Below are 144,179 nucleotides of genomic sequence, written 5' to 3'. Positions count from 1 at the left end.
ATCCTAAGAGACTGGTCTTTGTTTAGGGCCCAGTGATCTGAGATTGGATTGCGGTAAATACCGAGAGACAAGGAGACAAAAAATTCCTCAAGGATAGTGATGGATTCCGAATGGCATTCCAAGTTCAATTCAGTCGAGATTGGAGCACTCGTTTTAGTGTGATCACGGTTTAATGAGGGTGGAGGTGGTTTAACCTCTGGATTCCCTTGATTGTTCTTGGATTGATTGTTCTATGAAATCCCACATTCATGCTTGGAATATGGCATAAGGGTGACTAGCTGAAAGAGAGATGTGGTTCAGTCATGTATATGGTCAGGTGGTACGTGGAAGTCCTGAACCTGGTCATATTTTCCTATGATTAATAAAAGCCAAGTTCTCTTACATTTGCACTTGTTTATATGTGGATTTAATGTTTGTCATATCTCATATTTATATGGTTTTATGTTAGTTGTAAGCATGGTTATATGACTGGTTTATGTCATGTTTATTTCTTGTATTTACTTGTAATTGTTAAAATGATGGATGCAATACCTAATTGATGTTATAACAATTCAATGGAGTAGGTGGTGATCCTTCTAGTCATGTTTCATTATTTCTTTCAGTCATTCATTCTATGTCTTGTATACTAGACTTGTAGGTTGCATTGATGCCAAGTGTTTAACAGAATGTCAGTCTCGGTTGGGGATGCTCAGGCCTAGTTCTGAGGTTGAATTTTGATTTTTTTATATTGTCATCATGTCTTTGATGGATTCTGAAGGTTGTAACAAGTTTTGGGTAGAGGCCGGGATTCTGGGCTAGAAAAGTGGCACATAGGCATGTGAGAGCGACTTTGGCTTCTGGACATTTTCATACATATAGCATGAGAGCGACCAGGGGTTAAAAGGCTTAAAACATCAGTGGGACTTAGGGACAGGATGTCTGAGTGGCTGACATGTCTCCTGAGGGTGTTGTTGCTGATGTGGATGGGTTTGCTTGATATGTTTCGTCAATTCCATTTCCTTAAGGTCACCAAGGAGGTTGAATCCCTTATAGTGACCTCTCTTGTCGCATGTTTATCCCATCTCGTCAGTTGCTTGGGTGGACTCGGGAGGAGGGGGTGTTACAGGGGCTCAGATAATGATTAATGAAATAATGGATTCCCTAAGTATTTTTGTTCATATACAACCTATAGATATTTATAAGAAAAAAGAGTGGAACATATACAACAATCTTGCAAATCCAGACCCCAAACAATGGGATGAGATAGATCTTTGAATAAGAAAGGAATTTCAGGCCAATAATAAACTACATGATAATCCATTAGAGTCAACCAAAGCAAAACACCAATCCTTAAGTTAGGGAGAAAGATAATTCCATGCTTTCAACCTTGCGCACATAATCTCCTTATTGGAAATGACATCGAGTGAGTGGGATCTCAATATACATTCAAGGGCCAAGATATTTGAAGAGCTTTTGAGCCCTCTAGGGTTAAATAAGGGACCAATTATTTGAGACCCCACGCACAAGCATTACCTACTTTAAGGCCCTGAGGGATAGTGATTTGTTTTCCACTTCTAATCTATTTTTTCACTTTAATTTTTGCAAGAAACAAGTGGGCTTTGTTTCCCACTCGAGGATCATGGTGATTTTTAAGTGATAAACTAGTCTCTAGAGCTTCATCATCGGAGACCTTAAATTTGGATTGAAGAAGATATGTAGATTTTGAAGGAAAAAATGGCTTTTATCCAACTCAAAAAGAGAGGAAGCTTGTGAGGGGAAGGGGATATCTCCCTAGAGGGAGGATTTGAGGGGGAAACCTCAACAAATAGTTTTTTTACTACAAAAAGGGGATTGGGAAAAACCTAATTAGAAACTAGAGGAGGGGTTGAGGGGAACTATTTGAAGGGAGATCAAACGAGGGGATGACAGGGGTGAGAGAGCGAATTGAGGGAATAGTAGGAAGGAAAAATTTAGGAGAAATGGAGATGACTTATTATAAGCATGAAATACAAAATCAGAAGGAAAAATGCAATTACCAAGGGAGACTTCCAACGAATGGGACTCCTACTTTAGAGTGTGTCTCGGCATTTGATTTAGGGGTGATAACTTGATTTCTTACAACCATGAGATCCTTGCCAAAAAGATCCTCTTAAGACTAGTCAGGCGTCCCTTCCATTGCTCGAATTGATTTAGACCTCCATAGTTTTCTAAAAGAGGCGGTGCCACAATGAAAAAACTTGAAATGTTCTTGAATTTGTCTAATTGCATGACACCCAAAACATCTAAAGGGGACTTCCATTGGTCATTTTTTTAGATTTGTGAGCCTTTTTCATTGATAATTTTGATTTGGCCCAACAAGCCCTTCAAAACATCTAGTTCCACTTGAATTAGGAGTCAATGATGGTCTACCTTAGTGTCATAGTGCTTTTTGACACTAATAAAGCTCCTTATTTTATTTCCAATTCCTTTAAAACATTTTTCATACTAATGTTGGAGCGAGAAGCCAAGCAATATGACCCATATCAAAGAAACTTACAAGGGTTCCTTATGGGCATCAAAGTATAAGTCCCACTTCTTGAGAAAAATACTGCACAAGTCCTAAATCCAACTCGAATTGAGGATACAAGCCTTATCCTCCGAGGAAACAAACTCGAAAAGAATGCATCAATGAGTAAGCAAGTAAAAAAACATGATTATATTCCATCACTTTGGCCTAATTTTTGGAGATGCAGACTTTTACAGATTTTGGACGTGATAATTTCCCACAGAACATACCAATAACCATGTTATCCATCATCTCAGGGGTGTTCAATAGGGAAACATCTTCCTCCACCACCATTCTAACCTTCTCAACTCTCTCCTTTCTGCATCACCTTTTTGATATATTATTAGGAATCTCCCTTATTGGAGAGACAACCTCTTTAGTACTCCACATAGATTGAGCATAATCCTTACCAGTGGAAGGCTTAACCAACATCCATTGAGATAAAGGAAGGAAAGCATCGTAAAGGTGTAGGCAAGAAGGAGACTCCAAAATGGTGACTTCACTTGGAGTAACATTTTCGAACTACCCTAAGTTGAGGTTTCTTAGAGCATCCAGCTAGAAGTTCCTAATTAAAACCTATTTGCCTTAACAAAATTCTCTTAAAAAGCCCCTCGTCAATGAGTGTGCTAACAAATTTTACATCCACAGGGAAGATTGTTGCTAACGAGTTTCTATACTCCCTGTAATCAAACATATCCAAGTCCATAAAAACAATAAACAAATCAACTTAAAGATAGTCCCTAAAGAGGAGTCTATGACATGGCAAGACATCCACGTGGCACTTACAAATAGAGGATAACATAATAGAGATGTTTGTGCATGTAAACCCTTAGATCCCCCGAAAAGCCTGATGGGTGCCATTGATTTATTTAGGTGTAAAGGATGATCAAAGGATAAGAATAACATGATATCCATGGATGACCATGACACATAATAATAAATCAAGAATGGTTCAAAACGATCATGGACATGCAAGAGGGGATGCATTCAATGTAGGGAAAACTAACCACCCACCATCTGCATCCTCCTTTCCTTACCGACCATTCATGAATTCATTTATTTATTATATTTCTCTAGAAATATGTTTCAAAGACATAAAATACCTAATATTAAAATGCACTTTCATGGTTTCTACTTAATTAAAGCTTAAATAATGAATTTCCATTTTCCTATAACAATTAAAAAAAAATCTCAAAAAATAAAACATCAAACTAACTTAAGAAACAAAACTTTGAGATTAATACAAATAATGTAAATTCAACCAATGTTGACCACCAAATGGTTGTTATAATAATTGGATAGGGAGTAATACAAGTTGTATAATCCATATATGCCATATTTAATGATGATATCAGTTAACAATTGAGAATTGCAAAACCCCTCAACACTATTCCAGATATGTCTTAAAATAGTGGAAATACTATTTATTTATAAAATATTTTTCTAAACACTATTATAGATACGGCTTGGAGTGGTGAAATTGTTTATCTTAGACCTCGCGCCCGCCCCTGCACCTTGGGTCTGGGATCTTCCCCTGGACGCCACTTTAAACTAAAGCGTGGTCGACCCTCTCATTTATCTTCGGCAAAGCTACACGCTGTTGCTGATGTCGCCAAGGGGCGCCAGGTTACTATTGAACGGGCACTTAGAGCTATCGAGCCCTTGACCTGTGGTGATCCATGATCTGGCTCTCCTTCAACTGCAGGGGATTAGCCAACCCCAAAAAGCGCGTGGCTCTGAAGAGACTTCTTCTAGTCTCTCGATGTGACATCATCTTCCTCCAAGAAACTCTTTGCTCGGTTGAGACGGCGGTGCGTTACTTGCAATCCTTGCTCCCTGGTTGGACCCTGCATGGACTCGATGCGTGTGGGAGATCTGGTGGACTTCTCATAGGTGTCAACTCTCGGAACGTTAGACCCCTTTCGGCCTGGGGGGGCAGAGGTTTTCTTGGCATGGACATTATCCTAGGTGAACTGGGTTTACCAATCAGGATCATCAATATTTATGGGCCAAATCAGAATCGTCTTCCTTTCTGGCAAGATTTTCTCAATGGAGGCCACATTACACAGCATACTATATTGGGGGGGGATTTCAATTTTTCTCTGGGTGCTGGTGAGTCCTGGGGACATAATGCCCAGTGTGATCCCATTGTGGATCAAATGCAATTGCTCCTCGACTCACACCATATTGTGGACATCCCCATGAACAAGAAGCTACCTACTTGGCACAATCAGCGTACTGGTGTGGCTGCTCTGGGGCGGCGGCTGGACAGATTTATGATGCATCAGGAACTCATACAGATTTGCCCTCTATACAGACAATGGGTGGGATCTGGGGGGCTATCTGACCACCATCCGATATTCCTACAGATCAGTCAGCATAACTCGAAGCCTCGGTCTCCATTTAAATTCTTTGCCGGGCACCTAAAAGAACCGGATTATATCAAGATGGTCTCGGACTTCTGGACAACTCAGCCCCCTTTACGAGAACGGAGAAAAGCCTCTGATTTTTGTGAGAGACTCAGAAAACTCACAGGCTTAACTGAGCACTGGGCGAAATCAAAGAGGCACAGGGATGATCAGACTCTGCTAGATACCGAAGCACAGATTGCCGCATTGACTGATGAGAAGGGGGAGGGATATTTCTCGGATGCCACAAAAACCTCCCTACAACAACTGCTTGAGGTCAAAGCCAAAATTCTACAAGAAAAGGAGGAGCAGTGGAGACTTAAAAGCAGAGCCATCTGGCTCAAAGAAGGGGACTGTAATACTAAATTCTTTCATAACATGGCTAATGGCAGAAAGGCTACAAATACCATCTGGAGACTTCCATTGGAAACAGGAGGTTGGGCCAACACACACCAACAACTGGCAGGTATAGGGGTCTCACATTTCAAGAGGCTCTTTACGGCTCCGAATGATATAATCCTTCCAGACATCATTAGAGTTGCAGAAAAATTCCCTCGGTTCGTTGAACAGGATGACATTGGAGACCTTACAAATCCTGTCTCTGCACAAGAACTGGAAGGTACCCTTAAATGGTTCAAGCGAGACAAGAGCCCGGGACCGGATGGCTGGCCTGTTGAATTCTACCTGGCATTCTATGATCTGCTGGGAGAGGATCTTTTAGCGGTTGTTGAGGAAAGCCGGATCTCGGGACACATCCACCCTCCTATGAACCAGACCTTCATAGCCTTGATCCCCAAATCCGATGATCCAACATCCTTCAATGATTTTCGGCCTATATCCCTCTGTAATTGCCTCTATAAAATTATTTCCAAGATTATTGCAAATCGTATCAAGCCGATCCTCTCCTCCCATATATCTGCTGAACAATTCGCTTTTCTTCAAAACTGCCATATTCAAGAGGCTATTGGTGCTGCCCAGGAAACATTACACTCTATCAAGTTGAAGAACCTTAAAGGAGTTTCCTTAAAAATTGACCTTTCAAAGGCATTTGATAAGGTCAACTGGCTATATCTGAAAATGATACTCACCCATCTTGGCTTTCCTCATATGTTTATCAATTGGATCATGGGATGTGTATCCTCTGTCTCTTTCGCTATTCTAATAAATGGCGCTGCCTCTGATCGATTCTTCATCAACAGAGGTATCCGACAAGGATGTCCCCTATCTCCACTACTCTTTCTAATAGTTATGGAGGGACTAAGTAGGCTCATTGTGGATGCAAAGCGGAATGGGGAGCTGTGCGGTATCAAGATTACTGATCAATACACCATAACACACTTATTATTTGTAGACGACATTCTTATCTTCCTCAATGGCAGCATCAGAGATAGTATTGCCCTATATAATATTCTCCTTCTTTTCTGTAAAGCCACGGGCATGGAGATAAATAGGGACAAGTCCACCAGATCAGTGACGAGATGTACACAACATGAATCCTTATTGGCTGAACAATTCTTCCCATATCTGGAAAATAACCTTTTAGAAGGCATTAAATATCTTGGCTTCAGACTAAGACCGGATGGATATAAAACGGAACACTGGGCTTGGCTAGTCAACAAAATTGAAAAAAGGATCACAGGCTGGCACCATCGTTTTCTATCCAAAGCAGGCAGACTACAGTTGATCAAGTCAGTTCTGGAGGCCACTCCGGTGTATTGGATGTCCCTCACTTGGATTCCAAAGGGCATCTTACAAAAAATTCAACAACTCTGCTATAGATTCCTATGGAATGGAAATAAAAAAGGTAGGGTTTTTGCTTGGACAAGTTGGTCTATTGTATCCATGCCAAAGAAATGGGGTGGATGGGGACTTAAATCCCTCACTGATTTTGCTCTTGCCTTAACAGCAAAACAGGGCTGGTCTCTTCTTAAGATGGATAGTTTATGGGCTGAAGTCATTCACTATAAATACATCTGGCCATCCAACATCATTGATTGGTTCCGCAGACCCTCATGGAACCAGCAGAGTGCTTCAGCTATTTGGAGAGCTACCCTCAAAGCTCTGCCTCTCATTAAGGATAATCTGTTATGGAAAATTGGGAATGGTTCTCAAGTTCGAATTGGGCGTGATCCATGGACTGGGTCTGGGAACGCACACCTTTTGCCGGACGACCTTATCCGTCACCTCAATGATCGGGGCATCAAATATCTGGCTCAAGTTGGGGATCCACACAGATCCACCATTTTCTCTCAGGCATGGGTCACGGACCCACTGTGGCAGCTGACCGATGATTGGTCTGATAATTGGCAAAGATATACTCAGGCACTCACAGAATCTCATATCAAGTTACATGAGATGGATGATGAGCTTATATGGGCACCGGCCAAATCTGGCTCTTACGCTCCTAAGCTTGGATACATTAAGCTCATTGAAGACAGACAGCCTGAAACCCTCAATAGCTGGTGGTCGGATATCTGGAAGCTACATGCTCAGCCTAGGACCAGACTATTATTGTGGAATATTTTGGCAAATAAAATACCTACTGGGGAGAACCTGAAAAAAAGAGCATTCGCGGGTCCGAACTGGTGTGTTCTGTGCAGAAAGGCGGAGGAATCTACAATACATCTCTTTATGACTTGCGAGACCAATGGTATGATCTGGCAGCAGGTTACTCAGTCCCTCAATATCCCCACTGTCTGGCAGGCAAATGACTTACTAGCTGCCTGGACGCACTGGTGGTCTGATGTGCCCTCGGAAAAGGCTAGGAACCTACCTCTTGTTGTGTCTTGGTATATATGGATAAATCGCAACAATATTATATTCGAGCAGGGCAGGGTAAACTGGCAGCTCCTCTCGCCCACCATTTGCGCTGCCTACTCTGAAATCCCTTTTGAGTCAAAACCAAATCCTCCCAGGCATATTGTGCCCGAAATCATCAACAAAGAGATACCTTGGGCTTATTTCGATGGGGCCGCATCGGAACGAGGTTGTGGCGGGGGTATTCTTTTTCATGTTACAGACTCACATTTTTTCCACCTGAGATTGGGACTCGGGAGGGGCACCAATAATCATGCAGAGCTTATCACTCTGAGACATCTACTATACTTTGCACTATCTAAACATTATCGACAAATTCAAATTTTTGGAGACTCAAAGATAGTGATTGACTGGGCCAATAATATTTCTGTCTGTCATACTTATTCTTTGAAACATATCTTGGAAGAAATTGTTTTTCTCAAAACATTTTTTGATCGGATCACTGTTTCTCATATCTACAGGGAAAGAAATTCAACTGCTGACCGGCTCTCGAAAGAAGCGGCGGATCGGCCTTTAGGTGATTGGATGATTGAAGAATACAGTCCAGATGGGATGCACAGGTTTTATCATCGTCCGTATATTGATGGTCTCCAACTTGGGGGAGGCTTCCCCATCTAATTTTTTTTTGGATATACAGAACATTTTGTACACATCGGCTTTACATGACAGTCACTGTTATTTTTGTATCAGTACATGACCGGAGGTCATACCTCACTCTTTGCTTCTCTACTGAACTCTAAGTTATATTTCTGTTTATATTGTATGGATACATCCTTTCGTATCCAAGAGACACCTACTGAATGTATTTTTTGTAACATTTCAGAACTGTGGTCGATACCACACATATGCATATGCCTTGGCATCTACAACATGTAATCTCTATTACTTCTTCATAATAGAAATTACGAACTCTATTTTCCCCGGAAAAAAACTAAATATTTTTTCTTTCAAGCTAGGTTGAGTTTAGGTTGAGGCTAGCCAAAATGTTGAATGGAAGAATAATTTGGGCAACTGTAGGATTTTATCACTATTATTGTGCAAGGCTTGTTCGAGCCTAGACACCCCATGGGACATTTTTAATCACCCAAAACTAGCTCCCACCGTCAACCCTCTACATGAGATTTGAATTGTTCATTTGATGGGGATTGAAATCCACAAAAAATGATTGGTCTATACCTCATAGGTGACTAAAATGTTATTAACATTAGAAATCCATTTGTTATATTGCATGTATAGGTTGTTAAATTACGTTTAATAATGCCCATTATAATATAAGTGGAGCATAAGGGGTGGCAGGAGCGGGAGGGGTTATCCTTTGCCCCGCTGAAAAAATAGAGACTTAATATGCTTGGGGTTTGGGCCATGCAACTAATAACCAAGCTTAATACCTAGCTCTCTTGTAGGGATTATAATTAGCATTAGCAAGAAAAATCTCAAAAATTACAATGCTTGGAGACTCATTGTTTATTATTTGACATGTGCTGAAACTCTGCCCTCCCTCTGATATTGCAATGGATTGTGCTACAAGGACAACAATTTTAGCAGATTGAATTCTTTCATGTGCTTAGGCATTTGAATTCAACTGTAGATACATTAGCAAATAAAGGGACTATGTTGGAACAAAGGTCCTTGGAAATGGATAAAAGGTTGATTATAAGCTCTCCCTTACCATGAATATAATGGGTGAATCCCATGGACATAATACAATACACAAATTCACTACTAGACAGATACAAGGCCAAACTTTTAAGGAAGGAAATCATATGTCTGATCAACTGCAAACCAAGTGGACTCAGGCAAGCACACAGACGCCTGCAATGAAAGTTTAGTAGATCATATTAAACCCCCAACCTCAAAGACTACCAAGGTGGTATCCATGTCTAAATTGCTATAACATTTGGCAACTAGTCGGATCTTTGTGCATGCACATGTGGCACCAAACTTTATTATTTCAAGTTAGAAATTGGACCGACAAGGTGGGAAGGGCCTTGACTTTATTAATACATTCAATTCCCTGTAAAATGGAATTACTCGTACTCTCCCTCCGTATCATTTACAATTTATCCCATGCTCAAAGCAATCTAGATATGGATTTGGCAATCTCGCAATTAAATGTCTCAAGGTGGTGGATCAAAGACAAAGTAAGATATAATAGGATTGGTGTTGGTCATACCTGCATTCACAATGTTCTATTGTTGAGTGCTTTCAATAGAGAGTCATGGTAGATGTTAGGTAGTGGAAGAGCCTCATCGCTTGGTGCTATTCACATTTGAGCACATGTTGCATCAACACTAAGAGCCCACAATAGTGATTCATGAAGTGGATTTCCAAGAGCAGGGCAACACGAGCCTCCTATGGCAGATCGTAGACCATCTACCTATTGGAATGAGCAGGAAAAATTGAATCGACTCTTGGAAAGGATCTTAGAAGTAGTGGAGGGGATGTTGAATGTTCTACAATAAAGGAATGGAGTTGAGGAGAAGGAAAGGAAACCATACAAATTGTTAATGGACATTAAACATGCGATGTTGCAAAGTCAAATGGAGAAGTTCCAAGTTGAAGTGCGAACAAAATTGGCAACAATGGATGTCAGCTTGGCAGAGGCTGAAGATAATTACAATAGTGGAGCTCAATTTTCATTGGAAGAGGATGCAACCAAGGAAGGACCAATGAAGAAAAAGGCCAAGAGAGCCCAAGGGGCAGGAACAATTGGACAAGGCTAATAATTTGAACTGCAATGAGAAGTTGGAAAGGCAAGACTTTAAGTTGCTAGTTTTTTACTATGTGTTGAAACCTTTTGATGTTATGTAGGCATATACTACTCTTAGGATTTTTTTGCAAAAATTATAATAGACACTTGTTTTCAAATATTTGGCAAAAAGTGTCATAAGCATAGGCTACAAATTTTTGGACTTATGAATCTAGTATGAGTGTGGAGCATGACGAGCTATGAAAGGGTTCTAGCCTAGAAACCAAGTTTTTTATTAATGCCAAATCACTACCCATTCCTTTGAAAAAAATAAATAGAAGTGCAACATAATTGTGATTACACTCATTAAATTTTAAGCTTAAAAGGAAAGAAAGCTAAAATTACTATAAAGATAGCTTCATTGAGATCCAAAATCTAGCATATGGTTTTTAATTATTTTTAACAAGCCAAAGAGAAAGAAACAATCTCATTGGCTATAAGGAAGTTTTTAATTTTAAAAATATATGAAGGGTCTCTACTTCCATTTTCACCACAAGTTTTTTGAAATTGAAACCTAAATAATTGATGTGAGAATATATTCTTTAACTTTACCTTTTAAGTTTAAAGAACAAGTGAGAAAACACAAAATGTGATAAGTATCTTGATATTGATCGATAAATAAATGATCATTCCTCACCTACCAAAATTAGTCAATAAGTCAAATCTATCCGAGGTGTAGAATCAAGTGGTTGTGACTCATTGGAGAAGTAATGTTGAACAAAAGACATTTGGGAATGTAGGAAGGACAAGGAACGGTGATAGAAGTAAGTGAAATATAGACTCTTAAAAAATCATGAATTTAATTAGCAAGTCCATACACTTACATCTTAAATTCTCATATTAAAGAGTTGAACATGTTGATGTAATCACATTTCATCATCATAATGCTACAAGCATTGCATGCAGAGGTGAACTTGGATAAAGGCCATTGAATTCTCATATTAAATAGTTGAACATGTTGATGTAATCACATTTCATCATCACAATGCTACAAGCATCACATATAGGGGTGGACTTGCATAAAGGGCATTAACTGAGTGACAAAATAATGTTGACATTAGTGAGGTGGAGTTAATCTCAAGTCCAATGGATGCCAATGTGTTAGAATGACAAAAAAATAACATTAATATGAGATTTATAGGGCAATGACACATTCGCTAAAGGATTTCATCATTATAAGTTAGTTTATTGGTATCATATTATCATTGAGGAGAGGAGTTCGAGTAGTCACATATAGACATTTTATAACTGATCAACTATCATGCTAATGAACCTCCTTATTTTATTTCCAATCCTTTAAAACATTTTTCATACTAATGTTGGAGCGAGAAGCCAAGCAATATGACCCATATCAAAGAAACTTACAAGGGTTCCTTATGGGCATCAAAGTATAAGTCCCACTTCTCGAGAAAAATATCACACAAGTCCCAACTCCAAATTGAATTGAGGATACAAGCCCTATCCTCCGAGGAAACAAACTCGAAAATAATGCATCCATGAGTAAGCAAGTAAAAAACATGATTATATTCCATCACTTTGGCCTAATTTTGGGAGATGTAGACTTTTACAGATTTTGGACGTGATAATTTCCCACATAACATACCAATAACCATGTTATCCATCATCTTAGGGATGCTCGATAGGGGAACATCTTCCTTCACCACCATTCTAACCTTCTCAACTCTCTTCTTTATGCATCAACTTTATATATATATATATTATTAGGAACCTCCCTTATTGGAGAGACAACCTCTTTAGTACTCCACATAGATTGAGCATAATCCTTAGCAATAGAAGGCTTAACCAACATCCCTTGAGATAAAGGAAGGAAAGCATGGTAAAGGTGTAGGTAAGAAGTAGACTCTAAAATGGTGACTTCACTTGGAGTAACATTTTCAAACTACCCTAATTTTAGGCTTCTTAGAGCATCCATGCTAGGAGTGCCTAATTGAAGCCTATTTGCCTTAACAGAGGGCCCAATTTCTCTTAAAAGCCCTACATTTACGAGTGTGTTGGTGGCCTCGGTGCAGGCGATATAGACAACCTTTCAAATTTAGCTACAATTTCTTCTAATTCTGGTCGAATTCCTCCTTCTGCTTCAACAGGTGTATCAATCATCTATTGTTAGACTGACAACTTCATGAGTTTTTCCTCTGACCACCCCAACTCTCGTTATCGGCGCAAATCAAGCAATAGACTTATTTTCCCTTTCTCGGACTTTTGTTCCAAAGGAACAAAACAACACTATCGGCGCTTTAAAACACTATCGCGACTCATAAATGGTCTTAGTGTTAATTCCAAGAATTACACTATCGGCCCTTCCAACGCTCCTTTTCCCCGATGTGATAACACGTAGTGTTATCGGAGGTCGCATTCGACGACTCCAATATTCTAAAGGCTTGGCTCCTCTCTCTCTGATCTTGCGATGCAATAGCAATCACGGACCTGATATGCTTTTCCACCCAGCTCTATAATGTTTCGGGTTTGGACTATCAGAGTTTCAGAATTTGATAGTTCCAAAGGTCCTTCCCGCTCCACTTGTGGTATTGCAATGCGATAATTATTCGGACTCGATACAGGTATGAACCAGATTTTATAAAATTTTAGGTCCAGAGCTTCGTTCAACTAAGTAATTACACGGGTTTTCCTGTATAGAACAGAGTTTTTCCCGCGGAACTCTGTAAAGCAAATAAAGAAGCTAGACTCACCGATATGAAGGGAAAACTCCCCAACAGGTCTAAACTTAAGTGTTAATTGGAAAACAAAGGCTGAATCACCATTAATAAAACTCAGAAGAAACGAATTGCAACTGATACACACATAAAAATACCAGTAAACAGAGAACCATGAATTCAGATGCACAAAGAGAGTTTCAATATGACAATGTCTCTAGGGTCGACCTCCCTTAAGAGAAGTCCCGTTGTTTCCTATTTAAAACAATAGATAAAGCCCTCTCAGTCCTTATCCCTTTACAAAAGCATGCCAATTATATAGAGCAATTATTACAACATGATCTTATTCTTAAATTCTATCCTTATCCTAGACTAGAAAATCATGGAAATTGCTGGCTAAAGGACCCCACTCCTTTGCCTGTAGATTTTTTATTTCTACTTTTTTGGAATAAGTTTGAAGATTTTTCCCTCCAAGTCACATGCTCCTGCATCAGACTCTTGAGGACAAAATTCTTCATGGGTTCCTGTCCATGAGCTCATCTACAAAACTGCACAATTTCAGTAGCATGTTTTTTGTAACCCAAGTAGCTTCAGCGATTGGCTGGTCCTTCCATTTTACCAAATATTGAAAGTACTCTCGTCCCCTTGTTTTCTTAAACACCTTCTTGTCCAGAATTCTTTCTGGTTGCAATTCCTTTGCTGTGGGTAACTGTTTTTCCCAATCAATCTCTTGGGTTTCTTGGTCCTTTTATGTATCATTTGCAGTTTCACTTTCATACTTGTACAGGTCTGCAACATTAAAGATTGGTGATATTCCAACATCAGGGGGTAACTCAATCTCATAGGCATTTGCAGAAAAATTTCCTCAACACTTTGCACGGTCCAATTTTTTTAAACTTCAATTTGTTATACTCCCTCTTTGGAAACCTCTCCTTTCTGAGGTGTGCTAAAACCAGATCTTTAACTTCAAAGTTCACCTCTCTTCTTCTCATGTCTGCTTTGGTTTTGTACTTGATGTTTCTATCCTGCAGCTGTTGTTTCACTTGTTCATGTATTGCTTGCATTTTTGAAGCAAAATCTTCACCCTCTGCACTTCTCATCTCTTCTTTTCCCAAGTTTCTTAATTCAGTTACCCTCTTGGATTCATTCCATAAACAATATGGAATGGACTCTATCCTGTACTCCTGTTAGGTGAGTCATTATATGCATACTCATCTTGTGCCAACACTTGATCCCATTGCTTTGGATGTTCTGTAGTAAGGCTCCTTAAAAGATTGCCCAAACTTTTGTTCACAAATTCAGTCTGTCCATCAGTTTGTGGATGATAGGAAGAGCTGAAACTTAGTTTAGTTCCCAACTTCTTCCATAATGTTCTCCAGAAATGTCCAACAAATTTAGAATTCCTGTCTGAGAGAATACTCTTAGGCAATCCATGCAATCTTACAACCTCCTTAAAAAACAAATTAGCAATGTGAGAAGCATCACTAGTTTTATAACATGGAATAAAATGTGCCATTTTTGAAAATCTCTCCACTACAACAAAAATTGAATCATTACCACTTTGAGACCTTGGTAAGCCCAAAACAAAATCCATACTTACCATATCCCAAAGCCTACCTGGAATTGGTAATGGGATATACAAACCTGTGTTTTGGCTCCTTTCCTTTGCATATTGACGGACTTTGCAAGTTTTCACATACTTCTCCACTTCAGATTTCATTTTCGGTCAAAAATAGAATCTGTTTAACTGCTCATAAGTCTTCTCTACACCAAAATGTCCTGCAAGTCCTCCACTATGTTTCTCTTTGATTAATTTCTCCCTCATAGAACAATTTGGTATGCACAGCTGATTTCTCTTAAACAACAGTCCATCTTGTAAGAAATAATCCAACCATTTACTACTATCCATCAAAACATGATTCTTACAAGTTTCAAATGCCTCTTTAAAATCTGAATCTGTCTCATATAATTCTTTAAGAAAATCAAATCCTAACACTTGAACTTGACTCTCTTGCAGTAATATATTTCTCCTACTTAAGGCATCTACAACTTTATTTGATTGTCCATTTATATGCTTCAAGACAAAATGGAAACCTTGAAGATACTCTACCCATTTAGCATGTTTTTGGCTAAGCTTTGGCTGCTGCATAATATACTGTAGTGCATGGTTATCTGAATAAATTATGAACTCCTTTGACATTAGATAATGCCTCCATTTCTTTAATGACTGCACAACTGCATAAAACTCCTTATCATAAGAAGAATACTTCTTCTTTGAATCATTCAGCTTTTCACTAAAATAAGTTATAGGTCTGTCTTCCTGACTTAAAACACCTCCAATAGCTTCTCTGCTGGCATCACACTTTACTTGGAAAGGCTTACTAAAATCAGGTAGAACCAAAATAGGCTTTTTAGTGATCTTCTTCTTTAACAACTGAATTTTTTTTTTTTTTTTTTTTTTTTTTTTTTGCCTCTTGCTTCAGCAGTCCATCTAAATGATTGTTTATCTTTCTTTATGGTTTCAATAATAGGTGCATTGATCTTACTAAAATTCTTAATGAATTTTCTATAAAAACTAGCAAGACCATGAAAAATTCTTACCTCAAAAACACTCTTGGGTGAAGGCCACTCCATGATTGCCTTGATCTTCTTTGGAGCCATCTTCAACCCTTCAGCAGAAATAACAAAACCCAAGTACACTAGCTCTTCTTTCATGAATGAACACTTCTTCAAATTCAGCAATAATTTCTCCTGTTGTAGCCTTTGTAAGACAAAATTCAGATGTCTTACGTGTTCCTCCTTAGACCTGCTGTAAACTAATATATCATCCAGATATACTATTACAAATTTACCAATGAACTCTTTAAGAACTTCATTCATGAGTCTCATAAACGTACTTGGTGCATTTGACAACCCAAAAGGCATTACTCTCCACTCATACAATCCCTCATTTGTCTTAAAAGCGGTTTTCCACTCATCCCCTTCTCTTATCCTTATCTGATGATACCCACTTTTAAGATCTAGTTTTGAAAAATACTTTTCTCCACTCAAGCAATCCATTAAATCTTCAATTCTAGGTAAAGGAAATATGTACCTGATTGTGATTTTATTGATGGCTCTTGAATCTGTACACATTCTCCAGCCTCCATCTTTCTTTGGACTTAATACTGTTGGTACTGCACAAGGACTCAAGCTTTATCTAATCAGCTCTTTGTCAAGCAACTCTTGCACTTGCTTCCTAACCTCTTCATTTTCTGTAGGAGTCATTCTATAAGCTGCTTTGTTAGGTAGACTTGCTCCAGGAATCAAATCTATATGATGGCTAATTCTTCTAATGGTTGGTAACTCATTTGGCAAATCATCAACAATAATATCACAATATTTCTCCAACATTTCTTGAATTTCAATGGGTAAATCAAAAGCTTTAGTATAAGTCATTATTACCTTGGGCTTGCAAATTACAACAAAATTTACCTCATTCTCTTCAATCTGCTTCAAGTATTATTTTCCTCCTAGTAACAGAGTTTTTGGATCAGTCTTCTTTCCTGATGCATCTTCTTCTTGCAGAGGTAGCAATGTATGATTGACACCATCCTTTCTAAACTTGTAGGTGTTTCTTTTCCCATCATGCATGGCTCCTCTGTCATATTGCCAAGGTCTTCCAAGCAATATGTGACACACATCCATTGGCATCACATCACATACAATTTTATCTTTATACTTACCCAATTGAAACTCCACTTCACACTGTTCATTCACTAACAGTTGATGTCCCTTTTGTAACCATGACACCTTGTAAGGTGTTGGATGTTTCATTGTCTTCAGCTTCAATTTCTCCACCACTTTTGTAGAGACCAAATTATTAGTGCTGCCACTATCAATGATCATTTGACAACATTTCCCTTGAACTTTACACACTGTTATGAATAAAGTCTTTCTTTGTGATGGTTCAACTATCTCCTTTGCTGGCTTGAGCAAAACTTTATTAACTACCAAAGATTCTCCTCTCTCTGGTATATTTTCTTCTTCTGTCACTGTTGTTGTTGTTGCTTCTCCCTTAGCTTGAGCAACAATAGCATTCCTCTGATTTGTTTATGCTTTCTCTGGGCACTTAAAAGCTCTGTGTCCCAGTTTGTTACATCTGTAGCATCTTACTTCTCTTCCTCTTCCTCTGCCTCCTCTTCCTCTAAAAAAACTCCCTCTGCCTCTTGCATCACCTCTTGTGGGTGCATGTTGGGTTGAGTTGCTACTAGCTCCATCTTTAGGTGCAGTAGATCTTCCTCTACCACCTTGACTTCCCCTTCCTCGGAAAGTACCTCTCCCTCTGGCAGACTGGTTCCTCGTGAGTTTTTCTTCTGCTTTAGTGCTATCTGATAAGCTTCCTCTACTGTTTTAGGAGATAGTATACTTATCTCATCTTGAATGTCCATCCTAAGACCATTCACATATCTAGCCACCTTCTCATCTGTATCCTGGTTTCTCTAGCTCTTATGCTTACCTTGTAGAACCTTTGTGTATTCTTTCACTGTCAAAGACCTCTGTCTAAGATTCTGCATCTCTCTAAACAAGGTTTGCTGATAATTACTTGGTAGAAACTTACCTCTTAGCTTTGCTACCATCCTACTCCAATTCTTGATAGGTCGCTTGCCAAGTCTTTTTCTTTCTGCCTACATACCATCCCACCAAAGCGTTGCATGGCCTTTTAGCTTGGTGACAGCAAAATTTACTTTCTTCTCATCTTCTGATTTTTCATAGTCGCAAAAATTTCTCCATGCCATTAATCCAGTCTATCATTTCTTCTGGATTCAGTCCTCCTTCATATATTGAAACCTCGGTCTTTGGCCTAACTGTGGATCTCAACACTGACTAGAAGAATCTCATCTCAGGAGTAACTGCTATAGCTTCTTCCTCGTAGCTTCAACCTCAGGTTCACTAACATCTCCATCATCTATATTTCCACCTGTTGTTAATGCATCCAATCTAGCTTGCATCTGTTGCATGGCTTCCATCACTTCAACATTTGCAACTGCCGTCCTCTTCCACCACGTCCTCGTCCTCTTCCAAATCTGAAAGCCATTTTAACTTTCCTTATCCTACTTCTGAGATTCAATTAAGTGTCAACAGGTTGCTCTGATACCACTAATGGTGCCTGGGTGCATGCGATATAGACAACCTTTCAAATCTGGCTACAATTTCTTCTAATTCTGGCCGAATTCCTCCTTCTGCTTCGACAGGTGTATTAGTCATCTATTGTTAGACTGACAACTTCATGAGTTTTTCCTCTGACCACCCCAACTCTTGTTATCGGCGCAAATCAAGCAATAGACCTGTTTTCCCTTCCTCGGGCTTTTGTTCCAAAGGAACAAAACAACACTATCGGCGCTTTAAAACACTATCGCGACTCATAAATGGTCTTAGTGTTAATTCCAAGAATTACACTATCGACGCTTTATTTCAAAGAAATGCATTATAAGCAATTAACACTATCGGCGGTTCACTATCGGCCCTTCCAACGCTCCTTTTCCCCGATGTGATAACACGTAGTGTTATCGGAGGTCGCAATCGACGACTCCAATATTCTAAAGGCTTGGCTCATCTTGCTCTGATCTTGCGATGCGATAGCAATCGCGGACCTGATATGCTTTTCCACCTTGCTCTATAATGTTTCGGGTTCGGACTGTTGGAGTTTTGGACTTCGACGGTTCCAAAGGTCCTTCCCGCTCCACTTGTGGTATTGCGATGCGATAATTGTTCGGACTCGATACGAGTATGAACCAGATTTTATAAAATTTTAAGTCCAAAGCTTCGTTCAACTAAGTAATTACACGGGTTTTCCTATGTAGAACAAAGTTTTGCCTGCGGAACTCTGTAAAACAAATAAAGAAGCCAGACTCGCCGATATGAAGGGAAAACTCCCCAACAGGTCTAAACTTAAGTGTTAATTGGAAAACAAAGGCTGAATCACCATTAATAAAACTCAGAAGAAAAGAATCGCAACTGATACACGCATAAAAATACCAGTAAACAGAGAACCATGAATTCAGATGCACAAAGAGAGTTTCAATATGACAATGTCTCCGGGATCGACCTCCCTTGAGAGAAGTCCCGTTATTTCCTATTTAGAACAATAGATAAAGCCTTTTGGTCCTTATCCCTTTACAAAAGCATGCCAATTATATAGAGCGATTAAAGCAATAAAGCGATTATTACAACATGATCTTATTCTTAAATTCTCTCCTTATCCTAAACTAGAAAATCATGGAAATTGCTGGCTAAAGGACCCCACTCCTTTGCCTGTAGATTTATTTTTTTATTTTTTTGAATAAGTTTGAAGATTTTTCCCTCCAAGTCGTTGCTAACGAGTTTCTATACTCCCTGTAATCGGACATGTCCAAGTCCATAAAAACATTAAACAAACAACTTAAAGATAGTCCCTAAAAAGGAGTCTACGACAAGGCAAGACATCCATGTGCCACCTACGGATGGAGGATAACACAACAGAGATGTTTGTGCATGTAAAATCTTAGATCCCTCGAAAAGCCTCATGGGTGCCATTGATTTCTTTAGGTGTAAAGGGTGATTAGAGGATAAGAGTATAACGACATCCGTGGATGACCATGACACGTAAGAATAAATCAAGAATGGTTCAAAACGATAATGGACATGCAAGAGGGGATGCATTCAATGTAGGGAAAATCAACCACCCACCATCTCCTTCCTCCTTTCCATACCAACCAATATTCATGAATTCATTTATTTATTATATTTGTCTAGAAAAGTTTCAAAGACATAAAATACCTAATATTAAAATGCCCCTTCAAGGTTTCTACTTAATTAAAGCTTAAATAATAATGAATTTCCATTTTCCTAAAATAATTTAAATAAAAAAAGAATTCAAAAAATAAAACATCAAACTAACTTAAGAAACAAAATTTTGAAATCAATACAAATAGTGTAAAGTCAACCAACGTTGACCACCAAATGGTTGTCATAATCCTTGGATAGGGACTAATACAAGTTGTACAATCCATCTATGTCATATTTAATGATGAACTCAGTTAACAATTGAGAATTGCAAAACCCCTAAACGTTATTCTAGATATGGCTTAAAGGAGTGGAAACATTATTTATTTATAAAATATTTTTCTAAACACTATTATACATATGGCTTGGAGTGGTGATATTATTTATTTAGAAAAAGAACTAAATATTTTTTTCTTTCAAGCTAGGTTGAGTTTAGGCCGAGGCTAGCCCCAATGTTGAATGGAAGAAAAATTTGCACAATTGTAAGATTTTGTCACTAGTATTGTTTGAGGCTTGTTCGAGCTTGGACACCCCATGGGACATTTTTAATCACCCATAACTAGCTCCCACTGTCAACCCTCTCCATGAGATTTGAATCGCTGACTTGATGGGGACTGACCTCCATAGAAAACAATTGGTCTACACCTCATAGGTAACTAAAATATTATTGACATTGAAAAGCCATTTATTATATTGCATGTATAGGTTGCTAAATTACGTTTAATAATGTCCATTATAATAGAAATGGGGCATAAGGGGTGGCAGGAGCGGGAGGGGTTATCCTTTGCCTCGATGAAAAAGCAGACTTAATATGCTTGGGGTTTGGGCCATGCAACTAATAACCAAGCTGAATACCTAACTCTCTTGTAGGGATTAGAATTAGCATCAGCAAGAAATATCTAAAAAATCACAATGTTTGGAAACTCATTGTTTGTTATTTGACATGTGTTAAAATCTAAGGGATCACAAAACTCTGCCCTCCCTCTGATATTACAATGGATTGTGCTACGAGCGCAACAATTTTAGCAAATTGGATCCTTTCATGTGCTTAGGCATTTGAATTCAACTGTAGATACATTAGTAATTAAAGGGACTATGTTGGAACGAAGGTCCTTGGAAATGGTTAAAAGGCTGATTATAAACTCTCCCTTACCATGAATATAATGGGTAAATCCCATGGACATAATACAACACACAAAGGCACTACTAGCCAAATACAAGGCCAGACACTTAAGGAAGGAAATCACATGTCTGATCAAATGTGAGCCAAGTGGACTCAAGCGCGCAAATTGGTGCTTGCAATGAAAGTTTGGTGGATCATATACATCCCCAACCTCAAAGACTGGTAAGTTGATACCCATGTCTAAATTGCTATAACATTTGGCAACTGGTCGGATCTTTGTGCATGCACATGTGGCACCCGAATTTATTATTTCAAGTCAGGAATTCGATCGACAAGGTGGGAAGGGCCTCGACTTTATTAATACATTCAATTCCCTGCAGAATGGAATTACTCGTACTCTCCCTCCGTATCATTTTCAATTTATCCCATGCTCGAAGAAATCTAGATATGGATTTGGAAATCTCGTGATTAAATGTATCAAGGTGGTGGATCATAGATAGAGTAAGATATAATAGGATTAGCATTGCTCATACTTGCATTCACAATGTTCTATTGCTGTGTGCTCTCGATAGAGAGTTGCGGTGGATGTTAGGCAGTGGAAGAGCCTTATCACTCGGTGCTAGTCACAGTCGAGCACATGTTGCATCAACACTAAGAGCCCACGACAATGAGTCATGAAGTGGATTTCCAGGAGTAGGGCAACAAAAGCCTCCTATGGGAGATCGTAGACCATCTACCTACTGGAATGAGCAGGCAAAATTGAATCGACTATGGGAAAGGATCTTAGAAGCAGTGGAGGGGATGTTGAATGTTCTACAACAAAGTAATGTAGTTGAGGAGAAGGAAAGGAAAACATACCAATTGTTAATGGACATTAAACATGAAATGTTGCAAGGTCAAATGGAGAAGTTCCAAGTTGAAGTGCAAACAAAATTGGTAACAATGGATGTCAGATTGTCAGAGGCTAAAGACAATTACAATAGTGGAGCTCAATTTGCCTTGAAAGAGGATGCAACTAAGGAAGGACAAATGAAGAAAAAGGCCAAGAAAGCAGGAACAATGGGACAAGGCTAATAATTTGAATTGCAACGAGAAGTTGGAAAGGAAAGACTTTAAGCTATTAGATTTTTACTATGTGTTCAAACCTTTTGATGTTATGTAGGCATATACTACTCTTAGGAGTTTTTTGCAAAAATTATAATAAACACTTGTTTAAGAATATTTGGCAAAAAGTGCCATAAGCATAGGCTGCAAATTTTTGGACTTATGAATAGAGTATGAGTGTGGAACATGAAGAGCTATGAAAGGTTTTTAGCCTAGAAACAAGGTTTTTGTATTAATGTGAAATCACTACCCATTCATTTGAAAAAAAAAAAGAAGTGCAATATAATTGTGATTACTCTCATTAAAGTTTTAGCTTGTAAGAAAAGAAAACTAAAATTACTATAAAGGTAGCTTCATTGATATCCAAAATCTAGCATATGGCTTTTAATTATGTTTTAATAAGCCAAAGAGAAATAAACAATCTCATTGGCTATAAGGAAGTTTTCAATTTTAAAAATATATCAAGGGTCTCTACTTCCATTTTCACCACAATTTTTTGGAATTGAAACCTAAATCATTGATGTGAGAATATATTCTTTAACTTTACATTTTAAGTTTAAAGAACAAGTGAAAAAACACAAAATGTGATAAGTATCTTGATATTGATCGACAAACATATGATCATTCCCCACCTACCAAAATTAGTCAATAAGTCAACTCTATCCGAGGTGTAGAATCAAGTGGTTGTAACTCATTGGAGAAGTAATGCTGAACAAAAGACATTTGGGAATGCAGGAAGGACAAGGAATGGCGATGAAAGTAAGTGAAATATAAACTCTTAAAAAATCATGAATTTAATTAGCAAGTCCATACATTTACGTCTTAAATTCTCATACTAAAGAGTTAAACATGTTGATGTAATCACATCTCATCATCACAATACTACAAGCATTGCGTATAGGGGTGAACTTGCATAAAGAGCATTGAGTTCTCGTACTAAAGAGTTGAACATGTTGATGTAATCACATTTCATCATCACAATGCTACAAGCATTGCATGTAGGGGTGGACTTGCATAAAGGGCATTGATCGAGGGACAAATATGGACATTAGTGAGGTGAAGTTAATCTCAAGTCCAATGGATGCCATTGTGTTAAATGACACAAAAATAACACTAATATGAGATTTATAAGGCAATGCCACATTCATTAAAGGATTTCATCATTGTAAGTTAGTTTATTGGTACCATATTATCATTTTAGTCAATCTTTATAGAAATAGTAAAATAATGCACCTCTTATAGACTTTCTTGAATTTGAATGTGAAGTTTAATGAATAGGGAAAGTTTAAATTGACTAAACCAAGAGTGTAAATTAAAATCATGATATCAATTTTGAGTTTAAATGGATTGAACTTAAGACTTGGTTTCATTTATTCTGCTCGAATCAATTAAAGGGATGGAATTCTGTTTGCCATAATCCAGTTCGAGTTATCGGGAAAAGGTGCATTTTAGTCAATCTTTATATGACGCTCGAATCAATTAAAGGGATGGAATTCTATTTGCCATAATCCAGTTCGAGTTATCGGGAAAAGGTGCATTTTAGTCAATCTTTATATGACGCCCAAACAACAAATCAAACCTTTGACTGTCGGGGCTTCTAAAAACATGCCAAAAGGGGCTGCAAGGCATGACCCAGACTTCCTTCGGCCCTAGGGTTTTGTGGGGTACCAACAAGGGTTTGGTTGGCGAGGAACAAACTCTTTTTTGGATCGTTTTGGGAGCGCCGTCCCTCCTGCATTGGATGCAAATCGGCCATTAACGTCCTTCCTCAATCTTGTCAGGTTAGGATTCCTATCTGATCATTGAGTGAATTAATAAATGTCTGGTTCAGTTGTCAATTTCTCTGGCAAATTATTAGTATGTCGATACTAGATCTCAAAGTTACTAAATTAGCATGCTGGATCCGAATTTCAGTAGCTTGATTTAATGTAAATTGGCCATCTCAGACTTCAATGTTAAACGCTTATTTCACAGACGTTGTTATTGTAATGAGAAAAGTAATTCGTAAAAATTGTACTCGATTTCTTAAAGGGATTTTGGTTGATATTTATGTACGCTTACATATAAACGGAAGGGATTCAGGGCTTGGTAACAAGGTTGGGAATGGTATTTTTATTTATATACACACACATACTGATCTGCAGATTCTCAAAACCTCAAGACCAATTACCTGTAGAGATGGGTTCTTAACCATAAGAATGCCAAGCCAGGGCATTCGGCAAGGTACCTACATCATTGATAGAAATTCAATCCTTGCTCTACGTGAAGCTGTAGCAAATGTACATGCACCTAGGGAACGAACTCAATACCGACTACAACATATAGATTATTCGGACTCTAGGTTAACCTCCTGTGACATACACTCAGACACTAACAAATGAACCATGTTAACAGAGAGATGGATGTATGCATTTTTATTGGATATGTTCACCCAATGTGTTGATGCTATGTGGTATTGCTAGAAATGTGTCAGTGCCAAATGTGGTGTTGATTAATGCAGGGCCCCAGATCTTCTTAGCATGTTCGGTATTAGTTTGCGGTGTTCACTCCGGAGCCCATGTGTTTCTAATATCTACCTAATTCAATGGTGGTTCAGGGTTTTATGTGCATTCATCGGATGCCTGCCCATTAGTTTTGGTGCATTTTAGGATTCTAGTTATATGTCTCTACTTATGGGTTTGAGGCATATGAGATTTTTCGTTGTACTTTAATTCGTTTGCCGTTTTTTTTCTTTTTTGATCATATACGTGTGCGTGATATCTGTGACAACAGATAGGCTGGTCGGGTAGTTTGACAATGCATGCTTGTCTAGCCTATATCAGCGTGGTGTAGAGCCACATATTTTATTGGTGCTATACAGAACTACTATTGGATTTTATGCAGTATTGTGTGAGTGTGAAAAAGACTCGACTCCAGGGTAAATCAATTGCGAATCGCGAGGACTTGTCTCATTTGGCAAAAACATTTTTGTTGAACTATCTATAGTTTTGCAGGTTTTATGCACTTTCTCTGAAAGGAATTCGTTTGGTGAGGACAATGTGGAAGAAACCATCAGTAGCATATGTTTCTCTTTCCTTTGCAACTTTATAGATGAATATGGTTCTGGTTGCTTACTGTATCACCTTTGTTTTCCAAGTAAAAAAATAAATATATTTGATATTCCAAGCTGAAATTAGAATATACTTCCAAAGTGTCAGGCCGACACTACAAGTGATCAAACTCTCTGATTATCCAACCCAAAACAACTTACAGCTTATGCCTACATATACAGTTTTCCAAGGGCCCCATGGCTTAAAAATGCCTGACCTTTTTTCGGTATCAAAACGTCGAAAACCAGAATTGCCCAAAGGCTGATAATACATATTACATTGTGTCTCACACAGGACACCAGATTCTCAAAACTGGATGTCATCAGAATAAGCAATGAGATTTTTCTAGAAGCACTCCATTTGTTTCCGCCTCATAAAGCATTCCTTCCTCCAGAGTTAATGCCTCTTTGGAGAGCTTATCTTCTTCCTTGTTGAATTCTCTCTAAACGTGATTGAAGGAAACATTTAAAAAAATTGTTCCTCACCTCAGTTACTATCCATGATTGGAAATGGTATTAGATTTTATTTCTTTTACCTCCTTTTTTCCCATTCTGTAATGAATTTGAAGTCCCTTATTCACCTCTAGATTACAAATTCCTCGTTTTGGTGCATATAAATCTCCTTTATATGTTTATACTGTAATCAAGGTAAGATGATATATATAATTGAACTTGTATCGTCATGATGCTTTCTTCCATGGTAAGTTTTCACACATATGGCCTTCCCCTTCGATGATTAATGAAAATCATTTCACTTATGGATATACCTAGCCTTGTTATTGATATTGGCAGCTACGGATCAATGGTAGGTCCACCATAACACATGACTCAGGTATTTGACTAGATTCTATGGTAGCTTCCACAAATAACGATTTTGTTTCCTGAGTGGCCTCTGATATGACTTCATGGTGGGGATGTTAACTACTACAATAGCGTATCCAAACAGTCACTGACCATGGTCGTTGACAGTTCGATTCCAAGCAACTACGCAATGAGTGAAGGTGATCGTGCAAATGTGTCAAGATGACTCACACTGTGTTGCATGATACTCCTCAACCTTATGCATCTAAATTCTAAATTTGCACAAGATATGATAGCCCCACCCATTTTTTAATTGTGTTAGAGCAACTTGTGAGCCACGGTTGTGTGGCCTTCCTTGACCATGAGTTTTGTAGTCATCTCTCTGTTTGGTGTGGACTGTAGATGAAAAAATGTGAATGAGCTCTAGATTGCTTTTTGACTATCAAAGTAAGCAGAATTTCTTTTTAGTGCCTAGAGGTATCCGACGCTATTGCCTGCTCTAATGGTTTGCCAGTTCCTTTGTGATATTCTTTGATATTATTTAGATCAGAGTTAGCACGCATAAGGTCAATCTTATTGCTGTAGTAAATGAGTAAACAGGCCCAAAATAGCCTCGTAAATCTTCCATTGGGAGCACCCTCCTTTTTGTCATAAGTCTGCACAAAATTTGCTCAATAGTGCACTGACAGGTCTAAAATATATTCCAGACAATAAGGAAATGCTCTATGACCTTGCAGAAACCGCAGCTCTGCAACTCGAGCTTGTAAAGGCACTGACAGATTCTCAATGAAGGGAGGGACCCTGAAATATTAACAAAAGAGAGGGAAAGTATTTGTAGAGTTGGTGTGCTCCAGATGTTCTTTGGCAGTCTGCCAACGAAATGGGGATTATAAGACACATTGATATATTGCAGCCTGGGCGTGTCGTCGAGATCAGCTGGAAGATCGGAGCCATTGAGATTATTGTGTGACATGGATTTTCCTTTTAGAAACAGAAATCTCTGCATTCTTTAACGCTGTTGAGTTTTTTAATTTTTGGAGTGAAAATTGGGAGTAGTTCAAGGTGTCCTCGCAGCGAAATAACCATCAGATTACCGAGAGTCTGTGGCATCGAACCTGCTCCAAGCACAGTCATGTCCTTGAAACACCTCAAATTCATAGCAAGAGCTAATCTCAATTGATTGACATTGGGTACTTGAGTATAGACACTAGAAACCTTCGGTCTCGGTACAATCTCCCTCTGCATTTTGGCTTGTGGAGTAACTTGCCATTGGTTCTCATAATATGCCTTCAGTAGTGTTAAGTTAAACAGGATTTTTAATTTCAAGCTCTCAGACTCCAGAACCTTTCCCTCTGCATTTTGGCTTGTGGAGTAACTTGCCATTGGTTCTCATAATCTGCCTTCAGTAGTGTTAAGTTAAACAGGATTTTTAATTTCAAGCTCTCAGACTCCAGAACCTTTGCCTCTGCATTTTGGCTTGTGGAGTAACTTGCCATGGGTTCTCATAATCTGCCTTCAGTAGTGTTAAGTTAAACAGGATTTTTAATTTCAAGCTCTCAGACTCCAGAAACCTTTGTTGTGTTACTTTGCATTATTGTGATCCTTGCAGAAATCTCACTTCTGTTTAGTGTGGACCCTGCCACTCCTTTTTCCTTCCTACAAATGTCAATGCAGTGATTTCACTTTCATACTCTGTCTTCACTGTAGCTAGTGAACTGTTATTCACTTTCAAAGTTACAGGCTCTACAAGTGGTTGTTTGCTTGTGTTGTTAATTTTCACAGGCAATTGTCCAATTGTAGAATAACGCAGCTAAGGGTAATTTTGGCTTTGGCTCCTATCCATTTGAAAACTCTAAGCGTTCCCCCTGATTTCACAATGGTTCTGATTAACAGATGTTGAATTTGAATTCATATTCATGGGCATTTGCCTCAACACAGACACATGTAATGGACAAGCATTCTGCTTGCTGCCCACTTTGAATTTTTCATAATTCATTGAAGATTTTCTGTTAGTGCTTGTAGTGAACGAATGGGGGAGTGTTTCTAGTATCTTGTGTGAGCAGCAACAGTGGGAAGATGGTTTCAATTCAATGTTCCCACCATTAAACTTTCCAATAGATACTGTCAGTCTATCTGAAAGGATTTAAGATGGGATTTATTGTTACCCTCTTGTGTTTCAGAGCACAGGTGAGTTTGATTTGAGGCCAAGGGCTGTTAGGAATGACAAGCTTCTCTACTTTGAAGCCACTGGAGTCATTGTTTGCGTTATTGGGTCACAGTATAACAACCATTGCTCAAACGTAGGTATAACTTATCTAATCGATGCAGAGCCTGTTCAGGGGAAGGTGTATAAGGTGTTTTTGAAGTCCCAAGAAGCGGTGATTAATGGGATTAAGTTGGGAAATCCTGTGAGCACTGCTTGTAAGGCCGCAGTGGAAGTTGTTTCGAGAGATGGACCAGAGTTTTTTTTCTCGATTTGACAAATCTGCGGGAACAGGGATCCGGATTGAGTTCTAGGAGTTCAGACTAAGCTTGAATGCAACGAATGACAAAGTTTTGAGAGATGGAATGATGTTCAATTGCATTGTAAATAGATGTATTTTTGGGAGAAACAAGCACCCTTCATCTTCCGAGCTTGAATTGTTGAAAAATGGCTAGAATTAGTGAAGTATTAGAGTTATTGAATACTCTTATGCTTTCTACTGTTGACAATATGGTCAAAAATCGACAAAGCCACTCTCACTGATATTCAAACTTGTTTTCAAAATGCATAAGACAAGATTCAGTTTTTGCAGCTTGAATCTCAGCTCGAATAAGATAAACTACAACAAAGGAATCAACATTCTGAATTGGTTCTTGTTAAGAACAATTCTCTGTTTGAGATTCATTCTCAGCAGCAGCCAACACACGATCAGATCAGTGACACCACTTCAGGAGCAGATTCACATGAAGATGTAGAGGTTCTGCTTGCACTTCCCAAGACCATCATTAGGCCTTGTGAAGAAGATATTTACAAGAGGCACATAACTAATCTTGGATACGAAAAGGAAGTGTCCTTTCACATTCCACACTAGTCCAAGCCCATCTAGTTTCAGAGTGTTCAATTTTTTCAGGACAACTCATCTTCACTTGCTCCTCTTATACAACCACTTCATATTGTCAAATGCCAACATTGTGATCTAGTTGGCCACATGAATGATCACTGTTTTGATTTTCACCCTTGTGAGCATTGTGGAAAACAAACTCATCATTCCAACAGATGTTCTAGACACAAGACTCTTGCAAGAGCAAAGATTCACCTTGGATGGATCGCTTCTTGGCAATTGTTGTTGGTCATATTACAGAGTTCATTCTTGAGTATTGACACATCTTGCAGCGGAGAGACCTTCATCTTCTCACCTTGTATCTGATAGGGAGGGAATTGATAGTCAACTACTAGATTCAAAGTTATATCAAACGAGCCTGAGCCACATCTTGAACCAAAGCTAGCTGCCAAAGCCTATACCCTAAGTCAGCTAGAGCCAGAGTTAGAGTTGTTGAATTCCCACGATCTTGGGTCTAGGGTAGAATATTAAAATCTCTGACACTACCAAACCAAGAATCTCAACGATTTGCATAGCAGAATATAAAAGCAGTAAATCACACATGCATAATATAGACAACTTTTTACATTTTTCAACCCAACTTCGTTATATTAAACAACATATAATACAACAGTCTAGGGCTCCCTTACTGGGATAATGGCCCTCATACATCCACTAGTACAAGATACAAAACTGGGGCTTGGTGTCAGTACATCGACAACCAATCTGCCCTCAACAAGATACTCTGACCATCTGGCTGATGAAGTCGACTCTCTCAGTGCCCCTCGGTCGTATCCTGTACCTGCCCGGTCCTTCGGCTCTCGATCTGCAACTCCTGCCTCTATCAATGCTTCAAGTATATATTTCCACTGAACCTCGACTATCAATCTGCTCTCTAGTTGATTGTTTGTCCATCAATGCATCAACACATTGAGACTCCTGTCGAGTTGTTCACAGCTCCACTTGTGAACAACTCTCAACTGACCACTGCTGCTCCTCAGCTACTCAGGGACTTCAACCCACTATGGTCTTCATGCGCTGCATCGATGAAGACCAACACAGGGCATGGAGGGATGCCACCTATCACTGCAAGATGTCCATCTCCCTCAATGAACACGGGCTAGGAGGACAACTCCGCATCTGCTGTTGAAGTCCTTCTCCACACACAAGTCTCGGGCTCCACAACTGCTCCTCTGGTTCGTCAACCCTTGAGCTCCAAACTGCCTTCTAGTAGCCTCTTTCGCCCATCTAAGAGCTACTCTTGAGGCTGCAAACATCACCCAATCACGCATGAAAGAACGTCTTTCTTGTATGCTGCTCTAGGGCTACTTTGGGTAGCCGACACACTGCCCTTCAATCAGATCAATGGCACCCAATCCAGCCATTGTCGATTTTTCTCTTAGGAAGACTCTTCACCTCCTTGGAAGACCCTCGACACAACATCAACAGGTTGCAATGATCACGATCCAAATTGGTCAACTTCTTTGACCCAACATTCCTCCCAGAACACTGCTGTAATATGTTTGCCCTTGCTGTTTGTGACAACCCTGGTTAGGGCACGTCCTGCAACCCTCAATCCACCTTACAGTCAACAAACAAGCCCCTTAAGGGATGCGGTCCACCTTGGCAAGCCTCCTTCCTTGCCACGTTGCCTCCTTAGGGCATTGTCTACCCTTGACAGCCCTCATGCAGTCCCTAGCTGTGTGCTATGGCCTGTGGCCTAGCACAACAGTTGTTTTGTAGCCTAGGCCTCCAAGAATGGTGCCCAAATAGTCCCAAACAACAACGTTTTGCTCCTCCTGTACTTGGCCTAGCTGCCTCCCTCTTCCGCACTTGAGAACAACACCTCAGTTCCTGTCTTGGACCTAAAATAGTCACCCAAACCCTCGCTGTCTTGTACCTTCCTGTGCTGCGGCTAGGCTAGAGCTATCCCTCTCCACCGAGTCCTCTTCCTTGGAGAAATGTTGCACACTTGGATGAGAAAATGACATCAACTCACTCTCTATTTATACACAAATGAGCCTACAAGATCTCCATTGGCTCAATCTTGCAAGCATTCATCCTCCTTGATCAAATACTACTCGTGCAAATCCCTCCAATCTCGGATATGCAACATCACGATCCAATGAAGACTCTAGCCTACCAATCTGTAGTCCATCACATGAAGCCATCTTGATCAACCTAATCTCGTCCATGCCAAAGAAACCCTCGAGCTGTCCCAACCATCCATGATTGTCAACGAAAGTCCATGATCAACAATTTGCCTTACAACAAACTGTTATTCACTAGGCTCACCACCAATCCATCAAAACTCCCAACCCATCTCGCCATGTAACCTGTCAAGACCACATCTTCATGTCCTCAGCTGAACCCTCTGCTCCATGATTTAGACACCCACAACTCCCTATGAGTTGCTTTGCTATTTACACTCTAATTCACTATCCCTCAAAGTAGCTCAAATTCGCTCTGATACCATGTTGAATTCCCACGATCTTGGGTCTAGGATAGAATCTTAAAATCTCCGACGCTACCAAACCAAGAATCTCAACGATACTACTTTGCATAGCGGAATACAAAAGCAATAAATCACACATGCACAGAATATAGACAACTTTTTACATTTTTCAACCCAACTTCGTTATATTAAACAACATATAATACAACAATATAGGGCTCCCGTACCAGGGATAATGGCCCTCATACATCCACTAGTACAAGATACAAAACTGGGGCCTGGTGTCAGTACATCGACAACCAATTTGCCCTCAACAAGATACTCTGACCATCTCGCTGATGAAGTCGACTCTCTCAGCTCCCCTTGGTTGTACCCTGTACCTGCCTGGTCCTTCAGCTCCCAATCTGCAGCTCCTGCCTCTATCAATGCTCCAAGTCCATCTGGCCACTGAATCTTGACTGTCAATCTGCTCTCTAGTTGATCGTTTGTCCATCAACGCATCAACACATTGAGACTCTTGTCGAGTTGTTCACAGCTCCACTTGTGAACAACTCTTAACTGCCCACTGCTGCTCCTCAGCTACTCAGGGACTTCAACCCACTATGGCCTTCTTGCGCTGCACCGATGAAGACCAACATAGGGCACGAAGGGCTGCCACCTATCATTGCAAGATGTCCATCTCCCACAATGAACACGGGCTAAGAGGATTGCCCCGCATCTGCTGTAGAAGTCCTTCTCCACTCACAAATCTCGGACTCCACAATTACTCCTCTAGTTCATCAACCCTTGAGCTCCAAACTACGTTCTAGTAGCCTCTTTCGCCCATCAAAGAGCTACTCTTTAGGCTGCAAACTTCACCCAATCACGCACCAAACAACGTCCTTCTTCTATGCTTCTCTAGGGCTACTTTGGGTAGCCAACACATTGCCCTCCAATCAGATCGATAGCACCCAATCCAATCATTGTCGATTTTGGTCCTAGGAAGACTCTTCACCTCCTTGCAAGACCCTCCACACGACATCAATAGGTTGCAATGATCACGATCCAAACTTGTCAACTCCTTTGACCCAACATTCCTCCCAAAACACTGCTGTAATATGTTTGCCCTTGTTGTTTGTGACAACCATGGTTAGTGCATGTACTGCAACCCTCAATCCACCTTACAGTCAACGAACAAGCCCCTTAAGGGATGCAGTCCACCTTGGCAGACCTCCTTCCTTGCCACGCTGCCTCCTTAGGGCATTGTCCACCCTTGACAACCCTCACGCAGTCCCTAGCTGTGTGCTATGGCCTGCGGCCTAGCACAACAGTTGTTTTGTAGCCTCGACCTCCAAGAATGGTGCCCAAACAGTCGCAAACAACAAGGTTCTGCTCCCCTTGTACTTGGCCTAGCTACATTCCTCTTTCGCACTTGAGAACAACACCTTGGATCTTGTCTTGGCCCTAAAACAATCACCCAAACCCTTGCCCTATACCTTCCTGTGTTGCGGCTAGGCTAGAGATATCCCTCTCCACCGAGTCCACTTTCTTGGAGAAATGTTGCACACTTGGATGAGAAAATGACATCAACTCACCTTCTATTTATACACAAATGAGGGGCTCCATGAATCGATGAAGAGACATGTCTCTTGGACGAATTCACTTCAAGCCTACATGACTTGACTATCCATTAGTTATTTGTCAACTTAAAAAATTCATATCTTCATTTCTAGAGCTTTGATTTGAGTGATCTTTGTTGCGTTGGAATTGGCACGCCAAGCTCTATCACCTCAAATTTTCTTGAGCTCAAATTCATCATGGTTTTGGCCGAAATCCTGATGGGTGCAAAACCGCACGCTTGGGTTCCAAGCTCACAAGTGACCCTTGTGGCGCTTTGCCCTCCAAACCTCGAACCCTTGGGCTTGGAGTACCTCCCAAGCTACACAAAAATGAACAAGAGTTGTAGCCAAAGATAGACACATGTTCCATGGGCATGATTTGGTTGGGGCCAGCCTTAAACCACCACGGTAGAAGACTTTGGCTTCTACTAACCATTTCATCAGTTTGTGGTTATCTTTAAACCATCATTAGGGAGCACTTTCATTTTGTAGAAGACTTCAGCTTCGAGCCAGATTCAAAATTGTTCGAGGAACTGCTTCCAGCCAAGTTCTAGAGTTGGTGGCTAGCCTTAAACCACCACTAACAAAGGACTTCGGCTTTTGCTACCTCATTTGGTTTGTGGTCTTCCTTAAAACACCATTTCAAAGGGCACATCCAGTTATTGGTTACATGCACTTTCGTATTTTAGCTCTTTTCTTGGACTTACATACACCCCTTTGGATTAAGAGGGGAAATGTTGGAAATATAATCCCCTGGGATTATGTGAATTTGGCACATTCACTTGAGTGGAAGGCGAAAAGCGGCAAGTGAAGGCCAACAACGATTAGAAGCCCAAGAGACCTCTTGGAAGATGAAAACCAAGGGTCAGTGAAATGCATTTACTAGTTATATACATATCTTGTGAATAAGAATGCATTCCACGCTTATCAAATTTGTCTTTCAAGTTTACTTAGTCCAACACATTTAACATAAGAAGTGGCAAATGACAAGAAAGAACACATAGCTCAAGAATTGATTAAAACTAAATCTGACTTGCAAGTCCAACATCGAGCGTCACTACTTTAAGGTGCCAAAATTCAATGTACCAAAAAATGTAACTCACAATTAAAAAACTTAGATGATGAACTAGTCGAACATTAGCAAAATGAGAAAGTATCACAACATAATTATAAAAATCTCGATGATATGTTTTACAAGGAATTATTAGAAAAAGATGATGAAATTACTTGCCTAAAGGACCATAGTCAAAATTACTTGCACAAAATCAAGAAGTCTGAAAGGTCACGAAGTGGTGTAATAAAAAATTAAAACAAGAGAAGCAATATCTTGTGAAGGAATTGAAGGAGAACCTATTAGAAAAAGATGAAGACAATTCTTGCTTAAGGAAAGTTTATTGAGATTGCTTGAACAAAAAAAATTAAAAGATGAGAAACCAAAATATCGAGATCTTAAGAACAAAATTGGCAAAGCAAAAAATGATGAAGAACTTTTATGCTTAAGGAATCATAGTCAAAGCTTATGTACACAAATAAAAAAGCTAAAGAATGACAAGAAGTTGCTACAATAATCACCAGTCAACAAAGAAATAATGGAATTGGGAAAGTTGTTGGATGTAAAAATTTAAAACGTGGAGAAAGGAATCAACATGGATCTAATTGACATAACATATCTTGAAGATGCAAATCCACTTGAAGTAGATAATTGAAGTACAAATGATGGAAAATCCAAACATCTCCACTAATTAACATTTAATCATAAATGAAGTGACACAAGTGTGCAAAGAAGATATACTATCAAAATTGGAATAAGAAATGTAATATCCTAAGCAAATTTCTGCCCTAGGGTTTCAGATAATCAAGGTTTTCCTTTTTTTTTTACAATAAAATTTATTTTACTCATACAAAGATGAAGTAAACAACATGTTTAGTAGTATAATATAATACTCTCATTTCTCATTCAATAACAATTCGTTGCTTGTTTAGGTAATAATAATGCCATTGTTTATAATCCATCAATTATACTAACATTCAGTCATATGGAAACTGATTCCAGATTCAACACTATATAACCACTGAACACTAGCGTATCTGTTTGGATTATCTGCAACTAAAATAGGGCACGTCCCATTCGCACAAAGGGTGCGATTGCCATAGAGTCGTTGACGGGTTGCTTCACAAAGGGAAATTGATCCGTTTTAGGTAGACTCTCGCACTCGGTTTTAATCAATTCATCTGCCATGGAAATTTCGATTTGCTGATTTTGGTATCTCAGGAGTGGCCCGATCCTTCTCAGAAAACCATCACACAAAGTCTCAAGAGTTGCATTTTGTCCAGGTGATCTTGGTGCTCTATTTGTTGACCTCAGGTGACTTGAGGATGGCACTGATTCGTCCGAAAAGATCAATTTTCGGGACTACGGCAACCTTCCGACACATATCCTCTACGTATTTCCTTAGTTTTGTACAGGGATGAATTCCAAGTCTATAGAAACCCCAAAAGCATTCGCTTCTGGCACAAAAAAGTCAAATATAATCATTCATCCTCAGAAGGGGTCCGATCTGCTTCAAATGCACAAGGTTAACCTTGGGGAGGACACACCCTGCTTTAGAAAATTTCGCATTCTTATCTTAGATAGATTCGGTGCCTCTGTCTATGTTCTACTCGGATGTGGGGGATCTCAACTATCTTAGAGAAATTCGTCAATATGCTTAGATGGTATTTTGGTTGCCTCAAAGAATGCATTCCTCTACTCAGAGAATTTTCGACGTGCTTCCAAGAAATTCATTTCGCTCCAGATGAGTTTGTTTTGCCTTCTTCTCAGACGTTTCACCACAAATTCACGACCTTCAGCTGGATTGTTTTCTTGTTGCTAGAACAAAGAAGCAAATAGAAAAGATAAAGGAGGGTAACTAGATAGGGTGGGATCACCTCCATCGAAGCTAGTCCAAGAGAAAGGTGTCTTAAACCCTCAAAGCCTCAACCTCAAAGAAAAACAGAGATAAATGATCCAATCCAAGTCATGCTTCAAATGCTTCTAAGCCTCTTCTATTTATAGATTTTTATGAGGGGTGGTTTTCTCTTAAACTAATTCAGTGATGTTCACACCAAGCCCCAACTTTGGGCTTTTTTTGCCCTAGCTGCGCGAAAAGTTGCCCAACATTGTATATTTTGGGGTTTTCCCGTTTATCAAGGACTATAACCTACAAGGATCAATAGGCTACTTCGTCCATTGGGCTAATTAATTGCTCGGGGACATTATGGCCCCCCTTTCTCGACATTGCTTGTCCCTAAGCAATGACAAATCTGAGTGCTGCCACTTTTTCTCATCAAAACCCTAAACATGAAGGATTGCCTTCAAATTTCACAATTACCATTCCGAACATACTGTCACTGCGAGATGTTATTTCGCCCATAAGAGGTTGCACTCCACTGATTGCGCGTCTTCATTAGTCGCCTGAATATAACGTGTTGGAAATAATACTGAGAGGGGGGGGTGAATCAGTATTATCATATTAATAAAACTTTTTCATTTCCATAATCAGATTCATATATGCTACTTCCACAACTTCTTATGATTAAGTTAATCGATCTTCAATGAGTGCATTAGAACATTATCAACCATATTATCAGTTAACAGATGCAGTAACATAAAGTAGATCATCACACATAAGGCACACACATGAACACAATGATGTAAGGTGGAAACCCAATGCGGGAGAAAACCACCTGCTGCAAGTCATCTCAATCTTCTTCTTAATAAGAAAATTCTTTTACAATATTTGTACTGGTGCAGCCTTATACCAGTACGGGAGCTACAACCCCCTTTGCTCTTGTACTAGCCGATCCATTTACTAGTACGCAGGCTACTACCTGCTACAATGTTCCAAAGATTTCCTTTAGCTCTTGTACTAGCTTAGACACTAGCACGTAGGCGCCGGCCTACAATCTTCTCTCCTTCAAGTACCACGTTTCATCAATTTTCATACTGGATACACTGAAGCACAACCCATAAACTGAAAGGCCACATTTCATCCAACAACATTGAAGCTCAAACAACCTTTTGAAACACCCAATCAACTGTAGTAACTAGATCAACAATAATAGGACCAAAACCCAGAACACAACAATGATAAACAAGGATTTTAAGAGAAGGAAGCACCCTGCTTAACTGCCAGCCTGAGTCCGGACTCACCCTGTTCAACTGCTAGCCTGAGTCCCTGGACTCACCCTGCTCAACTGCTGGCCTGAGTCCCTGGACGCACCCTGTTCAACTGCTAGCCCGCGTCCCGGACGCACTCTGCTCAACTGATAGCCTGCGTCCCTCGCTCTGAGTCTTTTGAACTGCCTGCGTCTCGGCGCACCTGAACCCTTCTGCGCCTGCGTCCGGCGCACCTGAACCGGTTCGCTCCTGCGTCCCGGACGCACCTGAACCCTTACTGCACCTGCGTCTCTTTAGATATGAAAGATATTAAGACTTCAAGACTAACCCAAACAGTCAGATCTACAGATCTGATCGTGCGCCATAGCGATCATAGTCCATTAGAAGATTCGCCTTCATAGATCTGGACTAGATCTCACCAAAAGATATTCAACAAAGATGGTACATAATCCAAATGAACTCCTTTCCTTTATATAGGCAAGCTTCTCCCCAAAACATGGAACAATACCACGAGCCGACACCATAGAACCACAAAACCGTCGGCTAGATACCACGCAAGAAACCCCCACGTGCTTTTCTCTGCCTTGAAATGTGTGCACTGGGCGGACGCACCTCCTGAACGGCTGGCCGGCGTCTCTGGACGCGGGTTCTGCATAATATACCTGCGGGGACGCACTTTCTGTAAGGTGTACCTGCGTCCTTCATAATTTCAACAATATTTGAACCTCTGCTTACAAAGAGCTTGCCATTTGATTCCTTTGAGTTGTCACATCTGATATCTCTTCTGTAGATTCATCTGAATGTATATAAGTGAGATGATCTTCTATGAGAGTGTTGCCATCAAGTACAACATATGCATCATAATGCCAACAATCTCCCCCTTTGGACTTGATGGCAACAACACCGAATCACTCTCCCCCTTTGACATCAAGGGCAAAGGGGTATGCTCCCCCTAAGAACATGCTCCCTTTGACTAGAACCAGATCTGCTGAAGTCTCTGAATGAGCTCCCCCTTTGTATATGTCATGGTGCTCCAATCTGATAATGGTCTTTCTGAGAACAAGCTGAGATGTCTGCTCTGCTGTATAGTGCTTGTTCATGCTCAAACTCCCCCTGACTATAAGCAAGGTCTGCAAAAAGATGTTCTACAAGAAGAACATGACTCTATATATCATAAATGACCTTCCTATCACCAAAAGACTCAATACATACATCCATCACCCATCACAATAAGGATCATCCATCCAACCAAGTGGGAATACATCAGAAATATGAAAACCAAATACATTACATCTTCATCCCATGCATAGTGGGGGGACAAAGGCCGTTACATGACCTGAAAAGATGATTACAACATGAGTTTTGCTATGACCTTTCAAATGACAAACATCATCAACAACACTGTATAATCTGCTCCATAGTATCTGTCAACATCAACTCATAACCATCCAGATCTACATGAATCAAGAGCCATCAAATGAAAGCATCAGCATCAATCAACATATGTATGAATCATCCCTGTATCCAACCAACAATCCTCATCCATTTGTGCCAAGAAAGAAATCATGCATCTTGCTCATGTCAACATCATCATGAAATGCATATGAGTAACTCATCATCATCATGTCTTCAACAATGCGACTTTGAATAATCATCCACGAAATCTCATCCATATATGTGCCAAGGATAATAAAGACTTCATGCAAACATCATTAGAGAATCAACCATACATCTGATCATGTGACCAACTCATAATAGCAAGATGAATCATAAGCTTGTCACCAAGGACCATAATGCCAACAATGCATTTAGGACATATGCTCCCCCTGAACCAGTGCCATCTGTTAAGAAGAATCAGCCAATAAATGCTTTGAGACAGGTACGCACTTCATCTTCTGCTGCGCTGCGTCCTGTTGCTGCAGGGACGCACCCAAAAACACTATCACGCCGCGTACTTTTACTCAGGGACGCACCCAAAAACACTATCGCGCCGCGTCCTTTTGCTTCAGGGACGCACCTGATCCTCAGTCGCTCTGCGTCCCCACGCAGATTTTCAGTTACTGAACTGCGTCCTGGACGCACCTGGACTTGGTCTGTCCTGCGTCCGCACGCGGGTCTCCTGTTACAGCACTGCGTCCTGTACTTTCAGCTTCCTCTGATTCTGGTATGTCTGTACATTGTACTGTGCCATCCTTTTCTGACTGTACTTCCTTTTTCCTCCATATCTTCAAGCGTGATGATGACATTTTCTCCTTTTGATATGATGCCCAACCTTTGTTCCTGCATTCCTTGGCTATATGTCCAAGCTTGTTACATGCATAACATCTTACATGTTTCATATTCCTCCTGTAACAATCAGTAGCTTTGTGACCAAACATATTGCAAGCAAAGCAATATCCATAAAAGTACCTTGATTGAGATGACCTTTCTGCATAATGGTCTTGAACTCTTCTTCTTCTACATCTAGCTGCAACATGTCCAAGATTATGACATACATAACATTCAACATTATTCATAGGAGGAGTAAAGGATTTTCTTTGAGGAATCTCTTTCCTTGGTTGATGATGAGATTGATCTTTCACTTCTTCGTTGATCACTTTAGATTTCCTTTTAGAGTTTCTTGCCTCACCTTGTGAACTAGATTCACCTTCAACAGATTCATGGAAACCAAGACCAGTCTTTATAGCAGGGGACCTTTGACTACTAAGAATATCATCCAATACTTTAGAGCTATCTTGAAATCGTAAAAGCTTATCCTTTTCTTCTAGTTTACCTTTCAAGATATTTACCTCAACCTGAAGCTGTTCTTCCTTTTCAAGAGATTTCTTTTTCAAAACTTCTTCAGCTTTCCTTCCTTCTTCCATTTGTTCCCTTAGTTTGAGAATTTCTTTTTCTTGTTCTTCATACAGATCTTGCTGCATTTGACGAACTCGGAAGGCACATTCCAGTTGAGATTTTAAGCTGGTGACTTCGTTTTCTTGTTTTGCAATAGCTTGGAGTAGATCTGTATTCTGCTTCTTTGATTCTTCAAGATCTCCTTTTAGTGAGAGGATTGTAGCTTCAAGATTTTCATAGTAGCTGGATCTATCTTTGAGTTTCTTGATGGTTGTGCTTCTTTCGTTAACTTCTTTTCTTAATGATGTCACTTCATGCTGCAATTTTTGACATTGGTCTTCCTTGTCCTTGAGTAGCTTTCTTACCTTGTTTCCTTCTTCTAGTTGTGCCCTTAGTTTGGTAGCTTCTTCTTTGAAATCACATTCCTTTTTGTTTAATAGATCTTGTTGATCTCTAATTTTGTCTGTCAGCCTTTTAAATTCTGCCTCTATTTGATATCTTTCTTGTTCACCCATAAGAGCAAATTCAGTAGTTTCGCTATCACTTTCATCTCTTTCACAAGGAAATATAGCTGGAACATCAGAGGATAACACATTCATACCTGATAATGACTCTGAATCTGATTCTGAATCTGAAGAGCTTCTTATGCCTAATCCCCAATCGATTCTTCCACTGTCACAGTTCTTCTGAGATGACTTCTTTTTCTTATTAGCTTTCTTCTTAAGCTTCTTTCCCATTCTTCCACGGATCTCCTTCAAGCGATCAAGCTTCTATCAAAGGACTTGCTCCAATACCAATTGTTGGAAATAATACTGAGAGGGGGGGGTGAATCAGTATTATCATATTAATAAAACTTTTTCATTTCCATAATCAGATTCATATATGCTACTTCCACAACTTCTTATGATTAAGTTAATCAATCTTCAATGAGTGCATTAGAACATTATCAACCATATTATCAGTTAACAGATGCAGTAACATAAAGTAGATCATCACACATAAGGCACACACATGAACACAATGATGTAAGGTGGAAACCCAATGCGGGAGAAAACCACCTGCTGCAAGTCATCTCAATCTTCTTCTTAATAAGAAAATTCTTTTACAATATTTGTACTGGTGCAGCTTTATACCAGTACGGGAGCTACAACCCCCTTTGCTCTTGTACTAGCCGATCCATTTACTAGTACGCAGGCTACTACCTGCTACAATGTTCCAAAGATTTCCTTTAGCTCTTGTACTAGCTTAGACACTAGCACGTAGGCGCCGGCCTACAATCTTCTCTCCTTCAAGTACCACGTTTCATCAATTTTCATACTGGATACACTGAAGCACAACCCATAAACTGAAAGGCCACATTTCATCCAACAACATTGAAGCTCAAACAACCTTTTGAAACACCCAATCAACTGTAGTAACTAGATCAACAATAATAGGACCAAAACCCAGAACACAACAATGATAAACAAGGATTTTAAGAGAAGGAAGCACCCTGCTTAACTGCCAGCCTGAGTCCGGACTCACCCTGTTCAACTGCTAGCCTGAGTCCCTGGACTCACCCTGCTCAACTGCTGGCCTGAGTCCCTGGACGCACCCTGTTCAACTGCTAGCCCGCGTCCCGGACGCACTCTGCTCAACTGATAGCCTGCGTCCCTCGCTCTGAGTCTTTTGAACTGCCTGCGTCTCGGCGCACCTGAACCCTTCTGCGCCTGCGTCCGGCGCACCTGAACCGGTTCGCTCCTGCGTCCCGGACGCACCTGAACCCTTACTGCACCTGCGTCTCTTTAGATATGAAAGATATTAAGACTTCAAGACTAACCCAAACAGTCAGATCTACAGATCTGATCGTGCGCCATAGCGATCATAGTCCATTAGAAGATTCGCCTTCATAGATCTGGACTAGATCTCACCAAAAGATATTCAACAAAGATGGTACATAATCCAAATGAACTCCTTTCCTTTATATAGGCAAGCTTCTCCCCAAAACATGGAACAATACCACGAGCCGACACCATAGAACCACAAAACCGTCGGCTAGATACCACGCAAGAAACCCCCACGTGCTTTTCTCTGCCTTGAAATGTGTGCACTGGGCGGACGCACCTCCTGAACGGCTGGCCGGCGTCTCTGGACGCGGGTTCTGCATAATATACCTGCGGGGACGCACTTTCTGTAAGGTGTACCTGCGTCCTTCATAATTTCAACAATATTTGAACCTCTGCTTACAAAGAGCTTGCCATTTGATTCCTTTGAGTTGTCACATCTGATATCTCTTCTGTAGATTCATCTGAATGTATATAAGTGAGATGATCTTCTATGAGAGTGTTGCCATCAAGTACAACATATGCATCATAATGCCAACATAACGCCCCTAAAATGCCATGCTTCCATGAGACACATACTTCACAGGTTCCATTATACTAAACTTAAGCTGCTAATATACAATCCAGTGGATTCCTCCGCCAGAGTTTTCAACAATATGCAAATTGCACCATTCTCCTTGTTTTGTAGCGGGCAATTGACCACCCATTAGACTTCCACCATGCTCCATAATTTCCCAAGAATTCCCTGCAACAGAATTTGTTTGAAATTTCCACCTAATCCTCTCCCAAAGTGGTTTAGGGACAAAAAAAATTGGTTCATAATATAGATAGCAACCACTATCCCCATGCAATATATTCAGTGTTCCACGGGGACGCGTCCCCAGGGTCGGGTGCGCGCACCCGGCACCCCTTGCACTTGGGACAGGGGGACGTCTGGGGAAACGTTCCCCACGTCCCCCTTTTGGGAAGATGCGGGGAGATGCAGGGGGGACGTTTCCACATTGTGGGGGACGCGACTCCCTAAAAGGGGGACACCTGGGCGTCCCCCCTCAAAATGGGCTATGCATCCCACCTTAAATTTGCTTGTAAACAATGGTTTATGACAGGCAAAACCTAGTATTTGACCATATTTCCCTACTAATGCTAAGCAATTTATGGTAATGTTAAATTCTTAAAGTAAAAGTGACATTCTCCTTTATCTTTCATTTTCATCCTTTTACTTAAATTTTTAACATTACCATGAAAAGACTCAGGATGTTTGAGAGTGGTTCCAACCTCATTGGATTTCATATGGAGAAAGTAGAATTTTAGATCTCACTCAAAATCCAGCAAGCTTAATACTAAATAGTTTTTCAGGAACTCAGGATTTGATGGATTGCAATGTTTCCATTGCATTTTGTCATGTACAAGGGTATGGAATTAGTATTTAATCAAGAGCACCAAGCCCTTTGTGTAGTTTAGAGTGATTTTTAGACTCAACACTCCACTATTTTTGAGTTTTAGTTATATCAATTTACTATTCCAGTCTTCCGATTTCAGTATCTATTATAGTTTATTTTGCTTAGTACTAATTAAATTCTAGAATGATGAACGATGAATTTCAATTTTAAATCAATTTAGAATCTAGAATGATGAATGATGAATTTAATTTTTAAATCAATGTAGATTCTAGAATGGTGAATAATGAATAATGAATATGGATCAGAGTATTTCATTATTGAATCTCGTGGTCTATGGATGAATCATGTAAGGATGATGAGTATGGATCAATGTATTTCATTATTTTATTCAATTATGTATGTATCATTGTATTCATGCTTTGATATATATATATATATATATATATATATTTCAAATTCATATTCAATAATCAAAGCATAACAAATTCATATTCAATATATATATATATATATATTAAAAAGGAAAATATATATATATATACCCCAACGTCCCCCCTAAATTTCTCTAAAATTTGAGGGTACTCCCACACGTCCCCCTTGTGCGTCTCCCTGGACCTGTGTCTCCCCGTCTCGGAGTCTTGGTGGAACATTGAATATATTTTGCATTGTGCCTTCAAGTTTGCTATGCTTCACACCAAGATATACTTTGTAGATAATCATTCCTGATGAAGATGTTGCAATCCTGTTTGGTCCCACTTGTTCAACAACGGACTAGTTAGAATATGAAACATTAGTGTAGGTTGGATATTGTGTCTGCATGCCAGTTTGACTTGTGTGCCTTTCTTACCTTGTTGTTGCAAATAACTTCTCATTGTCTATGCAATCCTTTTCTTGAGGATGAGATAACGTTGGGACTTCAATTGGTTTACTATGTGTGGCTCTGGCAAGCTTCTCCCTAAGCGCAAATTCGAGGACAAAATATATCTCATCTTTGTAGAAGATGATGTCGTCTTCCATCTTATACCTGTCATCTTAAATGAGTCCATCCAATATTTTGCAAGTGACTTTATTCTTGAAGTACTCTACTAAGAGATGTGCTCTCCAATCTCTCAAGAATGTGCGTGATCTGCATGCTTGAACTCATTGGATTGTAAGCTGTGACATGTAGTTCTACAAGCTGACATGCAAGTTACTTCTCCTTGTTTGGGTATAACCTCCATCTGTTGAGCTCTGACCATGCAGGGACCACCATTGTTCATGCTTTTCAGAACTACCTTGCTTCCCTTTGGGTCTCAAAATTCCATTTCCATCGTTTGGTAGTTCATCACAATTTTTCCTAGCGAGTATAATCATTGAACTCCCACCACCATGTTAGTATCCGCCAATTCTATCGCAAAAATCATCAGTAAGCGTATACTTACAATGAGTGACACTCAACTGTGGAACTACCCGGGTGAATGCCATATGATATCCATTAGTTGCGCTTACTTCAAAGCCCTCAAATTCTTGGACGGGATGGCCTCTCCTTACCATTACAACTGCATCAATAAAGTTGTATGTTGCACCACCATTTGTCAATGTTATGACACGTAGCCCTTGTATAGCACCCTTGATCTTGAATGTGATATTTTGGAACTCCTGAGAGAGTGGCAATAGTACCTCCTTCAATACTTGGAAGTGGCTTCCTAACTGCTTTCAGGGGTGGTGCTTCTTCTTAGATGCTAAGTTCCTTACTCGGTGGCTGCGTTGTATCACTCTCACTATCACTATCGGGCAATACTTCAATGTATTGAATCTTATCTTTTCCCAAACATTGGTGGCCTAGTTCCCATGGCTCCTTGCAAGTGAAACAAAGCTTCTTCTTCTAAGCTCGTTTCGAGTCTCTTCATCTAGTCGATCCTTCTTGGATTCATTGTCCAGAGATATCTTCTTGCCCTTGTCCTTTTGGAATGACTAGTGGCATTGGTGGAGCCTTTGCTTTTGGTGTTGCACCTCCCATATCTCGAGTCTTCTTTATGGCATGTTGAAGGGTTGTGGGATTGAATGCCTTGACCTAGCCTTGTAGGGGTTCGGCTAATGCCTCCGTGAAAAGCATGACTAATCGTTCTTCAGATATGTGTCACCATGACTGCGATTCGTTCGAATTATGCAATAAGCTCTTTGTGTGATCCAGTTTGCTTGAGTTGTGCCAACTCTCTAAAACGTATATCCAGATTCTTCCGATCAAATCTATTTATCAACCTCTGCATAAAGTCTACATAAGAAGTGATGTTTGCATGCCCCAACGTAACCAGTCCATGATACCACCAATCATGTGCTTCTCCTTCTAGGTGTAGTGTGGCAAATTGAATAACATCTGTTTCCTGCATGGGATTGAGTCGGAAATAGGTGTCCAACTTTTGCACCCAAGCCCTGGCTGAGCATTTTGATGACCTATCAAAAGAGGGGATGGGTGGCTTCCCTATCTTTCACGCCATATCCGAATTTCGTTGCTCTCTAGGTCTATTCTGGTATCTAATGTTGCTATATTCCTTGAATGTTAGGGTTGCTTGAGTGTTCTCTTCTAGTGTTGCATACTCTTGAAGTATTCATCAAAGAGCCTATTCTATTCTGCTACTTCTTGGGTTGTTGTCTCCTGTCGGTTTAAAAATTTAGGGAGTAAGGGTCTGAGGTTCTTTCCACTGTTTGTCTTGTTGTATGTTTGAGGAACAACATTGGAGAAAACAGGGTTATGGCTGCCTCTTCTGTCAGTACCAGCCCTATTACCAAAATCTACTCTGCTATCATTATTACCAACAACATTACAATTCTGTATGAGATTTTGCCATTAGATGGGCTAATTGTTGCTGTCCTTGCTCTAGTACCTGAGTTATTTCTCATTGCCCTTGAATTAACTGTTGTCCTTGCTGGTGCCCTTGTAATATCAAATTTGTCATTTCTGTCTGTCCATGACTTAGTACATGCAAGAGGTCTTCGAATTTGCTCTTCCTCGATCTTCCTTGCCCCCCATGGCTGTGCTGCGGCTAACCTTATTCTTTCCGACTGTAATGTTACTTGTGTTCCCTGGAAACATACAAAGTTGACACGCTCACAAGCTGGCAGGATTCCAGCTCTGATACCACTGTAATATCCTAAGCAAATTTCTGCCCTAGGGTTTCAGATAACCCCCATGGCTGTGCTGCGGCTAACCTTATTCTTTCCGACTGTAACATTACTTGTGTCCCCTGGAAACATACAAAGTTGACACCCTCACAAGCTGGCAGGATTCCAGCTTTGATACCACTGTAATATCCTAACCAAATTTCTGCCCTAGGGTTTCAGATAATCAGGGTTTTCCCTTTTATTTTACAATAAAGTTTCTTTTACTCATATAGAGATGAAATAAACATGTTCAGTAGCACAATATAATACACTCGTTGCTCATTTAATAACAATTCACTGTTTGTTCAGTAATAATAATGCCCCACTGTTCATAATCCATCGAGTGTACTAACATTTCAACCATACGACAATTGATTCCAGATTCAACACGATATATCATATAACCACTGAACACTAGTGTATCTATCCGGACTGTTTACAACTAAAATAGGCACATCCCATATCCCTATAAATTCTAAAAAGACACCCTACCCACTGTGACCTCAAAGGGTGCGATTGCCATAGAAATGTTGACGGGTTGCTTCACAAAGGGAAACTGATCCGTTTCTTGTAGACTCTTGCACATGGTTTTAAATTTTAATCAATTCATCTGCCACAGGAATTATGATTTGCTGACTTCAATATATCGATTCTCAGGAGTGGCCTGATCCTTCTCAGAAAACCCTCACACAGAGTCTCAAGAGCTGCGTTTTGTCCATGCGATCTTGGTGTTCTATTTGCTGACCTCAGGTTACTCGAGGATGGCACTGATTCGTCCCAAAGATCAATTTTCAGGATTGTGGCAATCTTCAAGCATCATATCCTCTACATATTTCTTTAGTTCTGTACAGGGACGAATTCCATCAGACTTTCGGGCCTGTAGAAACCCCAAAAGCATTCACTTCTGCCACAGAAGAGTCAAATAGAATCATTCGTCCTCAGAAGGGGTCCGATCTGCTTCAAATGCACAAGGTTAACCTTGGGGAGGACACACCGTGCTTTAGAAAATTCCGCTCTCCTGTCTTAGATAAATTCGGTGCCTCTGTCTGTGTTCTACTCGGTTGCGGGGTATCTCGACTATCTCAGAGAAATTCGTCAATCTGCTCAGATGATATTTTGACTGCCTCAGACAATGCATTCCTCTACTCAAAGACCCTTCGACCTGCTTCCAAGAAATTCATTTAGCTCCAGATGAGTTTGTTCTGCCTTCTTCTCAGACTTTTCAGCACAAATTCCCTACCGTCAGCTGGATTGTTTTCCTGTTGCCAGAACAAAGAAACAAATAGAAAGGATAGAGGGTGACTAGATAGGGTGGGATCACCTCCGCCAAAGCTAGTCCAAGAGAAAGGGGTCTTAAACCCTCTGAGCCTTAGGCTCAAAGAAAAACAGAGATAAATGATCCAATCCAAGTCATGCTTCAAATGCTTCTAAGCCCCTTCTATTTATAGATGTTTATGAGGGTGGTTTTCTCTTACATTAATTGAATGATGTTCACACCAGCCCCAATTTTGGGCTTTTTTTGCTCCATCTACCCCAAAACTTGCCCAACATTGGATGTTTTGGGGTTTTCCCCTTTATCTATAGCCTATGGGGATTGATAGGCTACTTCATCCCTTGGGCTAATTAATCCCTCAGGGACATTACAAGAAAACACTAGTATGATAATAAATGATCAAGTTTCAATAAAAGTAAATATTAATAAATAATAACTAATGCAATAGATAAAATGATGCATCATAACTAAAGGACATGATTTAATCAGGGGACATGACCTATTGACCATTGCGACCAATCAATACTAAAAGTACACTGTCACATGTTTTTGTAATTGTATTATTCATTCATATCTTATTCACTATTGTATATATTCTTGTCTTTTATGGATTTCTGTCTATTGTCCTTCTTATGTTGGATATTTCTTCAGCAAATGAACTTTGTTCATTTCAGCTTGTGATTCCATTGGTCCTACAATCCCATTGGCTTACAATTCCATTGGACTTGTCCAATTGGTAAGTCAACTACAAAGTTACAAGTAGTGTGTTAGTTACAACTTGGTGCCATAGACCAATCTTTTTGCGGGGTTTGAGAGTTTGGTGTGGTCTTTGATACCCATGGGAAATTTGCCTATGACCCCTTTGCAAGTTATTCTACCTTCTCCTTTACTGCAAGTGGACATCGACCCTTCTTTATTAGCAGCCTATTGAAGAGATGGTATGGTAGGCCCCTTCAATAGGGGGACTCTAGCACTAAATTAATTGTACATCACTTTTCATCATAGACATTCTTGATGAATCACCCTCCATAGGTTCTTTGTTGCAAAGGCTTGGCAAAATAGGGGAATGTTTATTAAGCCCCACCTTCTGTCCTCTTCAGGCTTTGCCAACTTTCTCCATTCAACCAGGGGGATCCCTTCCTTCTCTCGTTTCCCTGTCCACAGGAAACTAAAGCATTTTCTTCTAATCCTTTCTAGTATTTTGTATCCCCTCTAGAATTGGTATCCCTTTAGAACAGTTACCCATGTCAGCCCACTGCCTCCCGAAAGCCATCTGTAACTGTTGTTTGACTCTCACTTGATTTTCTCATAGTGGAAGTTCCAGTGTTTTAACTTGTGACCATTAGGTTCAAGATTGAACCCCAAATATTTGAGTCCATTATCAAATGGTATAGGAGTAAATAAAAGAATTTGAGCCAGCTACCTTTTTAGATATTCCTCCAATCCATTCAAGGAGGATTTGATGCTATTACCCTTTCCATTTTCAAGGAATCTCCTTTCTAGTACTTCTACTGCTTGATTTAGAGCTTCTTGTACTATCTTTGCTAGGGTTTTCAGATTATCTATTTTTACGTCATCACTATCCTCTTTTCTTGGCAATTTTGAGCCCCCTTGTAGGATTGCTCTTTTTCCTCATAAAGCCATCCATGGTCTTTCTTGGAACAATTTTACTATATGTGAGCTACATCATAACATTTCAAGCATCTGATGGAAGCTTCCAATAATCTAGAGGTTGTATGAATTTCAGTGGACCCTAGACTATTTCTATCTCCTTTGGCAAGCCCTCCCATAGATCTATTTCTACTAGAATATGTATTATATTTCGATCAATTTTGGATTGGAAATGTGGCTCTTAATTAATAAAATCACCTATACTATCCTCTAGATTTTTTAGAATATTTTTGTTCTAGAGCTTCATAGGTAGCCTAAGCATCATTACTCGTATCCGCTGCATGTAAGTAGTTTATTTTATTGGATCAAATCTCAGCCTCCATAGCATTTGGTATAGATAACATTATCCCTAGTGCCATTTCTTTGCTAATATTTCCTCCACATCTCTTGCAGACCTAAATTCAAATGTTAGCCAACCATGTATTAAGGTGTGAAAATCTAGAATATACCTTAGAGTTCCTTTCCAATTCTTCTCCAGCCTCCCTACCAACAGCTCATCCTGTAGGCACTTGCCATCATAGGTTTGACTTCTTCTATACCACATCCTCTCCTATCAACAGATTTTCCATTCCTTCCACGCTCTAATGCATTTGTTTATCCTTTTGGTATCCTGAAGCCCCAGACTTAATTCTTCCCCATTCTTCTTATTGTCTAGCACCTGTCTTCTTGGCAATTTGGCACAGGTTAGGCCACCAAACCCTCGCTCTAGCTTAAGGTCTTGTTCATGATCTGGACTGTTACAGAATGATTGAGATCTCTTCTCTACAAAACTGCTAAAGCCTTCTTCCCTCTTTTCTTGATTTGGCAGGGATGACTTCTCGATCTTTCCTCCATTAACATCTCTATTCTGACATCTCACTTTCCAAGTTCTAGAGAACTACTGACTTGTCTTTTCCTTACATCATTTGTAAAACAACCTAAAATTTCTGTCTACTAGAGTTTTATGAGTCTGTACCTCCCTTGCTGTTAGGATCTCTGTTGTGGTATAGGACTTTTCTAAAGTTTTGACAATGGAAAAATAATCTCCTTGGACCTTATTCAGTTCCTCATTGAAAGCTTTAGTCCCTTTTCCAGAATCCAAACTTCCACTAGTTCCTTGTGCTAAAGATTGATTTCAGAATATACCTTTCTCTCTTCTTATAGTCCACCTTTTCCTTCCGTCCATTTCACCTCCCGAAAAAACCTTCGGCTTCTCTCCTTGAAAATCAATAAGTCTTATCAATAACTATAATACCACATAAACTTGACTTTGTGTATACGTATTTGCAGTATACTGTTAGTGTATACCTATTTACAGCATACTGTTAATTTTGGGGCCGATACTTAGCATGCATATAATGTTCACTAAGTTGATTGAGCTCTTTGGCATTGGTTGGGAAATGATTTCCTATAAAGACAATAGAAAAAGATTCACGTTAGAATAGAGTTTGTTCATTTATTTTCGTTTTAGCAGAAGATGAAGTTAAGTAATAGACTGCGTCTGCTATCAAATCAGTCAGGTTGCTACAATTTGCTCAATTGTGTGGACAGTTTTTGCATCATAAGTTTGTTATGTTGCTAATAGTCAGTATTTATGATAATTATTTGTCTCTTACTGTTTCAGAGTAGGCAAAAGAATGCCAGCTTTATCTATATTTTTCAACAACATTATGCGTTTTTGGTATTTATTATTCAAAGCTTGACAATACTTTAGAACAGAAGAAAATTACACATTTCTTTAGAATATTATGTGCATATAAAGTTATAAACTATGATTTATGGGCAAGATTATTGTCAATTGTTTGTAAATATTCTACAAGAAGTTTGTGTTTTTAGTGCGCTTATGTTATATTTTCACGCTACATCAATAATTGGTGGTTGACTGCAGCTAAACTCCAAGGAAAGAAAATGTGGGGTGCTTTGCGGCAAAAATGTGGCTTGACAACTCTAGTGTCTTCATTGGTATAATTGTCAACCATTTACTTAATTGCCTATAAAAGTGGCTTGTTTTTAGTTCCTTGTAGTGCTGTAGAGTTGGTGATGCCTGGGCACCTTCCGGACTGCTACCAGTGAATTGTTTTTAGATGCAGCATCTTTATGTTGCTTAATCTATTGAGGAGATAGTAATGCGAATTGGCATCTCTTGTTAAGAATAGAATAGAAAATATGTTTGATCGTGTGATAAATTATAGTTTGTATTGGCTTCCTTTCAAGGTGCTCCTTACTAATTTGTTAAACCTTTCGTAGTTTCTAATATAGTGTGATGTTCAGAATCATGCTCAAACTTCGGAGAAGTTGGTGTCTATGGCATCCACACCCTTAATAAATTCATACACTGCTGCTAAAGAGGTAATTCAAATCTCTGAAAAATGCATTACAAGCTCCTTAGTTATTTGGCAATAAGTAGATGGTATTTCTTGGTGGAAAATAATGATTGTTATTTCTAATGTGCACATATCAAACTAGGGATCATAGTATCATACCTCCATGCATTTATTCCTGGATAAATTAAAGTTGGTACGCCATATTTTCGGTGTTTCATTGGTTTTTGAAATAAACCATTTGGCATAAATTGTATTCCATTTTAGAAAGAGATGCTAAAGCGTTAGGGATGTCACTCGAATTTTTCTAAAAGAATTCAAGAATTGGAAACATAGAAAAAGTACTTTTCATATTCCTATTCAAATAGAGTATTAAATGGTTAATGACAATTCTTATTTGTTTGATAATTCGAAAATTGCAGAGGTTGTTTTGTTTACCTTTTCAAGGAAAGTTTCTCAACAAAATTGACCCTTTCTTAACATCTTTTACCTTATTGTCAATTCTTAATTACATAGGAATTTTAAGCTTGGAGTGTTTCATTTGGTCACCTCTTTGTAGAAGGTTCTTAACCTTTTTTTTTTTCCTTAAATTGAAATTGGGAGATATTTTGTATTAAAAAGCCTGTGGCAAACGGTCACAGGAAGGTTACATCAAAAAGAGTTTCTACTGTAGCAAGATTCAGAGTTATTGTTGATTTCGGACCTCCCTTCAAAGAACAAGGGAGTGAAAGATTCAAAGATTGAATCTTACTGGTACATTTCTTATCAGTTTCCCTAAACGAAATTCTCATAAATTGGTTTCAAAGAAACACACAGAGATGACACATCATAAACCTAAAACAAGAGACTTAAAGGCTGCTGGTACCTGATTGAATTTTCTGCCCCTTGTAAAAGGGGGTGAAGGATTAGGCGCCTTCTTCAGAACTGCAGCAAAGGGTTCTGACTGAACAGATTGAATTTGTACTTTTGGTTCATCCTTTATTTCCTCTTTCTTCTTCCTATGATTGTGCTGCTTCCTCAATTTCCTCCTCTGACTTGGAGGCTGGTTCCTTTGAGGATGGATCAAATCCACTATTATGCTGAGCTGATTCTTTATTAAGATACACTTCTTGATCGTCTTCAGCATTCTTTCTCCGTATTCTAGATTTTTCTTCTTCTCTAAATTCCTGGGAACTTCATATTTATTGATGCTTGATGGAGGAGGGTCTTCTTGAGATAACTTTTTATTAGATGTCTTCTTTGCTTATTTGAAACCTTCTTTAATGCAGGTTCCTTTCCTGATTGTTGGTTGACTGTTGCATTGGGGAAGGATGCTCTCCTAGAGATCTTGGACGGTTTTTACGAAAATGTCCATATGCGGGACAGCCCATCCATTTAAATGGAATCTGCTCATAATCTAATGCTCACTGATGGCACCATCCATCAAGGTTGATCTTCAGGGCTTCAGGGAGTTCCTCATCCAATTTCATCTCCACGCATATTTTTGCGCAAGAATACAAATTCCCTTTTGGTTCTGCATGTTCAATGTTGTGACCTAATTTATTACCAATTGAACTATTCTCCCAGAAGATTAACAGAAGATGGGGCAGCCTAATCCAGACAGCGGCTGCTGTAATTTCTTGTTTAGGGTTGAAATCAAGTGTCCAAGGAGAGGAGTACATTTCCCTTGAATCTATGAAGTAAGGCCTGTATTTAAATATTAAATCCCGTGCTTCCTTGCTTGCAAAAAGAAAGATGAAATACCCTTGGCCTGAGGCAAATGCAAGTACCTGTCCATTGATTTTTGGTGCGCAATGTTTAGCTACCCAAGTGTCCACAGTGTTTGGACTGGGCCAGAGATGAGTAAACTTTCCAACCAAAGATCTTTCAGACAGAATGAGGGATTTTCTCCTTGCCTCCAAGGACAAGAGATCCAAATGAGGAATGACATTTGGTTTCTTGACAAAGCGAGTCTGTTACTGTTGAGGATGATTGCAAGGGTAAGAGCCCAAACTAGTGCATTAAACACTTCAAAATCTGTTCTGTTAGCAGCCATGGGTGAACCCCACATGCTTTAGTAATGAACGACAGCCAACAGCAAAAGTTGACAGCCTTCTCCATACAAGCTTTAGTAATGAACGGCAGTCAACACCAAAAGTTGACAGCCTTCTCCATACAAGCTTTAGTAATGAACGACAGCCTGTAGAGAAATCAATGCTAGTAGAGTTAGGGTTAGATTTCTCTTTCTTGATAATTGCTTGTGAGTTATGTTGGCTTCTATTACTTCTTTGTTATATTATTTTTCATCAAGCAATTACCAAATTATGTGTGTATGAAGATCACAAAAACACAAGACACAAGATGTAGGCACTCTGCCAGGGAAAAACCCTATCTAGGGGAAAACCCAGTCAACAATTCTTCTTTCAATAGTTTCACGAGATAATCCAAGACTCTTGACCTAGACAAAGATTTCCTCCACACCAAGTCAGCCCTCTCTTCTTTCTTGTAGATGATAACCCTTCAACAACAACTTCGACCTAGCAACAACTGGCAGCAGCAGCGTCGACCCAGCAACTGTCAGCAACGACAACTTCGACTAGACAAGAAAACTTCGATCTTCCTAGATACTCCACTCGAGTGAGAGATAGATGGCCCAAAACTTCGATTTTGATGTCTTCTTCCTTCCTTCCAAATTTCGCACCCTTTTCTAGCTCTTTTCCAACTTCACACTTTTTACTGCCTTGGCTAGTGAGTCAAACTTGTGTGAGTGAGAAATGAATGCGCCAAATGAATTCGAATTGCTCCAATATATAGGCTTCTGGTGAGGTCGAATTACCCAGTTGAGGCCGACTTGGTGTGGAGGGGACAAATAGCATATTTGACTCAATATTAATTCTTTTTACATGATTCAAAAGCCCAAGAAGGGTCTCTTTAAATGGACAATGACTCTAATGACTCAAAATAAATCCTAGAAGTCCTCAATGAGGACTTTGACCTAAAACATGATGACCCAAGCATGAAACCCATGCTTTAATAAGTCATAATAATAATAATATTTTCTTTATTATTTTGATAAATATATTTCATTGTGACTCAAATACATTTATGAAGGCTGAACCTAGTTACATATTTCAACATAGTCAACACTAAAAGTTGACAACTTTCTCCATTAAACACGCAGGAACAAATTTAATGAAGCAGCAACAAAAATCAAAATATGATCTCCCTCAGATCAAGCATGAAATGGAAAGTTGAGCAAAACAAAATTGGTTCTGCCTTAGTCGTGACAGGCATGGATTGGGTTTGCGAACATATTGAAGGGTGGTGGATAGGTAAACCCTATCCATAGGAGTGGTACCCAAGCTTTGACTCATTTTGTCCTTGCTATTGAGGTTTTAGTAATAATCATAAAATTTTGAAGGTTTCAAACTGTTTATTTTTTTGACACCAATGAGTAGCCAAAATTTTAATTTTGCCCTCGGACGCAACAAAATACTTGGGAAATGTTTACATTGTCCGAGATACATATTCCTTCTAAGAGAATAAGAGAGAGGTTCCAAAATTTTGATCTAAGAAACTGCCATTGACATACATTTTATCCACCAAATAACAACTTATGCTTTGCAAAATTGACCAAACAAAAAAACGACTTAACAATAAGAGATCATAATTCAAGAGGGGGATCAATAGACATCTTATCAAAGTGGCTTTCATAAGTGCTGTTTTCACTGTTGCGTTACTCGCCAACAGTCTTTTGAGTTTGTAACTTATCCAGTTGGCATCGAATGGCGTATATTTCATCTGCCTGTTTATTCACTTGAGCTCTGATCGTTTGCAATTCCTCAACCAGAAAAAGGATTGTGGTAGACCGTTGATGAATTTTCCATTGGAGGTCCATGTTCTCAACTTGATTTTCGACTGGGAGGTGTAGACAATTGCTGTAGGCATTGTTGCTTCCAGAAATGGCTGAAGTGTACATTTTGTGCTCCATGAGAGATGAACCAGAGGGACAAAGTGCCAGATAGAACCAGAGTTGGAACTAAAGGAACAAGAAGTAACACGGAGGTCAATTAACGGAGGAATGCCCAGGGATGAAGGCGGGGTGGAAGGAGGACCCTGGTACTCCAGGTTCATTAATGATTAAATGCTGCAGACAGGAGGAGAGCAAGGACGTGATCCCTCAGAAAGAGCAGAGATCGACAATGCAAGAAACAACTCTATGATTTACTTCAATACATGTAGAGAGATACCTTCAGAGATCTGACGAGCCAAATGTTGCCTGTAGTCAGTTGCTAGACTGCTTCCATAAGCTAGAGCCTTCACTGTCTAGAGTTAGCGGAGCTGTAGGATCATTTCCAACCGAGGGGTGCCGGTCTTTAGTGAGGACTACAACACAACCTTGAAGGAACATTGAATTGCAAGAAACAAAAAATTCACAACTCCACGACGTGTCATAGACGAGGAATTCAGAATTCCACGTTGGGCTAAGGACTAAGAATTCACAATTCCATTCTGCGGAGAAGAGAAACGTTGTTTCATAATCAAGCTAGGGAAATGACAAAGCTCCGATTCATATTTTGCGATGTAAGGCTCCAATCACGACACAAGGCAAGAGTTTATTTCAACTATTTGGTTCAACATAGAGGCTAGGACATTTTTGAACGTGAAAAACCCCTCTACACCATGAATAATTAGCTCGACATCTATACAAACCCTGACTACTTGAAGCCTGAATACTCATCCCCTTTCTGCGTTCCATGGCTTTAATCACAGAGTTGGAAATCTTACACGCAACAGAAATTTCGTCGACATTGAATTTCATTAATGGCCACCACCTTGGAGACTTTAAGAAAACTTGTGCAAGTGCAAAAATATTCTTGCAGTACCACATGTAGGGTATAAATGGACTGGGAGTGCGGATGGCCTGGATGTCCTCTGCCAACCACCTCAACCATGACGATAGGTGCACTTAACAAAACATTTGTCATATTGCTAACAAATATATAGGAGGCAGACGACTTAAAGAAAATTTGACATAAAATCCTTCAAGGTGGAATTTCCCTTATTGGCAAACCCATAGGTCGAATTGAAACATTGAGGAGGAACTTGAGGGGAGTATATCATGGAATAACTTTCCATCAAATTATACCATTAATGACAATCTGACTTGCCTCTAGAAGATAAGCCTGATTTGCCTGCACATCAACTTCCTTATTTTGACTTCTCAAGATGTGATAGAAGGCCTTGTGAGTGAAGTAGTTCAGGATCCCAAGAATTCTGCAGAGAAGAGGGCTCAGGTGATTATTCTTAGGAAGAGTTTCGCTTTGTAAATGCTGAATGGTGAGAAGGGAATCTCCCAAGATAGCTATCCTGGAGAGATTCCTTTCTTTAGCCAATTGGAGCTCAATCAAGAGCCCATACATTTTAGTCAGATTGTTTGTCCTCTTGCCAAGTCCCCAAGGATACTTAACTTCTTGGTTTCCCTTGGAATTTTAGAGAATCCCTCCCTCTCCTGCCACCCTTGGATTCTTTTTTGAGGCTCCATCAAAGAAAAGGATCCATTTCTTCTGTGAGTTCTTCCATTTTTCAAATTCAACATCCAAGAAGTGAAGTTTCTAGGACGGCCTTGTGGGACAGAGGGGGAAGAGGAAAGGGGAGAGATCCCAGAGGGTCAAGCAGCGAGTCCATTCACTAGCCCTCATGTTGGTCTAAAGTGTGGATTACAATCTCTTAGCTTTGCCCTATTGTATTCCACACAAAATGACAGAGCCTTTAGGGACTTTGATCTGGGAGAAATGGAAATGTTTTTAAAGATAAAACTATTTCAGGACATCCAGATTTGCCAACAAAGATTTTTCGGAAGAAGACTTGATCCATTTGAGAAAAGGTTTCCCAAGAAAGAACCCAAATATTGTTTATGCTAGCTAGATATAAGGACAAAGAGGTCTGTAGGCTTCTTCAACCGGATATACAAGGGGCCCAAAACTATAGACTAGACCTGAGAGGAATAGGGACAAGCCATGAAAAGATGGTGGACCGATTCTTCAGTGTTGGTTACAGAGGGAGCACCACGAAGGACCTTGGATGCTTCTTTTTTTGAGACTTTCAGAAGTTAGAATTTTCTTATGGATGAGGAGCCAACAAAAGGTATTTACTTTGGGGATGGTATTGTTCAGCCATAGATTTTTCCACAGAAAGGATTTAAGGGGTACTTGCATAGAGAATAGAAGCTCTTCATAACCAGGCGTGGTCGCGTATACATGAGACTTCCAGCCTAACTTGTCCTCAACATGTAGACTTCATGGGGCACATCTCGTCAGACTGTCTTTAAGATTCTCCATGGGCGGAAGAAGATTGTTGGGGATATCATCCAACTTCCATCCTGACCATAATCTCGAGCTGCCCCATTGGGAGATCTGAGCTATCGTAGAGATCCCTTGATTGGATAAAAAAAGTTTAAGAGGCCTCAAGGTTTCAGAGTTTTGAAGAGGAGGGTGGTTCATTATGGAGTCATTCCAAAGATGGATTCTCATACTGTTTCCGAGCATCAAACTAAGGTTATTATTGATTAGTCTGACCGAGGCTGAGATAAGTTTCCATATTGGGGAGCAATGCCTCATTGAAGGAAGAAGGTCAATTTGATTCCCATTGCCTTGATGCAAGTATTTTGCGATGAGGACTTGCCCACGAAACATCCAGGTTTGATTTAAGTTTCTAAGCCAATTTTGCTCCCATGGCCTGGTTCATCAAAGTAGGATCCCAAATTCCTAATCCTCCATGCACTCTGGGAGTGCGAATAGTTGCCCATCCTACCAGATGAAATTTCTTGGAAGAGGGTTTGTTGCCCCTCCCCAAAGGAACTTTTTGATATTTTTCCCAAAACACTGCAGAAAGTATTGAGGGGCTGACAGTGTTGAGAATTGGTATAGAGGAATTGCAAACAAGGCTACCTTAATGAGAACAATGCGACTTGCTAAAGTAAGTCATCCGCCCCCCCAAGATTCTAGTTTATTCTTCACTTTAGACAAGGGATTTTGCAGACTGAGGAGTATGGGATTTGAGGCAAATCAAAACTCCCAAATATTTGAATTCTTTCCAATAATCAACAATGTTGACGGCAAATACCTCCCTAATTTTAAAGTCTCTTGGTCGCTGATATATTCCACGTGAAGATATGAGACTTTGCAAAGTTAGTTAATCCTCTCGAAGCTGCTAAAAAGTTATCCAACACCAATTTGAATCTTCTATCTATAGTCACCGAGGTGCCCTCGAGAAGGATAGTGTCATTCGTGAACCGAGAGTGGTTGGCACTTTTCATATTCTGAGTGAAACAAAGACATGGAAGGCGACCATTTCTGTGCTCATATTCCAAATGTCGACTCAGTGTATCCGCAACCAAAATGTATAGAAATGGAGATAGTGGGCACCCTTGTTGTGACTTGTAAGCCTCGGGAGGCTTTCATGAATTTGGTGGCTCTATCATTCGCAAGAGGGGCAATCCAGGGGGAGCCAGTATAGACGGTGACCCATTGGATAAAGGTGTTATCAAATCCCAATTGCCCAAAACTTTGCAAAGGAAGCTATGCATGAATCTATCAAAGGCGTTATCCATTTCTAATTTAATGGATATCCCCTTGTCCCCTCTGGACCTGTTGGAGATTGTTGCTTCTTAAACAAGAATGATATTGTCAAAGATTTGCCTCCCTGGCACAAATGCACTTGATTCTCTGATATGATAGAAGGGAGAAGCTTTTTGAGCCTTTCAACAAGAATTTTAGAAATAACTTTATAGGAAATATTACACAAGGAGATCGGTCTGAACCTGTTGAAGGAGAGGGGTTATTTTCTTTGGGGACTAGGGCAAGGAACGATGAATTGACATCGCTTCCAATGAAAAAATGCTTAAAGGAATACCCAACCATTTTGTAGTAATCTCGCTTGATTATATCCTAAAAATGCGGGTAAAAGTGGGTAGAGAAGTCATCTGGGCTTGCGGCTTTATCCGAGCGAAAGGAGAAGACAGTTCTGCGAGTTTCTTCTTCTGAAGGGATGGTAGTTAGCTGGCGATTCATACCTTTAGTTACCATTTGCAGGTTCTAATCTAGCATATAGTCTTCAACTTCATCTGAAGGGGGGTCGCTTTGAGTGTAAAGATTGATGAAGTATGCCACAAATTCCTCCTTGATTTGATGAAAGTCTTTGACCTTGGTGCCATTCATTGTGATTTCATGTATTATCTTCTTCCTCTCTCGGTTTTTAGCTTGGTTGTGGAAAAAATTGGTATTTCTATCTCTTGCTTGGAGTCGCACACTTCTAGTTTTCAGTCTCCACTATTCTTCCTCTTCTTTCAACAAGGAGTTGTATTGATCAAACATTGATTTATCCTGGTTCAACATCTCTAAGACACTGGTTTGTCTTCCATGTAGGAGTGGAGAAGACCAATTTTCTTTTCCATCTCTTGAATAACTTCTTGTCTAGCAAGCAAAGAGGATTTTGCCTAGGATTTAATATAGGCTTTGAGCCTTTTGATTTTTCCTTCCCAAATTTAGATTGGGCTTCCCCCCACCCAGGGGAGCAAAGACTGGGCGACCACTTTGTGAAATCTGGGGGTTGGATCCATAATGGGCTGGATCGGGACGGGATAGGGCCGTAATTAAGAGGGTGGGTACAAGTCGAGTCCAATAGGGCGATGATGAGAGCCGTTCTAGGGAAGAATATTAGATATAAGGGAGAGATTGTAGCGTAAGAAATCGTCAGAGATGAGGAAGCGGTCCAAGCTGGCAACAATATAACTTGGGCCAACTCTCTTATTGTTCCAGGCATACTTGAGGCTAGTAGGTTTAATGTCCATTAAATTTAAATGGCTAATAAATCCCTTCATCTTCTCTTGGAATGGGTCTCTAATTGGCGATCCCGTTCTTCTCCAAACTGTGCAAAGTGGTATTGAAATCCGCTCCATAGATGCTTAAATCACCATACCCAGAATCACATAGGCCTTGCAGGGATGCCCAACATTCTTGCTTTTCTTGAAAATGAATCGACATATAAATATTAATGATAACATACCTTGTTTGAGGTGAGGTCAAGAAAGGAGGCAGCGAGCCAGTGAACATTTTCAAGAGAGTTTAGCAGCTTGACCTGGTTCGGAACCCATAAAGTGTAGAGATCTCCAGATGCACCTTTAGCATTGACTGAGGTCTATGTCACAGGGTTCGCCGAATTTGAACCTTGAGGTTCGAAATTTGGCGAACCCAAAAAAAAAATTCAAATTCGTTCAGGTTCGGCGAACCTGATAGTTGAACCTCAAATTCGAACCTCAATGAATTCGAACCTGAAGGCAAACCTAAAGACGAACCTGAAGCTAAATTTTATAACTTTTTAAATTTTTTTTGGGGTTCAAGGTTAAAGTTTGAGCGGTTTTTTTTAGTTGTTTTAAGGTTTATGAGAAGAACCATGGGCAACACATGGTTTTATCTTGTTCTGCTTCCCGCCAATTAGTTTCCCGTGTTGGCCACTGGTTTGGCTTTATTTACCATTGTGGTCGATAGATTTTCACAAGCCAACTTCAATTTGAGTGTACTTGCTCTATTGTGCTCAATGTTGTTGTTGCGTGTTGTACTCTATACAATTTGTTGAATTCAATTTCTAGATGCTGCTTGTCCTCGCCGCTCGGAGCGTAAAGTGAATAGGGTCGTGATTTGTGGCTTGTGATTTCTCCATGATTTTGCAATATAGTTCTATTGTAATTTGTATGTTTAAATTCTGATTATGTTTTAATTATGTGATTTTTTCCGAGATTATAAGTATTTGACATTATACATATTCTTTTCTTTTAAATTTTGGAGATTGAAAATTATGCCATTCCTTTTTGTATTTGCAAACTACTATGGTGTATGTTTACATTTTGATTTAACTAATGTCATTGATAATTAGATACTATAGCCTATTATGATTAAGTTATTCATGTATGTTTAGTAATAAGAATTCTTACTCATATAGCTTTAATGGTTGATTTTGATTTTTTTATTATTTTATGTCATATATATGTTGAAAAATATGTATAGTCAAATTTAATGTTGAACCTCATATGAAACTTATCGGAAAATTCGAATTTGAATCGAACTTAATCGTTGCCGAACTCGAATTCGAACCCGAACTGTGTGACATAGACTGAGGTAATGCCGCTGCCATTCCACAAATGCTGTCGCTGTACTAAGATTTCTTGTTCCTCCAATTTGGTCTCATGTAGTAGAGCAATTGTGGGTCTTTCTTTTCTTATAAGAGATTTTACTTTTGTACTTTTTTCAGAGCCCAACCCCCTACAATTTTAGGAGAGGACGATTATTGCTTACTCTTTGTTTGAGATGCCCCTTTGGGCGGTGTAGTACCACCGCTTCTTTTATTTCCCTTTCCTCCCATGTCTCCTACTTGGATGTTTTTTAGAATGGATTGATGGCCAAGTTCTTTCTCCTTCTTTGTTTTCTCTAATCCGATTTCAATGTTTGTCTTCCTGCTAGAGTGACAGGTTCGACGTTCTTTCTCCTTAACCTTTTCTGCTTCCGATTTCTTATTGACTAAACTAGCAAATGCGACACTGGCAGTGCCTTCCTGCGGCGAAAGGAAGTCTTCTTCTTCTTCTTCGGAATCTTCTTGAATGGATTGTGGCTCTTCGTTGGATTTTGTATCAATCACTGACTCTTTGGGTTCTTGGGAAACCAGTGGATTATTTGGTGGATCTAAGACAGTGGGACCTTGAGGGGGAATTTCTACTTCTTCCTCTTCATTGACAAGAGTGTTGAACCTGTTGTCTGTGCCTCCAAGTTTGGAAGATTTACTCGTTCCTTCCCCACTGTCAATAGATTTATACTTGGGGGAACTGGACCTGAATCCCTTTTGATGAGCTTGCTCGTGTTGTAGATTTGAGGGAGGTTGTTGCTTGTGAGATCCTTTCTTCCTTTTTGCTTGTTGCCACTGATCTCCAAATTCTCCTTGCTTTTCTTGTTCCTTTGACTTTTTGGGGCAATTTGTAGAGAAGTGGCCATAATCATGATAGACTTTGCATTTAAATGGGAGTTGATCATAATCAATCTCTTGAATATGAGTCTATCTATCCAAGCTGAGGTTGATTGCGACTGGTAAGCCTTTGTCAAGATCCACCTCTACATAGATTCAAGCACAAGAGAAAAGACCATCACGAGGCTCCCCACAATCAACATATTCCCTTAGAGCGTTTCCAATTCTCTTGAAGGTGGCATCATTTTAATAGTGTAGGGGAAGGAAGGGCAACTTCACCAAAACAGGGATAGTGGAGGGGACATCACAATTAGGATTGAAGTTAGGGCTCCAACGATCTAAATAAAGCCCTTGCACTCCCATGAAATATGAGCCACTTCGAAAGATTAGATACTGATTTAATTTATTCTCAAAGAAGGTGAAGAACCCCTTGTTGCATAAAGAAGAGGTGACCTCCCCTTTGATCAAGGGTTTCCAATTTTTCTCTACCCACATATGAATAAATCTAGGGAATGGCCACAAACCCATAAACTATCCCACTAGACCCTGATATGCCAGTTGAAGGGCACGCAGCCTGGCATGAGGGGCGAAAACCTCCACTTTCGAGATCTTATCCAGCTTCTTGATGAACCGAGAAGAGGAGGCTTTTTGGAATTTTGGGCCATTTGGAACTAGAGTGTTGAAGGCTGCAATCTCCTAATCCAACCGAGAGGGAGAGGCCGAAATGGTCATGGTTGGCCACTTGGTCTGAACAAGGCACTACGAAACAAAAGTCCAAAGCCAACGAGAAATGGCCCAATCCAGTAATCCAAAGAGATCTCGTGGACGTGATAGAATGGGAGGGGGATCAAAGGGAAAGAGGGCCTGCCAGGCAGAAATGCTCAGGGCCGCAGGGCTCAACAGAGCGCAACAAGGAGTCAGAAGTCCTCGGGACCGCAATGCATAGCAGATCAATTATGAATTTTTAGGTTTTGAACTATTTTACAAACAATTATTACATGTTTTACATTCCTAAAATAGAGTTTGTTTTGGCCATAGTTTTGAAGAGGATTCCTAGGATAATAACTTGAAAGTGAATATACAGGACATAATTTTATTTCTAGTTTTGGACATAATTTATTTTTATAGTCTCTTGTACTCCCATGGCTTCTTACAACTGGTTGTACTTTCTGGTACCATTGAACTACTCTTTAAGGGAAAGAGGGCCTGCCAGGCAGAAATGCTCAGGGCCGCAGGCTCAACAGAGCGCAACAAGGAGTCAGAAGTCCTCGGGACCGCAATGCATAGTAGATCAATTATGAAATTTTAGGTTTTGAACTATTTTACAAACAATTATTACATGTTTTACATTCCTAAAATAGAGTTTGTTTTGGCCATAGTTTTGAAGAGGATTCCTAGGATAATAACTTGAAATTGTGAATATACAGGACATAATTTTATTTCTAGTTTTGGACATAATTTATTTTTATAGTCTCTTGTACTCCCATGGCTTCTTACAACTGGTTGTACTTTCTGGTACCATTGAACTACTCTTTTTGGTCATTCGTGGACATTAATAAAATCATCTCATTGTGCTGTAGTCATTGGCCTTAATCATTGGGTTGATCTTCTTACTAATCTTTGGCAGCTACTTGCCTTTTGTTGATCTTGTTCTCATGGCATGCCCTCTAAGGCACAATAACAAATTCATGTTTTCAAGAGTTGCCCAATTGTTGTTGACTTTGGTATTATTTTGATAAGTGATAGGCGTGAACCTATAGAACTACAAGGACAATGTGAAATTTAAGTATTCTGGTACGAAAAGATCTTTCTAGATAGAGAACTGGTTGAACAATGTGTATTTTTGGTTAAGATTTATATTTTGGTGGAGTATAAAATCTGCTTAGATAGGATAAGATAAGTTTATTAATATCCAACAAATGACCAAAAGTCGGCCAAGGGACTGTTCAGTATATAAGTGATGATAACAAAGAATAACTAACAACATAGGCTATTGATAATTTTATACATGGAATATTGTGAACAAAGTTTTACTTAGAAACTTGTTTTGCAACAAAGTACCACGTTTACACTTTTGTGTTGCCCGCCATTCTTTTACCATTTATACATGTACATACTTGATTTCTGCTGGTGATTAGGATCACTAACAATCAAGGAAGTCAAAAGGGAATATGGCCATTCCACCTCTTTTTACACAGCCACTTCACGGCAATTCATATTATGTGGTGGGTTTTGTCATTGTTGTGCCTTTGCAACCATGGGTCATGGATTTTAACTACACTATTTTATTCCACTGGTCCATATTGCGAAGTGTATTGGATCTTGAATTGGATGCGGGGAAAGTCAATTCCTCAACTTTAGGTTGTGGGGTATAATCTAGTCCCACAACTTAAGGTAATCTAGTGTGTATCCACGATTTTCAAAAATGTATTGAAAACATGACTTTGAGAAGGTTTGATCTCCTGGCGTTTCACTTTTAACAACACACTAACTTATAGATCATATGACTCCTTGTTGAATTCTTGCTGCAGCAAATGACTACTTGTGTTAACATTTTTATTCTCACACACAAAAAGCCAGGTGTCACTTCTTGCCTCGAGTGACTACGCCCTGCATCAAAATGTTTTGAAAGGGGTTAAGTTTAATATATGTTAGTGATTAAAATTAAATAGTTTTAGAAAGCTGTTGAATGCCATGCCAATGTTTTCCAGCTAGATCTCCCCTCACATCATGCTTCCATCCATGAAAGAGTTTCTACAAAATCCTTGAGCGCAAAATCACCAAAAGGACAGTGCAAATTAGAGCATCTTGTGTAGCAAAAATCACAGCCTATCATAAGAAGATTCACAGCTGTAATACTCTGCCTGCATGCAATTCAACAAGTGAATTAATGCTTTCAGAAAAAAACATATTTAATGTTTAAGTCAGCGCTAAACTGCTGCCATTCAGATACTGTTTAAATATTTTTAGCACCATATAAATGACACCTGGATGTTGCCAACTATCATTCATAACAACCATCTGTCAAACTGGAGAAATGGTAGAAGGGCTCAACCTGCAACCCATTCAACATATTCTAACAATAATATTCAGCACAACAATTTGCGAATTTCAGCCACTTCTAAACAGTGGTTTCAAAGGTGGTTTTTAATAGTGGTTGCCACAATGCAACGATTTGAGAATGTCACAACTATGAAGAATCTAAACTTCTTTGCAAAATTTCAATTCAAGGAACATAATTTTATTGTACTTAAGTAGCCCCCTTTTTCAGAATATCCAACTACTTTTTAATGGTAGTTTTTAACTCTTTTAAACAGTGGTTTCAGCATCCAATGCAGTATTACAGCAACCTGTAGACATTTCGAATGCCTTCATGCAGTGACTTTCCTCACTAACATTGTCATACTTTTGCCCTGTATCTCAGCTCGCGAATGCCTGCACATAACTCAGCTACAGTTCAGTCTAGACTCTACAGAAAAAAATGAGGGTGTATACCCTCAATAGCATACACGGTATTCTCACAACATTATCAGCAAAACTGCACAGCTAAATACTTTCATAGCACAATTTTCTTTCTCAGGATCTCCAAGCTCTACCAGTGGTTCGCTTCACAATCTTATGCAGTCAAAACTCAGACTCGCTTCTTCCCTGTACTTCTTTTTGCTGGTTTCTACACTTGGACAGGCTTGCTCTACATGCACATATATTTTCTTCAAACTCTTCTCATATGAAGCTTTCATTGGCTCTCCCAAACTCAGAGTCATATTGGTGCCAACTTGGCTGAGTGATCCTGGGAGGAGCTCTAGGCTGGAAGAAACTGTATCTCATAACATTAGAGGCTGAGGAGAAAAAACTCGTGATGGAAGTCTTGCTTCTAGAAAGGACATGGTGGGAGCAGGTCCAACTTTGAGCTCTCTTAAAAGTGGAAAACCTGTTAGCTTGTTGGAAGGAGGTTAAACGTGTCATGAATATGTGATCATCCATGATGACATGGGACATGGACGACATGGAAATAAGAGTGCCCAACATGCAACACAACGACCTCAGAAAGAGGACACACACACACACAAACACACTATATCACTATATAACAAATTAGTGAGTTATTACACACAAAAATGAAATATAGCCAAAGATTCAAACCTCTTTAGAATTGAGAAACTAAATACAATTTTACATGATGAGGATACAATTTCAATCATACAACTAGCACTACATCGATGATGATAATGCCAAACACACGAGAAATGAGAGCTATAAGCAGCATTTTTCTCATTTAGTCGTCAAAATCAAAATCTATTACATAAATACTGGGTCACTGCTACTATAGGTGGGAATGCCGATGGCAAATACAATAGATAATAGGTTCCATGATCTTAATGGTAAGATCTACCCTCTCGCACCAACGATCATTTAAAACTGTAACCTTGACCTTTTTTGAAGAAGCTTATCTACCCTTTCTCCAACAAGATGAAAACTCCTCTCTTTCCTTTGACCTTTACCAGCTGCCCTTGATGATTGGTCCATAATCTCTATGAAATGAAGAAGACGGTGGACTGCTGTAGGAAAAAAGACTTAAAAGATGGTGGACAAATCCACTTGCCCAACACTTAGAATACCTTCTAATACTGCACAATAACCCTTTGCTGCACTTCAAATTGTTAATTTTCCATCACTTTGTTCTATGCGGCAATTATTACTTTAAAAAAATTACACTTGGTGGAGTCTCACAGCTCCTCCTTGCACCATGTCACGAATGTAAAGATATCTAATCTCGATATGCTTGGACTTGTGAAACAAAGGGTTCTTGGACAAATGAATCCCACTTTGTTGTCGCAATAGATGATTGTCGTGTCTAGAACCTGCTCAAATATCTCTCCAAAGAGCTTCCTCAACCAAACTGCTTCACAACTCGCAAGGCTAGCTGCAATATACTTGGCCTCAACAGTGCTAAGGGCTACGAATTTCTGCTTCCTGCTCATCCATGATATCATGGCATATCCCAGACTAAAACAACATTCGGAAGTACTCTTCTTGTCGACAACATTACCGACCCAATCTGCATTTGTATATCCATGTAGTCTAACATCTCCAGTGACATATCTTAGTCCAAGGTTAATAGTCCCATGTAGATATCTCAGAACATGCTTGGTAGCGACCCAATGTACATGGTGAGGCTCGGTCATAAACTGGCTCAAAGTGTTAACAACAAAGCATATGTCGAGGCGAGTATTCACGAGAAACATTAGCGCACCAACCAATTGTCTGTACTCAGAAGGGTTTTCTAGGTTTGGTCCAACAACTTCTCCACACAATGTCTTGAAATTCATCTCCATAGGTGTAGGCAAGGACTTGCACTTAACCATGCCAAATCTCTCAAGAAGTTTCACAACGTATTTTCCTTGTGAAAGGAAAATCTTACTCGACTTTTGCCATACTTCTAATCCTAGGAAATAGTGCATCGAACCAAGGTCTTTCATCTCAAATTCAGAAGCCAACTTCCTCTTACATTCTAGAATGAGAGGGTCTACACCTGTCATGAATAAATCATCAACATATAATACCAAAATGAGAGGCATACCTTGGACCGTTTTGAAGTACAAGTTTGGATCAACATTGCTCCTTGTGAATCCCAGCTTTATCAAGTAACTGTCGATATGAGCATACCAAGCATGGGGGGCTTGCTTCAATCCATAGAGAGCTTTCTTTAATCAGCATACATGGGTTTTCCTATCATGAAATTCAAATCCTGGAGGTTGTTCAACGTACACTTTTTCTTGTAGCAAACCATGTAAGAAGGCGGTCTTCACATCCATTTGGTAGAGAGTCCATCCCTAACTTGCAGCAAGGGCTACTATCGAATGAATGGTTGTGTATCGGGCCACCGGAGCAAATATATCATCGTGATCTTCTCCCTCTTTTTGAGTGAAACCACGGGCTACAAACCTTGGCTTGTATTTTTCGATGCTTCCATCAGTGCCATGTTTGATCTTATAGAGCCATTTGGAGGTTACCACAAATCTCCCCTTTGGTTATGGCGCAATATCCCATACATCGTTTTTTATAATGGACTCATATTCTTTGGCCATTGCATCCTTCCAGACTTGTTCTTTCACTACTTCTTCAAAGGTACTAGGTTCGGCTTGAATCATCTTGCTCATGGCTACAACATAGGCTTGGTACCTGCATGGCTTCTTGCTTTCCTTGAAAGTTCCCCGAGCAGCAACATGTTTCTCAGCATCTTGTAATGTGTCCTTGAGCCAAAGTGGTCTTTTCCTTGTAGGGGGATCACATGGAGGAGGATCCAAAGGGTCCATAGGCTCCATGGGATCATCAATGATCTCCTTCTCAGATTCAGGCACAAAAGGACCTTCTAAAATATCCATCTCATCATTCTTGTCTTCAGGAGGAGGAGGTGAAGGGAGGTCCCTTGCTTTTCTAAGGGAAACATCTTCATCGAATGTTACATCCCTGCTAACTTCAACCTTCCTTTGACCAAAAATATATATTCTAAATGCTTTAGAATCTTCACTATATCCAACAAATGTACCTTTCCTTCCTGTAGCTTCTAGCTTGTTTCTTTTGTCCTTCGGTACATGGAAGTATATGGGTAGCCAAAGATCCGAAGATGACCAATATTGGGCTTGACACCTGTGAATACTTCCTCGGGAGTCTTATTGTCCAAAGCTTGATGAGGCAACCTGTTTTGAACATATACCGCTGTGTTTTTTGCTTCAGCCCAGAGGAACTTTGGTAGCTTTTGATCATGGAGCATGGCTCAAGCAACTTCCACAATGGACCTATTCTTTCTCTCAGCCACTCCATTTTGTTCGGGAGTGTAAGGCACAATGGTCTCCTTCTTGATTCCTTCCTTCTTGCAAAAGTCTATGAATTCATTTGAGATGTATTCCCCGCCGTTGTCAGACCTGAAGATCTTTATTTTCTTTCCTGTATGATTTTCCACCAAAGCCCTGAATTCCTTGAAGATTTCGAATGCTTCATCCTTGTGCTTCAAATAGTAGATCCATGTCTTCCTTGAGAAATTGTTGATGAAGGTGATGTAATAAAGGTGACCCCCAAGTGAATGCACAAGCATTGGACCACATATATCAAAATGAATGAGATGAAGAATTTCTTCTGTCTTGTTTTCGCTAGAGGGGAATGGTCCCCTTGTCTTCTTTCCACTTGCACACCTAGGGCATACTCCATCACGTTGAGCTTGAACTCCAGGGATCTCGGAGACCAAATTCTTCAAGTTTGGGAGTGCATCATAGTGAAGATGGGCCACAACTCGCTTTGAAGATTTGTATTATGAACCATAGCTAGAAGAGGTCTTCCAGTGACTTCAGACCTAGTTCCCAATGTGAAGGCATTCCTCATGTAGGAGTCAACAGGCCAAGTAAGTACTTTTCCTTTAATAAATGCAACCCTCATTCCTTTATCCTCCAAGGCAGATATCAAAACCAAATTCTTCTTCAATCCCGACACATATAATACATCATGGAGCAAAACAGATTCCCTAGAGTTCAAATGAAATTTGACAGAACCAAAGCCCTTTACGGGATGAGTGGTATTGTCACCAAGAATAATGTTCAAATTTGTCTCCCTCTCTACCAAATTAGAGAGAACCTCCTTATATCCAGAAAAGTGATGAGTAGCCCCACTATCAACCAACCAACTATCCCAAGAGTCTGGAGGAGATGAACTAGCTAATGCAAAAATAAGAATATATTCAGATTGATTAGTAATATTGCCTTCATACCTGGAGTTCCTTGACCTTTTTGGAGGACGATAGTTATCATCACTATCATCGGGGGAGCTTTTTCTTCTTTCATTCCTTCTTCTATCATCCCTTCTTTCATATGACCTATTGTTATTGAAGCCACGCTTATTGTTGTAGGACCTTGAAGTGTTCCTCTTTGGAGCATCTCTCTTTTCGGGACAATCTCGAGCATAGTGACCCTTTCGATGACAATTGTAGCACTCAATATCTCTATCTTGTCTTCTTGATTGATTGGATTAAGGGGGTTTTCTTGATTTAGATGACTTTCCCTTCCCTTTCTTTGCATTCTTCCTCTTTCCTTGAGCAACGTAGGCAGAGGGCTCTCCTTCGTTTGATCCTTGAATTCTTCCTCTAGGCATCACCCTTGATTCTTCTTGTGTGGGTTTTCCAACAAGCTCATCGAATGTCAGGATGTTATTGTTGTTGCTTATAGTAGTAATGGAAGTTTCCCAAATGGGAGGGAGGCCTCTAAGAGTTACAATCACCAATTTTCTGTCAGCTGTGATTTCCCCAACTCTTAGTAATTGATCTCTAATACGAGATATCCTCATAATGTGTGATTGCACAAATTTTCCTTTGTTCATCTTCATGTCTTTGATTTGATCTTTCAAAGAGATGATTTCTTTCAAATTCTTGACTTCCTAGATGCCAACAATCTTGTCATACATATTCTTGGACTTTCTCAAATTTCCAACATAAGCAAGTAGATTATCTTGTAAACCATGAGCTATATTTTGCTTTGCCTTTTAACTCACCTTTCATATGCTTGTTTTTGACAACAAGGGAGGCATTTTTTGGAGGCTCAGGTACTCTTCCTTGGATGAAGTCCAAAACATCATTGTTGTCAGTTATGATCTCCAACCTAACTTTCCACGCTACAAAGTTAGATGAATCACCCAGCTTCACATGCTCCTTGAAGAAAGAGGAAGACATTTTTACCAAAAGATCTTCCCTTTTTCAATCTGCTGCTTGAGAGATTGATGCTCTTACTCTATGTCTCTTGGGATTGTCTTCTCCTCACCTCTGATACCATGTTAATTTTTCATCCCTTTTTTCTATGCTGCAACTATTACTTCAACAAAATTTAATTGCATTCAATTTGTCAATTTCACTTCTTCAATTTTTCAATGACAGTAGAGCAATAGTAGATAGAACAAATAAACTAATGCACATAGAAAGACAACCAAGAAACAAGAGACACAATATTTGGTCAATGACCGGGGAAAAACCCCACTAAGGGGAAAACCCTTGCAAATCTTCTTCTATTAGATTGTCTTCAAATATTTCATCAGAGAGAGTACATCATCCAAGAGTCAAATGCAAACTTTGACATAGCCAACATCCAATGCCAATATTCAATATCAAACTATTATCCAAACCAGAGACAAAGTAGAGAGATGTAGTCAATAGTGGTCAAATCTGAACCTTCTATAATCTGATTCGGTCAACAACAATCAACAACAGTAGAGTCAACCCTAACTAGTCAATGGTCAAGGGTCAAAACTATCCTCCAACAATTCGGTCAAAGGGCTTTCAATTTGGCCTCCTTAGCAGGTCAAAAATTTGTCAAAATAGTGCCAATCTGAATAGTCAAACTTGGTCAATGCATGGGTGAAGTCTGCAGCGAAATGTTTGAGATAAGTATGTGGGCAAAGTGCCTAGATTTCCTTGGATTTTGTGCCCACCAATGTGGCCTCTTGAAATAGGAACAACCCCAAAGAAAACACAGTCAAAGCATGTCAAATGTGCCCAAGTCAACACCCTGAAACAACCCTACAATTTGGCCCAGTCAAAGGTGTCCTCTGTCCTTGGCACGTGTGAGAGGAGCCCTTCCAAGTTTGAGCTGTACGAACCAATAATAAGAGGAGAGAGAGAAAATATGATGTGTTGCATGATGCCCAAATGAGGTGTGATGTCTCTTGTATTTATATGAATCCTTGTGGGTGAAAAGACCAGTGGTTTTGGGCTTCACGAGCTTACATAATGTTAAAGCCGACCTTGACAATTGCACATGTGTGGGCGCTAATTCAAAATTTCACTTCTCCTTGTCCAATTTGAGTGATCTTTAGGTCGATTTTGGTCCTCTCGAAAAGAGGAATTTAATGCAATAATTATCTCCATCAAATGCGCTGTTCAAAGTGGAATTTAACCCTAGTTGCATAATTTAACACAAATTGCCTCACAACTCTAACTTGCCGAGTGAGATGACAAAAAAATAAGGCAAAAACATGATGTAATGCCACTCACATGGGGGACATGTCCAATTTTTGAGACATGTTGAGAGCAAGTGTTTGACATGTGTCATGTGAATTGTGAACAAGTTATGTGCCAAACACATGTCGTCACACATTCATGTCCAACACAGTGAAGCACGAGTTCGTGAACCTCGGGGTGGGGTTATTGAACCCGTCTCGGGTTCTTGTCCCCCTCAAACTGGGTGCTGGAGGTTGGTGTGTCCTAAATGAACTTGTACGAATCGGGTTCGTCCCAAAAGAACCAAGTACACTATGATTGCGGGGTGGGTTCATTTGTCAAAATGGGTGCGCTGAACCCCAATAATGGGTGCATGACTGCAAATAAATTTTTGAAAGCAACATCCTTGGAGGTCAGACTATCCAAAGAGCCATTTAAATTTGTTGATTGATTAGGTAGGGCACTACTATGGACAAAATTGTCATAGCCCACTGTATTTTGTTGGCACTTTGTTGGCATCCCCTTTCACTGGTCATCTATTTTATTTGTGCATTGGACTCGTTGTAACCTACAGGGACAGACATGCCACCCACCTCAGTTGAAGTCACTTGATTAACCTCGGTACAGGGTTGTGGTGGCAACCCGGGAGTTTTGATCTCATCTTGAGTGGGTGAGATTTTTCCTATTACTAATTTCCCCAACCAGTTGATACAAAAGACCTGCAGTGGCACACCATCCTAACCACTTGTGCTTGGCACCCTTTTTTACACATAGAAAGAGCATGGGTTGCACCCTGCTTTGGCACCTAATTACTCTGCATTTTTTGTTTTGCACTTGCTAGTCATGCTGCATATGATAAACATTTTGGGCTAGCTTAAATTTCAAGGTTATCATGATTCACATCATTATGTAAATTGCAATTTCCACTTGATATCAAATTTGAAATTTGAAAGTAAATATTCATGTTTATGTCTTTAAATGTTTTATTTTTCTTGTTGTAAGTTGGAAGATTTTAAAATACGTATATATTATAATTTTTAAAATATATAATATATATAAATTATAATATACCCCTGACGAACCCACGTACCCTGTTTCAAAAAGTGACGCACCCATCCCTATGCCTGTCCTCGAACCCACCTTTCCTGGAAACGTAGGTCCAACATGCAAAATATGGGACATAACCCCTATTTAGACGTGTTTGGTTGCTTAGGCAACCATGAAGATATATTGTTGGTGAGTTTGCTTGACAATTATCCTTTATAGTATTTGAGAGGGGTTGGAAGAAGTAGGTGATGGGCTTGGATAGGCCACACAAAATATCTCATCTGCGAGCATCCTAGATGTATAAAACCAAGCCTTTTAGATCAAGTTAACAAAATAAAAATGCAAGGGAGCCCTTGGAATCCTAGATCAAACAATGAAACCTTTCCTGTATTTGATAGTATATGGGAATTTTGGTCTCTTAGAGATGCCACAATTGTTAAAATTATGGGTTTAGTCTCCACTTGAGTTGATGAGTTGAAATTATTGTTATTATGGCCAAGAGTTTATCTTCATGTAGCATATTATGGCCAAGAACATATCTTCATATAGCACTTTATTATATTGTATTTATTGGCTATTTTAGCCTAAGGTTGACCTAGTCAACCTCTTTGGAGCTAGTGCCCTACCTTTAGGATGGTTTATAAATATGCACATCCTCATTTGTAATATTCATTTGAGTGACTCATTCATCAATCCCAATCTTATGGCACTTTCTCTTGATTGTGCTCTTTTATGCAGATTGATGTGTTATTATTATCTTTAGTACACTTGTGGTTATGGCTCTTAGCTTTAAAGCGCTGTAGTGCTCTCTTGTTCTAAAGTGCACGAGTGCAGATCTAAAAATGCATAGTCATCGTCATGAATGCAACATAAACAAATCATCATCATCAATTCAACATAAACATTGTCATCGTCATTAGTGATTATTATAACATTCAACATATTATCATCATCATTAATAATGTAATCAGAAATGCTACAACATTTTTGCTTTCGGGTCCAACTCCTTCACGTGTCATGCATGGCAAATGATATCTATCTTCCTTGCATGACAATTAAAAGGCCCATGGGATCATTGGGATATTCCATCAAGACCTATTTGAACATTTCAATCTTCTCAATGTCAACTTGGTCTCATGACTATATGCAAGCACAAGATTGGCTAGAGAAGATTTGTTATATTGGAGGGATCTATGAAATCAAGAGCAAAATCAATGACAATTAACAAAACCTTAACCAAAATGAAAATTAATCGCTCAAATAAATCTCTTTACAAAGACATCCTTCAAACCCTTTTATTTGCATTTTTGAACATCTATCTTTTTCTTAGTAAGAATCCTTGATAAATATATGGAGTGTCGTTGTTTCTAAAGATTTAGAAAAGACTTTATGAGACTCTGTTTATAGTGAGTTTATTTGCAAATCTGATTTCTTCATTTTTATTATTTATTTATGGCTATACAAATTTTCAAGTTTTTTAACATTTTAAGGGTGGATTCTGATCACAATTTTCGTGGATCTGTTTCCGGAAATCCAGAAATGGATCCAAAAAAATTTAAATCCCTTGGAAACATATCCAATTCCAAATCTAAAGTTTCCGATTTTTTGAAACGGCACAAAAACGTTTTTATAGCGTCTCGGACAAGAATCGTATCCGTTTATGTATCAGAAATGGGGATCCGCGTTTCTGAAAAGTTCTTCAGGAGTTTCCAGTAACTTAGGTTTAACCCTTGGTTGGTTCACTATAGATATTCTATCTCTTGTGAAGCGCAAGATGGTATCAAAGTTAGTGTGAAGCTAAGTCACATGGTTTGGTGAATTTTATCGATGACGTTTGAAATTTGTTGAAACCTCAAAAAGGTTGAAATTCATTGGGGCTTGATGAATTTCAAAGACAAATTTCAAGGCAAATCTCAAGGAAAATCTCAAGGCAAATTTCACTATGAATCTCAAGGCGAGTTCAAATTTTGAGGCGTTTTTGATTGTCAAGGCAAATCTCAAGGTAAGTTTTAAAAAAATCAACATTTTTAATCATTGGCAATCTTGGTGAAGAAAAGGTAAAAATTAATTTTTTTTAATATATGTATATAGAAAGTTTTGGATGAACCTAATGGTGAATCTTACCCAAATTTCATCAATAAATTTTAGTTAAAACCTAATCTCATTCTTACTGAACTTGAGCTCAAACTTGAACCATATGACTTTTATATGAATCTATCAAAGCTTACTCAACATTTTTATAGGGCTTAATGCTTTTTTAGAGGGCAACACTCTCTTCTATGGTTTTTCTATGATATATACCCCATTGTAAGACCAACTCTTTCCTCTACCTTCTTAGTTGATATACATTACAGATTTGCTAAGTGTATTGCAGATTTCTGGAAGATGTTGGTACTCTTATATTTTTGGGTCTATAAAGGTATCTTAACGCTAATGGGTTCAAAATGGTTATTCACATGCCTAAATTGGGAAAATTATCATACTTTGGTCGACTAAAAGACTATTCTTTGAAGCAATGGCTTATGGGTGCATTTGGAGAAACCTTTTCCCTTCATCACTAATGATAGCTATAATCTCATTTGTCTAAAGAAAGATGAAGCTCTGAGGCTAATTATCCTCTATGTTGTGCGGGATTTGATTCATCACACTAAGATAATAAACATGCAAAAAAACTGTGGGATAACTTCTAGAAACTCTTTGGGACAGTGATTACTACTCAAGTCAATAGAATTGAAACCAAGCTTCCAAAGCTCAAGGTGGGTGACTTTGACAATGTTGAGGAATATATGGCAAAGTTCAAGGATTTGAAGGGAGATATGATCACTTTCAGTGCAAGGCTAAATCAGATAGAAAATATCTAAGTATTGTTCCATATAGTCTTTCTCTAGTAGTCATGTCCTCTACCATTAATTTCTATAGCATTCCTCTATTTGTGAAGGGACACAATACTTCCTACAGAGAGGATGTCTTTTGTAATCTAATGCAACATTAAGAAACTTTAAGGAATATGGGAGAATTAAGACCCCTTGAGATCCAAGCCATCAAAAGGCTACCTCAATCCATTGTAAGCAAGGGATTAATAAGGAGAACTAAAGACCTTCTAAGAAAAGGAAACTCGTATGCACTTATGTTCATGAGGAGGGTCATGCCTTAAGAATTGCTTCCTTTACTTCAAAGAATTGGATATCTTGCAAAGCAAATTGTTGGCAACAAGTATATTTTTAAAGAAAATGTCGGATGTCCTCATAATGCCTATTTGTCTATGTACTTTGCATATTGGGCTTACTCCTCTTTGCAAAAATGGATTGTTGATTTTGGAGCTACTAGGTATATGAACAAACATGAGCACTTCCTCCCTGACAATTGATAACAGTGAATGGGGAGAGAGTTATCGTTGATGATAACTTAACCCTACTAGTGTTAGGTTGTGTTGATGTTATTATTGACGTTGCCAAATTTGGAATTGTTCTTCATGTTTCTGGAGTAGGACCAAATCTACTTTGTGTAAAGCACATCACACACACCAACAAAAATGTTGAGTTTTGTTTGAACAGAGGGGTAGTGAAAGAATAACTGATGAATTGAAGATGGGAGTCTTTGCATATTATGATAAGTCTGATCCTATCCATAAATTGTGGTGTAATCCTTCCACCTTAGCTCATAACAAGTTTTTTTCAATGGTAGCCAATTGAAACATTTGGGTCATACTATTTTTGGATCTTAGTAGCATATCCATTATCAACATATGGTCAATGAGCTTCCATCGATTGAACTGCCGTGTGGTGTCTATGAAGGATGTGTCTTCGCGAAACATGATAGAGAGTCCTTACTAAGGACAAAGCAAGATTACCTTCTTTGCCTCTTGTGCTGATTCATAGTGACATTTGAGGTCCTATGGCCATCGATTGTCTTGGTGGAGCAGGTAATTCGTCACCTTTATTGATGAATTTTCTTGGTTTCTTTAGATGTAGACCTAAAAATTCAAGGGTGGGGTGTTTGGAAAGTTTAGTGAAATCAATTCTCTAGCAGAAAGTTTAAGCAAGAGGAAGATCAAGTGTCTTAGAAAAAGCTTAACATGCCTAATCAATGATTTTGGTTTGAGTGAAGGCTCATCTCTTTAACCTTATAATATGGTAGAAAAAGATTAACATGTCTAACCAATTATTTTGGTTTGAGTGAAGGGTATATTTTTGTTAAGGCCATGGTAGAGGAGTTCAATAATCAATACCTCCAAAATCAAGGTACATAAAACGCGTTGTGCTCTTGATTAAATGCCATCACATGCCTTCATGCATGATAGAATTCAATGAAAATGTTCCTATGAATCCTAATATCCTGAAAATCGTTAAAGTTTACTGAATATTGAGTTGTATGTGAAATTATATGATATTCTAGTTTCTCCATATGAAGTCCGATAAGGTTGGAACCACTCTCATGTTGGAAATATTGAGAGTGGGGGGGGGTGAAGCAATGTTTCTTTTACAATTGTTACTTTTATGCGAGTGAAGATCACTTAATAAATCAAAACACAATAATGTACAACAAAAGAAATTTTTTATTAACAAGAATAACGAGGAATCCAATCCTCTTTTTACAACAATTCAAGTACTATAACACTTCAGGGCTCCAAGCCTAGATGAAGATTCTAATCTTCCATCAAACCAAGCTCCAGCCTGTACTATACTAGTATACCACCAAGCTCCAACTTGGTCTATTTGAGGACTCCAATCCTCCAGGTCTCCAACCCTCTTATTTGGCTTAGGCTCCAACCTGGTCTTGTTGAGGACTCCAATCCTCTAGGGCTCCAACCCTCTACTTCTGTTCTTCAAGGTAGGTTTGACAGTTCTTCAAGGCTTCCACTATCTTCTACAACAAGCCCTGATAATATCTTTAAGATCACCTTCAACAATGCCCTTAATTAATCTCCAAAAACACTTCATTCATTAATGACAACTTTAGTAGCCACAAAACCTTTCTCCAAGATTCTTCATAATACACAAACAATTTTCTCCAAGCTTACTCCATGAGGGCTTCAATCAAGCATCAAGGTCTCCAAGAATGACTCCAAGAGCAACTTCTACTAGTCTTCAAAAAGGTCTTCAAGATGTCTTTAATACGCTACTCTAAGAGGGTCCAATCAATACTTCTCAAAGTATGCTCCAAATCTGATCTTTAAAATGATCTCCAAGTCTTCACAAGTCTTCAAGAAGATTGCCTTATACAATACTTACAATACTTAATACTTTGCTCTCAAATGATACCCAAACCATGTGTCTTCAACAATGATGCCTTCAAAATATGCACAAGATATACTCAACAATCTGACCAAGTTTTGTCTAGACAATGCCTTCAAAAATGCTCTTACAAGCAAAGCTTTTCAATGCTCCTTCAACAAGCCTCTAGAAACGATGTCAAGAACCAAGTTCTGTTCTCAGTCAAACACATTGTAAAACATACAAGGTTTGAGATGGTCTGCTGCTTTTTAACAAATTCAAGATGGTCTGCAACTTCAACAAGTCCTTTGATGTATCAACACAGGTCCACCTTCCCAAAAACCAAAAGAGCCTCTCCAAAATCTTGTGGTGTTGCAAATCCGAGCTAAGAGCAGTCTTCAAAGGCTGCTAAACTAGATCTACTAGGCCTTCACAAATTCGTAGGAATAAGCTTCAGTACTGAGACTATTGCAGGTCCGACAGGGCTCAGTCATCCACAGGTCCAAGTCTGCATCTTACCACAGATTCGAGTTTGCAATTCTCGACAGGTCCGAGTTTCTTCCAGTGGTCACAGGTTCGAATTTTAGAGGATTATCACAGGTTTTTGGAGTCCATAAATTTAAAAAACATTTAAAAAACAATGAGTCCATAACAAGGTGATTTAGGGGATAGAAAAGGACTGATTGAGGACAGCTTGAAGACTTCTTCAAGTTGTTGCAAACAATAGTTTTCAAGGTTTTGTGTAAGTGTCAAAGTAATTCTTCTTTTCAGATATGAGGGATGGATTAAAAAATTTAAGGATTATGATAACCTTTAGGTTATGGACATTTGGAATGTGGATAGGGCTCTAGGGTAGTGGATATGATTTCATTTATTTATGCTAGGGTGTAATCATTATGGATCTTATGGTATTAGGAATAGGGTGTGTATAGGGGTATAGGGATAAATTTATTAAGGAACAAGGGATAGGAACAAGGATTAGGGTTTCAATAGGACTAGGGAGCTAGGGCTTCTCAATAAAGGGCTAGCCTACAACAAGGCTAGAGATGACATCATGGGACATAAACTAGAGTGCTAAGGCTTTTCAACAAGGCTAGCTTTGAAGGGTTTCATCATCTTAATGGAGCTAGGGCAACTTTTTCATCATAGACCTAGGACTTCATTGAATCAATGAATCATTAGGATTTCATTGTGCTTTAATTAGAGCTTCAACAATGTCAGGGCATAGCATCTACGGTTTCATCATGTAGCAATATCACATCATATGTCATCATGTGTCAAGGAGATTTTCATGGAAGGGGTTCCTTCATTTATTCATTATTAGGCCATGCTTCAGCAATCTAAGGCTTGCAGTCATATAGATAGGGATATATATAGCTAGGGTTTCATGTAGTGCAAGGGTTACTAGGATTTGCATCAACAAGGACTCAACAAGGACTAAGGCTTTGTTTCTTGGTTTGTAGTTAGGGTTAGGGTTTGTACCCAAGTTTGATCTAGGGCAAGCTTCAACAATGCACCTAGGTTTCCATCTGTTAGCCTCCTATTACAATAGGTTTCATATTTCATGATTGACAGTGGAAGTGCCAAAAATGTTCATCTTTTCCATGCTACAAAAGTTCCATTTTTGAAGGATTTCACAGTTAAGGGAAGGCCAAACAGCTTAATCTTGGTTTCCCTAGGTTTAAATTGCTTGTTTTAGAAGATAGAGAATAATATCTGTCGAAACTGTTTAATCTTGGCAAATCATTAGATAGGTAGAGAATCAAGGGTGCTCAACAGCTTAATCTGAGCCTCGGAAGGCATAAGGATCAATTTAGATAGGAGGATAGCAAAAAGAAAAGTTGAAACGCTGGGTTTGCTAGTTCAAGTGCACCCAAACCAAAAAGAAGACAAAATGCTAGGTAAGTAGGCTGGGTAGGCAGTTTTGAGGTTGCAGAATCAAGAAGTGTGATCAATTTTGTATTTCAAAGTGTTATTTTACTTCAGATCACAAGTGCAAGGCAATTTTCCCTTGGAGCAGCTCAAGCGAGGCATGTCTAACTTCCCCTTCTTCCTTTCCCTCAAATCATTCACTAACTTCCCCTAAAGATGTTAAGATCTGCTTAATATCTCTAAAATTCATCATATTCCATAACATTTGCCTAAGTAAAGATCTGCGTTGCTTAAAGGTGCTCATATTTATTCTATAAGTCCTATTTCCCCTTTGTAGCCTAAGATTTCTATGCTTACCGCTTTCTTCACAAAGTCCATATTAACTTCTAACTTATTATGTAAATCCCTATATATTTCCCCTTCCCTACTAAAAATATGTTAACTATCCCCCTTATATACATATCCCCTCCCTCTGGTTGAAATATAACCATAAATTTGCCTTGGGAATTACTAAGTTTATTTGAAACTTAGTAAGAACCTTCATTTTCCTCTTTAAACCATCTTCCAATGCTTTGGAACCCTTTCAAAGCATAAAAACCCTCTTCCATGCAATCGGACCACTTCCGATGCATTAACAAACGTTTCCAATGCACATAAATCTCCCTCCGATTTCATAAATCCCTTCTCCGATTGCATTACCCCCCCCCCCCCCCCTCCGACGCGATATCGCTATCGGAGGTCGCAGCATTAGTGTTGGCCCCTTTTATATTGTGCCCCGATGACACTCCGCCGATGCGATTATCGCAATCGGCAATCGCAACATTTATATGCCCCCATCCATGCCTCCACTCCCTTCCTCCGATGCGATATCGCCGACTTAATCTTAACCGTCCGATCACCCCCGCTCATCTAACGGTCCATATCATGTCGCAAGCCTCCGTTTATCGCTCATCGCTATTGTAAAGCCATTGCCCCATGTCCACCCCCGATAGCCGATCGCCGATGCGATATCGGCGATCGCTATATCGGAAGCCATATATATATAAAGTCTCCGCCCCCGGGTCCCCGCCGATAGCGATATTGCGATTCAATCGCAACCGTTGGATCTGCCTTCGCGCGATCCAACGCCCAGATTAATTCTGCGCTACAATAATCGCTCCCACTTGATTTTTCATTGAAATTCCTTTGTAAAGTGGTTTTTTACTTTATAAAGGAAAAGAGGCATTTCTTCATGTTTTTCATGTCTGCGCCTGTGCGTTCTCCAGTTCAAAGGAAACATGCATTCCTCAGCCATTTTTGGTCGCTCCAAAGCCCAAATTTGCTCCGGACAACGAGCACGGCCCCAACATAGTTATCTTTTTGCAGATCTTTCGCCAGTTTTCAGGATTTCATCATTTTTGTTGATATTTTGATCGGCCAAGCGCCGAAACAGTTCTAAAGGCCACAGAAAGCACAACAGCAGTCAAATCTCACCATAAAGTGGCAGGCAAGGGCGATTTGACAGTTAAAGAGTATCAGTGGCGAGAAAAGGCCCCGATTCAGTATTAAAGTGTATCAGAGTAGCGACAAAGAGTATCAGATTAAAGAATATCAGTGGAAAACTTTAATATTGAAGCAGATGAGCAATAAAGAGCCCAACAAAGTCAAAGAGTATCAGTGATGGAATTTAAAGCCATTAAGGCTCACCAGATCAAAGTTAATGCACATAAGGCCACCTAAGGGCAGCGCTGCAAAAACCAAAGCACAATTATGCCCAAATGAACAACACAGAGCTCAAAGGACACCATATTTACTCATTTTTGATGCAGCTGCCTCCAGCGCAACGCAAAGTAGATATTTGTTACATTAATTGCAGTAGAAGTTAGGTTAATCACAGTTATTTCCCTAGATCTTCCCTCAGATCTGTTTTGTAGATATTTTTCTTATAAATACCACCCTGAGTAATGTATTAGGGGTTGGTTGGTTGATTGGTTAAGTCATTCTAGACTTGCGTTGTAAGCTTGAGAACTTCTATGAACAAAGATTGCTGGAATGTTTGCTTATGAACTGGCTGGTTGTGGTTTTAATGGCTGAAGAGAAAAATATGGAATTCTTGTGCTTCCTCATGGTTCAATAAGTCTTTCTTACCTCTGTTTTCAGTTTCTATGTGTCTATATCATCTATGTATCATGATCTAAGTTGCAGAAAGAAAGAATAGCTCAGATGTTACTTAACTGTACTCTGTGCTCAATTTCTGTGATTTTTCTATGTTTTCTTCTGAATTAGTCATGGATATGAATACTTTATTGATCATGTTTAAGCTAGTTCTCTCATTTCTGAATGCTGTTTAGGAATCCTTCATTGCTCCTACATAGTCTTCATTCACTTTCCCTCTGTTGGCTGAATGAAAGATCCTTCATTGCCTTTCATTCCCTGACCTCCATTTCATCTCATTTCCAACATTAAAGATTGTTCTATGTGTAGCTATCATGCTCTGTATTCCTCTCTTCTACCAAAGAAAACACACCCAGCAGTTCACATTCATTGACTCCATGCCCAATGGTCTAAACTTCTTACACTTTGCATGCCAACTCTGTCTGAAAACATCAACCATCCCACCAAACTTAAAACAAATCCCTGCACATCATAACTAGCCTAAAATCACCCCAAAACAAAGGTAAATCATAAAGAGAGAGCCCTCTCTGATTGTAGGTAGGCTAGGACCTGCAATCCGAAGATTGGTTTGTGGTTACCTCGGCCGTATTCCCTTAGGAGTCAAAGGGAACAACCTGAGTGATAACATCATTGGCGACTCCACTGGGGACCTGAATCATTTGTTTATCACTGCAAATCTAAGTACTTGATCAGTTTGCCTCTTGAATAAATCATAACAGTTGTTTTGAAAAATCACAAAAAATCAAAATAATCATAAAAATCTCAAAAATATCTTGTTTTCTGGAGAAGGGAAACTTTTCTTCAGAGTTATTTTCACGTTTAGTTCTAATCTGTGATGGTGGACAGGGATCAGACACACCAAGGTTAATTCATCCACCTGGCGACTCCACATCATTTTCAATCAAGACTCCACTGGAGGAACGAACCTGAAAGAGAAGTATCAAAATATTTTTGTTCAGAGATCCAGAGCTTCAAGTTTCAGAGCACTTCTACAGCCAAGTCATCCATATTCCAAAGCATTGATAGTGAGACAGGATGACCGGGTTTGTGGAAGATCGTTCAGTAGAACAAGCTTTAGATGAAGCCAGGGAGGCGTTATCGCAAATGGAGCCTGATGAAGAATTTTTCAGATTGGTGTTGTTAAAGGTCAAAACAGCAGGACTCCCGCATAAGACCAATATCAATTTTCTTGAATTAGTCATTGAAAGATATGAAAATGAAATTGAACTTTTGCATTCTCAAATTCAGCCTTATGATTTTCGCGACCCTAAAGAATTCTTGCGAAATCTTCCTTCTCCAAGTCATGAGGAAATTGTACTACCTTCTGATTTGCAGATTGAGGATAATCATGCTTTCACATCTACCTCTCCAAGCACCTTTTCTACACCTTCATCCACTACACCTACTCCTTCTATTATTTCCTCTTTCACCCCATCTGTTCCAGCTGTTCCATTTCTTCCTGCTGTTTCATTTATCCCTGTAAATATGGACCAAGAAGGCCCAGAAGAAGCTATCACGCATTATGCTTTTGTTGATCCTATAGCAGATTATATGGAGGTTCTTCTCAACTCCAAATCTTTAGCATGTTTTCTCTATGAGGACCAAATACATCAGCAATGGCCTTTCTATGTCACAATTTTGATTATAGGAGCACATGATCCAGTTATACTTCTGATTTCACCGACTATCAGTCAAGCAGTTCATTTCCTTCTGCAGTTACTTGATTGGCTTCATTGGCACTTTTGTGTTGTTTAATTTAACCTGGTTTTCAATAAGAATAGAGTAGGTAGGATTTTGGCGTGGACAGTAACTTGTTGCAGTTGAAGCCCGAGGAGAAGGCCCTAAACTCCACAAGTGTGCTGTCATACATACAATAAAGCAGCCAGCAAGGGGAAGTTTTCAGAATACAGCAAGAATTAGAGAAGGCAATCTGACCTGCTGTTCTTGAATTTTCACAAGGAAAAGCCATCCCCAAGTGGAGCCACTGTTAGCCTCCTATTACAATAGGTTTCATATTTCATGATTGACAGTGGAAGTGCCAAAAATGTTCATCTTTTCCATGCTGCAAAAGTTTCATTTTTGAAGGATTTCACAGTTAAGGGAAGGCCAAACAGCTTAATCTTGGTTTCCCTAGGTTTAAATTGCTTGTTTTAGAAGATAGAGAATAATATCTGTCCAAACTGTTTAATCTTGACAGATCATTAGATAGGTAGAGAATCAAGGGTGCTCAACAGCTTAATCTGAGCCCCGGAAGGCATAAGGATCGATTTAGATAGGAGGATAGCAAAAAGAAAAGTTGAAAAGCTGGGTTTGCTAGTTCAAGTGCACCCAAACCAAAAAGAAGACAAAATGCTAGGTAAGTAGGCTGGGTAGGCAGTTTTGAGGTTGCAGAATCAAGAATTGTGATCAATTTTGTATTTCAAAGTGTTATTTTACTTCAGATCACAAGTGCAAGGCAATTTTCCCTTGGAGCAGCTCAAGCGAGGCATGTCTAACTTCCCCTTCTTCCTTTCCCTCAACTCATTCACTAACTTCCCCTAAAGATGTTAAGATCTGCTTAATATCTCTAAAATTCATCATATTCCATAACATTTGCCTAAGTAAAGATCTGCTTTGCTTAAAGGTGCTCATATTTCTTCTATAAGTCCTATTTCCCCTTTGTAGCCTAAGATTTCTATGCTTAGCGCTTTCTTCACAAAGTCCATATTAACTTCTAACTTATTATGTAAATCCCTATATATTTCCCCTTCCCCTATTAAAAATATGTTAACTATCCCCCTTATATACATATCCCCTCCCTCTGGTTGAAATATAACCATAAATATGCCTTGGGAATTACTAAGTTTATTTGAAACTTAGTAAGAACCCTCATTTTCCTCTTTAAACCATCTTCCAATGCTTTGGACCCCTTCCAAAGCATAAAAACCCTCTTCCATGCAATCGGACCCCTTCCGATGCATTAACAAACCTTTCCAATGCACATAAATCTCCCTCCGATTTCATAAATCCCTTCTCTCGATTGCATTACCCCCCCCCCCTCCAACGCGATATCGCTATCGGAGGTCGCAACATTAGTGTTGGCCCCTTTTATATTGTGCCCTGATGACACTCCGCCGATGTGATTATCGCAATCAACAATCGCAACATTTATATGCCCCCATCCATGCCTCCACTCCCTTCCTCTGATGCGATATCGCTATCTGATGCGATATCGCCGACTTAATCTTAACCGTCCGATCACCCCTGCTCATCTAACGGTCCATATCATGTCGCAAGCCTCCGTTTATCGCTCATCGCTATTGTAAAGCCATCGCCCCATGTCCACCCCCGATAGCCGATCGCCGATGCGATATCGACGATCGCTATATCAGAAGCCATATATATATAAAGTCTCCGCCCTTGGGTCCCCGCCGATAGCGATATTGCGATTCAATCGCAACCGTTGGATCTGCCTTCGCGCGATCCAACGCCCAGATTAATTCTCCGCTACAGTAATCGCTCCCACTTGATTTTTCATTGAAATTCCTTTGTAAAGTGGTTTTTTACTTTATAAAGGAAAAGAGGCATTTCTTCATGTTTTTCATGTCTGCGCCTGTGCGCGCTCCAGTTCAAAGGAAACATGCATTCCTCAGCCATTTTTGGTCGCTCCAAAGCCCAGATTTGCTCCGGACAACGAGCACGGCCCCAACACAGTTATCTTTTTGCAGATCTTTCGCCAGTTTTCAGGATTTCATCATTTTTGTTGATATTTTGATCGGCCAAGCGCCGAAACAGTTCTAAAGGCCACGGAAAGCACAGCAGCAGTCAAATCTCGCCATAAAGTGGCAGGCAAGGGCGATTTGACAGTTAAAGAGTATCAGTGGAGAGAAAAGGCCCCGATTCAGTATTAAAGTGTATCAGAGTAGCGGCAAAGAGTATCAAATTAAAGAATATCAGTGGAAAACTTTAATATTGAAGCAGATGAGCAATAAAGAGCCCCAGCAAAGTCAAAGAGTATCAGTGATGGAATTTAAAGCCATTAAGGCTCACCAGATCAAAGTTAATGCACATAAGGCCACCTAAGGGCAGCGCTGCAGAAACCAAAGCACAGTTATGCCCAAATGAACAACACAGAGCTCAAAGGACACCATATTTACTCATTTTTGATGCAGCTGCCTCCAGCGCAGCTCAAAGTAGATATTTGTTACATTAATTGCAGTAGAAGTTAGGTTAATCACAGTTATTTCCCTAGATCTTCCCTAGATCTGTTATTAGGGGTTGGTTGGTTGATTAGTTAAGTCATTCTAGACTTGCGCTGTAAGCCTGAGAACTTCTATGAACAAAGATTGCTGGAATGTTTGCTTATGAACTCGCTGGTTGTGGTTTTAATGGCTGAAGAGCAAAATATGGAATTCTCGTGCTTCCTCATGGTTCAATAAGTCTTTCTTACCTCTGTTTTCAGTTTCTATGTGTCTATATCATCTATGTATCATGATCTAAGTTGCAGAAAGAAAGAATAGCTCAGATGTTACTTAACTGTACTCTGTGCTCAATTTCTGTGATTTTTCTATGTTTTCTTCTGAATTAGTCATGGATATGAATACTTTATTGATCATGTTTAAGCTAGTTCTCTCATTTCTGAATGTTGTTTAGGAATCCTTCATTGCTCCTACATAGTCTTCATTCACTTTCCCTCTGTTGGCTGAATGAAAGATCCTTCATTGCCTTTCATTCCCTGACCTCCATTTCATCTCATTTCCAGCATTAAAGATTGTTCTATGTGTAGCTATCCTGCTTTGTATTCCTCTCTTCTACCAAAGAAAACACACCCAACAGTTCACATTCATTGACTCCATGCCCAATGGTCTGAATTTCTTACACTTTGCATGCCAACTCTGTCTGAAAACATCAACCATCCCACCAAACTTAAAACAAATCCCCGCACATCATAACTAGCCTAAAATCACCCCAAAACAAAGCTAAATCATAAAAAGAGAGCCCTCTCCGATTGCAGGTAGGCTAGGACCTGCAATCCAAAGATTGGTTTGTGGTTACCTCGGCTGTATTCCCTTAGGAGTCAAAGGGAACAACCTGAGTGATAACACCATCTTATTGACATCAATGACAACTATATCCAACATCTCAGGGATCCTGAAACAATTAATGGTAATGATAAAAATTTGAGTAAAAGGATAAGAAGGAAAGATAAAGGAAATGTCAATTGATTACCACCGTTGCCAGGGTTGTGTTAAGTTTTTTGTTTAGGTTTAGGGTTTTGGAGGTGAAGGGTTGTTTTTTTACAACCAAGGGGGTTTGTCTTGGGAGGGAAACAACCCCTAGTTTCTCTAAAACCACTTAAGAAACCACCATTATGGGTCCTAGGCTCCCCTTGTGCACGTGAGATCTAACCTACCGGTTTAGGGCCTTAACCAACTAGTTTTGACCCTAACCAACCAGTCAGATCTCACATGTGCAGGGGGAGTCTAGGACCCATAATCCAGTCCGGTTAGTTGGCTAGTTCAGTATCACACCTATTTCAACTGACCTGTTTGACTAGTTTTGGTTCAAACTTGGCCAGTTTTGTGAACTTTGATACGAAAGAGTTTATTTTTTTTTTGGCAATATTGACATCTACAAAATTGCGTGTACTTTTGGAGATTACCAATATTGTGACGTTTTTATTTTTTATGATTTTGTTAGGGACTTGGGTTGCATTCTCGTTATTGTGGCAAGCAAGATCTTTGTCATTTCAATCTTCAAGTTCTTGATTTCGTTAATGTTTCTTATATGAGTAGGGAATATCTAGTTGTAGGTGTTAATGTATCTAACCTATAGCTTTCGTTTAGAGCAAGGGTTCTTCTTGCTGTTGATTTTTTTTTTTTGGTTTGTACTTTGAATGAAAGCACGAGAAACCCAAGAGTACTTCTGTTAATTTTAGATAACAATGGTATGTTCTATGCTTAAGAGAAATTTTACTTCAATTTTCTTATTAGCCCAATATCAATATCCAATTTAGCAATCACATCAACATGATAGTAAAATGTAGATAAAACATAAACAATAACAATAGAAGACATGCCAAGACAAGAGAACACAAGATATGGCACCAGCCAAGGACAAACCCCAATGTGGGGAAACCCTTGATCAATTGTTATAATTCTTCAAAAGTTAAACAGAGAGAGTACAATATACAATTTTCACTTGCCCAATCAAAGTGAAATCTGACCAGTCAAACAACAGTAACAAAAAGCCCTAACCAAAAAGTCAACGTTGGTCAACAGGGCAGATTTTGATCTCCAAAATAGCTGGGTCAACTCGGCCTCCAACAGTGAGTCAAATCAGCCCAAAAACAGTCTGAAAAAGTGCAATCAAATCTGGTCAACTAAAGTCAATGTTGTAGCAAACCCTTCTACAGTGAACACTGGTCAAACAACCTCGATTTTTGTGCCCAGAAATGCGGCCTACCTAAACAGAGATCCCCCACACAAAACCGCAGTGAAAACAGGGCACCGTTGGTCAATGCACGTCAAAACAACCCTCATGCAACTTCGGTCAATGCTGGTCAACGCAAGGACAAAAAACCCTTCTCTTATTCGCACATGTGGAGTGTTGCCTCTGAAATTCGTACCCAATCAACGAAGGAGAGAGAAGAATGAGTGCGAGTGAGATGCCAAAATGAGGAGGAGGCTCTTTGTATTTATATGCAACGTTGAAGTGCAATTTTGGTGGTTGGCCGACCTTGATAATTTGTCCATAATCAAAATAAATTCATAATTCCATTTGTACATGTCAGAATGGGATGATCGTTAGATCAATCCTACACCTCTCGAAGATAGGAATCCAATAAAAATATTAGCTGCCTCATATGAGCCGTCCAAGGTGAGCTTTGGCCCTAGTTGCCAAATTTAACTCTCCCTCTCAACTAGGGAGAACTTCACCTGCCAAACTGTCTGACAATCTGTACCATCCTTGTCTCTGCTCTGCTGAACCATGAAGAAAGAAGAAATGATTGAGAATGTATCATACCATTCTACACTAACCCGAAGTCAGTGTTCAATAATAGAGTATCATACCACTCTTAATTAACACGAAGTCAGTTTCCATTGATCCCAGATCAATATCAATATCCTAGCATAGGGAGTACGGTAGTACATGATGTGTCCATTTGTAGTACTATGGTCGCTATCCTCATTTCCCTCATTGGCCATATGAGAGGTACTTCCCATGAGTCCCGGACTGCATGGGTAGGATGTGCCGGCAGGAGAAGGTGAACCACCTATCTTGTTCATATGCCATAGGAGAAGGTGAACTACTCAACCTATGCACATGTCACCATGGGGTATCACAAGGGAAGGTGAACCATTCACCCTGTACACAACGCACCACTAAGGGAGGGTGAACCACTCACCCTATGGTCGCTCATTGCTCCAAGAAGTACCCCAAGACCCCAGAGCTCCCTGAGCTCAACATCCATCTCATACGGGACCCTCATAAGAGGGTCTCTCCATGGCGCCAAGTCGCTCACAAAAGGTTAAGAATTTGACCTTCCCCAAGGGCTTCGTAAGAATATCGACGACCTGATCATTAGTCCCAATGTGTTGGAGCCTTATTGCTCCCCATTGTACCATATCCCAAATAAAGTGGTGCCCGATATCTATAGGCTTGGAGCAGTCATGAAACACGAGATTCTCAGGAAGACGAATTCCACTCTGGTTGTCGCAGAAGATCACGGTGGTATCTAGCACATGTCCAAACAACTCACTAAAGAGCTTCCTCAACCAAACAACTTCACAAGAGGCCATACTAGCAACAATGTATTCAACTTCAACGATGCTCAAGGCAATCGACTTCTACTTCCTGCTCATCCATGATATCGAAGCAGAAACTAGAGAGAAGCAACATCCAAATGTGCTTTTACAATCCACCACACTGCCAGCTCAGTCTGCATCAGTGTAACCATGGAGCCTCACATTCCCGACAGTGTATCTCAGTCCATAAGTGATTGTGCCCGGAGATATCTCAAGAGATTCTTGGTAGCAATCCAATGTATATGATGAGGCTTGACCATAAATTGACTCAATGTATTCACTGCAAAACATATGTTCAGACGGGAGTTCACCAAGAACATCATGCCCCCCACGAGTTGACGATACTCAAAAGGATTTCCCAAATAGGGCTCGGCAACACTTCCGCATAACTTCTTGAAGTTAAGTTCCATCGGAGTAGTCACGGACTTGCAGTCCACCATCCCAAATTTTTCAGTATCTTCACAATATATTTTCCTTGAGAAAGGAAATTTTCCCTGGATTTTGCCAGACCTCCAACCCTAGGAAGTAATGCATTAGTTCTAGGTCCTTCATGTCAAATTCAGAAGCCAACTACTCTTACATTGATGAATAAGAGGGTCTGCACCTGTCAGAAAGAGATCGTCCACATAGAGTACCAAGATGAGAGGTCTATCGTTCTCAACCTTAAAGTAAAGGTTCCGATCAAATTCACTTCTTGTAAATCCTAGCTTCATTAGAAAGCTATCGATCCTGTTATGAAACCAGCTCAAGAAAAGATAGAAAAGATAGATCAACGCCTTAGAATTAAGCCTCTTAGAGGGGGCAACCTCCTTTACATTGCATAAATGAACAATTCTTCGATGATTCAAATGACAAAACCTCCTTTCTATATATAGGAGTCTAAGGAGTCACAATATAATCCAGCCGACCTAACAATAATAATATAAAGCCACAAAAATAACAATAGAGGGATTCTATGGGCACATTAATAACAATATGGGGGCAATGGGGGCACAACAATATAAATAAGGGGTATAACTACAATAGTAATGGGGTAATCACTAGTATTATAGGGACCCAACATGCCCCTCGCCTTTAAAAAAGTGTTGTCCTCAACGCTTGAGTAGTTTTGGATACTTCTGCATAAAATTCTCATCCTCCCATGTGGAATCTTCAGCGGATAAGTTCTTCCACTTGATAAGGTACTCTGAAATTGATCGATTTCGTAGCTGTCGAGTTCTTGTTTCTATAACTGCTTTCGGTTCCAATATAATTTTTCCTTCCTCGTCAAGTTCTGGCAATATTGTTTGAACTGGGAGCTTGTCGCCTATAACCTTCTTTAAGCATGAAACATGGAAAACTGGGTGCAATCGAGAAGCTGCAGGAAGCTTCAATTTGTATGCCATAGTACCAATCTTTTGCAACACCTTGTACGGACCATAATACTTTGGTGATAATTTATTATCCTTCTTAGCTTGCTTGAGGGACATTTGCTTATATGGTTGTAGCCGTAGGAATACCCAATCACCTACATCAAAACTTCTTTCACTGCGATGTTGATCTGCCTGTTGTTTCATTCTATTCTGTGCCAACACGAGGTTATCCTTTAAGAGTTGGAGGACTTGTTGTTGATGTTCGATGTGATGTTCCATTGCCTGAACCTTAGAATTTTCTCTTAAATATGATGTGATGGATGGTGGTTGATACCCATAAAGTGCCATAAATGGGGTCATTTTTGTTGCTGTATGAAAGGAAGTGTTATACCACCATTCAGCCAGAGGCAACCATTTGACCCATTGTGTCTGTTTATCAGATACAAAGCAACGAAGATATCCTTCCAAACATTTGTTTACTATCTCAGTTTGCCCATCAGATTGAGGATGATAAGATGAGCTATGAGCTAACTGAGTACCAAGACAAGAAAATAATTCTGTCCAAAAATTTCCAGTGAAAATGGGATCTCTGTCACTTACAATAATCTTTGGGTTTCCATGTAGCTTTTGAATTGTTTCCATAAATGCAGTAGAAACTGTACTGGCTTTAAATGGATGTGATAATGCACAAAAGTGTGCATACTTGGTAAGTCTGTCAACTACCACCATGATGACACTCTTTCCCTCAGACTTGGGTAAACCTGTGATAAAATCCATTGATACCTCCTCCCAACGTTGGCTTCGAATGGATAAAGGTTGTAATAGACCCGGTGTCTTAATTGTTTCAACTTTATTTTGTTGGCAAACCAAACATTCTGCCACAAACTTTGGAATATCTGATTTAAGGCCATCCCAAAAAAATTCCTTCTTAACCCTGTGGTAAGTTTTTAAAAATCCTGAGTGCCCTCCTAAGGGAGAAGTGTGCAGTTCCATAAGAATCTTTTGTTTTAGCTGGGAATTGTTACAGAGGTATAAGCGATCTTTGTACCATAACGAATCATTTTGCCAGCTAAATGTATCAGACGTACTGGAATCTTGTTGTAGCTTTCGAATAAGTGCCCACACTTCTTCGTCATTCTTCCATTCCTCCCTTGCTTCATTTATCCAATCTGGTTGGATGATAGAAATAGCACACAACAATGCTTCCACATCCTCATCCTTTCTTGAGAGTGCATCTGCCACCACATTTTGCTTCCCTTTATTGTAGATGATTTCAAAGTCATAACCCAACATCTTTGTGACCCACTTTTGTTGCTCTTCAGAGGATAATCTTTGTTCTAAAAAGTATTTAAGGCTATCATGATCCGTTTTTACCTTGAAGTGTCTTCCCATTAGGTAGGGTCACCATTTCTTAAGTGCATGGAGTATTGCCAACATTTCCTTCTCATAAATAGCTTTGCTTAAAAACTTTCCCTTGATTGGACGACTTTCAAAACAATGGGTCTTTCATCTTGCATTAGAACAACACCAATTCCATTTCCTGAAGCATCACATTCCACAATAAAGGTTTTTGTGAAGTCCGGTGTAGCTAAGACCGGTGCTTGGCACATTGCCTCTTTAAGATGTTCAAAGGCCTTTATTGCTTCCGGAGTCCATGAAAATGCATCTTTCTTCAATAATGTCGTTAGAGGTGCTGCTATTCTCCCATAATTCTTAACAAACTTGCGATAATACCCTGTCAACCCAAGAAATCTGCGCAAATGCTTTATGGATGTGGGGATTTTCCATTCCTTAATGGCTTTAAGTTTGCTAGGGTCTACCTTAACTCCTTCATGAGATACAATATGACCCAAATATTCCACCTCATGGACTCCAAAGAAACATTTGGATTTTTTTGCATATAATTGTTTCTCCTCCAATAGTTGTAGCACCCTGTCAACATGTTCAACATGATCCTTCCAAGACTTGCTGTAGATAAGTATATCATCAAAAAATACTAACACAAATTTTCTAAGGAATGGTTTGAAAATTGAATTCATCAAACCTTGAAATGTTGAAGGTGCATTGGTAAGGCCAAAAGGCATGACCAAAAATTCATAATGACCCTCATGAGTTCTAAATGCCGTTTTCGGAATGTCTTCAATCTTCATTCTGATTTGATGATATCCTGAACGAAGATCCAACTTGGTGAAGTAAATTGATCCATGCAATTCATCCAGTAATTCATCAATGACAGGAATGGGGAACTTATCTTTAATAGTGAGCTTGTTGAGCTCCTTATAATCCGGACACATGCGCCATGATCCATCCTTCTTGTGCACCAATACTACTGGAGCAGAGAAAGAACTTTGACTCGGTTGAATTATACCAGCCTCTAGCATTTCTGCAACAATACGTTCAATTTCACTTTTTTGGACATAGGGATATCTGTACGGCCTGATGTTTGGAGGAACACTTCCTGGAATCAGATGAATAGCATGATCATGATCACACATAGGTGGGAGACCTTTGGGAGTCTCAAATACCTTGGAATGATTGTCCAGGACTTTTTGGAGATCTGGAGAAATAGATGATTCTAATGTGGAAACATCTAGCGAACATAATTGTGCAATTACACCCTTTGCTCCTTTTTTAGAAGCTTTGTCATACCATTAGAGCTGATTATCTTTTCTGGTTTCCCTGCAATACCCCTTAATTCAACTTCCTTTCCTTCTGTAGAAAATTTGATGAAAAGTTCTTGAAAATTAAAAGCTATTGTACCCAAGGATTGTAGCCATTGGACTCCTAGTACAACATCAGCACCTCCCATTGGAATGGAAAGCATTGGGCTAGTCAATACATATTCTCCCATGGATAGCTTGATATTATGGCACTTTCCAGAGCAATTTATTGTTCCTCCATTTGCAATCATCACTTGACACTCTGGTGCTGGATATAGGAAGCAATTCAATTCTTTTGCTACCCTACAATGAATAAAATTGTGGGTGCTTCCTGAATCAATCAACACTATTACCTTTTTCTTCTTGATTTGTCCTTTTATCTTGATGGTTTGAGGAGTGGTAATTCCCGCCAATGCATTACAAGATATGGTCGGATTTATTTGTTCTTCATCTAGGCTTTGTTCCTGGAGCATATCCTCTTCTTTTGACCTTTCTTGCTCATTTTCTTCTTCCTCTTCACAATCTATGTAGAATAATTTCTTCTCAGCACACTTATGACCTTTAGTGTATTTGCTATCACAACTATAACAAAGCCCTTTTGCTCTTTTTTCTTCCAATTGTTGTGGTGTCAACCTTATAGGTTGTGGAAGACTAGGGGCAACTGCACTTCCGTCTTTATAGTTGTGAGTGGTATGCTTCCTGATTGCCATAATTTTGCTTTCCATTTTTCTTGCTAACCTGAATGCCTTCTCTAATGAATCAGGTTCCCAAAGGCGAACATCATGTTGGATATTATCCTTTAAAGACCCTATGAACACATCAATCCTATGCTCCTCTGGAATATCTTTTACCCTTATGTTCAATTTTTGGAACTCCTCAATGTGCTCCATTATTGAACCCTTTTGTTTGAGACTTATCAATTAGCTAAAAAAAGTGTTGCTTTTTGTATCATCATAATGTGCTATCAATTCTTCCGTAAAAATTGCCCAAGTGATACATTGTTTACGAGAGCAAAGCCATTGATACCATACAAACTGATTTGGTTCCAAATATAAAATTGCCATACGTACCTTTTGTGTGTTTTGCACATTATTGAGATCGAAGAATTGCTCCATCTGTAATATCCATGTGGTGGGATCCTTGCCATCAAACTTCCTCATATCGATTTTTGGAATATGGTGGGTCTTCGATCCAACATTAGAGTCTATGGAATCATGATTAACATTTCTTTTGTTCACATCATGAGTTTCCTTTACAACCTTTTCACCATTAGTAAGTATTTCTTGTAGAAAATTTGTCAAATCTGTCTTCAAATCTGCCATGTCTGTCTTCAAATCTATCTTCAAATCATCCATCTTAGCTTCCATGCCCTTTATCTTAGATTCCACGCCATTTATCTTAGCTTCTGTTAGCTTTTGTGAGCGTGACATTTGTTGCACTTGTTCTTGTAATTTTGATATATCATGTAGCATTTCTTCCTCTTTTTCATGAGTCATGCTAGAGCTTTCAGGTTCCTTACTAGGTGTTTGCATTTTCTTTCCTCGGGGCATCAGTTACCGATAATAATGCTTTACTATGCCCTTTGAATTCCTTCAAACCAAGCTTATGCAAAAATTAAAAAAAAAAACTACACACCTTTTTTCACTTTGTAGAAGCCTGATATTGAATCTGATGTATCTCTGTAATTTCAGATCATCCAGTTCTGAAATTTTAACCTGTAGTAGCCTTCTGAGTCCTCTTTCCAATGCCACAAGTCTAACCCAAATTGGTTTCTCCAAGGAAGAGTTATACGAAATCTCCCACAGTGACTTGCTTATAGACTAGTTCAGTAGAGCAAACTTGTACGACGTGCCACGAGTCATTGTTTCGACCTATGGATCTGAAAAATGCATACAAGAAACTACAGTCCGTCCTCTTTCTGTACCTTCTTACGAAATTTCAATCCGATCCTCAGAGAGAAAGTTATGACGATTTTCCCCAGGTCACCTGTTTTGAATGTAATTCAGGAGTCTGCAAAAAGACCAACTTCCTCAGATCATATCTCCGAAAATATCGCGCGAAAAGCTCTGAAATTTGGACCCAAGGTTCAGCGCGATTTCTTCTCAAATGGGTTTTTTTTTGCGACTTCTGAAACGTCACAGAAAAAAATTATAGCGAAAATGCCACGATGACCTGTTTGGAGCAGCGAAACCCTAGAATCCAAAGCTCTGATACCAAATGTTATGAAACCAGCTCAAGAAAAGATAGAAAAGATAGATCAACGCCTTAGAATTCAGTCTCTTCGAGGGGGCAACCTCCTTTACATTGCATAAATGAACAATTCTTTGATGATTCAAATGACAAAACCTTCTTTCTATATATAAGAGTCTAAGGAGTCACAATATAATCCAGCCGACCTAACAATAATAATATAAAGCCACAAAAATAACAATAGAGGGATTCTATGGGCACATTAATAACAATATGGGGGCAATGGGGGCACAACAATATAAATAAGGGTTATAACTACAATAGTAATGGGGTAATCACTAGTATTATAGGGACCCAACAGATCCTCTCATACCAAGCTCGGGGTGCTTGCTTCAATCCATAGAGGGCTTTCTTCAACCTGCTTACATGTGTCTGAAGGTCTTGAACTTCAAACCCCTGAAGCTGTTTTACATAGATTTCATCCTTAAGTGAACCATGCAAGAAGGCAGTCTTGACATCCATCTGGTGTAGATTCCATCCTTGCGAGGCAGCAAGGGCAATGATCGAACAGATGGTGGTGTAACGGGCAACTGGTGCAAATATCTCATCATAATCTATACCTTCCTTTTGAGAGAAGCTTTGAGCAACAAATCTGGCCTTGAACTTTTCAGCACTTCCATCAGCTCCATGATTGATCTTGTAGAGCCGTTTCGAGGTGACAATGGATTTGTCCTTGGGTCTAGGGACTATATCCTAGACATCATTCTTCATAATCGACTCATACTCTTCGTTCATTGCATCCTTCCAAATTTGGTGCTTTGCAACTTCTTCGAATGTGTAAGGCTCAGATTGAACAATGGTGCTCATTGCAGTTAAGTACCCTTGGTACCTATTTGGCTTCTTACTTTCACGAAATGTCCCCCTAGGTGAAACATGTCTCTCGACATCTTCGAGAGTCTCCCTAAGCCATGATGGTCTCCTTTTTGAGGAGGAGGGCTCATGAGAGGGTGGATCAATGGGATCCATTTGTCCTTCGGCGTCGGGCATTGACTCAACCTACGGAAGATTACTAATCTGCTTCTTTGTCCTTCCTTGGAAGAGGAAGATTACTAATCTTCCTAAGGGCAACATCCTCATCGAAGGTGACATCATGACTTAGCTCCACTTCTCTTTGGCCATGCACATAGATTCTATATGCCTTAGAAGTTTCACTGTAGCCCACAAATGTTCCTTTCTTCCCAGAAGCATCCAATTTGCTTCTCTTTTTTTATTTTTATTTTTATTTTTTATTTTTATTATATTCTTCTTATCAGAACATGAAAATATAGGGGACTACCAAAAATTGTAAATGGAGAAACATCAAGTTTCTTATCGGTGAAAACTTCTTCGGGAGTTTTGGAGTCCAATGCTTGATGAGGGCATCTATTTTGAACATACACGGTGGTGTTTGCAGCTTCGACCCATTAGAAATTCGGAAGGCTTTGATCAAGAAGCATGGCTGAGTGGCTTCTACGATAGAACAATTCCTCTTTTTAGCAACACTATTTTGCTCAGAAGTATATGCGGTAGTAGTCTCTCTCTTAATGCCAACTTCTCTACAATAATTATTGAACTCATTTGATTCATATTTGGTTCCATTATCGGTCCTTAATAATTTGATCTTCTTCCCAGTTTGATTTTCGACCAAAGCTTTGAAAGAATGGAACCATGAGAATACTTCGCCCTTCTTATTCAAGAAATATATCCAAGTCTTGTGAGAGAAATCATCCATAAAGATAGCATAATATAAATATCCTTCTAATGAGCTCACGGGCATCATACCAGATAGATCAGAATGAACCAATTGCAATATGTCGGTAGTCTTGCTATCACTCTAGGGCAATGGTCCCCTTGTATGCTTTCCTTCGGCACACCCTTGACAAACAACTTCATGTTCTACTTTAAATTCGGGCATACCTGTCACCATCTTCCTTACATCGGGTAGAGCCTTATAATGTAGATGAGCAAACCTTCAGTGCCATAATTTAGATTGATGTGATGTGTCGTAATGGACTTCCTCCAACTTGATATAGGTTATCAACCCTGAAGCCAAGTGTAAATGCATCTTTGAATTTTTTTTTTTCCACACACATACCTTTCCATCGATGAATGCCACCTTGAATCCTTTGTCCTCCATCTCTGAGATACATACCAGGTTCTTCTTTAGATCGAGTACATATAATACTTCTTGTAACTTCTTGTAGATGAATAGTGTTACCTTGATTCAATTGAAGAGTAACATTCCAATTTCCCTTCATGGGATAGGTGGCATTGTCTCCAAGGATAATTTCCAAATTTGTATAATTTTCAATCAGATTTGAAAGAGCTTCCTTATACCCAGTGAAGTGCCTTGAGGCACCACTATCAATCAACCAATTTCCCAAAGTGTCCAGAGGAGATGCAATGGAGAAGGCAGATATAAGATAAAATTCTTTTTGCTTGTTATCAACAACATTAGATTCATCATACTTGGTGTTTCTTGATTTCTTGGGAGTGCGACCATTTCCTTGATGAGGAGCAGGAGCATTCCTTTTACCTCGGTTGTTGAATTTGCCATTCCTTTGATTGTTGTTGCCCCTGAAATTGTTGTTGTTGTGGTTTTCATCCTCATGAGGTGTATCCCTTTTATTAGGACACTCCCTAGCATAGTGGGTAAACTTGTTGCAAATGAAGCATCTTCCCTTCCTTCTATTTTTGAAACCCGACCTTCCTTGACATTGCTTCTTTGAACCCGCATTGTTTTTCTTTTTAGCATGAGCGGAGAATACAATAGGATCATTCCTATTTGAAGGCATATCTAGTTCCATCATCCTTGTTTCTTCTTGAGAACATCTAGTTAGCAATTCTTCAAAACTTGGAATCCTGTCGTTGTTAAGAATAGTGGTGTTGAGCACGTTCCATTCACGAGGGAGTCCTCCAAGGGCAATGAGAGTAAGCTCCTTATCAGCGGAAGCTTCTCCAATCGAAAGAAGATCATTTTTGATCTTAGTAATCCTCATGAAGTAGGATTGAATGTCTTCTCCTTTTCCCTTCTTTATATCCTTCAGCGTGTTCTTGAGGAAAAGAACTTGGTTTGCATTGTTAGATTTGAACATGCCAACCAACTTATCGTATATCTCCTTTGATGTGTTCAAATCGGAGATGTAAGCAACTAAATGCTTATGAATAGAATCCCTGATGATCTTCTTGGCTTTGACTTCACTTTTCTTGTACTTTGTCTTAGCAGCAGTTGGTGCATTTGAAGGAGGTTCTGAAATCTTTCCCTACACATAATCTATAACATCTTGCTCTTCTAAATTCAAATCAAGAGACATCTTCCAAGCATGATAATCAGACTTATCATGAAGCTTGTCATCAAACTTGAAGTAGGACGTGGAGGCCATTGAGTCTTGTCCTTGATTAAAGGATCTCAGTGATTGCTCTTCTTAGAGATTGCTCTTTTCACTCTTGCTTAGGCTTTGTCTCCACCTCAACTTTGATACCATGTTAATTTTAGATGACAATGGTATGTTCTATGCTTAAGAGCAATTTTACTTCAATTTTCTTATTAGCCCAATATCAATATCCAATTTAGCAATCACATCAACATGATAGTAAAATGCAGATAGAACACAAACAAAAACAATAGAAGACAAGCCAAGACAAGAGGACACAAGATATGGCACGAGCCAGGGACAAACCCCAATGTGGGGAAACCCTTTGATCAATTCTTCTTATAATTCTCCAAAAGTTCAGAACAGAGAGAGAGAGTACAATATACAATTTTCACTTGCCCAATCAAAGTGAAATATGACTAGTCAAAGAACAATAATAGAAAGCCCTAACAAGAAAGTCAACGCTGGTCAACATGGCAAATTTTGACCTCCAAAATAGTTCGGTCAAACTCAGTCAAGTCGACCTCCAACAGCTAGGCAAATCAGCCCAAAAACAGTCCAAAAAAGTCCAATCAAATTTGGTCAACAAAAGTCAATGCTGCAACAAACCGTTTTGTAGTGAACGCTAGTCAAACAACCTCGATTTTTGTGCCCAGAAATGTGGCCTACACAAACAAAGATCCCCACACAAAACCGTAGTCAAAAGAGGTCAACATTGGTCAACGCAAGTCAAAACAACCCTCCTGCAACTTTGGTCAACCTTGGTCAACGCAGGGACAAAAAACCCTTCTCTTCTTCGCATGTGTGGAGAGCTACCTTTGAAATTCGTACCCAATCAACGAAGGAGAGAGAAGAATGAGTGTGAGTGAGATGCCAAAATGAGGAGGAGGCTCCTTGTATTTATATGCAACGTTGAGGTGCAATTTTGATGGCTGGCCGACCTTGACAATTTGTCCATAATCAAAATAAATTCATAATTCCATTTGTACATGTCAGAATGGGATGATCTTCAGATCAATCCTACACATCTTGAAGAGAGGAATCCAATAAAAATATCAGCTGCCTCATATGAGCTATCCAAGGTGAAGTTGGGCCCTAGTTGCCAAATTTAACATCTTCCCACATTTCGTGGATGTTAAATTGGGTAAACCTGTTGCTCCTAATTACGGGTCCTCGTCCCAAGGGAGTCGAAGTTGTGATTAGCAACAACTAGCATCAATATCAATGAACTTGATGTCTGTCTCTATACCACTTGAACTAACCCTTTGGGCTAGTTCTTCTTGCTTTTGATAATGGCAATGGATGCTAGATCTGTATTCTTCTTAGGTATTGATTATGCTTTGACGATTCTCATAGGCCTTCATAGGCCTTTAATTTTTCTCAAACTTGACTTAAATTAATCTTTTCAATGGTAGTTGTAAACTTCCAATGGCTAAAGGTTGGTTTGTGGTCAAGGATCTGGAATCATAGAAAGTATGAAAATTTTGTTAGGCCTAAGGATGTTGGCGTTATGACTAGTGTGTTATCCTTGATGGCAATCTACTTGATAAAAATGTCAACATGATGGTAGCAAAATGAGTATACAGGCCAGTACAAATGTGACAAAGAGATTGGACAAAGGAATATCAGTTCAAAGACAGAGGAAGGATAAAGGTGATGTTTTAAGAAGTATACGCGGGTCCTATGAACAAAGGCCGCGTACATACATGGGTATGGTGAAGCAAAGTCGCGTACAATTTCCGCACCATAGTATTCTCAATACAAGGGTCTTTACCATGGTATTGACCCATAGTAAGCGCGACAACGAATATTTGATCCCGTTAAAGAATACCATAGGCATAACTACGAAATTGGCCTAAGGTATTGGCTAAGGCCTAATTTATATAAGGAGATGGAGATCAAAGTGCTAAGTGTCTGTGAATTGGGTTATTAATGATTGGTTTGATCTGAAATAGGTGTGCACCAAGGAGTATGATAATGGATTAGATCTATTAGATTTGAAATGACTATATATTGAGTAATCTGCATATGGTTTGATAGATCTGTAATGATAATTTTATAATGTGTATCGGTTATGGTGTATGCCGAGATTTGGGTTTGACAGGTGTTCTGGTGTGTAGCGAAGGATTGACTCAGTAATTACATATTTGTACGTTGGTTTGTTTTAGAAAGGTCGCGTACATATGCGAATCTTCTTCTTGGTAGTCGCGCATATATTCTACAGTATGGACAAATCTGTACGCGGGTGTCAAGTATGAAAGGCACGTACATACGCGGAAGTATTTTTACGAGGGTCGCGTACATCTGCTAGGGTTTTGCAGTATGAGTTGATGATAATGATTGATTTGTTTTATTATGTTTGCTGTTGTCTGTCGATGAAGTCTTGCATGATAATCTGTGTTTAACAGTGTTGGTTGGGTTGAATTGATGAATAGTAATGATGCTTCTATGTGATGATCTGTATGTGGATCAGAGATCTATGGTAGGTTCATTATGTGTTTAAGTGATTATTTCAGTAGTGCAGTAATTCAAATTCAGATTTCTGTGTTTTGAGATCTGTACGCAGGTCCCTAGAGGAAAGCGTGTATATACGCGGCTACGTTTCTAAATAGTCGCGTATATATTCTGACACATGTTTAATCAGGGTTTGCAGTGACAGGATCTGGTTTTAGAAATAGTATGGTATTCTAATGAATGGGTATACAATGATATAAGTTGGTTTGGTTGTTTGAATAAGTTATTTCAATATTTGATTTGGTGATCCAGTTGGTTCAGTGACTTTATGCAGTGTTGATTTCAGTATTGCTATATGATATTTGGAATGGATCCAATTTCAAATATTTTGAAATGTGATGCACAAAGAACAAAGGATAAGGGGGTTGTAGCTCCCTTCAGTAGAAGATGGAGAATGAGAGAAGATTGTAGCCTTCTGTAGGTGGGTGCCTGCGTATTGGTATGAATCTGCACTAGTACAAGATTGTAAGAAATTTCACTTTATAATAAAGAAGACGACAAAGACGACAACAACAATGATTTTTTCCTACATTGGGTTTCCACCTAAAAATCCCGGTGTTCATGAGTGTTGATGTGTTGCTATTATGTTATGGTTTATTTTATTATTACTCTACATGGTTACTGTTTAATTAGTGTCTAATGAAGTACTGATACACTAGTTCAAGTTAAACAATTGATGAATTAACTGAAAAGTTAATTAACTGGATATACGCTTGAATGTGAAAAGAAAAAGGTTAAGTAGTTTAAAAACACTTATTCACCCCCCCGTCTCAGTATTTTTCGCAACAATTGGTGTTAGAGCAGGTCCTTCAGAAGAAGCTTGATTGCTTGAAGGAAGATTCATCAAGATGAGCAACCAAGAAGGAGCAACATCTATCAGGCCACCATTGTTTAATGGATCCAATCTGGTTTTTTGGAAAGTCAGAACAAAAGCTTACCTATAGTCACTTGGAGCAGATGTTTGGGGAATCGTTGAAGGAGGCTATCAATATCCATCCTCCATTCCCACAGATGAAGCAGAAAATAAAAAGTATGAGACCAATGCAAAGGCTATCAATGCTCTGTTAGGAAGCTTGGCAGAATCAGAATTTGTCAAAGTCATGCAGCTGAATACCGCAAAGGCTATATGGGACAAGATCATCCAAAGTTATGAAGGTGACACCAAGGTAAAAAGTGCCAAACTTCAAACTCTTAGAATTCAATATGAAACTCTCAGAATGCATAATGATGAAAGTATTGCAAGTTTCTTTCTTAGGGTAGATGAGATCGTTAATTCAATGAGAAATCTTGGTGACGAAATAAAATAATCATCACTGGTTGAGAAAATCTTAAGATCTCTAACCCCAAAATTCGATTCAAAAGTCTCTGCCATTGAAGAAATGCAAGATTTGAAGAACCTTACTATTGAACAACTTCATGGGATTTTAACAACCTATGAAATGAGAAAAGGGGGTCCCTCAGATATCAGAGAAGTTGCATTCAAAGCTACTTCTAAAGGAAAGGAAAAGGAGGAGCTCAAGGAATCAGGGTATGTATCAAATGAAGAAGAGGCAAACTTCGTAAAGAAACTCCAAGTAGGCACTGACAGATTTAGAGGTAAGCTTCCTTTCAAATGTTTTGCTTGTGGAAGAGTTGGTCACTATGCTGCTAAATGCCCTTATAAAGAAAACCATGAGAAAGGGAAGAATTCAGCAAAAGTAAATTTTAGAGGAAGGTTTGAAAACAAGAGAAGCTTCTACACACACGAAGATAGTGATGGTCTTTCAAATGGCGAAGAAGGTGAGTCTGATCAAGAATATCAATTACTTATGGCATTTGAAGATAAATGTATTGATGAATCTGATGATGTTTTTATGGATGCCCTAGAAGAAAAGGATAATCTCATAGAAGAAATAACTTAGCTTAAAATTCGTTTAGAAGAAGCTAAATTAGCAGAAGAAGCTCTGAAGAAACAAATCCTAGAAAAAGAGAGGCATAATGAAAAGTTAGAACTAGAAGTTGTAAGTCTAAGGAAGGAACTTGAGAAAGCAAAAAGTCTAAACCTTAGATTTGCTAAAGGATCTGAGACCTTAGAAGAAATCATCAAAGTACAATGCTCTCCTCTTATAAAAACAAGGCTCGGATATAATGGAGAATCATCAAAGACTGTGAAATCTTCTGACATAGGTACAAGAAGCTATCCCAATGCAGTAAAAGGAAACAATTAACAAAATTTCAGATCTCATCAAAGGAATAAGGATCAAATGTTTCTCAGGTGAATCAACCCTATCATAATCAAAGGGAAAACTATGGAAGAAGGTACTACACTCCTAGGAACTTTTACTTTAATGGTCAATGCTTCACTTGTCATAATTTTGGTCATAAGGTTGCTCAGTGTGTTTCTTATAAAACTATCATGACTAGAGAAGCAAGAAAACAAAAGAATGAGACTGGGTTAAAGAAATACTCTTACAATACCTTCTCACCTCTTCAAGATGAATCTGAATGTTCCTTTTGCAATAACTTTGGGCATAGAGAAACTGAATGCAGAAGCAAAATACGATCAACTCTTCAGAATGAACAAAAAACAACAACATCTAAGGTATGGAAAAATAAAACCATAGAATCTGAGAATTGTGGTTTAGCTTTATATGCAGGAGATCAAGAAAATATGTGGTACATTGACAATGGATGTTCAAAACATATGATAGGTGATAAAGATAAGTTTATGTCCTTTAATGAAATAAAGAAAGAAAAGAATGTAACATTGGAAATAATTCACCTGTTGTTATCAAAGGAAAAAGGAATTGTTTTGCTGAAAGAAAAGGTTAAAGCTAGAAATGTTTTGTTTGTTGATGGATTAAAACATAACTTGTTGAGTGTTAGTCAGATGTGTGATCAAGGGTATGAGTTGGTTTTTAGATCAAAGAGTTGTGTGGTACGAAATCTTGATGCAGGTAAGATCATAATAAAGGGAACGAGAACTCCAGGTAATGTCTATGTCTTGGAAGGTGGTTTAGAAAATTGTTGCTTGAGCAAATCAGAGGAAAGCTAGCTCTGGTACAAAAGGTTGGGACATCTAAGCTTCAGTCAATTACTTAAGTCAAGCAGAATGGGAGCAATTTGTGACTTGCCTAACATCTCTCTACCAGAAAATACCATATGCAAATCATGTCAATTTGGTAAGCAAACCATGACGTAGTTTAATGCCAAAGAAGGTATTTCAAGGAAGCCACCTGAACTTATTCATACTGATTTGTGTGGTCCTATGAGAAAGAAGTATCCTCGGGGAGAACAATACTTCATATTATTCATTGACGATTTTACTCGTATGTGTTGGATTGACTTATTAAAACATAAAGATGAAGCATTTGATAAATTTAAAGTCTTTAAAGCTTTAGTAGAAAATGAGTTAGATTTGAAAATCAAATCTCTTAGCTCTGATATAGGAAGAGAATTTATATCATATGAGTTTTTCGATTTTTGTGAACAACATGGCATCAAGAGGCAGATTTTTATAGCTAAAACTCCTCAACAAAATGAAGTGGTAGAAAGAATGAACAAAACAATCCAACAAATGGCACGTGTCATGCTTGATGACTCCGAAACACCTCATACTTTCTGAGGGGAAGCAACACATACAATAATAAATATCCTCAACAAAGCTCATATTCAGGTAAACAGTGACAAAACTCATCATGAACTATGGTTTGGTAAGCCTCCAATTGTCAAGCATTTTAGAGTCTTTAGAAGCAAATGTTACATAAAGAATAATGATGATAAACTTGGAAAGTTTGAAGCTAGAGCTGATGAAGGAATTCTCCTTGGATACTCCTCTAGAAGCAAAGGATATAAATGCTACAATAAAAGACTTCAAAAGATTGTTGAATGCATTGATGTTGTGATTGATGAAGCATCCACAGGTACCAAAAAGGAAGCACCAACAGATGATGAAGATACTCCTACAACAAGCCAAAAGGATGTAGGAGAGGGAATCAATGAAGCATCAGAAGAAGGAATTGACAGTGCAGAAGCATCAGAAAAGACTCCATCAAGGTATGTTCAGAAAAATCATCCAGAATCTCAAATTCTAGGTGATAAGGAAGTTGGAGTACAAACTAGAAGAACTCTTGTTGGAACTTCTAGTTATCTAGCCTTACTATCCACAATTGAACCACAAAATGTAAATCAAGCTAGCAAAGATGAATGTTGGGTTAAGGCTATGGATGAAGAACTTGACCAAATAGAAAAGAACCATACATGGGAATTAGTACCAAGACCTCATGATAAAAATGTTATTGGGACAAAATGGGTATTCAAAAACAAACTAAATGAAAATGGAGAGGTAATTAGAAACAAAGCAAGACTTGTATGCAAAGGCTATGCGCAACAAGAAGGAATAGACTTTGAAGAAACATTTGCACCTGTAGCCAGACTTGAAGCCATAAGAATGTTCCTTGCATTTTCAAGCTTTCATAACTTTAAAGTATATGAAATGGATGTTAAATCCACATTTCTGAATGGGGATCTAGAAGAAAAATTTCATATTGAACAACTTGAAGGGTTCATTCTAGGAAATGATAAAAATCTTGTTTGCAAACTTAATGCATTATATGGGCTAAAACAAGCTCCTCGTGCATGGTATTATCGCCTTGACAAGTATTTTCAACAAGAAGGCTTCACTAAGGGATCTGCAGATAGCAGTCTATGTATAAAGATGGATGATGGTAAACTTTTGATAGTTTTTGTGTACATAGATGACATCATATTTGGAAGCAATGAAGATTTAATGAGTCAAAGTTTTGCCCGAGTCATGCAACAAGAATTTGAAATGTCATTACTTGGTGAACTAACATACTTTCATGATATTCAAGTTCAACAAACAAAGAATGGCAGACTAAGTACCTCAAGCAGATTTTAAAGAAATATGGAATGGAAGACTGCAAGCCTGTATGCACACCAATGGTAATAGGATGTAACCTCAGTTCACATGATGATTCTCCCTCAATAAATCAACCAGAATACAGATATATGATCAGAAGCTTGCTCTACCTTACAGGCACAAGACCGGACATCATGCATGTAGTTGGGATTGTTGGACGATTTCAAGCAAATCCTAAAGAAACTCATCTCCATGCAGTCAAGAGAATATTCAAGTACTTATAAGGAACTCAAGATTATGGTCTATGGTATCCCAAAGATGCAGAATTTGCTCTTCATGCTTACATAGATGCAAATTAGGCTAGTAACATTGATGATCGAAAAGAGTACTAGTGGAGGATCATTCTATTCGGGACCTTGCTTGGTATCATGGTTCAACAAAAAACAAAGGTCCATTGCTTTATCTACTCATGAGGTTGAACATGTTGCTGCTGCATCTTGCTGTACTCAACTTCTATGGATGATGCAAACATTACAAGATATTCAAATCATTTGTCCTCAACCTATTCCTATTTTGTGTGATAATACTAGTGCCATAAGTATTTCTAAAATTCTTTTTATGCACTAAAAAACCAAGCATATTCCAATCAAATATCACTTTCTGAGAGAACAAGTGCTTGAACAAAAGGTCAAACTAGAATATGTTCCATAATAGGAACAAGTTGCAAACATACTTATTGAACCACTTCCACGTGATTCCTTTGAATATCTCAGACATAAACTAGGAGTGGTCTTTGCTTCATCACTTTGTTAATTATTCTGGTAGACCTTTCATGTTCAGGGGGAGTCAAGTCTGAAATTACTACAATCTACTTTCTGTACGCGGATCCCATGAAGGACAGTCACGTATATACGTGAGTTTGGTTTTTGAAAGTAGCGTATGTTTCTCTATGAAGAAGAAACTATGGGATAGACTCAAGGAGAGGTTCTGGTATTCTTCATTCAGTGGTTCTTTGGCCCTCTGCTTTTGATGTTGACTGGTTACCTGTGTTGCATGGGTACCCGCACCCGGGGGTGGGGTTCTCGAACCCGTCCCGGGTTCCCGCACCCAAGTACCGGATTTGGGTACGGGTTCTTCCCAGACGAACCCAGAAGAACCGGGTTCTTCCATGAAGAACCGAGTTCTTCAAAAAAGAAATTGGGTTCTTTTCCTTTAACGGGTTCTTGGGTACTTGGGTTCTTTGAGTGCTTGGGTTCTTCGGGTTCTTTGGGTTCTTCATAAAAAAAACTATATTAAAAATTTAATTTTCAAATATTTTTTTTTATTGAAATTTAAAAAATAACTTATAACAAAGGTAAAACTTATAACAAAACCTAAAAAACCCTAAATCAATTCTTGTAAATCAATTTGGAATGAAACATTCTTCCACGGTCCTTACCATCAAAAACCTGTGTTGCACGGGTACTCGCACCCGGTTTTTTAAGTTTTTTACAAGTCTTGTTTTTTAAGAATTCTTGTAAATCAATTTGGAATGAAACATTCATTCCCGAGCCAAATAACCATAAAATTATAAACTATAAATGCACACATACAGGTTCAGACATTTTCGGTCAAATAGAAAGTAGGATTGAGACCAACCATAAGCTGTAATCAGCTGATGCTGTTAAATGGCGAAGGGCTATTTTGGACAATGGCTAAATTAAGTATCAAAATTTCCGAATTTCTCACAGCATTCTGATAACATCATGTTAAGATTAAAACTAGGAAAATATGCCTAAATCATATATGGTCTCTACATACTTGTATACCAAGTAATCTCTAAAAACTGCGAAGACGTTTTATGTTTAGATAATTAATATTCAGGCAGAGCTTCGCACTGAAAGACAAACTATCCCTCAAGCCATCAGATGGCTGCTGTGCATTTTATTGGGAAACAAAGACTGATAAGCGTGTTTTGTGGAAGGGTAAGGCTGCCACTGTTTTTGGGATTGCTTTACCACAGAGCACACCATGCATGGGGCAGGTGGATGATTAGACATCAAGAAAATTCTAGACCACTATCAGGTTGAGAAGAATCTCCTATGAAAAAATTGTGTTTTTATATGGGAGAGACTAAACATTCAAAGCAAAGTTACAAGCTCAAGCTCCAGCCAGAATGAGCAATTTCCATAAGGAGAGAAGCTGTCTTGAAATTAGAGCAGGGGGCAGAAATGCTAACACTCCTTGGCTGTGTAGGAGGAAGGGTCTGTACGACCATAGCCTGATTCATTGATAGGCATCCTTGCAAATTAACCTAAGCTGCATAGTTATTTTAAAGCCTGTGTGTGACAAAATTTGTCCCAAGTTTCACCAAAATAGCTGAGTCTAGCATTTATCCTACTATGTATTTTGAATTTTCAGTTTTAGTAGTAGCCTTGAGCTCTCTCACATAGCTGTCACAGTGTCATGGTTACACGGAGAAGATTCAAAAGAACAGTTTTTTGGTGATAAATTTTGAAATTTCAATGTCAATGTTGAATGTTCAATGATGTGCATGTTTAAATGATTATCATTAAAGTTTTCTTGTTTAAAGCTGAAAAAAATATACAAATTCAAATTTCATATATATTATTAATTATAAATTTATAATTTATAAAATTTAATTATTAAAATTTAATATTATTATATTACCCGACGAACCCACGCACCCTGTTTCCAAAAATGCCGTCCCCGTCCCCGTCCCTGTCCCCGCACCCACGTTTCCTGGCAACGTAGCTGGTTACTGTTTGTTGTTGCTCAAATGAAACTTAGAAGTGATATTGGCTTATGATGGTTGCTAAATGACATTGCTGCTTTGATGACTTTACTGATTGATGAAGTTGCTTTGATGACTTTACTGGTGAATATGATTAGTCCTAACAATGAACAAATGGCACAGGTTCAGAGGGAGCATTTGCTATATCTCTAATAGTGCACATTGTTGGCATTTGATTTCTTGAGTATTCCTTGTTGAATAATGATGCTCATATTGCTGCTAACAAATGCTCATTCTTATATGGTAAATGATGGTTACTGATGACTATCATGGTCTTGCTACCTCACTATTGAGGTCTTTGGTTTTGGTTATAAATGTCATATTTGTCTCTTGATGTAAAGGTCATATAAAGACCCATGATGTAAAATTGTTATATTCAGTCATGATTGAACTATTGGAGTCAAGTTCATTATGTATGTAATCCCATTATTTTGGGCATTTGATGTAATTTTGAGTCAAATATGTAACCCCACTGTGTTGGGTAATTGATGTAAGCATGAGTCCTTGGTGATAGGAAATGTCAGATTTGGTTGAGTCATAGCATCATGTACTTCTTTGTATATCTTCTATAAGTTTCAACATATGTTCAGGGGAGCATGGTCAGTGTTCATATTCAGCAGCATCAAATCTATGGTGCTCATCTCTACAAAAGAGGCCTTCATTCAGCATCGGTCATCCCTTTGCCCTTGATGTCAAAGGGGGAGAGAAGAATACTTGGTGACTTGGGAACGCAACTTGGTATATCTACAGATGTGGTTACATGTATCTACAAGTGGTGGTGACCAAACACCAAAGTGGTTGCCATCAAGTCCAAAGGGGGAGATTGTTGGCATTATGACTAATGTGTTGTCCTTGATGGCAACCTACTTGATAAAGATGTCAACATGATGGTAGCAAAATGAGTATACAGGCCAGTACAAATGTGACAAAGAGATTGGACAAAGGAATATCAGTTCAGAGACAGAGGAAGGATAAAGGTGATGTTTTAAGAAGTATACGCAAGTCCCGTGAATAAAGGCAGCGTACATACGCGGGTATGGTGAAGCAAAGTCACGTATAGTTTCCGCACCATAATATTCTCAATACTAGGGGTCTTTACCATGGTATTGGCCCATAGTAATGAGCGCGACAATGGATATTTGATCCGTCAAAGAATACCATCAGCATAACTACGAAATTGGCCTAAGGTATTGGCTAAGGCCTAAGCTATATAAGGAGATGGAGATCAAAGTGCTAAGTGTGCATGTATTGGGTTATTTATGATTGGTTTGATCTGAAATAGGTGTGCACCAAGGAGTATGATAATGGATAAGATCTATTAGATCTGAAATGACTATATATTGAATAATCTGCTTATGGTTTGATAGATCTGTGATGATGATTTTATGATGTGTATATGTTATGGTGTATGTCGAGATTTGGGTTTGACAGGTGTTCTAGTGTGCAATGAAAGCTTGACTAAGTAATTACAGATCTGTATGCTAGTTTGTTTTAGAAATGTCGCATACATACGCGAATCTTCTTCTGGGTAGTCGCATATATATTTTGCAGTATGGACAGATCTGTACGCGGGTGTCAAGTATGAAAGGCGCGTACATACACGAGAGTATTTTTACAAGGGTCGCGTACATCTGCTGGGGTTTTGCAGTGTGAGTTGATGATAATGACTGATTTGTTTTATTATGGTTGCTGTTGTCTGTCGATGAAGTCTTGCATGATAATCTGTGTTTAACATTGCTGGTTGGGTTGAATTGATGAATAGCTGATGAATAATAATGATGCTGCTATGTGATGATCTGTATGTTGATCAAAGATCTGTGATGGGGTTAGTATGTGTTTTAGTGATTATTTCAGTAGTGCAGTAATTCAGTTTCAGGTTTTTGTGTTTTGAGATCTGTACGTAGGTCATCCTAAAGGAAAACGCGTATATACGCGGGTATGTTTCTGAACAATTGCGTATATGTTTTGACACGTGTTTAATCAGGGTTTGCAGTGACAGAATTTGGTTTTAGAAATAGTCTAGTATTCTGATGAATGGGTATACAGTGATATAAGTTGGTCTGGTTGTTTGAATAAGTTATTTCAATTTTTTATTTGGTGATCCAGTTGGTTTAGTGACTTTATGCAATGTTGATTTCAGTATTACCATCTGATATTTGGAATGGATCTAGTTTGAAATATTCTGAAAAGTGATCCACAATGAACATAGGATAAGGGGGTTGTAGCTCCCTTCTAGTAGAAGCTGGAGAACGAGAGAAGGTTGTAGCCTTCTGTAGGTGGGTTCCTGCATACTGGTACGAGTTTGCGCCAGTACAAGATTGTAAGAAATTTCTTTTTATGATAAAGAAGAAGACAAAGACGACAACATTGACGGTTTTTTCCCACATTGGCTTTCCACCAAAAATTCCCGGTGTTCATGAGTGTTGATGTGTTGCTTATGTGTGATGGCTTATTCTGTTCTTACTACACATGGTTACTGTTTAATTAATGTCTAATGAAGTACTGATACACTGGTTCAAGTTAAATAGTTGATGAATTAACTGAAAAGTTAGTTAATTGGATATACGCTACTTGTCTTCATTACATTCGCGTACATACGCATGTTTACTTCATAACAGTGGCGTACAAAAATCTGAATATGAAAAGAAAAATGTCAAGTAGTTTAAAAATACTGATTCACCCCCCTCTCAGTATTTTTCCTAACAAAGGTTGGAATTGTTAAATCTCTAATAAGAACCCAAATTTATTTTCTCTCAACAACTATTTATTCCCAAAAAATTATTTTATTACCCCAATAATTTCTGAATTGCTGAAAGTTAAAATCACTAGTATTTTTAACTTCCATAAATTAATATGTGGTAGAAAAATAAAAACAGAGAGATCAATCACATCACAACAACAAATGTACACCCATAACAATTCTCCTTCATTCAATAATCTCAGGAAAATTTGGGTTTCGACACAGAGAAAATACACAAAAAAATGCAATCACTGGAACCTATAACTCAGTCCCATTGGGAATAATTCGGCCCAAGGAATTTCGGCCCTCTAGAAATCAGCTTCCCACCTCTCACTAGCAATTCGGCCCTGGATAAATCAGCCTCTCCAATACACAACCTCCTTCACGCTTCAACAATTCGGCCTCCCTTGATCTTAAATCTCGGCCTCTTGGAAATAGTCCCAAATCACCTTGCACTTTTCCTCTTTCTCCTTAGTTTAGGTGAGCCTCTCGCTCTGGAGAAAATCGCTCTCTCACTCTTTGAGAAAATTACTTTATCAAAAATGCACTAATTGCCTATTGTCTTGTGTCTTGACCTCTCCCTTAGGCTTCTCTTTATAATCGTCTTTAAGCCAAATCCCTAACCTTAATATCCTAAGTGATTGATGGTTGAGATTAGATCTCACATCTCTTGATATCAACAGTTGAAATCATATCTAAGTCACTTAAATAATTAAATTATTTATGTTCAGTACTTCGACGTAATAGTCCACGATAATTCATTAACTTTATTTATTGTACTTTTCTTAAGTTCTTAGGAAAGAAGTAATAACTCACTAACTCCACCAAGCAAGCACCTAAAGAGGCAATTAACCATCTCCTACATGCTAAGACACCAAGCTACCACAAGCCTCAACAAGAATCAACAAAAGTGCCCTAGCTTTGATACTAACGTAACGAACAAAAGTTTATTGCCAGGAAAGTATCTAGTTGAGGACTTGGAACTCGAGAAACTTTGAATTTTTTTTGGGGCCTAAGGTTGTTTTCACATAAGTGCCTTGGCTTTGATATCAATGTAATGAACAAATGTTTATTTATGGGCAAATATCCAACTAAAAGTTATAAAAATAAAAGTTAAAGGATAATATAAAGGAATATATATGTTGTGTGTGTGCGTGTGTGAACCTTGTGATGGTATACTTTATAAGCATTGAGCAATTACAAATGTGGAAGGTTGTATCCCTTAGTTAGGTTGTGTCTGTCGGATTAAATTAACATTATATTTATCATATACTGTTTTCTTCTCCAAGGTAAATCATGTGAGGAAACTTTCAAGGGCTTCCCTGCATTTTTTTGATTGTACCTAGTGTAAACCCATTGGTGTTGATTACAACACATAATTTGGTAGGGATATTAAATGAGGCACACAACAAAGGCAGCTAGCTTGAGGGATTGACATTGACACCTCCGCTGTGAAGGTCAAAACTCGTTGGACTTATTATTATTTAGCATTATATGAATATATATTATATTGTAGATGAAAGTTTTCGGATTAATCACATCATTAGGATTGGGTCGATGTTTCGAACCAATTAATGTGGTTCATCCTCAGGACAAGGTGAAAAAAATCATACAATCTTTGAGAATAAATAGCAGGGATGCATCATAGCCCAGGGTCAGCCATTGGAAAACTAGCCGTTGGGAACTAGCCGTTGGAGATTAGGTAAATCAAAATTCAAAAAATGGAATTATTTGATATTCTAATTTTAGTTATAAATTATTTAATATTCTAATTTTAGTTATGAATTATTAATATTTTAGTTCTGGTAAATTAGTAATAATAGTAATAAGTTGTTAAGATAAAATAAATTCTTAATAAAAAGAGGATGGGAGATTATATAATAATAAGATAAAAATAGTTGTTATATATTAATTAATAATCAGGTTACAAGGTTAAGAGAAAGATTCAAATATGCTACAAGGGATGGGAATTATTTATTATAAATTTTAGTTATAAATAAGTAAATATTTATTATTTATTATTATAAATTTAGTTATAAATTAGTATTGTTAAGAATACTCCACATTAATAAGATGGTTAAGAATAACCTATAAATATTATTAGCGATAGTTATTAGGAGACTATAAGAATATTAAATACTAGTGAGGTATAGATCTAAATTATTATATACTATAAAGAATAAGGTAAATGGGATTTATGATAATGAAGTAAAGAAGAGTTAAGAAATTGAAAGGCATGCTAGAAATCTCAACGGAGACTATGGTTGGAAATTAAGTAAAAGTTGGATTCCAGCCCTCTCCTTATAATCCTCTTGTCTCTGTCCTTTGTGTTCTTTTAAGTTTTTATCCCTTCCCCGCCCCCTCTGTCCTTCGTGTATATGTAGTCCCCCCCCACTGCCTTTTTTCTTGATATATTTTATCTTATATTTCTCAAGCTCCTAAGGACTCTATTTTAAATAAATTCCCTTCTCTCCCTTTCTGTATTTATTGATAACCTATATTATCCCTTATCTTTAAGCATATTCTAACCATTTTTTAACTATTATACTAATTATTATACAGCATATAATAATTTGAATCTTTCTTAACTCTTCTTTACTTCATTATCATAAATCCTCTTTACCTTATTCTTTATAGTATATAATAATTTAGATCTATACCTCACTAGTATTTAATATTCTTATAATTTCCTAATAACTATCGCTAGTAATATTTATAGGTTATTCTTAACCATCTTATTAATGTGGAGTATTCTTAACAATACTAATTTATAACTAAATTTATAATAATAAATAATAAATATTTACTTATTTATAACTAAAATTTATAATAAATAATTCCCATCCCTTGTAGCATATTTGAATCTTTCTCTTAACCTTGTAACCTGATTATTAATTAATATATAACAACTATTTTTATCTTATTATTATATAATCTCCCATCCTCTTTTTATTAAGAACTTATTTTATCTTAACAACTTATTACTATTATTACTAATTTACCTGAACTAAAATATTAATAATTCATAACTAAAGTTAGAATATTAAATAATTTATAACTAAAATTAGAATATCAAATAATTCCATTTTTTGAATTTTGATTTACCTAATCTCCAACGACTAATTTTCCAATGGCTGACCTTGGGCTATGATGCATTCCTGCTATTTATTCTCAAAGATTGTATGATTTTTTTCATCTTGTCTTGAGGATGAACCACATTAGTTGGTTCGAAACGTCGACCCAATCTTAATGATGTGATTAATCCGAAAGACTTTCATCTACAATATGGATCACAAAAGTCTCAGATCTAACATATATTATATTCATTACATATGGCTTATAATTCTTTCTTGCCACTTGAATTCCATGAATTGTTCTTAGAGGTATGTGGTGTAAATACTAAATACCCAACTGCATAACCATTTATCTCCTAACACCATATCCATCCCATTGAGTGATAAAGCGTAAAATCTTGTCTATAGTTCCAAGTTTTATATTTGTACAAAATCCAAGTTTTATATTTGTACAAAATCGTTAAGGCATCCTTTGATGCCTTTGGTTTGGCAATTTGGATTTGTAACCATGAGATCTTTGGTAGGATATACACGAAGGTCAAGTTTTTTTTGTTGATATTGATATCCACATAATTTTTTGTTCTTCCAATGTCTAGTAGTATTGTGATGCTTATATTTTCTGTTATTCCTTCGAATTTTTGGGCCTTGGGTTACATTCTTCTTGTTATTGCACAAGCAGGATTTTAGGTTTTTTTTATTCTTGGGGCCCTTGATTTTATCGACATTTCTTTGATGAGGTAGAGTATATTTAGCTATAGGTGTTGGTGTGTCTTCTTTTTGACCTATAGCCTCTCTTTGAAGCTATAATTCTTTTTCCTTTTAAGTTTGCCTGGTGCATGTGATTGTAGCTAATGGTATTACTAGTGTGGCTTCATCATGATTAGGTTTTAGCATGTCTTCTTGATTAAAATTCTTTGATTTTCCATTTACGATCTTGCAATAATATAATCATTTTGATTTGCATATTTGCATGCATGTTAGGGGGAAGGTGTGATCTAATGCTTTTTTTTCTTGGCCTCCTATTCATCTCTAAGGAGGATGTCGTGAATGTTAAGATAGGTGTTCGTTAACCCTCTCACTTCTTTTTAGGTATGGTTGACCATGTTTTTGAGTTTTGCATCTGCACACTTTCAATTGTATTTTTGTTGCCTTCTCTCCTAGTTGTATTTGAGTTAGGTACTCACATACCCACTCCTATGTTTTGAACATGGTCACTCTTTGTGAGGAGTTGGGTATTTTTAAGCTCACTCCCATTTTTTATTTAAGACACCCGCTAAGCTGCGCTCTCTCAGGGGCTTTTGTGTTGGGTATTCATGCATCCATGCCTTTATTGTATTTGAGCTGTCTAATTTTATTTTATTTATTTATAACCATGGTGAATCGGTAAGCACATTGGAGTAATCTGGGCGAGGCACAAGATCAAGCCTTCCAGCTACCACTATAACACCAAGAGTATATCCAACAACCCATAACCCAGATATACCAATAACTTGTGACTTAGCAAGAGCTGAGACGTCATGTAGATTGGGGTGCCTACTCTTCGAGCCTTATCGCAACAAGCCAAACATGTCCCTTGGAATTGAACCAGGGTGGATGGGAGAACAAACTGTGCTCCCAACCCCTCGAGCTACCAAAGCCGGACGTATTTGAGCTCTCCAAGCTGTGTTCAAGCTCTGAGATCATATTTGGGCTTTCTTCTCAGGCGTGCTCTCTCACGGTATATGTGTGGGTATTCACATCATATATGGACTTGCATCTTCCTACTCTAATTTCAGTTGCCATTGATCTTATTGGTGTTGGGTACTCCCATCGCTTCTGTCTTATGGGATGTTCCTTCCAACACTTCTAGATCGGCAGATAAGTGGCACTATTCTTCTAGTAGATGTGCAATGTGGTTGGGGTGCTTCTTTAAGTCCTTCTCTCTGGACAAGCAGGTTGGTGACAGTGCTTTCCAGCAGATGAGTAGTTCAGTGACAATATTATTTCAGCAGATAAGTACTTCGGTGATTGCTTTCTTTGAGGGGATAAGTAGTGTAGAGTTGATTCCTATACAGGATGTTTCTTTCTGATACCTTTTTATTGGATGGGCAGTTCAATATCGTAGTCTCTCGGATGATGACATGTGTGGTGGCAACATTCTTCGACCATATTATTGGGTCCACTTTGTATATCTTTGGGTCATCACAAACACACTCTTTTCTTCCAGCTATGAACAACTCTTCATTGAGTTGGGTATACCCACCCACGGGACTTTTATTCCTTCTCTCTTTTGGATTTATTTCTTTTGCAACACTTATTTTATCAGTTAGATAGATAAGGATTATATTCCCCCAAATGATGAGCAGTTCAGTGGTGGCATTTCCTTAGGAGTTGAGCAATTCTATGTTGATGATAGTTGGTTATTCGTAAATCCTTCCACATTTTTATCAAGTTGGATCATCACAAACCCACTCTCTTATTACAGCTACCACTGACTCTCTATTGAGTTGGGAATGCTCATTCCTTTTGTACTTTATCATCTTTCTCCATGACCTAGATTGGGTTTTTTGGAGGGGGTTCCTTTCTCCATGACCTAGATTGGGTTTTTTTGGAGGGGGTTGGGGTTGGGGTTGGGGTTGGGGTGTGGGTGTGGGTGTGGTAAAATGGTTGTAATTTTGCTATTATGGCTAAGTGCCTTCATTATTGTATTGCTAGGTTATCGTTTAAAAACCAGCTTAGTCAACTTTAGTTTGCATTATTCTAAGTGGCCTAGGCTAAGTTGGGCATTTATGTGGGTCCGTACCCCGTTAATGGGAAAGGCACCAGATATAGTAAGTTGCGTATAAAATTTAAATACGCATGTCATGAGTCATTTGTACCCATCATATTCATTCATTTAGCTATGGGCTCCCACATCTTTTGTTCTCCTTTTCAAGCTTTCACATTTGTGTTTGGCATATCTTAGTCTAGTGCATACCTCTACTACAGCTATAGTGCACTTGATCAAGGGTTCTGTAAATGCTCCTCTCTCTCTCTTTTGTTTCCAATTGTAGGTTTTGTTGTTGAATTTATACGGTCCTTTCTGTGTCTATTATGATCTGAACATTATATTGGGCAAGTTTCCTTAATAATTCGGTAGTGAAAAAATAATTTTGACAGATAAGGCAATGATAGGAACTTAATAGAAACAACAGGAAAGTAAGGATGACAAGTTTATAAATTTGAAAGGTTAACATGATGAGTTTATCACTATTTATATGTTTGGAGAAAAAATAGAGGCACCGAAAATAATGGGCAATAAATGTTTTTGGAAGGATTGGTAGACGAATGTATCTGAGGAAGGAACTTCCTTTCTTTTCATTCTTCCTTTCAATTTTTGTCGTCAGTCTAAAATTATAAATCCTTTAGCCTACTGACATGTTCAGAGCATTGTCACTACAGGATGGTGCGGCATTTACTTCCAAGCAAAATCAGAATGGAGGGGACTCTGTTGGCATGAAGTCACTAAAGGCTTTGGTACTTCTTGGGGCAGGGGTGTCTGGCTTATTTGGATTTGCAGGTATAGCAGCTGCCGATGAGGCCGAACATGGCCTAGAGTCCCCAAGCTACCCATGGCCCCATAAGGGAATTCTAAGTTCCTATGATCATGCATCGTAAGTGGATTGCTAGACTCTAAATTTCATTTGTATGTCGTACCAAAAAATATTTAAGCACTTGGACTTGTATAAGAAGAAGTTGTTTGTAAAGTGGCAGGAACGTGACCAGTTTCCTGAACCTTTTTCTGTTTCTCTATTTTGCTTCAAAATTTCTAGAATTCGGCGTGGACATCAGGTCTTTCAACAAGTTTGCGCATCATGCCATAGTATGTCGTTGGTCACCTACCGTGACCTTGTTGGAGTTGCCTATACTGAAGAAGAAGCAAAAGCTTTAGCAGCAGAAATAGAAGTCGAGGATGGACCAAATGATGAAGGTGAAATGTTTACACGACCTGGAAAACTAAGTGATCGTTTTCCTAAGCCTTATGCTAATGAACAGGCGGCAAGATTTGCCAATGGAGGGGCCTATCCTCCAGACCTTAGCCTGATTACAAAGGTACAAAATATTGCCATATCCATAGAACGTGTTTAAGACGTAAGGTGCAATCCTAAACTTGTATATTTTTTGTAATTAACGGGTTTTCTTGTTTGTTAGGCACGCCATAATGGTCAGAACTATGTATTTTCCTTGCTTACTGGATACCGTGATCCGCCAGCTGGGGTTGTGGTAAACACTTTTTTAGAGATTTTGGATTTACCTAGCTACTATAATCCAAATGTTTAGTGCAAGTTATCAATGGAGAAATCTTTTAATATCATGAAGATGCAAACTTTGTGAACAGATTCGAGAGGGATTGCATTATAATCCTTATTTCACCGGCGGTGCGATAGCCATGCCCAAGATGCTTAATGATGGTGCAGTTGAGTATGAAGATGGAACACCTGCAACAGAATCTCAGGTAGAAAACCTTTCAATACATATTTCAAAACTAGGAAAAACCAAAAAGCAAACATTTTTAGATTCTGTCCATCACAAATGGCTTGCCAACAATTGGGAGCTGATGAAATCATGGGTAATAATAGTCAATGTTAACTGTGCAGATGGGAAAAGATGTTGTCACGTTCTTGTCCTGGGCAGCTGAGCCTGAAATGGAGGAGCGAAAACTGGTAATCTTGTTTTTATTTTTGACATCAAACTCTTTTTTTTTATTGAAATTTCAGTTTTTACGTCTATTGAATATTAATTTATTTCAATATACTGTATATTTGTAATATCTTGGCGTCAGTGGTCAAATTAGTATTATTTATATATTCATTTGTATGTTCACAGATGGGGTTCAAATGGATATTTATTTTTTCACTTGCTCTTCTTCAAGCTGGTTTCTATAGGAGATGGAAGTGGGCTCCTGTTAAATCACGTAAAATGATTCTCGATGTTGTGAATTAACTTAGTTTTTTGACCTGTATGCTTTGGTGCACTGGAAGGTCCAAAGCGTTATTCTATTTTTAAAGAAAATTTTCTTTTCTCAAATGTAACATGTTATTTGAATTGTCAATAAAGTTCAGAACTAGCATTATGTTTGGTATGGAATATACCACAATGCTATGCGACAATTCTTTGCTTAGAATGTTATTTTTTTATCATTGACTCACATCTTTCTTCAGATTTAAGCTTTGCATTGAGTATTCATGCAATGATGTCAGAAGATGTGGTATGAAGAGGATACGATGATGCCTTCTATGATTTGAAGGGAAAATTGCAATCCCTTTCCAAAATCATGCTCTTTAACCTTTGTTCTCAATTTCTATTTTTGTTAGAAACCGAGTAATTGTTATTTTGCTCTACTCGATTTCAGAGGCATTACAATGGTAATACTGCATGGGCTTGTTATTTAGATTTTTTGGTGATATTTCAATGGATATTTATAAATGCCTCGTCTGCCCGATTTTGTCTAGGGGTTATTTGTCTATATCCAGAACTAGAACGCTGTAGTGTTTTAGTTAGGAGAACTAGTTTCGTTGTCATCTTGGTCCTGTATGTTACCAAGGCCAGTAAGGAATTGCAATTTAGGGGGACAGTACCTTTTAATTTTGGGTACTATATTCTTCAATAGCTGGATCAATATTCTTTTTTAACTTGCTAACTTGTGTGAATTCGAAGCTTTTAGTATATACCCATTTAGGTTTTAAGTATTTTTTAGGTTGTTTGGTACCATTGCGCTTTCGAGGTCCTAAGAATGAGGATGCGTATTATTGGATGACTGACCAACGAACTGTGTCACCATTTGGTATTTCTAAACCATTTATATTTTTTTGGTCGATGGTTTTAGTGTCATTTTGCTGCTGCTCTCGATGAGGAAATAAGCCTATTGTCTGATGATGATCAGTAAGTGTTACTGTTTGGTGTTCTTAGTCAAATAAATCATGATATTTAGTGTGTTATATGCACTAGAGGATCTAAATCTCTGAAGGTGTTTGAGGTCCATGTTTCCTGGCATTGGGTAATATATGGGCAAAACCAGAGCAAGGCAAGTTGTTGTGAAGCCATTCTATTTGAAGGAAAGAGAGCTTTAAGTTGGCAATGGCTTATGACTGGAGAACCAACCCAAAAATGGTTCAATATCTCGAGAACGAATAAAAAAATGGTTGTCACAGTGAATATCTTATCTAATTTAAGTCCTCTGTAGAAGCCTCTGAAGGGGCAATGAATACAAGGAGACTACGTAGAGTTCCTACAATTATATGACGACGCAATCAGAGCTCCTTACCCTTAAATAATATGATAAATGTCTTCCTTTTCCAGATATCCATTGGAGAGCCTAAGCCGCTAAACTGAAGCTGGTGAGGGCTGCTCAATAATGACAAGAATGATCCTCCAGGCCTCGGACTGCTCCCTATAGTTGCATGATGCAACTATATATGTATGATCTTGATTATTAAGGATGGCAAGCTCTCCAGTATTATCTTGCCGTCTCCGGACTGGTCCTGTAGTTACATGATCCCGTGTGTTAATGATCTTTATTATGAACTTGGTTATCTGTGTCAGTATAGCATTCTAATGATTATGGACATTTATGTTCTCAGCTGTCTGAGGTGTCGCTTTAGTTAGTGTGTTTTTTTTTGTGCTGTTTGGTGGCCTGCTTCGGCCACTTTTTGGTAATTAAATGCTTAGATATAAATAGAAGATGATGAAGTTTTCCAATACAGAAAAATATATCCATTGGCAAGGCAAAATTGGAACAGAAATTGTGTTAAATTCAATAGTCGCTTAGTAATGCATAACCAAGTAATTGATCTTTTACCGATGGAACCTTCAAAGCACCATGTGCAGTAGACGACTAGTAAGTCATCCAAGCTAAAATTATCATAAAAAATTGGCATATTGTTGATGACATATGTCTATATTGTTGAACATGGACATATCTCAGAAAAGGTGCAATTTTGATTTTACACAATTAAAACTAATCATTTAAAATATAATTGTGTTTTTTGATTTTAGGACCATAAATCGTTGCATTTCAATTTTGGATTGGGTCTTCATTGCTCACCAAACTTATACAAATGCACAGGAATTGACAAAGTAGCAAAAAAGTAATTATCTCATGTTAGCAATCTTCAAATTGACATCGCCACACATTTATGTATACTAGCATTCAAAATTGTCAAAATCTGATCCAATCCCTTGTACTATTTAAAATAATAATTTAATAATGGATATTTTAATTCATATCTACAGCTTGGTAGAGATAGAGATTGTTGATCGAATCCCTTATATTATTTTAAAAAGAAATTAATAATTGATATTCTAGTTCACATCTACAGCTTTGTAGAGATGAGATGAAAATTGTTAAGTAACAGCATACCTGTGTAAGCGCAACATATATTCTTTAAATTTATATTCCTTACCTTCCAATTAGGGGCATAATTTATTAATTTTTGTTGATTTACGTTGATACATGGTGGAATTTTTAGTGTAATTTACCATATACTTGGTGGATATCTTTGAACAGAGTAATTATAATTATTACTTATTACTATTTCTAGGTGCTGGTTTGTATTTCTAGAACAAATTTACGTTATTTGTGAGAATTATTTTTTGAGTTATTCGTGAGAAGAAATAGTTCAAGGAGACAATCTTAATATATCCTTGTTCATGGTATTTCTCATATGCTCTTTGTTCATTCTAATTTTTATATGTCCATACTTCTATAGCATTAAGTATTTTATAACGTCTAAAGATCATCGCACTAAAACCGGTGGTTATATATATAAAAGGTGGTGATTTTCCAAGGCTAAAACCAGTGGTTATATATATAAAAGGTGGTGATTTTCCAAGGGTTAGTATTTTTTATTCTCATCAATATTGTTGGGATTGTATTGGCAAGAGTTTGGCTTGAATCTCTAAATCTCTTGTGAATCAGTATTCATGTTTATTAGGGATATCATCTATGAATTTGTAGAAGGATCCATTGAGTTTCTTCACAAGGCTTTTATTCATTCAAAGAAAAATATATGAAAAAGATGGTGATACTTTGAATAAGTTAAACAATCTTGTTGGTGAGCGCCGAGGGTTTGCGCGTGGAGCGAGGCCGATAGTGATGGCATCTTTGAGTTTCATTTTCCGCTGAAAGAACGGGGATCGCAAGGGTTTTAGGGGGACACCGCAGCGGCTAGGGTTTCACTGGCGGCACCGCAGAGTTTTTCTCCTCCGTTCTCGACTTGCAGGCTCAGTTCATCCTTGGCAGCAGCGCGGGTGCGGGATATTGTTTTCTGGTCTTTTATTTTTCTCTGAGCGGGGCGAGGTGGTCACCCTTGCCGCCTCTTCCCTCGGCCTCGCCTCTGCTCCGGTGGGTTTTCTCCTTCTCGGCAGCAGTTTGGTTTGTTCTGGCCGCGGCATATCCTTTGGCGCGTTGAGGGAATAGAGGCGCTCTGCACTGTTTCGTGCCACATCTATGGATGTTTCTGCTGGTCTTTTTCTGCAGGCAGATGTGGATGATTGAGGCAGTGTTTCTACCTCTGTTTTTCGTCTGATTCAGGTGGAGACTTTGAGGGGGCGGGGAAGGAGTGGCTACCTTTGCTGCTCTCTTCCTCATTTCGTGCCTCTCCTTTTGTATTGGGCGGACAGATCTAGCGCTATTTGTTCTCTTTTTCTATCCACAGAAGCTTGTTTGCTTGGTGCATTGGTGCCATCTTCTGCACCTCTGCACTTTTTTGTTGTTTTTCTTGTAATAGATGGGTTGCCTCTTCAGGTATGTTATTTCAGGGGTTCAATATTGGCCTTTTGGGGTATATTTTGGGCACTGTTATGCAGATTAACTGGGGTTTATACCTTTATTTGCTGCTCTGTCCGAGGGCATTTCTGGATACTTCTTTTGGAGTATTTTTGTAAGTGGCTCTGCCCACGTTTCTGCATATGCTTCAAGCATTATGTAATCTTCTTATATGAATATAAGACAATCATGCTTTTTCTTCCTGAAAAAAGTTAAACAATCTTGTTAGATTTAACAATTAGTTTTAATCTCTTCATTATATGTCCCCACAAATTAAAGTTGTCTTAAATTATAAATGTGTTTCTATTAGATATAGTACATGTTGCTTTCTACAGTGTATTAATGAAGACATTCAATTTCTTTTGTTATATATATATATTGAGTTGTAAACATAATCAATAGGTAGCCTTATGTAACTTCTTGTTTTGTTAATGAAGCCAAAGAAAATTTATATATACCAATTTGTTAATATTTTGTAATGACACCAAATCTAATTTATTTGAGTTCCTTTTAGATTAACACAGATCTTGGCACCTTACAACTACCACACATAAGGTATTCCTATGAGAAAACGAGCTTTCACACTATGAGTGTGGCCACATCCACTCACCATGGTGTGAGTGCGTAGTCACATGCCCAACAATATATTGACAGGGATGCCAATAGACATACGGGGTTGGTTGCTCACCTCTCCCCTGCACAACTGCAAGTTCGACACCACCATTTTCATTCCTCATAATAAATTTAAATGCACTCTTGGTTTAGGTGCATATTAAAGCCTTCCAAAGTATTTTAGTGCATTGGGGTTTTCATCATCTCAGGTTAAGAACTTTATTATAAATCTCCAATCAGACACTAGTTTACTTTGATATAGCTTGAGCAAGAGATATTGAGTTGTAAACATTGTCAACATGTAGCCTTATGTAACTTTAATGTAACTTTATGTTTTGTTAATGAAGCCAAAGAAAATTAATATATGCCAATTTGTTAATACTTTGCAATGACACCAAATCCAATTTATTTGAGTTCCTTTTAGATTAACACCTAGAGCCTTCCAAAGTATTTTAGTGCATTGGGGTTTCCATCATCTTGGGTTAAGAACTTTATCATAAATCTCCAATCAGATACTAGTTTACTTTGATATAATTTGGCCCCATTTCTTTATAAATCATCACTTAATATTGAACTTTTATACCTATGGGGTTTATGTTTGAACTTGTAGATATTCATAGTTGTTTCCAATTGATTATGAATAGATGGTTTCGTTGTTGCTAACATTTGATGAAAGTGATTCTACCACAAAAGTGCAGGTACAACCATTTTTAGCTTGAACAAAGTAGTTATCTTATATCCTTGTATAATCTCAAAATACATCTCAAGTTATCTCGACCAAGGCATCAACATTGAGAGCTCTATTAAAAGTAAGGATTTCATGTTGAACAGAGTTATAGAGCAAGGGTTCCGACTAGTCTATGATGCATAGACTAGCAGGGACCCACAAATTTCCACTATTGTAGATTTTTTTATTTCCTATGTATTGATTTAGAAAAAAATTATTTTTCCAAAGTCAAATCATAAGTTGATTTCAATCTAATGTTAGAAAGTACTCTCAGCCTTTGGGAGTGCTTAGTGGGGCCCAGGTGGAGTTATAAAGGGGAGATAAGGCAGCTAGTGGACATATCGAATTATTGCATCATATTTGTGTATTTTTCTCAGCATTTGCAAGCAACATGCTTAGCTCTAGGGCATCACTACCAGTGTAAAAGGGCAGAAGAAAAGAGGTTGTACGACCCTAAGATTTTCCAGCCAAGCATTTCCTTCCTTCAGCTAGGCCAAGTTTATTGGCACAAAAGGGCCATGCACAAGGTCGTATGAATAAGTGCAGATTTTGTATAGTGTGTACAAGTTTCGTACAATACGCATGAGAGGGCAAGGCACAAACCAGTTTGGGCGTTGAGGGGTTTTCAGAGGTTGTTGAGTGAAAGAGAAGTTTTCTCGCTCATTATTGTAATTTTCTGAATAGAACAATCACTGAGGAAGAAATAAAGAAAGTGCACATTGCAGTTTTTCCCTAGTTGGAGTTTCCTAGGTATCTCTAGTGTCATTGTATTTTTTATGGTGTAATTGTCTTCAATTTTTTCTTCAGTATGTTTGGTCACTGTATTTAAAAGTTTTCAATTTTAGTTTTTTTCATTGCTACACATTAACTAACTTAGTTGGGTATTTAAAAACTAACATCTCATCTTTTGCATCAGCCTGAGCAATGTGTTATCAATGCAACTAGCACCATTGATTGCGTCATGGATTTTGCATTTGAAGTACTACAAGCGTGGAGGAACTAGTTCTCAAGTTGCTTGAATTTGTCAATGTGTTAAAAGCATATTCATTCTTTTTTGTTAAATCGTGAAAGTTGTTGAAATATAATTGTGGTCTTTGGATGTTGCCTTGTAGGTTTCTAGTGTTAGAAAAATTTCACATTATTTCCATGTATTTCGAAAATGAAGTCCAATACTTTCTTCTTTCACTATTTAGTTTGGGCTCAAGTGGCTATTCTTTGATTGCAATGTCTGAGCTTCTTGTCCTAACCATAACTTCATACTTTGTATAGAGTTCAAAATCTTTTTATAGTTGTTGGCATCACGTGGTTCAAACCCTTTTGCAATTCTCAACCTCATAAGGTATGGAATCTCATGCAATATCTCAATCTCACACAATTTGGAACCTATTCTAATACCAAAATCTCATTTGCCCATGAAGCATATTGAAAGTTAGCTACCAATTTGATCTATCAATATTGAAGTTTGCTTGGCTTAGTATTCACTTTGATACCTCTCAAACTTTGCGTTTTAAAACAATATAGCAATTGGTCAAAAGTTATCTAGTCTTCAACCAAATTCTTGTTCTCTTTGTGCTTCTCACTTAATGATTTCAAGCTTCTTAAAGATTCAAATGTGATATTCTCAAATTCAAATTCTCTAACAAGGATTTGTGTCAATATTCCTTGTATTTGAAGACATTTATCTAAATTGTCTTAATTTAAGATGGTGAATTTCATGTTCAATAGATACTATTCAATTTCAATTTCAGTTGTAGATTGTACATCAAATTACAACTAAAACTTTAATTGAAAAATCGGAAAGTTAAATTGCTCAACTTCACAAGCTTGTTGGAATATTTTTCCTTGAAGAAAACACACACACACACACAAAAGGAGAATATATATGAATCTATTTGAAGGATTAATCAAGAGAGTTGTCATACAATTAATGGCAGGACCATCTATAGTGTTTATACATTCTTATTGAAGGGAGATCTATACAACAACACTACATAAGATTGACTAGATGATACACTAACAAACCATACACACACATACACACAAAAGGAGAATATATATGCATCTATTTGAAGGATTAATCTAGGGAGTTGTCATACAATTAATGGCAGGACCATCCATATTGATTATGCATTCTTTTTGAAGGGATATCTATGCAACAACACTACATTAGATTGACTAGATGATACACTAACAAAGCATCTTATGAAATTTACAAGCTCTACAATATCATAGTGACTATCAGACTCAGAACTAGAATTGAAATTCCATGGCCTCTTGTTCTACTCCATCGTTATATTCGTAAAAGACAAAAGACCCATCCTCCAAGAAGAGAGTTTGTTTTGAGAGCGCGTTCACATGATTGTTCAACTCCTTGTAGATGTGTGATAATGAAGTCCATTCATATGATTGAAAGGGGGATTGGATTCCTTAATCAAATGTTTCAAACACAATACTGCAACATTGTTTCTTTAATTGGCCCAATCAATGATAGTCTTTGAATCACCCATAACTTGCATCTACTTAAGATTATGTTTGGTAGGAAACCATAGGAGTGTCCATAAGGTCAAGAACTCAACCTTCATATTAGATCTTCTCCTTAGAGCATGGATGGTATGAAAATAGGGATGAGTTGAGGTAAAGAACCACATGTATGCCACATTTGGGAGGGAAGCCTTTGCTAGCTCCATGAAAGAAAGGGGTTTCAAAGTCTAATTGAGGCATTATAGGGATGTTGGAAGATTTTTCCTTTATTTTTTTCCAGTTTTTATAGGTAACTTGGGAGAATCTATTATTTCCTTTCCCAATTTTATGCTCCAAAGATAATTTTTTGGCAAGACTCGTTGACACATCAGCTATAATAAGTTTATCTTGGAAAATACAAAGGTTTTGAGCCCACTAAACTGCATAAACCAGGTAACAAGGGAGGGAATTGAAACATGGCATTGAAGCATCCATTAACCATTCTAGGACACATTCAACCAACCTCGACTTGGCCCATTGAGGCTTTGGTTTAGATTTCCAAGTGATAAAACTCCAAACTTCCTTAAGGTAAGAAAAATGCACAAAAGGGTGGTTGACCATCTCAGAGTCAAATTTGTAAAGTGAACACCTACTCGGGCCTATCCAACCTTGTTTAAAGCCATTTCTTAGGTATGTAGCTTATTCTCAATGCTAACTGCAACAAGATCTTGGATTTTAGAGGACCATGAAGCTTCCATAATTCTTCCTACCACCAAAATTTCTCTCCTTGAAATTAAGCTTCCAAGCCTAGTTTCATCGAATAGTCACTTGTTAATGGATTTTTGGACCAAGCCAGTGAGTCTTCCTCGTCATTTGAAATCTTGATGAAGTTGGTGCACAACTTGCTAACATACCCATGCCATTATGTTGCTAACGCACCATCTAAACCCAACTCAACTTCAGACTTCCACCACCTCATGACAACCTCTTGATGATTCTAGGACTAAGCATCACAAAGGGAGTAAAATTCTTGGGCATGAGGGGCTATACAAAGGTTCTCGGAAAACAATATCCGTCATCCACACCTATCTAGGGATCTTCACCAAGCCAAACCTTCTTATCATTCTCTATACTCCAAATCGTCCAATTACCATGTAAAAATCTTTGTTTTACCACCCCGGTTTTCAGTTTCTCCTTATTTCTCCCATGTAGTTAAATGCCCATTCCCATAACCATACATTTAACAGACTGAAAAAAATAAATATTGCTGAAAACACAAATTCTGGAAATTTTTCAGAATGCTGGAAATTGCAGAATTAAAAATCAGCAATCAAAAACAGCCATTAAAACACATTAAAACACTGATATTTTTGGTCAACTTGACCCTGGAAAAACCCCCTACAACTCTTGGGGAAAACCGGTTTGAGAGCTCTTCTTTATTTCTGAAAAAATTGCCTTTTTACAGTGAGAATTATTCAGCAAAAAATCAACAAGCAAATTTACAACTTATCTCCTTTCCCGTGCCTCACAGCAATCTGGAAATTACAGCAAACAGGACAGCAATAAATGCTGTACGGCCTCCGTTTTGTGTGCAGAAAAATCAGCAAGCTGTTCCTCGATTTTTGTGCAAAAATCTGCCTTTCACTATGCGCTGAATCAGCTGTACAAATCTGCTCAACTGCTGCCTTGGAATGTGTGCCAAGCTGCTGTCTCCTTCTCCTCCCTGCTCAGAAATCTCTCTTGCTCTCTTGCTCTCCTTCTCCCAATCTGCTCATGAAAGAATGAATGACCTTTTCCTCCTTTAATATAACTCCAAGTGACTTTTGGGTGATCTCTAAATCCAATGGCTGAAATAGATTTAGATCAATGGCTGAGATTAAATGCTCATTTAAATCTCACTTTCTATTTTTTAATTCACCCCACTTTAATAAAGACCCACTTAGTCATTTATTTCCAAAGTCACTTTTCCTTTCTAATTTTTCATTTACTTTATAAAAGTTACTTTAAAATTAGACTTAGTAACTTTATCACTTAAAGTCACTTTTAAATTAGATTTAACTTTATAAAATTAGAAAGTTACTTTAGGAGAAAAATTAAATTCTTTTGGACACTTTTCCCTAGGCCAAAGATCAAAGCCTAAGGGAACCACCTGTCCTCCGGTACCAAATTTCAACACTCCCTCTTACCGAGGAAGGTGTTCCTCACCACACCCATCTTGTCTCTGAAGTAGACATGCTTGCCCCGTGGTAAGGCTTTGGTAAGAATATCTGCAACCTGCTCATCAGTGGAAATATACTCAAGTTTCACAACTCCCTTCTGAACATAGTCTCTGATGAAATGATATCTGATCCCGATATGCTTTGACCTGTCATGAAATACTGGATTCTCCGTGAGTTTAATGCAACTCTGATTATCACAGTAAATCACTGAAGGTCTCAACGGCTGACCAAATAAGCTAAACCACATCTTGCGAAGCCAGATAGCCTCACAACTAGCTAGACTGGCTGCCATATACTCTGCTTCCGCTGAACTCAGTGCTACTGACTGCTGCTTCCGGCTGAACCATGACACTACTGCTGAACCCAACCCAAAACAACACCCTGAAGTGCTCTTCCTATCAGAAGCACAACCTGCCCAATCAGAATCAGTGTATCCTGCCAATCTCACTCCATCTCCCTGCCTGTAGTCCAAACCATAATCCACTGTCCCCTGCAAGTACCGCAAAATGTGTTTTGTAGCCACCTAGTGAACCTTCCTAGGCTCACACATAAACTGACTCATCGTGTTGACTGCAAAACAGATATCTGGTCTAGTGTTGACCAAATACATCAAGGAACCAATCAGCTGCCTGTACAATGTGGGATCCACCAACTTGGAATCCGAAGCATGAAGCTTCTTCAAGTTGGTGATCATCGGTGTCGACATGGGTCTACAATCCTCCATGTGGAATCTGCTAAGGATGTCCACAATATACTTCCCCTGCCCCAGGAAGAAATGCCCCTCCTCCTGCCACACCTCCAAACCCAGAAAGTAATGCATCAAGCCGATGTCCTTCATCTCAAACTCTGCCGCAAGATCTCTCTTGCAGTGCTCTATGAGTCTCTCTGCACCTGTAATGATCAAGTCATCCACATACAACACCAGAATGAGAGGCTCCTCACCAATCACAATAAAGTAAAGGTTCGGATCTGCCTCACTCTTTGTGAAACCCATCCCCTGCAAGTATGTATCTATCCTGGAGTACCAAGCTCTGGGAGCTTGCTTCAGGCCATAAAGGGCCTTCTTCAGTCTGCACACATGGGACTCCTTCCCATGCACCTCAAAGCCCTGTGGCTGCTCAATGTACACCTCCTCCTGTATGAAGCCATTGAGAAATGCGGTCTTCACATCCATCTGGTGGATCTTCCAACCCATCTCTGCTGCTATCGATATAATGGAGCGGATCGAAGTATATCGAGCCACGGGAGCAAAGGTCTCCTCATAATCAACTCCCTCTACCTGGGAGAACCCTTTAGCCACAAACCTCGCTTTGAATTTCTCAATGCTGCCATCTGCAGCATGCTTTACCTTGTAAAGCCATCTGGAAGTAACCACGGATTTGCCCTCAGGCCTCGGCACCACCTCCCAAACATCATTATTCATGATAGAAGAATACTCCTCCTGCATGGCCTCTCTCCAGACCTGCTGGCTAGCTGCCTCCTCATAGCTAGAAGGCTCAGAGTCAAGGATGTTGGTAACCATCGCCATATAGCTACAAAACCTCTCAGGTGGTCTACTCTCTCTGACCGACCTCTTCGGCTCAGCAACAGATGTGGCATCTCTTAAGGTGTCCTGAAGCCACTTGGGCTTCCTCTTCCCTGAGCATGCTTCTCCCATAGGAGAATGAAACTCCTCCTCCTCATCACCTTCAGTAGCCTGAACTCCTGACTGTCTGTCTGCTGTCCTCCTGCCTGCACCTGAACCTGTAGAAGCTGAGGTACCGTGTGAACTGTCCATCAGTGGACTCCCTAGTGAACTGCTCTGCATGCTGCCCGGAGCACCACCTCTCTGGCTCGGCGAGCCACTGCTCACTGATGGACTTGACATCCTCATGGATGTACCTCCGGATCCTCCTGATCCCTGCCCACTTGATCCCTGTGACTGACTCAACTGCTGCTGAGGGTCTCACTGATCCAGATACTCTAACTCTCGTGACCTCCTAAAGGCCCTGTCCTCCTCGAACTTCACATCCCGTCTGACAACAACTCTCCTCTGTGCAGGGATGTAAATCCGAAAGGCCTTTGAGGTCTCACTGTAGCCCACAAAGATACCCTTCTCTGCGGTGGGCTCTAGTTTGGTCCTCTTCTCCTTGGGTATATAGGAGTATGTAATGCATCCAAAGATATGAAGATGACCAAGATTAGGCTTCTTCCCAGAGAAAGCCTCCTCCGGAGTCATGTGCCCCAAGGCACGATGCAGACTCCTGTTCTGCAAGTAAACAGCTGTGTTGCAGGCCTCTGCCCACAAGAACAATGGCAACCCCTTATCATGTAACATGGCTTTGGCAGCCCCTATGATGGATCTGTTCTTCCTCTCCGCAACCCCGTTCTGCTGGGGGTTGTAAGGAACAGTGAACTCCCTCCTAATGCCTGCCTCCGCACAATAGTCAACAAACTCTCCAAGGGTGTACTCTCCTCCATTGTCCGACCTCAAGGACTTGATCTTTCGACTTGTCTGAGTCTCCACAAGAGCTCTGAACTCCTGAAACCGCTTGAAGACCTCACTCTTGGTCTTCAAAAAATAAATCCAGGTCCTCCTGGAGTGATCATCAATGAATAAAACATAGTACTCATATCCACTCAAGGAAACATGAGACATCCGATTGCTCACATCGGAATGAATCAAATCAAGTATCCCCGTCGCTCTGCTGTCACTGCTGGGAAAAGGGGATTTGGCAAACTTGCCCATCGCACAACCTCTGCAAGTATCAAAGTGATCAATACTGAAATCTGGCACACCTGTAGTGATCTCGTGCAATGTCCTCAAGGCTCCATGATACATATGTCCCATCCTGCGGTGCCAAATCTCACACCGCTCAGAACTGCTAGCTCTGCTGTCGGTACTACTGCTCAATGCCAAAAGGGGTTGGAATGCAAACTTGTACACCTTTGCATGGCGTACACCTATCACTCTAGCTGAATCAGCTGGAGTGCCCCTGGGATACATCAACACCTGTCCTCCCCTGAACAATACCTCATATCCTCTGTCCTCCAAAGCTGAGACGGATATGAGGTTCTTCCTCAACCCTGGCACATAAAGAACATCTGACGCTTTCAAGGGAGGTTTGGACTCCCTCTGAAATGTCACTGTCCCCACCCCGACTGCTCTAACAACTCTATCATCACCGAGTACTACCTCAATATCAGTGCCACTCTCTGAAAGCTCTGAGAAGTACTCACGGACTCCTGCCATATGACGTGAAGCCCCACTGTCCACATACCAGATACCTGAAGATGCTCCGCTAATCGAGGGAAAAGCATACTCCCTCTGAACCTGTGTGGCAGGTGATCCTGCACTAGAGGACTCACACGTAGTGAATGCAAACTCTCGGTCAAAACGACCTGCAAAGTCCTCAATCTCTGCTGAACCTGCCAAATCCTGGTTCTTCCCCTTCTTCTTCTTCTTCTCCGCACACACAACTGCATAGTGTCCCATCTTTTGACAATTCCAACGCTTCACCTTGGAATAGTCCTTCTGTGTGTTCCCCTGTTTACCTTTACCTTTGCCTTTGCCCCCACCACCGCTTGTGGAAGCCTGCTTCTTCCCTTTGCCTTTCTTGCCTCCTGCCACCAGTGCTACGTCCTCATCCTGCTCAATTGGCTTGGCTGCCCCAAGCTGTCCTTTCCTGATCTCTGTCTGAATGCAATCATCCCAAAACCTCTCCCATGTGGGAAGGGTCTCATGTGCACAAACCCCATCAGCAAGGTTCAACCATGAACGGGGGAGGCCATTCACTGCAATACGCACCAACTCAGTGGATGGAATGGCCTCTCCAATCGCTGCCAACTCATCTCTCACATTAGTAATCTTTGTGAGATATCCAGCGGCACTATCATTCCCCATCTTAATGTTCTTCAGCTTCTCCTTCAAGACCATCTTCCGGTTCTCATTGGTACTCTGGTAGAGATTGGACAATGTTGTCCACATCTCATGGGAATTGCTCTTTCCTCTCACATGAGGAATGCAATGGTCTTTGATTCCGTCTAGAATCAGCCTCTTACCCTTATTGTTCTTCTTTTTATACTCAGCCAACTGAGTAACATCAATGGGCACAACAACAGGGTTCTGTGCGGTATGCACCATGATATCCCAGACTTCTGCTTCCTCAAAGATACTCTGCATTCTCTCCTTCCAAACGCTGTAATTTATATGCCCATCCAGCCTATCCTCCACCCTCAATCCCAATGACATCCTGCTGTCCTAAAACTGAAAAATAGCACTGCTGTAGTAAAGATAAAACTGCTGTTTATGAAAAAATCAGCTTGCTGGAATTTTCTGAGTGAAAAATCAGCAACTGTAATTTTTCCTTTTGCTGTCCCAAACTGCCCTTCAGCACTCAAGCTCTGATACCATGTAAAAATCCCTGTTTTCCCACCCCGGTTTTCAGTTTCTCCTTATTTCTCCCATGTAGTTAAATGCCCATTCCCATAACCATACATTTAACAGACTGAAAAAAATAAATATTGCTGAAAACACAAATTCTGGAAATTTTTCAGAATGCTGGAAATTGCAGAATTAAAAATCAGCAATCAAAAACAGCCATTAAAACACATTAAAACACTGATATTTTTGGTCAACTTGACCCTGGAAAAACCCCCTACAACTCTTGGGGAAAACCAGTTTGAGAGCTCTTCTTTATTTCTGAAAATTGCCTTTTTACAGTGAGAATTATTCAGCAAAAAATCAACAAACAAATTTACAACTTATCTCCTTTCCCGTGCCTCACAGCAATCTGGGAATTACAGCAAACAGGACAGCAATAAATGCTGTACGGCCTCCGTTTTGTGTGCAGAAAAATCAGCAAACTGCTCCTCGATTTTTGTGCAAAAATTTGCCTTTCACTATGTGCTGAATCAGCTGTACAAATCTGCTCAACTGCTGCCTTGGAATGTGTGCCAAGCTGCTGTCTCCTTCTCCTCCCTGCTCAGAAATCTCTCTTGCTCTCTTGCTCTCCTTCTCCCAATCTGCTCATGAAAGAATGAATGACCTTTTCCTCCTTTAATATAACTCCAAGTGACTTTTGGGTGATCTCTAAATCCAATGGCTGAAATAGATTTAGATCAATGGCTGAGATTAAATGCTCATTTAAATCTCACTTTCTATTTTTTAATTCACCCCACTTTAATAAAGTCCCACTTAGTCATTTATTTCCAAAGTCATTTTTCCTTTCTAATTTTTCATTTACTTTATAAAAGTTACTTTAAAATTAGACTTAGTAACTTTATCACTTAAAGTCACTTTTAAATTAGATTTAACTTTATAAAATTATAAAGTTACTTTAGGAGAAAAATTAAATTCTTTTGGACACTTTTCCCTAGGCCAAAGATCAAAGCCTAAGGGAACCACCTGTCCTCCGGTACCAAATTTCAACATACCAACCAAGGGAAAAACATTTACCAAAGATTTCTAGACCAAGGAACTATCCTTAGTTAACTTGTTGGGATGATGGAGGCAATATTCTAGAGAAACTCCTCCTAACTACTTTGATCTCATGACCCTACCCCATAAAGGCAACAAAAACGACTCTCCACAAATTAGTATCTACAAGAGATTAATAGAAGAAATAAATGTTTTTGATTCCCCATCCACCTAACTTCTTTGGTAGTGCAACATTTGACCATTTGATTGAAGGAATACCATCAGTTGGCTTCGTGCATGTACACAGGGATTGAAATCTCTTTTTCCTAATCTTGGTAATAATTCCTTTTGAGATTTTTGTGATAGAAGCCTAACACAATAGGATGCTTTCTAGTATAGACTTTAGAAAAACAATCCAGCCTCCTATGGAGAGCCACTGATTGACCCATAGGGATATATGAACCTTAGTCTTATTATAGCGCTGTTATTGGTCTTCAAACTTGTAAAAAATCAGTTTCAGAATGAATCCCTAGTACTTAAAACCCTTATCAATTTCCCCATGGGGAAAGGGGAGAGTTATATCTAGTTCACTTAAGGCTTCAATTGGAAGAACATTAAACCATAAACAAAATGGAGATGTTAAACTTCAGTAATGTGATCAAACAATAAAGATTTATAATTCTTTTTAATTTATGAAGAGAAGTACATCATCAACAAAGAGAAGATGAGTGATGAGTTCCAAAGGAGTTATCTTAACTCCCTTCAAATCTCCTTTGCATCTTGAATTCTTTTAAAAGTAAACTGAGACCTTCAACAACCAAAAGAAAAAGGAAAGGAGAGAGGATAACTTTCTCTGAGAACACGAATGGTTAGCACAATTAATTAAGACTTGAAGGACTTGTTGGAGTCTTTATTTAGATACAATGCTTGAATTTAAATATTTTATTAAAAGTTGAGCGTCTCTCTTAATTACTATAATTGAGTAGAAATTTTGGATCGTTTTTCACCACATACTTTGTATGTATGTGCTAGTATTGACGAATGACTTTGGATCTTTTTCCTAAAAAATGGTAACTAGAGTCCTTTTTGTGCCTATAGCATATATGCATACACAACTACAAAGAGTATACAATGCCTTGAATTAATATGTTATGGTTGCACACCATTTATGGTTTAATCTCTTCCAATGTATGAAAACGTAATTCATTGTTAGTTCTCAAATTGTATATGTGAACTTAATCTATTATACAACACTTTGATGCCAAAATTCCCTTCTCTTCTCTCTTAGGTTTGGGTATTTATATTGGGTTATGTGAAAAAACAATTTGATCACGTCTTATGTGAGGGCATTTTTACCTCTTTGTTGATCCATATGCTTCTTATATTTGAATGTTGCTTCAAGCGCTGCTCAAGTTGATTAACATTGAGATTTGTTGAGCTTCAAATCTTGTTTGAATAAAAAATATTGATCATAATAACCAGATACCACGCCCTTGGTTCAAATTCTTCTTTTCTAGCATTTTGTCTTCTTGACTATAGATTCTCAAAGTTGTTTCAATTAAAATGTGTAGATAGATCCAAATACTCAAGTGCAGTGATTGTCACATATTTAATAATTAAATTATAACTTGGTGGTTAAATGATGGAAGGCACATTTGAATGTAGCATTTGATATGACAAATCTCGGTTTACTTTACTACTGCTTGGGCATGAAAGTTTGGAAAAGGAGGGTACAAGTTTGTCAAAAAGCCAAATATAAAAGAAATTTGTTGTTCAAGTTCAAAACACAAAATTGTAAATCAATTGCAATATCAAGGAATTAGAGATATATAAATCAACCAAGAATCGAAATCTGCAAACACAACTCTAATTTGATTAATAATCTTTTTATCTTCTATATCTTCAAACAACAAGACCTAATATTAGTTATACAATTGGAAAGTTTTTGAGTTTATGGCATCCTTAGAAACAATCTAATCTAAGATATAGCTAAGGAACTATCTAATATGGCTTGAAATATGCTTCATGTATGATGTCATTTTGTTTGAAATGTGTTTAAAATATGATGCCATTTTGTTTGGCTTTTATAAATTAAGACATGACAAATTGTTTAGGTGAAAGCAATCAACTTCAAGTTATATTTTTTTGGCTTAGAGTACACTAGAATTTTATTTAACAATTGGAGACATCGTACCATAACATTTGTTTAGAGTTCACTAAAATTCTATAGAACAATGTAACACGTCATACCATGACATTTTCTTTTTCTTAATAGAGGTTGATTACAAAGCAACCATTTGAACATCATATGAAGCTCTATGGTTGAGAAAAAGCCTTGGAAACCCAACGTATGTCAAATTCAAATAACTCATTATGTTGTCATAGCAACCAAACCACAAATAAGATGGCAAAAACATGTTGTGACTTTATTGCAGATCCTATGCAAAACAATGTGATATAATTGGTCTATTGTGAATCTAAAAATCGACTTGTAGATAAATTAATAAGGAGAATAAACTAATAATTAAGAAGTTTATGAATTAATGCTCATTTTTCTCACAAACTATAGAGAAAGTCATATTAAGTTGTGATTCAATTGTAGTTTGATATTGTAATTAAAACAAAATGTTGTAATTAAAAAGTAGTGTAATTTTTTTTAGTTTTATAAGAGGGATTTTCGATTTATTTAATATCTCTTTTAGAAGAGAGATGTGGCTTGCATTCTAAATGGAAAGAAGCTTTTTTCTATGCATATGGTAGTCTAAAATAACAAAAAGACACAAATTGTTTAGGTACAATATGCCTATGCTATGCATATGAACTAGCATATCAAAATGTCAAAATACTAAGTGAACTTAAATAGCTAAAATTTCATATATTCCAAAAGAGAATCGAAACAACAAATATTAATAGATAGGGACAAAAATTGCCTTGAGAGTCCAATTGTTCATCAAGAAGCCTTGAGATTGTATAATTCTTGACCTTAAATAGTGGAAATGTTGTGTAACTAAAATTATATAATGATATTGATTTTCAAATAGTAAAATAGAGTCATATGTTACTCAGGTTTGCATTAAAATTAAGAGTGTAAGAATGCGTGAAAATATGCACTCGATGGCTATACTTTAATGGAAGTTTATTTTCTTTCCATTTTATGCCCATGTTTGTGTTTATGTCAAAATTTTATCGCCACAGAAATATATTGATAATTGTATTTTTCAAGAAAAACTTTGCAGGATAACCCTCTTTTCCTTGAGACATCTAGATGGAGGGTGGCTTGACCACTAACCACAATAACAATTGGTAACCTCAAGGAACTTGACAAGATTTGAAGTTGTGATCCATAACATCCATATCAAAATTATGCTCTGGGTGGATGGATCAACTAATCAACATAATGTTTGTGGCTTAAAGATTGCTATATTCCTTCACAATCATATATTTTTTTAAAATGAATTCAAAATTGTAGTCATCTTTCGAAACAAACACAAACTTTGAACTAAACCCTGAAATGATTATCTCTTCCACTTCTCACATATTCTCCTTTCTTCAAACCTCAACCAAAGAATTATTCATTCACTTAACTTACACAAATGTAGTGCTCCAAATTGAATAATAAAACAGAGCTTAAGAAATTATAACTAGATATAGCCAAAATAAAATAAAATGAAATTCTTTAAAATAACCACACTAATCATAAAAGCATTAAGAATATAATGTATCACATGAAATGATATAAATGAATGGAAATCATATTGCTTCCTATGTATGGGTTACAAATCCTCTACTAGAAATTTGTTGGAGATACTGAGCAGGGTGGGGGAGGGGGGCACTGAGTGAATTAGTATTTAGTCAATTAATTGATTTTTAACAAATCATAATATTAATCATCCAAGATTGAACACATAAACAAGGAAGATTTATAACTAGAGAAAAATCACTTTCAACTTTTCTTAATATATAAGGAGTACAATCAAGTTTATCAACTCCAACTGAAACTTTTATAAGTAACACCTATGGGAGACATCAATCCCTTAATTGAGCACCAACTTAGTGAATTCATGGGAGCCAACCCACAGGAGACACCAATACCCTAGCCGAGCACCAGCTCAACAAAATTCACGAGCACCAACCCAACTGCAAGTTGTACTTTGGATTTATTTTTAATGTTTTGGTCTTCTACAGTTCCTTCTATCTTAATTGATAGTCACTTCACCATGCGATCTTTAGATTTGCACTCTCAACTCTTATTACAACCACCTGACCCTCACTTGAGTTTTCTTCTTCTTTAGATGGTCTTAGCTCATCCTAGCCTATATTATCACAAATATGCCCTCAACCTATTTGGTCTGCTCCTTGACGCAGGGGCATCCTTGGCCTTGGGCAATACTCATCAATGAAAAAAAAGTTTATGTTGAGTTAATAATAAGTGTTGCTACTCCCATGTATTTTAAGTTGCTGATACACCCAATTGGTAGTTGTTGTTACTCCCGTAGCTACATTTTATCAAAGCAACAATTGCTCTTGAATTGTTGACACTCCTAGGAGGGTGTTCTTATACTCCTGCTGCATGGAGTTGTTGACACATCCAAAATTCACAATTATTTAGTTATGATGCAATAGGACAACGACTATTGGATGAATATTAGGATGAGATGGAGGTTACAAATTTGGTTTGTCCGCATACTGAGAGGAAGCGAATAGACTCAGTTCTAGAAGGCGAAGAGGTCAGTGGAAAGGGAAGTGATTTGTTTTAGTGGAATATGAAGAGTTCAGCAGTGTGAGAATAAATTGAAAGAACATAGAAGAAAAGGGGCTTTTGCTTTTTGATATTGGTTTTTTTTGCTGGTTTGTTCAGGTTCCTAGCTCTTGGGCTGTTGGCATTGGTTTGGCTTCTGCACGATTTTCAAAGAGTGTGATTGGTTGTTGTACGAGTTAGTGAAGGTGTTTGGTTGCTGTGCGTGGTATTGTTGTTTAACAACATGGGAATTTCAAGCACTCTAAGGAATCCAATGTCAGATTTGTATTCTTATCTGTAACAACACATTTTGAATGAAATAAAATATATTTGAATCATTTATGTGTTCCCATGAGAAAACTTGAATTATTCTATGTTTGTGGTCTGTGATTTAGTCCTTGAATTAATTAATATAGTATCCAAATTCCAATGGCCTGGGATGTGTGCTATATAACAACGATTCAAATTCTGTAGGTGATGTGAAAGCTATAAAACCTGGGTTTCATCAAGTGGCATCAGAGTGGGATCCGTTTTGGGATTTTCATCTTGAATTTCTTTGTGTAACAATTATCTGAAAACCTTGTTTGGTGGTTTCACATCGAGAGTGTTGAAGGTACAAGTCGGGTCACAAAACCTAGGTTGAGGTATGTGGATGTTGGTTATACATTTACAACTTGTAAGGATGACATTGAGGAGAAGAGGAGCAGGACGAGGAGGTGCAAGAAATCGATAGGTAGGAGAGTTAAGCCAAGGAATAAAAGAGTTGGAGCATAGAAAAAATGGATATGTATCGGTAGATTCAAATCCTGAAGAAGAAATCAATGAAGAACAAGAGGCTGAAGAGAGAGACCCAATTTGAGAGCTGATGTGCTCATTGATTAGATTGGAGAAATCGAAATATACTTCGAGTATGAAAATGTTTAGGATCCAAATTGAGTAAAATTCGCCATGAAAAAGTTGAAGGGTCATGCTGCAATGTGGTGGGGTATGTTGCAGAAAGACAAAATAGGTAATTAACTAGAGAAAATAAAGACTTGGAAGAAGGTGGTCAAGGAGATCAAGGAGAAATTTCTACTTGTTGATTGCTAGCATAATTTTTATAGACAAGTCTAGAATCTAAGATAAAAGGAAACCTCTGTTCATGAGTACACCGAGTAGTTTCTCATACTGTTACTTCGATCAGGTATAAAGGAACCAAAATTTCAAAGAGTCACAAGGTATGAGAATGGAACGAAATACTTGATTCAAGACGAAATGAGTACACATTATTTCTAGACAGTTGATGAAGCCTATCACATTGCCATGAAGGTAGAGGAAGAATTAAATAGGAAAACACAACAAAAAGGCGGAGGAAGAGGTTTTAGAGGAATAGGTAAAGCAAGAATGCTAAATGTAGTGAAAAGGAAGACGAGTCCTCCAGTGGTCAAGGTGGGAGAGGTGGAAACAATGCTATAAGAGGCTAAGGAAGTCTTAGAAGAGGAAAGTGAAAGTATGTAATTACTTGATATTGTTATGGAGTTGAAGGACATAAGAAATATGAGTATCTGGAAGAACAAACTTCAGGGAGAAGAGGTGAAGCTAGAACATAAGTTGCGTAAGCCGATGAAGCTTCTATTGCTGGAAAAAATGTGTTTGTGATTCAACAAGAATAGGGAGAAAATTTGATGTTGCACAGAGTATTACTCAAGCCTGAGAAGAAGACAGTGGAAGAACCAGAGCAAAGAGGGAAAGTTTTCAGAACTAGAGGTAAGGTCCAAGGAAAGTGCTGTAACTTGGTTATATATGGTGGAAGTACATAGAATTTAGTGTCCACTGAAGTCATGGACAAGTTGAAACTCAAGATTTTAGTCGATCCAAATCATTATAGAGTTTATTGTTACAAAAGGGATAGTAGGTAGCTACGACTCATCAATGTTTGGTGAATTTTCAAAATGACGATCTTCAAGGGCAAGTACTATGCAATTTGGTTGATATGGACACATGCCAGATACTTCTTGGAAGGCCGTGGTTGTTTGAAAAAAAAGTTCACCATGATGGCCGAGAGAATACATATGAGTTCAGGAAAGGTGGACAACAGGACAAACTCACCCCAATGATGGAAAAAGTAGTTGTAACAACAGGAAGTTGTGGAAGTACCAACACGTATAACAACAAGATCATGTCGTGTTCAACCAAGGAGTGTGTACATGAAGAATGAAAGGTGAAATTATGTTTAGTAGTAATTCCCAAGGTTTTGCCAAAGGAAGTGAAATTAGAAACCATCTTCCTTGTTAGATGAATTCAAGGAAATTATTGCTCATGATGTGAAAAGTATTTCTCATCATATTGACTTGTTTCCTAGATCAAGCTTACAAAACAAGGCACCTTACAAGATGACTCCAACAGAGAATGAGGAAGTAAGTAAGAAGGTACAAGAGTGACTTGATAGAGAAATAATAAGAGAAAGTCTGAGTCCATGTGTTGTACCAACCATATTGACTCCAAAGAAGAAATGTGAATGGAGAATGTGTACATATTCTGGAACCATTAGTAGGATAACCATCAAGTACCGATTTTATTTTCCAAAAATCGAGGATATTATGGATTGTTTGAGTGGGGTTGAATATTTCACAAAGATAGACTTCAAGAGTGGTTATCATCAAATTCGGATCAAGGAAGGTGATGAGTGGAAGATTGCTTTCAAGATAAAGGATGGATTGTTTGAATGGTTGGTTATGCCATTTGGACTAACCAATGCCCCTAAAACATTCATGAGTCTTATGAATGAGGTCTT

The 144,179-nt window shown here is 38.7% G+C and overlaps 1 protein-coding gene across 1 annotated transcript; it reads left to right on the top strand.

Moving 5' to 3' along the window:
• Window positions 1–23,714: 23,714 nt before the first annotated feature.
• On the top strand, window positions 23,715–121,827 carry LOC149156865 (cytochrome c1-2, heme protein, mitochondrial-like). Its single transcript, XM_089438715.1, has 9 exons — window positions 23,715–23,982; window positions 51,396–51,469; window positions 51,779–51,856; window positions 119,888–120,099; window positions 120,259–120,538; window positions 120,638–120,709; window positions 120,825–120,941; window positions 121,084–121,149; window positions 121,313–121,827. Exons 2-9 carry the CDS (start codon window positions 51,416–51,418, stop codon window positions 121,427–121,429), a joined length of 996 nt encoding a protein of 331 aa, XP_089294841.1. The 5' UTR covers window positions 23,715–23,982; window positions 51,396–51,415; the 3' UTR covers window positions 121,430–121,827.
• The last annotated feature ends 22,352 nt before the right edge of the window (window positions 121,828–144,179 follow it).

The sequence above is a fragment of the Pinus tabuliformis genome, chromosome 9, assembly GCF_031772625.1.
Source record: "Pinus tabuliformis cultivar Carrire ecotype Pingquan chromosome 9, CPIR1, whole genome shotgun sequence".
NCBI lineage: Eukaryota > Viridiplantae > Streptophyta > Pinopsida > Pinales > Pinaceae > Pinus > Pinus tabuliformis.
Note: the sequence above shows the minus strand (reverse complement) of the source record. Positions and strands in the feature narration are given on the sequence as shown.

Bases quoted from the DNA above. Each gene is read 5' to 3' on its own strand.
- LOC149156865 (XM_089438715.1), top strand. From the start codon at position 51,416: ATGTGGGGTGCTTTGCGGCAAAAATGTGGCTTGACAACTCTAGTGTCT. The intron at 51,470-51,778 runs GTATAATTGTCA...TGTGATGTTCAG, and splicing joins CAACTCTAGTGTCTTCATTG to AATCATGCTCAAACTTCGGA. The intron at 51,857-119,887 runs GTAATTCAAATC...TTGTCACTACAG, and splicing joins CATACACTGCTGCTAAAGAG to GATGGTGCGGCATTTACTTC.